We start from the raw sequence: 134,321 nt of genomic DNA on the forward strand, positions 1-134,321 counted from the left end.
CCGGTGACAACATGCATTCCGACCCCCCGTGCCCCCCTAATACATAATAAATAATACATGTATTATTATTATTATTATTATTGTTATTGTTATTGTTATTTACATGTATGTATGTGTGCTAACATTTTGTGCGCTGGGAGCAGGCGGGACACAAACATAAGCACGTGTTCCTGACGGGCGGTCGAGTCGCTTCAGCTGGTGATAAGCGACGTTAACAACAGAAAAAAATAATCAAGCTCGTGGAAGCACGACAGTCTAAACAAGATATCAGAGTTACATGTTTGTAAAAAGTGTAAAATGTGACTGCAAAGCATTGCATAAATAACTTATTGCTTTTTAATGCTGGCAATCTAGTGCAAATAATACTAACAGAACAACTGGCCCCAGTCTGCCCCCCCCCCCCCCCCAGCTGAAATGGTCTAGAGCCGCCACTGTGTAAATGTCCGATTATGACTCATTTCTGAGTATTTTCTGAGTATGCTTACTAACCCACTGTGTTATATTTGCATGTCATATACAAGCTGTTTTGCAAATGACAGGAGCAAAACATGACTGTATTACATTTCTAAATTTGTAAATAATCTTTCTATCTATTAATGTCATCAAATGATTAGTGACGGCTTATTAATAGCTAAAGAGGAGAGAATAACTTGTTATTGTTGAATTGGAAACCACGTTAAATAATTATTCCTCTTTGCTCAACTGCATATAATTAAGAACAATTAAATCAACTCAAGCTAGGAACATTTAAATCAACGCCTTATTAAAAAAAAATCAAATAGCACCAAATTATCTAGCAATTATGAATACACCTACTCCTACTGATTAGGTAAAATGTAACAGTGTTTGTTTAAATATAATATTTCCTTTCAGGATGTCTTTAATCTAAACCCTGCCACTTACACTTAATGGATAATTGAGAAAATAAACTCCATTCTCCAGTTTCAAGTGGCCGACTGCCTGCTTCCCTTGCAAGAATGAAAACCGAGTAGCTGGCCCTTAAGACAACTCGCCAGAAGGAAAATTAAAGCCAGATTTCATGAAATGGACATCAGCCATAAATTACCCTGCTTAGAGCACATTTGCATTGGCACGACATGCAACGATGGCATAAAAATTCAAGTTTTGTTTACAGTTACAATGGCGTAAAAATACGATCTCTGTTTACGATCTTTAAGTAAGCTATTTATAGAATATTAATATCTCCATTTCTTGAGTATATGGCAGATATGAGTCTCACGGAGAGAATAGTAAATCTGGATATAATCTCAGTATATTTTATATATTTGTTTTGCTTTTTGTCTGATAACTTGTTGGATTTAAGGTAGTCCTGGCTAAATTTCAGTTTAGTTCAGACTACCTTAAATCCGACAAATTATCCGGCTAAGAAATCCTGTTGTTATGCTGACAAATCAAAATTATGCACCCAAAAGACTTTGCGCCAAGTTTTGTAGGAAACTGTAATATTTGATCGGTACCACTTTACAATAAGGCTTCCCATATAAAAAGTTTATGAATGGTTTATAATCTGGTTATTAATTAGGTTTCAACACTTTGTAAATTATTAATAGACAATTTATAACACAGTTTTCATTTTATTAATGAGTTACTACCATTTACAAGTGTCTTATGTAAAGTGGTACCGTTTTAATCTTAGTCATCTGGTAAACTGATTAGAATTATAGATTTTTGGTTGTGGGTGGGTCAGGAGGTAGCAATATTGTCTCCACCTCCAGAGTTTTGGGCTTGACTTGGTCCTCTGTGCAGATTTCCTCTCACAGCCCTGTATCATGCAGTTAAGCTTTAAGATTGTTGTCTCTAAATTGTTCAAGGTGAAAGGTGAGTGAATGTTTGTGTGTATTTGCCCTGTGATTGACTGGCATCCTGTTCAGGGTCTATGCTGCCTGGGATAAACTCCAGACCCCCCTCCCCTCACAACCTAGGATAAGAAGCTGGAGAATGGATGAATTTTTTTAGACGTGATACTTTTACTATCCGCCGACCTCTGTGCGTGATAGATTACTGTAGAAAGAAAGAATAGTGGAAATTAAGTATTTAGCTGCATAGAATTACTAAAGTCAATAGAAAGCTGGGAAGTGACAAATCTATGAGATTGAGACGTTCCGCCAACACTCCTTAACATGGGTCCCTTTGAAGATTTACAGAGGTTCTTCTTTGCTAGAAAAACTTTCCCGTGAACTCTCTCGCCACGGTTTTCATTTTCCTGCAGTTTTAGTGTTGATGGGGTTCTCCGCTGGGAGAAGCCAAGGACCAGGCAATGTGTGCAGACGTTCTGTGTCTTCAGCGGCACCGGTCCCTGCCCTCCCAAGGCACCAGCAAGACTAATGAGGACCGGAAAACCTGGAACTCAGATTTGTTATCGGTAAGAAGCAAGGTCAAAGAAAGCCGCCTGCTCGGCGCTCACTCAGTAATGCTGGACTGGAGCGAGAACCCGCAGACGATACTATGTATCTGTAGCAGTATGGCATGATTCAAGATTCAAGATTCAAGAAACTTTACTGTCATTGCACACGTGTTCGCACATGCCGTGGAGTGAAATTTAGTACTCAGGTCACGGATAAGCCACAGAGCTAGTCACACACACTTATACAGATGAAAATTAAATATAAAGGTATTGGAGTATAAAGTAAGGAGTATAAATTAGCAGTATGTACAGCGTCCAATATGCAGAAGCAGACATGGATGCAACATAAAACAGATCCAGGTCATTTACTATATAATAGTAATAACTTAATATTATGTTGCGTCTCCATCAAAATCATCGAGTAAAAAACACATTCAGTGTATATATCACTTTTTTAGTGTTTCTTTCAAAACCTCGCGATTATTTATTGCTTAATGTGTGGGGCACATAATTAATCTTCTGAATTATAGCCAAAATATATTTTAATTATAGTAATTATTTTAAGTAATGAAAAAACAAGGATATCACAATAAAGTATTTTTGACAGAGTCTAATCTCACTAAACTGTTGTAGGGCCTGCCTACTCAGTAGATTCATTCCACCTGCCTACTCAGTAGATTCAGATACTCAGCTGACTTCACTGTATTGCTGTATAACGTTACTGAACTGTAATAATGATCCAATCATTGGCTCTTAAGTACTTGCTGATTTAAATTCAAACGGTGACCTTTTTTGGCCAGGCAGTGTATATTTCTGTTCAGCTTGTACTACTTGGCAATTAATGCCTCAGGGTGTATTGAACAGCAGAGGGCGATATAGTGCTGACGGTCAAAGATTGAATTGACTGATGAAAAGGGTAGGGGGAGTTTTGTATTATTTTTGATCGGTGCATTTTCCGTGATTATAAACCTGTTTTATAGGTGTGAATATTATAACAAATGTCGAAAATATATGTGCAATGCAAGTAATTACACTTTATTGTTTAGATTTTTCTTTACCACTATTTAATGACAATTCAATATAATCACAAAGTACTTATACATAACACAACATATGCACTTTAACATACACGAAGTTGAATGAACTACCACGTCAAGTTGCTGCACTCCATCAGTGCTGCAAATGCACTATTAGTTGTTCGTTTGGAAAATCAAAATTATGGCCCGTAATATATGTATGGTTTGTTTCTAAGCCATACAAAACCGATCGTAATCTCTTGTGTGGTTAAAAACAGCAAATTCTTCAGATACTTCAGCTCCAAGAGAAGCTGCCTTTGTTTGTGTAAATCTATCGCTGATTATACGGTGACGACGGCTAGAATGTACGTCATGTCGCCTACCATAATTGTTGTTTGCAGGCCTCAGAGCGGTATTCAGTGGTCTATTTATGGCTGAGAAGATGAAAATGCTAATTCATGCAGCTCTGAATCTTAACAACATCTGGGTAAAATGTCTTACATGTTTATTACAGGATAATTTGTTTCTGAAAAGGCATGTCTTCTAATTATAGCATTGCGCTACAACAGAGGAAAATAGAAAGTCGAATGGCAGGTCCCTGTAAACCTTCTAACAGCTAACACGCTTGAAGAAGGAAGATCAGCAGAATCCTAACACCACAGGTATTTGCGATCCAGGTCATCATGGTCGTTTGGTGTCAGCCTGAAATGGGGGGAGGGGTAGGGCTGACGAGTCAGATGGAAAGTTCTTTAAGTTCACAGCTTTATCTAGTTTCCTGCGTTGAATAACAACAACTTTGAGCATATTTTGGCCATTAATGATTACTGTACATGGTTAACAGCAGCTCAGTGTTTTACAAATTAAGAGCCATTCCTTGAGGACATTGAAGATAGTTAACATAGATGCTAAGTAATACTGGGGGGGGGGGGGGGGGAGTTGCGAGAAGGACATTGTGGGTTAGGAATGTACAGGTATCCCAATTTACCCTGTTGCCTGCACTCCACAGCAAAACCTCTCTCCCTCCTGACTGTCTCCCTCTCCTAATGGCTTTCAGATGTGGGGTTTAAGGGGTGAATGTCTGTATGCCATCCGCCTGTCCCAGGGTGGGGAGACCGAGGGGGGGCCGCTGTCAGGACTGATGGAGGGCCAGACCCCAGGTCAGAGGCAGCGTGCATCTGGAAACACTTGTCAACAGGCTCAACCGTGAAAGAGGAGATGGACATTGGGACCAGGAGGAGCACTAGAGATGGCCTGACCCCCCCAGCCCCCCCCCCCAACATAAACACCTACAGCTAGGAATCACATCAACCAGTCCCAGTTATTGCCCCACAAACAGACTGACAGAATCCCAGAAGGATTAATCTGAAAATCTCAATCATCTCTTTCCGAATTGTGAAAAAAAATCAATGGTGGGTTAAATATTTGTCAGTTTTATTTGAATAAGTGTCACTTGAATCAATGAATGAGTTTGATTTGCAATGTAAGGCACACATGGGATATATCTTACAGTATCTGCCCACACACGTACTTTCGTAACTAGTAATCAGGGAAAACGTCGACTTGTGTAATAACTGTATATTAAAATTCAAGAAAACTCTAGAGCTCTTGGGTTGAAAATAAGCAGTTAAAGAATAAAAACATATAACCACTAAAGGAAATGATTTGTTGCCAAAATGAATATTTTACAGTCCCTTTGTGCATCTTGCCTTTGGGAAAATCTCGACTTTTGGGAAAGTCTGACATAAAGGGCCGTTTTTAAGTTTAAGTGAAGTTGACATCTTTCTTTGCTGGGCCATAAACTATATCATAACTTGAATTCTGACTAGAATTTTAAAATAGCCTTTACGTTTGCTCATGAGGTACAAATGGTTCTTGGCATGGGGCAGCGCAGTCTCTTCTAACATTTTATTGTAACGCTGGAGAAGGTCCAGCTTTTTTTTCTTTGCTCTTTCTCGCTTAAGTCAGTCTACAGTATCGATCTTTGACTTAAATAGCCTCGGCTGAGCGAAGGGGAAAAGTCTCTCACAGGGAGGCAATTTGCATATAATTAGAAAGCAGAGCGCCTCCATGTGGACAGTTCATTGCGGACAAAATATTCATGCCGTACGTCTGACCGGGGTCCAGGGAGGGGCCTCTGCCAAGCAGCTGGAGTCATTCTGCCGAAGACTGGGGGGGGATGAAACACCGCGAGAGGCCAGAAGGGAGGCGCCGGTGCTCTGTACCCCGGGTCTCTCAGGGACATCACTCCCGGACAGCTGGGTCCCCATGGGTGTAGGTGCGGTGGAGGCGTGGGGGGGGGGAGGCGTCCAATAGAGGGAGCCCTTGGGATGCAGGGGGCGGGGGGTTGGGTGGACTTCAACCCCTTTGCACGCAATGCAGCACCTCAGCTGCCGGCTGATTTGCAGGGGGGAGCCAATCAGCTCGGCTGCTGGAGGGTTAGGGTTTCCCACCCAATCAGCAGGCTGCATGGCACATGCTACAAGCTAGCACAGCTCTTAAAACCGCAAAGCCAATGTGTGCCAGCATAATCAAAACAGGTAAGCTATGCTTGACAAATAAACAGGGGGCATTGTTTATTTGCAGTGCTGATATGGTAGGAAGACAGACCCCCCCGCACCTCCCCATTTGTTTCCAAAATAAACATCAACAAAGTTCATCTGATTGTGGACGTGACCGTCTGCACAAGTTATGACAGTTTACTCTATGTAGACTATGCAAAGTTGTTTTGGAGCGGTTACATACTGACGGTGGTCACATGGTACGGTGGCCAATGAGGTCCAACAGATGTCAAGCACCCTATGCTAATCTCTCAGGCTTTGCGGGAAACAGTATTTTGTGTATATTTCTTGTTTCAGGTTGACCGGTTATGACAGACAGTGTGGCTTTAGCGTCTGTTAAAGACATTAAAGGGAAATATGATAAATGACTCACTGGGATTAAAATTAAGCAAAGGGCTAGTGCTTTACCGAGATAAGAGTGCGTATGTCAACATTTACACAATAAAATGCCATCAAGTAACGTCTTGAGGAAATCCAGACACCACAATCAAAGCCTTCCACAAAAGCACACTTGCTTAGATATTTATTCTGCATGACCCTGTTTCTGCACTGAAATAGTATTAAGCAGAGATTATAAAAAAGCTCAAGTTGTCTGATTTTCCTCAATACTGCATTGCTGTCGCCAGCAACAGCCCAGGAAAGTTACGTTGCATTTTTAACGAGATTAACTGCTGAAAATTCACACGGAAAGTTAGGCGAGAGCATTCAAGCTACAAGAAAGTGATACGTTGCATCGTTTACTAGTCTTATAGAACTGCAGAATCATGCATTCCGCCTCTGTAAGTTACTCCATTGTATTTCTGCAACTGTATTTTTATTATATAGGATTTTTGTTACAAATAAAGATATAATCAAGGTATATACACAGTAAAAGAAATACCATGTTTGGGGTTCGGAAAAGTTTCCCTTTTTTGTACAAAATGGGTTACACTGGTTTGCCTGTACGATAAACGAAACTGAAAATACATCGGTTGCTTTTGCATGGGAGTGATATAAAATGGAAGATGACATAAAAAAAGGACGCAAATAAAACATAAACACTTTCCCAGCTACATTCACGGAAAAGCATTGCATCGATAAAACTCCAAAAGGGTTTTCGTTGGTCGGTCCGATCTTATTCCAGTTCAGCGCAAATCGATGATAAACTGATGTCTGCTGGTGGGACAAAGCTTCAGAGTCTTATCCATGGTGTCCAGATGTCACCTCAGATGGGGGCCTTGGACAAAAAAACCCCAGCAGTCTCATGAACACTCAGAAGTGTGAAGCAGTAAGACCCATTTTTTCCACATTTTTTGTCTTTTTTTGCCCTAAAATCAGATTAAATTCACTTTAATAACCACGTCCAGATGGGTGTCACAGGGAACTTCAAAAGCACATCGTGTCGGAGATCCTCGCAAGGAACAATTTCCGAAATGTTTCAAGTTTCAGAGTCTCGCTTAGTTTTTGTTTTTTTGTTTTTCCCATCCCCCTTCCTTTACAATAGATGCAAGACAAAAAAAAAGCTATTAAAAATACATTCATTAAAAAAAGATGGCGTGTCGGCAGGAGGAGGGGCTCCTGTGTGGATTGAGACGAAGGGCTGGTGCACCAATCAGGATGCCTCTATTCATGGAGGACCGCGATTCCCAGCATCCCCTGCCCATGAAGCCACCTCCTTGCCCTCAGTTGACGGTAGGCACCTGGTTCAAGCTGTACTCCTTGGCCTTGAGACGGAGGTTGGCGATGCTATTGGCCATATTCATTCCCTGGGCGGTATTAGTGTTGGCGCAGGTTGGTGGATAGGTAGCCATGGCGCTGGAAAGGAGGACAAAAAGCAAATCACATTTATACATATACAAATAACACATATAATACATACAAAATAAACAGGGACTCCAGCAAAGATGTTCGGCCCCATGAAAGCATATCAAATTAGGCCACCAACCCAGATCAGTCCAATTATGTTCCAGATTTTTGAGGGTCCCTGTCACTCAAATACCACACACAGTATATACAAAATAACACATACAATACACTTTCTCCCAACCAGGAAGCTGCAGGAAAGAAGAAAACGGCCAAAGTACAAGCCACGTCTGCACTTACTTGATGGTCGGTATATTTTCAGAGGGGTTTGCACATTGACCATATTCCCTAACATCAGGAAGAAGCATGGGACGTACGCGTTGCTAGCCTTGTTTATTTTTCGACATGTTCCCGCCACTGAAAGGCGTCCAAATCAAACATTGATCCACCTCTGGGAAAATAAAAAAGTACTTGCTTTCTGACCACAGTGGTTTTTTTCTGGTACTTTCTTTGGTCCTTCCTGTAGCAGAGGACAGCAGCTGAAGGATGTATCAGTTTTGTAAGTAAGCAGTGCTTTCGCAATTTTTTCTGCTCACTGACAAATTGAAATAGTAATTCTCACTGAGCATTTTTGGTCTGTCTGACAGTCATAGCTTTCATTCATTTCCCTGTTTCGATGGGAATCCTCTTAGATCTGTATAGCAAGAGCCAGATATTTTTCATCATTTTCTTGACATGCAATGCTTACACGAGAGCTCAGCTAGGTGAGTGATGTACTTGATTTGGTTCTTTGGCCCTCAAGGAAACTTGTGTGTGTTCTGAGGTTAATCTCTCTCTAGCTTTAAATATGGAACATGCTGTGACACCTGGTTATCATATTCAGATCATGTGACTGCTATAACGGCATGACGAAACCTACCCTGAACCTGAATGGTCCTTGTCTCTCCAATAAACCTCTAAATGGCAAAACCGTGAAGTCAGAAAATACAGCTACAACAAGTAATCTAAGGCATTTAGGTTAAAGACACTTGAGAAGCAGGCCTACAAAGGAGGGTGATACGAGGTGATGAATGTAACCAGGTCCAAACAGGGCCGAGAGTAAGATGGAAATCACTTTACTCTGGTAGTAAGTTATGACCTCGACAGTTAGGCCAACTTAGATTACTCCAAGTACAAATTATAAGGAAGAGAATATGAGAAAAAGGGGACTAAACCTGGGGAAGAGAGTGGGGTCTAGAGAAAAAATCTATTTAACAAAGACTATTTAACAAGGCTATTTAACATATTGGGCACCATGCAGACCTGTCATTATTACAATATTTGAGAGGATTCTGTGGAAGAAAAAAAATTCATTAAATATTGATATGTTCTAAATATGAATGTTTTGAGAAAAAAAACGTATCCTACTCAAAGCAAAGACTGACGTGGGAAATTAAATAAAAACAAAATGGTAAGAGGGATCGCAGGAGAAAGGTTACCTGTAGGGAGCGGAAGCGCCCCAGGATAGATAGTCGTTGGGTCGGGGGGCAGGCCGGGGTACGATGGGCTGCTCCACCGCGGTCACGTCCCCCGGGTAGGACTTGAGAAGCGAGGCATTCTTGCTAGCGAGCATGGCCCGCTCGTTCCTGCGAAACTTGGCCCGTCTGTTCTGAAACCAGACCTGGAAAACATCCCCCCACCCAATGTCGCCGCTCGCGTTATCAGGAGTGTAGGGGCAAGCGTGGGTACAAATCAATCTTTAAACACCCCAAAATGACCTGGCTGGGGGCTATAAATGTGGCACCGCGGAGATTGGTGTAGTGCTTGCAAGCTCTATCAGCCGCTGTGTTTTATTACGATAAACTGATATTTTCAACGGTATAACTGACCAAACCCCAGCACGAGAACTTCGGCATCATTTTCTCATAACATGTTACATGTGGTCTGAACCAAATGTTATATTTACTGCATACTCCACTGTAGAAAGTAAGAGAGAAATATTTATACTCAGAAACCTAACTTTAAGTATATTTCTACTGTCCTCAACCCAGAAAGTTAAATCGTAGCTTAAAATTAATTTATCTGACAGAATTGGTACCTTTCAGTCTAAAACCTACAAAGTCTCCGACTTTGCATTTTTTTCTGCGAGGAAAAATTGTGCAAGATATTCAGGCACCCGTTTCAACTGGTAGATTATGCTATTTCTTGCTTGTTTTTGCAAGCGAAGTTGGGAGGCACCTCGGCGGTACTTGAAAAGGGCCGACGGTGACTAGTGCCAGCCGAAAAACGAGCAGTCAGGAACACACATCCGCACGCCGAAAGCTGCTTTCCTACATGTCCCTCTCGCCCCCCCATTGCTCCACAGAGGGTTAGGCTCGAACCAGCCTATTTTTAACACGAGCCAGCAGCTGGGACTTTTATTTGCTTTTTTTGTGCTGGACGCTAGCTAGATTCGCCTAAACGGCACTACAGCAGGAACAGCAATGGAGCCGACGGTGTTTGTGATTGGGTGAAATTCCCGGGGAGCATAAAGTCACGCGACTTAGATAAATTCTATCAGAACCTAGTGAAGCTTCCTTCTTATATTATGCTATTAATAGTTTTATAATTATTACATATTAATGGTTACAAACTGATATTTTTGCATAATGTTAAATTTGAATAGGCCTACATATTTTTTAGCTAAAGCTGCTTAGTAAAAAGCTTAAATAGCTAGATAGAGCAAGTTTTATATATGGTAATAAAGACATTTATATAGATCTTTCTAAAATATTTTTCAACTATAATCCTGAGCAGAAATAGCGAAATCGTAAAAGAGAGGGTCTGAAATTTGTGTAGCCCAGATGTACAGGATAAATCCTAATACAAACTGAACTGCAGCTTCTTATGGTTGCCGCGGCAAGCACCTCCGGCGGGCGTTAAGACGCAGGCTACCGTTATGGTAGGCTAATGTTACTTTTATGTGAATGTAGTTTCATGTAGTACTCGGGGTTTAATACACAATTTAAAATCCAAAAGTAAACTGGCGCCGTGTGTTCATTAGAGAAGACTGCTCAGCAAGAGGCTATTAGTTTCATCTGACAGATTTCTGTGGCACGATAGCTTGGCAGTCTGGCACACACTATTTACACAATCCCTTTGTTGTTGTTTTTTTCCCTCAAAGTAGACATAATTAGAAAAACATTCATGCCACAAACTGTTCGATAGACAGCATCAAGGTGAATTCTACCCTTAAAGACGTCTAACCCCTTATACTGCATATGGAGGTTTGTAGGAGTCGAAGTGTTCGTGAATCCGATCCAATTTTAGAAGTTACAACTAGCAGGCAATTATCTAATTTTGCTTTGACCCGAACAGAGGTGTTGTCATCGGGGCTGGGATGAATGGTTCATTTGTGCCTGGGAAAGGCTAATGAGGACGACAATAAACAGACTATAAATGCGCCGGCATCTGAAGCTGTTGATCCAGATTCTGGATATGTGCGGAGTCGAAGAGGGCATTCAGACACCCCCTGATTATTGCCAAAATGAGACTGAGAAAATGAGGACCCTGCAGAGTCATGACACAATTTATACCATACAACTCGTTAGGTTTTTTTTTGGGGGGGGGGGGGGGTGAAATAAATACACCAAGGACTCTGGGTTTTGACTCCTTAGAAACAGCTCACACCATGTCTAATAAATATTATCCTCCAAGCCTGATGGTGCTGACGGGACCAATAAGGCCACCATATATGCAAATCATGATTGGCATGACTAGATGCACCAATCAGTATCTCCTTCGGACTGACTATGGAGGACGCCGTACCTGCACTCGCGCCTCAGTTAGGTTGACCCTGCGCGCCAGGTCCTCCCGCACGAAGGCGTCGGGGTAGTGCGTCCTCTCGAACACGCGTTCCAGCGCCTGCAGCTGGCTGCTGTTGAAGGTGGTGCGATTCCGCCTCTGCTTGCGCTTCTTCTTCTCCTCTGTGTTCAGCTGCTCATCTGATACACACACACACACACGGACACATGCTTAGAGACTGACCTGTAGAACCACTGCACGCTGATCTGTGAATGCGTGGAACAACACATAGCCCTTGCAGGCGAGACAACAACCAGATGAATAAAGAGGAAATCAAACCTTTATTCCAAATCAGCTGGCTGGTCTACAAAGGCATGTTTGGCCAACCGTAGTTTTTTAATTAACACCAAAGCACTGTTGTTGATGTTCAGAAAACACTACCTATCTTTTACGTTTCGATTTAAAATTAGCTCCTTAAGGATTAATCATGTACATAAGCTGCAACTGCACGGGTCTCAGCATTAATTCGCTGGAAACTGGATTGTACGTGTAATGGCCCAGATGTGAGGTCTATATTCTGACAGCCAGATGTGCGACCTAAAAGGAAGCCTCGAGGGGAAAAAATACACACAAAGAACTCAGTGGTCAGTGGTTTCAGAAAGACGAGGTTCTGTAGAGCTTATGCGAGACGTTTCAGATCCACGACAGCGCATGTAACATTAACTCTTCCGACGCAAGTTACTCAAGCGTCGCAAGTTAACGAAGGTTTTCGTAGTAGGGCAGGCTGCTTCAGCGAACTGACACAACGCTAAAAGACCGTAACTCGTCTTTCAGTTTCGGGTTAATCCTTTCGTCTTCAGAAACGTTTAATTCAAAAGCCCAGGCGCAAGATCTGATGATAAATCTTAAGATAAATGGCAGCGGTGATGATCTAATGCACTCTTGTAGCTGCGTTGCTGTATGTGGAGCAGAAGTCAGCAAAGTCAACTTCAACATAAGCAATGACAAGCACTTCCACGCCTATAAATAGCTTATTAAAACGAACCTCCTCAGTGAGTCTTTAAATAGACTTAATACTTGATTTGTTAAAAATATAGCCTTTTGCTTCATATATTATATAATATATAATATATTACGAAATATACGGCAACATGTCAATCACCCTGCAGCGATAGGCCTATATATGTTATCATTACAAGACAAGCACAGGCGAATGGACACAATGTCAAAATGACTGTTTTTTTCTCATGAGAATATGGACAGTTATTGCTTTAGGCAGAATGCATCCACATGTCTTAATGAAGGACAGCAGTTAGGTTAAAGGTATTCGCAGCGCCAACCCGATTGTAAAAATTAAAAGTGGTTAATAATTTCCAAAACAACTCGTAGTGCTGGAATGATTAATAAATACGATTACGGATTTTAGCACGTTTCTACGAAAATATTAGATAATAATCCCCGTTGTATTGACGACCGTATCTGTTCTAGATACCGCCAAGCACGAGCTATTAATGACAGGCCGACAGCTTACACAAAGCCGAGTTCTCAATCCTGGAAATCAATAGGGAGCCAACACCGCTGGTGTTCGGACCACTGAAAACCTTTCAAAATCCAGCCATTTAAGGATCAAAAGAGTTTGTACTAGTATTTATCCTTAAAAATGATGTACAACGAAAAATGATGGGCTAAGTAATGCTATGAGTCTGGTCATGTATTCTTGCGCGGGAGGGGAGGCCTACATTTCGCGTTTTACCGAGTTGGCTGTTTCAGGGGACTGTCTCCAAACGGGAGGGGATGATGCCTCAAATCCCCGCAGACCTCATGTCTTGGAAGAAAGGCAGCCTTGCCGCAGACACACTCTTTGCTCTCATCAATCAGTCCTTAAATCACTCAAATAAAACTTCATAGGGGCATGGAAAAGTGTCTCGGTGATGGATTGATTGGCCTCTTCGGGACCCTTATCACAATAAGGCAGATGAAAGAGAAGGATGTGAAGAATTTCTGAAGACGTTTTACGTTTCAGGAGTGCGTGTAGCGATCAATATTCAGTTTTGTCATAGTTAGAAATAAATGTAACAATTGTTTTTATCAGACGTAATGATATTATCGTAATCAATATTGCATATTCTTTCAAATGAATCCTATGTATTTTATTACAAACTTTGATCGTTTTCATGAATCTGAATTTAAATGGTCTTTAAGCTCGAAAATAGTTATCCAACCTGTGTATTAATATCCAACATTTATATTTTACGCAAAAACAAAACCCTAACCGTGTTATATTCTCATTATATTCAGTTAATGATCTGGCTGTGAAATATATATATATATACACACACATATCGTACACGCATATAATGTCGTATATATATGTGTGTGTGTGTGTGTGTGTGTGTGTGTGTGTGTATATATATATATATATATATATTTCACAGCCAGATCATTAACTGTTGAAAATGGATTTTAGATCTCACAGCATATCAACCTTTATTTATTTATCTATTTATTTAAAGACATTTTAATTCAAATGTAATTTTGTACTTTAATATTTTTAAAAATACATTAATAAAACGCGTAGCTTAGTTTTGCTGTCAACGGCTGTCATGGGCGATCTGGGATATTGAAAAGAGAAAAAAAATCTAAGAATAAAAAGCAAATAATGTTAAATAATGAGAGGTGATCAGAGTAGTTTAAATGTTTTTTTCTGCGTCAAGGGCGATTTAAAAGGCATATAAAAGCAGTGCCGAGCAGTCTGTGTCTGCTTAAATGTTCTGAAGTCCGAATTAATTCTGATACAATTCAACAGTTTCAATGTAACAAACAAACGCTGCTAGTTTTTAAAAGCGAAATTTGGTCTTTCCTTCTATTGTATATAAATGAATGATCATACCGAAATTAAAAGAATATACGCGGGTACTCAATATACAGCCTGAGATTGCCAGTGTGGCATGTTCACTTTTGACTCCTGAACGTGACACACACAATCTTTATAGGCCCATTTAATATTAGATTTATACTTTTTCTGTGGGCTGCATTTTAAATACACATTTTAATAAGTCCTTCTCTTCCGTAAGCCACCAGTGATCTGGCATTAACTACATCTTGGTTGATCGTTGCGAAACGTTAAGGTTGCACCCAACATACGGCTAGCATTATTAGACACAAATTACGAGAAAGCGTCCTGGCTTGTTCAACTAAACAAAAAACCCAAAGCTTTATTTAGCAACGCTCACTTTTAGGATCATTTTGCGTGCAATCCTCCCTATTTAAAATTCATTAACTACCAGAGAGTGGCATCCAAATCGGCTAGGTTGTTACTAGGACTTTGCTCATGTTATGCAGATCCGACCTAAAATCTTACGGTTTAAAACCCCCAAAACTCAATCCCTCAGTGACACCAGAAAACGAATACACATTGTCTTAGAAACGATAACATAATAGATAAGGTATTATAAATAGGCCTAGACGTTTATTGCTTTTGGAAGTCTATTAAGAGCAACAAGTTCTAAGGACGTTGTAGACAATCTCCGTACGTGTCAAAGTCAGGTGCGTGCACTGTGGACGGCACATCTGCGTGATTCTGACGATATCACAGACGCGATAAGTTCAAAGCACGTATCTTACCGTGATATGTCTTACACTCCTTTCTCCAAACTTACTTTATCATAAAGTTGAATAGGACCAAGCCCTATTGAAATGAAATATACGAGCTAATGTGATAATCCCCCGTACATTAACGTGATAATCGCACATGAGGCCCGCGTGACATTGCCGTGAGGGTGACTTACTGTCCTGCTGCGTGGTATCACTGCCGCTGGTTAGACCCGGCGATTCCAGCATACTCCTTGCCGCTTCTCCGGTGGTCTCGTCGCTCGGTGTCCCTACCATCTCCCCTGCCTCCTCCAGGTCCAACAGATGGCTTACTGAGAAGTTCTTTTTAGCTTGTAGATTTTCCAGATTGGCAGTAATTGGGCTCTCCAGGCGGTTAGATCTGTCCATCACATGCATATAACCAGAAGTCATGACGTAAATAAAACACAGGTAGGATAATTACTCCCTATTCACAAAAAGTACTAACGACGTCTCCAACCCCATCAACAGGTCTGACTTTGAAATAAAGAATGTTTAAAAGCTGTACGGATCCAGATAAATGACGTTCTTCAGTGATTAAGGTTTTAGGGTCGATTGGCTTCTTAAAATGACCAAAAATGAACTTCTTTCCTTTTGAACAGATGCTATATTTTAAAGGATTTTCCACACTTAAGCAACCCACCAAATGGCTGGATATGGCATCGCTCGCTCTGCTTTGTAGCGTCCCAGAATCCTACAACATTCCGGGAAGTTATTTTCTTCTCCACGCCTGCTGCGTTACGACATTGAATGACTAAGCTGCAGAAATGATTAGGTCTAAATACGCACTGAAGCCGAGTTCTCAGTTTACGTTCGGTAGTGGAGCGCTGGATGTTGAAGTTTTTGACTTGGGTCTTCCCCTCATCCGATCGACGGACTCTCTGGCACATCAAACGATCGAGACTGCCATGCGAGGGGAGCCGAAACGGGGAATAAATGAAAATTTGAGACCCCTGGGAGGGTGGTTCGACCTAAAAGGAGCCTGTAATTACGTGGCGATGCCTTGTGCTGTTTCTGACGTTTTACAGACCTTCTTTTTACCAGGCCACCCCCGCCTCCCGACTAGCAATACATACCACCGCCAAAGCACCCTGATTACGGAATCCTTGAAAGAAATCTGCCTGACAGTTACCCCCCAAATTTACAATAGAGTCGTAACGACCACAATGAACATGATTAAAAAAACCATTAGTCACAACGATATATGAACTGTTTCTGAAACGAAATATTATGCGTTTTAGATTCCGCACAACATAAAATGCGCACTTTTAATAAGTGCTAATTAGGGAATTTTTTTACAATAGGCTACATTCTCTTGTTCTTGCAACTTACAAAGCAGGAAACTTAAAACGCAGAAAGGAAACCATATATGTATCATTTAAAGTTGTGTGTTAGACAAGATCACAAATGTTTCTAATGGATTCTACACTCGGGAAACGGTATATACAAAATCATCCTTGGAAAATTTATTTTACTTACGCCTTAAATAAAACTGAATAAAAATCGATGAAAACACTACTTAAGTACCGTTCTAAAATCATGCTTAAAGTCCTGAAGAGAGATTTTAAGAATATTTATTTTGATGTTACGCACAAATTCGTCCCGTGCGTGCAAGCCACACGTAGACTAATCAGCGTACTTAAGGGTTATGCTGGGGATGCTGATTACAGGCTGGTAGTGATCTGACAAACATGCTGTTTTGTTTGTCTTGGTCTTTAAAACAATACACCGTCTATATGAAAATTACATTTTTAAGTTAAGCATTCCAGTTTGCTTTGACTGAGCGTTTCGGGGGGGTGGGAAAGGGGGGGGGGGTACTCTTTAAGCAGCCGCAGTCAGTCCCTCGCTTCCAGCCACAGATCTGGGAAAAGAACGCTTGATGCCATCAAAGGGATGCAGATTGAAACCAGATGTACGGTGCCTCTCTCGTACTTTCCATGCATTTAATTAAGGCGCAGGGATGGAATAGTCTTTTTTTCATCATTAGTTTTCCTTCCGAACCCCTTTCTCTTTCTAGTAAGAGGACCGATGTTGATGCCAGGGTAGCATGTCTGCCTTTTAAATCTATAAATACACAAATACAAAGTTCTGTCATCATGCGTTGGCGAAAGTTTGCTTTCTTTTCACCGCTGCTCCAGAAGACACGTAATGAAACGTCAAATAGCCCCGCAGGTTTATTAACCCACTTCGGCTCGAGCTGTGCGCGGAACCTTGCGTTTGTTTGCACAGTACACTGTTTAAAAATGGTTTGCATGAAGAAGTCCTGAACAATAAACACACATTAAATGACTCTCCCAAAATTCAGAAGTGGCAACATGTTTCTCTTTCAGATTTAAGACGTATAAAAATCATCACATGATTAAATGTAATTTTAGGTTGAATTCTCTGTGAAAGATGTTAGCATTTAATTGTAACGCTTATCACACGAGATTATTCAAGTGTCGTAGCAAATGAAGAACAAACGCTGATAAATATTTTCGGATAAATATTTTTCAGAAATACAAACAGGGACACACAAAACATAAATGAACCCCCGATAAAGTTATCATTTGGTGCACAATCTCTTTGTGATATGCAACGAATCACCCTCCCTCCCCAAGACCAGACATATTATTATTACTGGAACGTGGAAAAAACGCGACACTTCCAAAATGTAGACAAATAAAAATAAATCCGATTAAAATATAATATTGAAGTAATTATATCCTGGATATTACCCTATTATCATTATTATTATTATTATTATTATTATTATTATTATTATTGCAGGCGTTGTGGCTAGTGGTAAATATTAAAAGGTCCTATTCAGAAATAAAGTTAATAATGTTGTTAATGTTAACGACAAGAGTAACGTTTACGAAAAGAAATTATCTGATGAATTTTATGTATATTTGTGTTTCATATATCGCGTTTCGACGCGCCAAATGTATATAATGTATAATGTATATAAATCAATAAGTAAATGGCATTAAATTAACGAGTAGGCAAGTCTCATTAAAACCCATGTCATTAAAGACTTCACGGAGTCATGTGAAATCGTGGCGGTCGTAACACTTGCAGTAGCCTATTATAATTCATAATCCTGGTCTTCATTATGGTAATCTCCAACATTATTAGTTGTTACCAATTATATTTATTTTTATTGATGTGAATTCCTTAACCCGTCTGAACCTTAAGTACCTTGCTTGATTAGATCAGAATATGGGTGGGCAAATTTTACTTAGAGTTTTGGAAGCCGTGTTGTTTAATTCACACCAGATTGATTACATGTGGAAAGACCACAAGCGGTTTGTAATTATTGTTTAGTCATTATTGAACACAGAATAACCGAGATGGCTGAATTATATTTTTAAGCAAAACTCTGGAATTGTGAATGATGACGAAACAATACAGACAGTAATTATTAATACCAAGTGTCAGTATATCAATACTGGTATTTCTGAGGGTAAACTGGATTATTGCTGGATATAATCTCTTCTTAAATGACAGAGTGCATCTCGTGCTTAAAGTTCGATCTCAATACAGCATTAAATTCGTTCCTTGCAGGTTGCAGACCGTAAAAATTAGACGCATTCAATGTTGTCAGAAACAACAGCTTAACAAAGGTCATCACCTTAATTAGCAGGGTGGGTCGGGACCTGGAATATTTAACAGGACCAGTCAATTTCTAAGTTGACGACCCACCGATTATCGAAAGGCACAAGACAGTGGACAATATAAGCACAAGACTTCGTAACACTATTAAATTTATTCAAAAATAATTAAAGTTGAATAAAAACGACTACTCTAAAAATATGAACGAAATAGTTCTTAGTATTAATAGGCCTATCCATACCGGTTATTTGTGCCTTTACTGTGTGAGTATTAATTACCATCGTTGGCCATAAGCGCACAGTAATATACAGAACACTGTAAATAAAGTCTTCTGATTAGTATTTTTAATTGACATGTTTCTATTGTAGTTAAATCTATCGTTTTATTACAAATTAATTACTTAATTCGGAGATTAAAACAGGTGGACTAATTCGGATTTTAAATTCGGAATTAACATGAAACCCAATTGACAAGTAAACGTCATTGATTTTTCTCGTATAGTTGATGACAATGATTGTACGCGCCGTGTATTGCATTACATACCCTGTGAGCAGTATCCTTCTGGATGTTTATAACTGTGACCGCTTGTACGATGTATGTTACCCATATTTCATAACCTTTTCAAAGAAGAATCCGTTCTAAAGATCTTTGGAAATGATAGTAAAATTATACAAATATCACAGCCAAACTATACGGAAAAAGTGTTTTTTTTTTTTGTATAAATTACTGGAGGGAGTCTTAAACTATTAATAGAGGCAAGCCACAGAATCACAAACACCACAAGTTTATTGCACAATGAATCCAGAACGCTGCAACGTTCTGATATCATATTACGGCAATACTTGCCTGGTAATTTTAATTTACATTGAACGACAACATAATAAACATTGAACAACTCTGACAGAACATAAACAATACAATCTTGTTTCGGAAATGCATAAATAGGGTCTACTGAAGTAGACTTACAACGATAACTTTATCAGCCAATGTAACATTATATCGATTAGGCCAATAAAAGAAAACCAAACTGAGTAAAGCACTTTATTCACATTTGCGCATTTAAGCAGAAATATAAAAATTCAACTTGAATATTAAGACAAATGCTTCAGACAAGACTTTCATTTTTCTGTGCGTTATGTACGCAGAACTTATCCGCTAAAAGCAACTAACTGGCTGATCGGCCAATCACACATTAAACGCGTTTATGGCGGCTCTTTAAAAACGTCGTGATTTTAACTACGTGCCTAATTATTGAATTATTGATGATTTACGTTAATCCGATTAATATAACTCATGTTGTATACACGGCGTGTCAAGGGCGCAAATCTATAACTAATGCATGGCCAGGGGCAAACGGTCCACGGTTTAAGTTCATCTTGCCATCTTTTCACTCCTCAGGTTACGGAGTTTTCCCCCAAACTGTCGGGATAAATTGGCTCCACATAAATCAAGGAACAGTCCGAAGCAGCAGCTCCGCTCTCTGAAGTCATATAGGTCTCACAAATCCGTAAACCTTAAAACCAAATTATGTTACAGCAGTACCACACCGCTTTATTACGGCGTATGTTTCCCATTATAACGCAGAAAATTCTGATCATTATAATCAAGATGCTAATCTTACTATTTCTGCGCATTTGGAAAATGGTTGTCGTGTTGTATCGGGATTAATGTGCTGGCACCGAAGATACGTTGTTAGAGAAAAATAACCATTAACTTTAACCGAAGCTGTTTTCCACGACTGTACCAAGCGGAAACAAATTTTACACATCTGACAAGAGAAAGAAAGGTTTTACTTCATTACTCAATGTGTATAGAGTTGTCACCCGCCGTAATGCGAAATTGCTTAATTTTTACCGTTTTACTGCACTAACCAATATATTAGCAAATTATACACAAATAATACAATTAAAAGTAATCATTTAATTATACAAATCAGTACCAGAACTTCATTTTTCCATTCACCATCCAAAACTTTATGGCAGACAAGTTTGTAAGGTAACGTTTAACAACCTATAATATGAAACTAACGGTCAGATTGCTACCACGACATACATGACAATGATCGATATGAACAAACAGTGTAGTGTAACCTAGACTAACTAAAAAGAAAAAAACATTCAACCATAAAACAAATTAAATAACTTTAAAGAAAAACTAAAACATCTTAGCAGCCCGTTAAAAAAAACATAATTTCCCCAAAGCTCAGGATCCCAAAAGAGACACAAACTACATTTCAAGGATGTTAAAGTAATGAGAGGTAAATGAAATTACCTTTTCTCTCAAAAACATTTCCGATCAAGGAAATCAAGACACTCATACATATGCCATTTGCTTGTTACGACACTCTGTTTTAAATTACGTGCTGTTGAGGAAGTACTGTTTGCAAACAAGTGCATCTTCTGCCTGGCCAGGGGGGACATGTTTCCTGCATTGTGCATAATCTTGATAGACAGCCATGACATTAGATCAACCTCTTCTGCATGGAAGCACATGGGCGGCCCGACACAAAGTATACAAGAATATTTAACGCCCTTTTAGAAATTGTTCCTAAAAAACAAACTATAGTATACAGTGTGTGTGTGTGTGTGTGTGTGTATGTATATATATATATATATATAGTGCAAAATGACTGCAGCACTTGGGAATATATATTCAAATTCTGTAGTTCCACTACAACACTCTTAAGAAACAGGATCATGGACAGGAATTATGATTATAAAATATGTGCTCATGTCCAGCAGCGAATGAGTCTTTGTAGATTTGTAGATGGGGGCTTTATCAGACAGGGGTGGCTACCTCCCTGCCTGCACATTCATGGCTGGGGGGAGGATCCTGACTTTCACAGTTCAGGTCACTTGTTCTTCGTTCGGGCAGCGTGGGCAGATCGTTCTCCTGTTCTGAGTGCTGTGGCGGTGCGGCGTCTGAATGGCGAGGGGTTTCCCCCGCCTCGCTCGCGCACTCTGCCCGGGCCGCCGCTCCTGTCGCCTGCTCCTCCTCCTGCAGCAGCCTCTCCACCTGGATCTCCAGCTCCAGCTGCTCCTCGTCAGCCTGCATCTCCAGCTGCTGCATCAGCTCTTCCAGTTTGCTTGCCTTGCGCTGCTCGTTCTGCTGGATGATGGTGTACAGGTGCTCAGTCAGCCGCTCCTTGGCCTCCGTCTTCTTGTGCAGGTCCAGCTTTGCGGTCACAAACTCAGCCTCTGCCTTCTCGTACCGTTTTCTGGCAGGAAAAGTACGACTTTATGAAGCCTTTTAGGATCTATTAACTGGAAAGTCATTTTAATACTCTTGCTGTGCTGCAGTGCAATAACAAACTTTTCTATTCTATTTTCGATTCATACTTTTTGTTATCTGTTTAGATAAAGCAAGTAAAGATTCTACATTCCTGTTTGGCAAAAAAATAATACAAAGACTGACTGGGGCAAATTCCATATTTACTATTATATTACTATACTAACATGATAAAACATCTGTGATAATGGAGTTGAAATTCAAGACCAATCCTACAGGGGGCAGTATTATTTACAAATCAATGCTTTCCAGGAAATCCAGTGAAATTTCAGATGGTAATGAAGATTTTAACAGACCTTCAGTATAATTTTAAAATGTATTGCAGTCATAAAAACATTTCCATAAAATAAAATTCATAGAAAAGCTGCAGAACTCTTGTCCCTATTAAAAATGAAATGTAACCTTCAATTTTGTCTATTCAGTAACAACAGTCAACATTTCTTAAGATATAAGTGGTATGACTTACAGTTTCATTTAACTATAAAAAAAACTGGATATAACAGATTGACTTCAAGTGTATGGATACGCTGGATTCTGAGACGACAAAGGCAATCTCAGTAATAAAAAAAGCATAGTTTGAACCAGAGTTTCCCAACCCAGTTCTTGGGGACCCACAGACAGTCCACCTTTCTGCTCCCTCCCACTTCCCTGCCAAACAGTCCACCTTTCTGTTCCCAAGGAGCAAAAATGTAGCCTGTGTGGGAGTCTCTGAGGACCGGTTTGAGAAATACTGCCATAAAATGTCCCAAAAGAGTGTTATTAGACTGTAAATTTGTTGAACAAGTGGAAAAGTGTGTGAGGCTGATAAAGACCAGGGACAAATCCGGGATAAGAATGGGCTGAATGTCACCTCGCTGCAGAGTATTCCCAGCTTGCTTGTTCTATCCGTCCACGCAGAATCCCGATGTCATTGGACACCATGTCATCCAGGGCCTGCAGCTCCTTCTGGATCCGCTTCAGTTTGACAGCCTCAGCCTGTGTTCGTTTGGACCTTAATCATCGAGAAAATGTAAATGTTTTCTCCTCTGTAAAACTAAACGTCAAATCTCCCGTATTTCACATAATATTAAAACACTGTAGTCATTCTCAATTTTTCGCTTTGTAATGGTTTTCTGGAGAAAATACAACAAAGATAGAAAGCCAAATTCAAAAAAACAATGACATACAAACTTTTCTTATCCATTAAAGTTCTAAATTTTGATATGAACAGGTTTTCTGGCATCAAAATGCTTACTTTTCAGCAATGGTCTTTGACAGAAGGGCTTTCTTGCGTTTATTTTTCTCTTCAATCATCCTCTGCTCTTGCTGAAGCAACTCAAGTCGCGTTTTCTCCCTTCTGTAATTTTATCATTAAATATAATGTCAGAAATAAGGAAGGTAGATATTTAACAAACAGAAAGCTGTGTAATATATACAGATAATGTAATTCTGGTTGGAAAAAAGCTGAAATAAACCCACAATTTTTTGACACTGGGGCTACTTAGTATACAAACTTACTAACAATTCGACCTCCTGTTTTTCCAGCTCTTTCGGGGTCATGTCGCTGTTTGCCACTGTGACAGGGCAGGGAGTATGTGACTCGTTCGTAGTGTCCTCGTTTTCGGCCTGGGGAGTCCCCTCAGTTTTTGAGGTTTTCGGCTCAGTTTGACTCGGGGTCAGAACTTTAGGTTTGTCGAGTTGCTGCTCTGATGGTAGCGGCCCAGAGGCGTCCTGCTGAGCGGCCACCTGAAGAGCTCGTTCACGCTGCAGCTGTTGTCGGCTTCGGTTAGTGGGGACCGGCTTTCGAACGCGACCAGAAACAGCCGGAACAACAGAATCTGCATGGGAGCGGAAACACGTTTAATTATTATTTACTTACTGTTAACGATTATTTACTGTTACAAAAATGACAACTGACAATATAAACACGCTAACCATTCAACTGATTCTAAACATGTATTCAAGTTAACTTTACTGTCTAGTTACATGAAAATTTCGTAAGTTACAACAAAATATATATTTACCTTTATTTTGCAACCTCCGGAGCTCATCCTCCGAAAAACCTGCCCATCCAGCCATCGCAGTAAACACAGCCTTATTCCATATTTCTTTAAAAACATTAATAATTTAAGAATTTCCAAAAAGTTAGTAGGTGCTACAGCAAATTCCACAGGAGGGTACGGCCATGTTTGACTACATTGCCACGTACAAGACCCAAACTAGGACCTTCAGATGGTGTCTTACAATATGCCTGCATCGGTGTCTAAGGAAGTCACCATCGATTGAATTTCAGGAATACTTTTTGCTTTACGCAATAAAATTTTCTCTTCATAATGTTTTATCATATTTTCATTGCACCATAACACGTTTTCTAAAACTAGGTAACGCACGTACATCACATGTTTATTTTATTGCCAGAAGACCAGCGCCGAGATTTTTTCCTTTGATTTGCAACAGGCAGTCAAGGTAAAACGCTAGGAGATGTCACTTGCTTGAGGATATTGTACGCTTCCAGTTGTTGGTGAATTATTAATCTACTGTACGCAGAATTCGGAACGATAATAAACATGACAAAAAGTAAGGTTTATAATAAAATGAACAAATATATATTAAATTAAATTATTAAGACTGATTTGAATTGCACCTGAATTTTTCATAAACATCTCTGTTCCATATGCATTGTAGGTATTATGAATGTGAAATATGAGTAAAATGTATGTGGTGACCGCTTTGAATTACGATGATTTTTTTGCGCTGGATTTTTTTTACCTATTTTATAAACCGTTATTTTGTTAAAAAAAAACTTTTTTTTTTTTTACAAAATACATGTATTATTCAGCGACAGCAGAGGATGATGGAAGAGAAAAATAAACGCCAGAGACTGAATGCTCATATCAAAATAGATATCAAAATATATTTAATATTAAAATACATATATTAGATGCATTTCAGTTTAGATACATGTATGTTAAAAGCATGTTATACTGCAGCTCATGAAGTTGCATCATAAATATTTTTTATTATTTTTCAACATAACCCAAACCCGTTTTGTTATTATAATTTTGCAGTGACAAAGCGTTTGCTTTGCAAGTGACAAAGTGAGACACTCAAAGAAAGTGCAGCATTGGTGTTTGGTTCCGATACGATCCATTTTTTCTTTAGTTAGCCTACTGCTAGTTCCACCCACATTTTTTTTTTTTAATTTCAATGGGTTGGTGATTGTAAAATTTCTTTAGGGTGGTGGTATTCGGTCGTGTTTATGGGAGCTAGACTCCATTGTATGCTGATTTTGTTACAATGAGGCTATTTGCTAGGTTTTATTCGGATGTTATATTGACCACAATATAGCGTAGTTTAAGTATAACTATGTAGCGATCAACAGACTTGCTCGAGACAGGTTCCTGAAATACCTTGAAACAATTCGGAAATTGAAAAGTAAAAGTTGAAAAACAATTTAGAAAAATGTAGTCAATATAAATGTAATAGTTTAATACGAATTCACCTAAGACTGTTTATCACTGCCAAACAAGGCATCTAACTGCCTATATTACGATATCGGCTGCAATTGACCTACGGTGTGCTGCACACAGTAACATGCATATGTCCTGATGTGAGTGTGTCTGTTTTGCTGTGACTCAAAACACAGATACATAAACTGGGTAAATCTTTCGGACTTTTAGTGGATGATCTCATTCTCAAATTAATGAAATACTGTGCTCATGTTTACAATATGGCATAGCGTCTGTTATACAAAAACGCGTCTATAGCGGAGTTACCGGTTTTACAGCTTGGTTTTACTGCTACACTGCACCTTCGGCGATAATACGACCAACTTGGCAGACACGGTTTAATACCAGCCTTTTGCATACCACTAATCCCTTTAGACTTCACGCTGTTTGCAGTAGGGCTCGTTCTTATATTAACCCCTGACCCGAGCGACCACAAGGGCGCGCCTTTGACGGCAAGTGGCGGTAGCTTAATTGATGACTGTACCTAAGAGGAGAGAGCATGAGAAGATAAACAAAATTAAATCACGATGATTAATGTCGCTTCCGCGAAAGCAAAAGTGGATCGATGCATTTATTTGTCATATTTGTAACGAGGTTGGGGCTCAATTTGTATCAGTGTTTCGTAATAGAAATACATGCATGTCCTAGATGAGAAGGGGGGGGGGCGGCATCAAAACTAAGGGTAGCCTCCGGCGCCATTCTATCGCGTGGATTTGAACGATTTCTCATCAAAAAACATTACTGTGGCGATGAAATACTAGCCTATTCGCATGTTTTCATAATGTATTCTTACCAAAACCGTTAAAATGTTCATATACCGTCTTCAAAATACAGTAATATTCCCGTGGCAGACTTTGAAATGTTAATGGAAGGCACAGGATTTAAAATATAGGATATTATGTGAAGGATTTAAAATAGGCTACCTGTCACAACTGATCAGTAACTCCAAACATCTACTCCACTCTTATCCCATACCCTTTTCTACATGCACAGTAAGTTTTCGTTTCGAAAATTTGCATTTTTATATCTGATGCCCCGCGGCCGCAGAGACCAAAGCAGGGAAACCGGTGATGGACGTCGAAAGGTTGCTGCTCTAGACAGTGGCCCGGGGCAGCACGCTGTCCTGGCGCCTGCAATCCGGGGTACTAATCCGGTGGACACCTCGGGCCTGCCACGGAGTGGTACCCATTAACATCTAATAATATTTGCAGAAATCAGAGTAGACGGAATATTCTTTAAAGACCATTAGTCACAATATATTTTCCGCGATGCTAGAAGTCGCTGGCACAATGCAGAGCGTAATGGAAAACATCTGCGTTCTGAATAGGACTGGGCACTCAGGACAGAAACTCCTACTCAAGGCTGTCTATGAAAGGAGAAATGATAATAAAATATTTTGAAAACGAATGACTAACGCGCATGCAAGCAAAGGCCTGCACCGTTTCAATCAAATTCGTAGAGACAGATATTTTCCCTGAGATTCCAGTTGGCACAGTAACCCATGAGAAAAACTTAAACATTAAGTAATATCAAATCCAATCAACATTCACATAATTATCAACGTCATTTCACTATAACATAGCTGGTTATTTTGATTCTGAATAATTACCGTGATGTGAAAACCTTAATTAATTGTTACAGAACCCACGAACTTTAAAATATAAATAATAACCAGCTTATAAAAAACTGCCAAATCCAAGCACTTTTTAAAGATTTATAGTTTTTTAAAATATCGATAGAATATGAATATCATGAATGTGTTTTAGAAAATTTATTTCTAATAAAGTAAACGGAATAATACGTTTAAGTACCCATGGCTGGTACAGCCACGTGCAATTATTTACATAGGCCTATTTCAAGTCATACGTTTTATGCCTGGATTTAAATGAACCACGGTGAAATTAATGCAATATTTTATTTAATTTTTTGCCGTTGGATGCAATATCCTAACGTTTTATTAAACATTCAATTCTGCATGCCTAACTTACGCTACTTTCATATATTTTATTGAACTCATTCTCGTCCCGACTTTTACTGTGCGGGCAGTATTTAAGGCTTATATTGTGCAAGCAAAGCTTTGGGCACATCAAATAAGGTTCAGTTGAAAAATCTAGCTGAGCAATAAATCCTTTTCCAAAGTTTCAGTGCCTTGTCCCAGTAAGCTGGGAGTTTTCTTGGGAACAGTTTTTCATTGGAGATACGCAGCATACAGTTTTTAAAGACATTGAAACGGAATGTGCCCTTTCATTCATTCATTCATTCATTTAAAAAGCCAGTTGTCTTCTATACAGTTGAAATGATTTCATCGGGGTTTTCACGCCTTGTGACGTGCTACATTTGCGTCGTATAGACTGCCTTCATACGGGTCAGAATGTAGTGGTTCATAACATTTATCAGGCTTCTGATTTGCGAAGGTTTACGGCGGCTGGTAGTCGTGTCATGCGTTTTCTATCCGGCTCATCCTTACATACTCATCCCTTTATCCGTCCTTTCATACATTCCCCCTTGTTGTAGGTCCTCCTTATCTATGACGGGAAGTAGTGCATGAGCGCTACCGTGCTTAGCGCAATTCAGACAAGGACTTACCGGCGATTTTCAAGATTCATTGACTTAATTCTTTGTCACGATTTAGGCAAAGTTATCTCAAACTGTTTTACCACTAATAGGCCTACTGCAGTGGAAAATCAGATTTTCCTTAATTATCTTAAAACAAAATTTAAATCGGAAGCAATGGCCTTTTAAAATCGGGCATGTTGTCAGGTAAGTGGAAAGGGAGGTAATCTATACTGGTAGAAATGAATCGACGTCCATAAAACATTTCTAAGCAGACCACAGGTGGCTTTCCCGCGAAAATGTTAAGTTCAGCTAAACAGTAAAAACACTGTGACATTTTTTACACCTCTTGGAACCAATGATTCCTCCATAAAAAGGTGAAATACCGCAAATGGGTATAAATCACAATGACTGTGAAGACGGGGCTGAGTATGGCATCCAGATGCAAGGGGATGGATGGGCGTTTGCGGCTTTGATGGAACCAGCACTGTCAACTGGTAGATGGAGAAGCACGAGACCCATAATGATGTGCTGTGCCTGCAGACTGGAGACTCTGCGTGGGGTCCGTCCCAAATAGGTCCTGTGATTTCCAAGGTGGGACATTGGTTCAAGCTGAAAGAGGGAGAACGGGCAGTCTGGTTGTGTTTGCATGTTAGTCTGTGTATGTCAGTGCACGTGTGTGCGCGCTAATGTCTCCTCGTGTGAATGTATTTCCGTATGCACAGAGCAGCATGGTCGTGTGTGCAGCCCTGTCTGTCACGCATCAGTTACAGCTGCGTCTGTTCCGACCAAGTTTTTATAGTGTCCCTAATCTATTGAAAACAGACAGTTGTTATGAATAGATCTGTAATTCTCAAGTCTGGTAAGTTCCGTTAATATGCCAGGGTAGGCATTTCATAAGTACATAAATCAAACCGACTATTACGTTGCTGCATGTTACATACTGAATCCTCTGTGGTTTTGATTATTAAAAAATCATTGTATAATAAATGTGGCATAGACAAAAAAAATGTGATGTTGCCCCCTCATAAACGAGTACTTTAAGCAAAATTATCCGACCACGTATAAATATTTTCTTTCCATTCATATCAACGAACGTGTTTTTTTCACTTAACAAAATAAAACTTTCGAAGTGGATGACTTTAATTAAAAGATTAAGTATAGCTGTGACAGAATTTTTTGTATAGTTGTGTGCCAGAGAAGACTGCTCTTGGAACGAGTAACATACGTTTGCGACAAATGGTTTTTCACTGGATTTTAATTTAAAGAGGAAACGCTGCCAAATGAATTACAGATGTAAATGCGTTTTGACGTCAAGTTAAAGAAAAGATATGTTCAGAATGAGGAAACCGGAGTTTGGAATGGAATGCCAAAAATAATACGCTGAGTTAGTCCAACCATGCAGTCCAAGCTCTCCCTGACAAACTGACAATAGTGTGAACATGTGTGAATAGTGCGAACATTAATAAGTCTCGGTTGGGGAGTAAGTGAGTGAAAAAGAAAAGAAAGCAAGGAGAACTCCCCCCCCCCAGCTTTGGTCTTCTGATTTATAGACGGGAAAGTGTCAGAGTACTTCCTGTAACAAAAGTGTACCGTTACAGAGTGTATGAGGTCTAAAAGTATATCTGAATATGAACTGAATATCACAGCACACTGGTGTCGAATTGCCCACAGGTTTGCCATAGCAATGCTAAAATGTTGTTTACATCAGTAAGAGCAGATCAACAAAAGCATTTTGTAAGGAAAGATTTTTCAGGGACAGTGAAGCACAAAGGAAATCGTCTAATGGGAGTCCGACGCCCCCCCATGTGTGTTGATTTAATTTGCTTATTTAATACAAAAACAAACAAACAAGGGACATATTCCTGACCTCACTTAGCTCGAGGACCTCTTCTCACCTCACTGTCCTCCTCAGGTTTTCTCATCCCTGGTCTGAATTTGCCGAATTTGTTCCCGAGTGTCTATCGCTGACCCTGCCGGTCCCACCATCTGCTACACATTTGGGGCGCGAGTCCTGCCTGACGCAGCGTTCCATGGGGGCTTCTGGCTGGAGCCGTGGGGTTACTGGGGAGGTGTGGGTGGAGTTGGGGGGGGGCAAGGCCTGGTCGCCGGAGATGGTGTTTGCTAAAGCCGCTGACTTCTGTGCAGCCTGACGCGACGTCTGTCCTGTTGACAGTCTTCGTCATTAGCACTGCACTGTGAGGCTATCGTGCCTCGCGTGTGTGAATGCTTAGGATCTGTCTGAGCCTGTCAGGATAATTAGGGGTGAATCACCGGACACGATAAAAGACGTCTTTTTAGCCATTTATTTACTTATTGTATTAATTAACGATTTCATTATTATGTTGAGATTCCCAGAAGCTAGTGCTGTTGGTTCACATCTGTATGGAGTTTCACGTTCGCTCCATGCTCGTGTGGGTTCTCCTGAGGTTCTTCTTGTTCTCTGGTTTTTTCGTCAGGTTCAAAGGCATGCAACACAGATAGGAAACTCAGAATTGCCTCCAACGTTCTCTGTATGAATAAATAGGTGTATCCGGACCGGTGTTCTATGCTTTCCTGCCTGAGATTCAAAATACTGCAGCCCTAATTGGCTAATTGGAAATGGACGGATTAGTGAATATGGTAGCAAGGCTATTAGTGACGTCTTTGTTTTGATGGAGGCTGTGGAAATGTATAAAATATCTAGTCAGATTCTCTAAGTATCAGAAGTAACTGATTGGCTTGTACGTCTCGTTACCCGAAAGTTGGCCTATATTAGCTTACGTCCACTAATCAAGGGGACGTTTCACGTTTCCAGATTTCTTTTAATAGGAAACATTTGTACGTGTGCCGTTTTGCATGTGTGCATATGTGTGTGTGAGTATGTGTGTGCTTGTGTGTGTGTGCATGCATACGTGTGTGAGAGTATGTGTGTGCTTGTGTGTGTGTGTGTGTGTGCATGCATACGTGTGCCCCGTCAGCTGACTTCCAGCTGTCATGGACTGACGTGAGGCGGTCGTGTTTTCAATTACCGCCAAAAACGCTAAGTCTTCGTTTCCCATGAAACGGGGCTGGGCATTGCAGTCCCACCAGGAAAACAGAGGAGGGGGGTCGGCTCCTGGAGGCAGGACGCTCCGCTGAGATGGGCCACTGTCAGGCCCCGCCCCCTGCGTTTGTACCCCCAGGGTTCTCCCCTGTCCTTCGCCCCCATTCCCTCTGTCAGCTTGACCTTAACTGGCCCAGAGCACTAACTTGCTCCTATGGGGCTTTCACAAGAATAAAATATGATTTATTACTACAGTTTACTGCTTAGGCTCTGAATTTATTTAAGGACATAGGAGCAGGTTGAGATTTGATACGTCTCTGAAGAATTTACTCCCCTTGCATGTCCCGATGCAGAACTTTGGCTAATCACTCTCGACATATCATTTTTGATTATTTAAATTCCCAAATCATATGCATGTTTTCAAAACGACATAGCTTCAGGTACCGACAGATGTCAAATTCAATCACTAACAGTGACGATATAAGCAAGATATACAATATGCATTTTAGTACAAAAAGCAAATGTGGTTCAATTTAAATATTAGGGGTCAATTTAAATATTAGGCAGTGGAATTAAAACAAACCATCTTGCAGAATCTGGCAACATAATTTTAGTGCTATAGCCACTCAACACCAATAGTCTCTAATGTAATACATTTAATTTGAAACTTATTTCAAGAAGAAATCTATACTCTATTTTTTTCTCATAGCAGAAACAAAGTAGTCTGTCTTAATATATATAATTTAATATATTTATACTAAATTGAGATCGCAAAAGAAAATGCATTAAGTAAATAAGGTTTTGGCTGCTGTGTGTAAAAATGTTTTTTTAATGATTTTTTGCAACATAAATATGTAACGTCAGTTTTTTGGTGAACTGAATTACATTATGGATGCTTAATGTTTCCCATGTGTGCCTGCAATTTGCCAGCAGATACACTATGGATAATGAGTTGCCTATTTTCAATGCAATAGCCAAGCAGAGGAATTCCTGCCCAGCTGAGCGCTCTGTTTAATATCTGCTATTTAGAAGCTTGTTAAATAAAACTTGCTCCATTTCTTAGGTACTGTTGTTGTTTTTTTTTAAATTTTTTTTTTTACACGAGTCAGAGTTATTGTATCGTCATAATTATTCTTAACATACGGCTTTACATTTATGCTTGGGTTGCACCTACAAACACAAAATATTTTAGGTAAATAAATGCCACGCAGCTAAGCTATAAAGTCTAAGATGTTTCATCTTTATGTTGCCAAAAGAACTTTTTTTTCCAGTTTGACGGTAATTACTCTGGACGGGAAATGATTATTCTGTGAAGGTCATGTTTTGATGTTTGGACAAAGGGGTAAACTTTAGGGCATGAGTGAACCGTTTGGGTAAATTAGATTAATGTGTTCATGTCACTGTAAAGCACCATATAAAACCAAAAGCCTCAAATGAGTAATTAATGAGTAACGTCTTCAAGGTAATTTGTATAAGGAAAAGCCATACAGTTCCCAGCATCCTTTCTGTAGTTCCTCTTACCCTGCTTTAGTATTATTCCACCCAAATTCAGTGTTAAACAGGAGCTGGCTGACCAAAGCACTTGCATTTTTAAATCACTTTACAATTTACTTTGAATTATAATATTATGGTTTAGTTTTGAAAGCAATTCCAGGAACAGTCCGACTCAAATAATTTAACTGGGCTCACAAAAACGGTTTCCACATGGATAACCCACTGCAACGGTAAACATCTTAACTGTTATGACCAGGAACATTTTTAATTAATAAACTAACAGAAATTATGAACCTAGAGACCAGTGGTGGCCAGTCTTATCTAGAAAGGGCCGCTGTGTATGTAGGTTTTCAGTGCAACCCCCTAATTAGATTACTAAATAGAGGACTGACTGGCGGAAGCATCCTCACACCTGGATTTGAGCAGCTGACCTAGAGGTTATCCCAAAAACCTGCCCACACACCGGCCCATTGGGGATAAGACTGTCCACCTCTACTGTAAACTCATTTAGATAAACTTAAGCAGCAGTGTAGGGGGTTTATCCATGCAGATGTCTGGTCTTACTGACACTCTGTTCAGGCTGCTCCCTGCCTACTGCCCTGTGTTTCCTTGGATACGCCCCAGACTCACCCTAACCCTATGCTGGATAAGCAGTTATGGAAGATGGATGGGTTTTTGTGAAACACAAGAAGAAGCCCCAGCTGGGGTGGATCCAGTTGTTGTGGTGCATGTTGGCACCAACGACATAGGCAAGGGTAGAAGGGCTGTTCTGCAGGATAAATTTATAGAAGTCGCCAATAAGCTTAGAAGCAGAACGTCCATGGTGGTATTTTCCGAAATACTCCCCGTGCCACGCGCAAGTGAGGCTAAGTTAGCTGAGATAAGGAGATTAAATGCGTGGCTAAAAGGATGGTGTAGGAAAGAGGGGTTTAGGTTTATGGGGCACTGGAGGACCTTCTGGAACAGGTGGGACCTGTTCAAGCCGGATGGGTTGCATCTGAACCGGAGGGGAACCAGTGTACTGGGAAGGCGTATTTGTAGAGTAGTTGAGGAATGTTTAAACTAGGGACTGGGGGGGCAGGGAGGTTAGTTAAGTATGTAACTGGGGGGAAACGGAAAGCCCAAAAAAATCATATTATAAGTAGGCACTGTAATAAGCCTACCCTTTGTTGTCTGTATTTAAACGCCAGGAGTATTAGGAATAAAATTCATGATTTAGAGGCTCTTATCTCATCGGACTCTTATGATATTATAGCAATAACTGAAACGTGGTTGAGTGATAAGGATGGACAAGAATATAATATGGATGGTTACACATTGTTCCGTAAAGACCGTATAGGTAAGAAGGGAGGTGGTGTTGCAGTATATGTAAAGGAAATCTTGCAGGCAAGGGAGCTTACTGATATAAGTAAAAGTACGGAAGCTATATGGGTAAAATTAGATGCTACAAACTCAAATAGCCTAATTGTCGGTGTTTGTTACAGAGCACCCAATGTAGCTGCTGAGGAAAGCAGATTGTTATACAGTGATATTAGGATTATGAGCAATAAAAATGATGTGGTAGTTATGGGTGATTTTAATCTACCGGGGATACAGTGGGACATTGTTGCTGGCTCTTCTGAAAATGAACTTGAGATGGTGGAATTAGTACAGGATTGTTTTTTTACTCAGTTTGTTAACACCCCTACCAGGGGAGATGCCATTCTTGATCTTGTTTTGTCTAATAACCAGGACAGGATTGGTAAATTAGATGTTTTAGAACCACTTGACAGTAGCGATCATAACATGGTTAAATTTGAGGTTAAGTTTAGTGCCCGAAGAGCAAAGTCCAAATCAAAAATATATAATGTTAGGAAGGCTAACTTCAATTGTATGAGATTAAAACTAGAAACCGTGAACTGGATGGAGTTAAATAACAAAACTGTTGAAGAGGCATGGGAATTTTTTAAAAGCACATTATTGCAAGTACAAGAGGACTTCATACCTGTTTCTAGCAAGAATAAATCTAGGAAATTGCAACCTAGGTGGTTTAATAGGGACATAAAGTATAAAGTAAGGAGGAAAAGGGCTTTGTTCCAGAGATGGAAAATAACTGATGATGACATAATAAAGCAAGAGTATCTAAATCTACAGGCTGAATTAAAAAATGACATTAGACGAGCTAAAAGGAATGTCGAAAGGAAGATCGCATTGGAGGCTAAGGATGACGTTAAAAGTTTCTTCCAGTATTTTAACTCTAAAAGAGCTCTAAAAGCTGAAATTACTAATCTGCAGGATAGTAAGGGTCTTATAATTGAAAACGACATTGACATAGTAAATGAGTTCAATGATAGTTTTGCACGGGTATTCACTGTCGAGGACACTAGTAACTTACCAGTTCTTATTACTAATTCAACATCGTCTATAACTAATATATATATAACTGAAGCTGATGTTTTGCAAAGCCTAGCTAAGCTCAAAATAAATAAATCACAGGGCCCTGATGGCATCTTACCTATAGTGTTAAAAGAGATGAGGGATATTATTTGCCGACCCTTAACATTACTGTTTCAAAAATCCTTATCTGAAGGTGTGGTACCTTCTGATTGGAAGCATGCCAACATAACGCCCATTTTCAAAAAAGGGGATAGAAGTAATTTGTCAAACTATAGGCCAATCAGTCTAACTTGTATAACTGGTAAAGTTATGGAGGCTATAATCAAAGAGAAAATGGTAGATTACCTGGACTCAAATAACATTTTGAGGGATAGCCAGCATGGATTTAGGAGAGGTAGATCCTGTTTAACAAATCTGTTGGAGTTTTTTGAGGAAGCTACTCAGGAAGTTGATGATAAGAAGGCCTATGATGTCATCTATTTAGATTTCCAAAAGGCTTTTGATGTTGTTCCCCACAAGAGGCTCTCACTTAAACTCAAAGCGACAGGTATTTTAGGAACTGTAGCGACTTGGATTGATAACTGGTTAACGGATAGGAAGCAGCGAGTAGTTATAAGAGGCTCGATGTCACAGTGGGCCTGCGTTCATAGTGGGGTACCGCAGGGTTCAATTTTAGGACCACTTTTGTTCCTAATTTACATAAATGATATAGACACCAATATATACAGTAAACTGGTGAAATTTGCAGATGACACCAAGGTGGGTGGTGTAGCAGATACTGAACTAGCGGCTCAGCAGCTACAGCGGGATCTTAATTTAATTAGTGACTGGGCTGACACCTGGCAGATGAAATTTAACATAGACAAATGTAAGGTACTCCATGTAGGGAGCAGAAATATAAAGTACAGGTATTTTATGGGACCTACTGAAATAAAGGTAGCTGATTATGAGAAAGACCTTGGTGTGTATGTTGATGCTTCCATGTCTCATTCTCGCCAGTGTGGGGAAGCAATAAAAAAGGCCAATAGGATGTTGGGGTACATCTCCAGGTGTGTGGAGTTTAAGTCAAGGGAGGTAATGCTAAGATTATACAATTCCTTGGTGAGACCTCACCTAGAATATTGTGTACAGGTTTGGTCACCATATCTTAAAAAGGACATAGCGGCCTTAGAAAAGGTGCAGCGTAGGGCCACAAGAATGATTCCTGGTCTTAGAGGAATGTCATACGAGGAAAGGTTATTTGAGCTAAATCTGTTCAGCCTCAAGCAAAGGAGACTGAGGGGGGACATGATCCAGGTCTATAAGATTCTAACAGGTTTGGATGCTGTTCAACCGAATAGTTACTTCAGCATTAGTTCAAATACAAGAACTCGTGGCCATAGGTGGAAATTAGCGGGAGAACATTTCAAACTGGATTTAAGGAAGCACTTCTTTACACAGCGTGTAGTCAGAGTATGGAATAGTCTTCCTGATAACGTAGTGCAAGCTGAATCCTTGGGTTCCTTTAAATCAGAGCTAGATAAGATTTTAACAACTCTGAGCTATTAGTTAAGTTCTCCCCAAGCGAGCTCGATGGGCCGAATGGCCTCCTCTCGTTTGTATAGTTCTTATGTTCTTATGTTCTTATGTTCTTAAGCATTATGGCTTTTTATTCTGTAGAGTCGTGTCTTGACAATCCAGCCCTTCACCCCTCATCAGATATATTCTCTTCACTTCTTGGTGTTTTGTTACATGATGAAATCTACGGTGTTCCATTCACACCACAAGCACCATCAGTTATGAGTGAAGATTCTGAAGATTAATCTCAGGCCGGCCAGTGGTTAGGTTCAGCATCAGGAAGCAGAAAGGCCTGTATACTGCACAGGTGTGGGTGTTGGCCGGCTGTATATCATTAACAGAATTCCCAGAGGACATGCACAGCTGCTTAATTTAATACAGGAACAGATTTCCTCTCTCCTGTTACTAACACTTGCTCTTCTTGCAGATTTATATGCAAGACTGGGCATTTCAAAACAATTTGCTAAACTGCCTATTTGAAATGCTGACTAAGTTCTATCATCATGTTCATCAGAGTCAATAACTGCTGACAGTGTGTTTGAGAGACACATTGTGGGAGGGCCGTGTCCCTGTTTGCGGCTGTCAGGTAAACAGCAGTGTTGCTACGGAGGTTTACAGTCAGATGGGACCCATTGTTCCCTCGCTGATGGGGTGACGAGCCTTTAATAGGAGCTATAGCTGGAGTGCTGCCCCCAGAGGCTCCTTGGCCTCCTTTTACAAACTCATTAATGAACATCTGCTTATGATTTTAAAATGTCAGCCAGACAAAGCAAGCTAAGAAACAGAAAAATTGTACTCATCTTTTCATCTCTCCCTGTACATCTTAATAACAATAATACTTTTATAAGAATAACAATAATGGTAACAACAAGAACAATAATAATAACAAAAAACAACAACATTAATAATAATAATAATAATTATTATTATTATTACTACACCATGTATTTTCTATGTTTGCTTGCCCTATGCAGGGTCATATTTAGCACAGCAGGTGCTTACGGAAGACCAGTGGCAGTGCTATGAACGGCAATGCCTGCTTAATTTATGTATTAGCCGTCAAGTTAATCAACCCATGGCAGCCGTGGATTTTCACGTTTTGTGGATCAGAAGTCACCGTGGAACAAAGGAACCAGTTTGAAACGTAACTTATGTAGCTTCCGTGAAGAACAACTCGCAGGACACTCAGGAAAAAAAAAAATCACATTTCCCTTTTGACATGCAGCCCCTCTCATTTTGCGAGAGGTGATACACCCCCCCGTCCCCGTCCACGACAAGCCATGCCGCAGGAAATTATCTGGCCACGAGTCTCACTTTGGTGTATTACGCCCTTTCTTTGGACAGTAATGCACACCTCACCACACGAAGCCTCAAGCGGTTGGCTAATATTTTGAAAATATCAGTTGCACTTGTGCGTCTGACAGAACCAAAGAGAGGCCTATTATTCATTGCACTGATGTGTGTGGTGTGATGTGTTTTTGCAAACACTGATGTACGTTGAACCGGCACTGCATAGCAGTGGGTGGCCAGACAGTGAATCACCTGTTGCTTCAGCCAGAAGCGATCCAGTGCAGTTATTCGAGTTGGCTGTAAAAAGAAAAAAAAGGCTAAATGTCTTTTCTTACTAACACTTAGACTTTCTGTCATCTGGTGGTATCCAACCAAGCCCCAGAGCGAGATTTCCGAGAAGCTTTATTTTCAAGGCAGACTAAACTAATGACGAGTCAGACGTTTTCAGATCCCTTCGGTGGTGACGTTTAAGCGATGTACACTTCTAACCAAAAGAGCCCTTGGCAGCCTGGTCAACCAAAAACCAGAGAATCTCTTTCTTTTCTCTCTTTTCCCTTTTCATAAAAATCACACAGAGCCTTAACTGTATGACTTCTTTTTCCTTTGTGTTAATCCGGCCTGACTGCTCCATTTACAGCTGTGATATAGGCCTGTGCTCTGCTTGCATGGGGGAGGGTTGTGAAGCTGTCACTCTGGATCCCGGTCACAACATGTGAAAGGACCTGATAACTTGATCAGCAGCTGTAGCTGAACAATTTTTCTTTCTACGCAATGCTAATTCACAGCTTGATTGTGTACTAATGCAGCCCAGTAAAGAGAATAATCCAGACAAGGCACAGCCCTGCTATACCTGTTTGACGCGTCGATCACTACTCAATATTTTAGCCGGGTGCCACTTAATGTCATGCAAACAGTGACATTTGACATGTACATTGTAAGGTAGAAACTTACAACTGCGGATATATTTTAATAAGCAACACGCAGAGAATCTTTATAATTCTCAGTTACGATGAAGAAAAGTTCTACAGTTAATTAGTAGGCCTATAAACCTTTTTCTCATTTATTTGTCTCATTATTTTTCTCACCGTATTTGTTTGTTTGTTTTCTTGGTTTTCTAAGGGTTTTCTCTGCGACCACAATTTCTCCCACATGTCCAAATGCTTACACGTGTAGATAGACATTACCCTGTGGCGGAGCTTAAGTGCTGCCCTGGTTTGTTTGGTTATGCCTCATTTACACTCTAATTAGGACCTAGGGATGGACTATCTGTCCTCCAAGGGGGTTATAATCGCTGCCACTTTCCAAATGGCACCCTTTTCCATCGTTAACTATGAGAATTGAGTCCAGCAAGGAAAGTGGTGCAGTATAACACTTTCTTTGCCTTTCCAACTCGCTTGCTACGCGATAACGTGAAAACCAAGGTATCTTCCAAGGATGTTTTTGAGCTGGTGGGGGGGGGGGGGGGCATTTGTTAGCCTATTTAGAACACACATAAGGTAGCCTGCTCTTGAAGAACCACACAAAGGTGAAACATTGAGATCCAGAAGGCCTTTAAATTTCCGTAATGCTTAAATACTGTCAATAATATGTCAATAATGAATTGATGTTTGTATATTAGCAAAATAATGTTGAATAATTACTTCTTTAAATGCCCTAACACAGTACTGTTTAAACTATTAAACCATGAGTAGAGACTGACAGTCTTCTTTTGTTTCCAATGATTTGGTTTAACTCATGTTCCCCTGCACTGGTTTGTGTTGTGGGATTTTCATTTTTTTGTGTCTTTTTTTGTCTTCATGGTGGTCAAGGTCAAAGTAGCTGCAGATATCAAATTAAAGGAGACGACGCCAACTTGGCCTCCAGCTGGCTTTGCTGGGAACGGTATGTGGTGCCTTTATCTTCTGCGAGAAAATGTTAAGAGGGGAAAAAAAAGCTGAATGCAAATAAAAGCACCAACTTCGTCCTGCGCATGGTTTTGGTTTTCTGTCTGACGGATTCCCTCGTCAGACATCAAACTAAACATCCTGGGATGGGAATTCTCCCTGGGTTACTGGAGCATCTCTGAAAGCACAAATTGTCTAAATCACTCTCTAAATGGGCCCATTGAGCACAGTGGGACACCCTTCAGATGCTAGTCCCAACTGGTGTTAAGGATTTTTTTTTTTGCAAGTGTACAAAGGAAGAACTTTTAGTATTTTTTTTTCTTACAATTTTCCCTAAATCGCAAAGGATTTGCAATAAATGTTTTCTTCTCTCTTTTTTGAGTCAGTTCTTTAGCTGTTTGAAATGTTTAATATTTTCCACTCTGCGTGTCCAAGACGTTTACAGTTGGCGTCAGAATACTGAGCTGGTCTTAGCGAGTCACTTTGAAGTGTTTGCGGTATCGCCACATCTGCAGACAAGATGTGCATACTGAAGGATCGGGTTTTGTCTGTACTCCCCACGTCATGTGACAATGAACAACATGTATTAACTCTTTCCAGGACAGCCATCCTGAATCTAGTTAGGTGAAAAACGGTTTTCTATAATAGCCTAGTTGTATATGTTGTACTTACACATATTAGCAAATTAAATTCTGGCCAGGAAATATACTGAATTTTGAAATATAATAAAACATGCTACTCTAATCTTATGTCTATATTTGAAATTAAATTCTTACAGTTGATTTGTATATTAGAATTTATTTTGAAGAATTTATTTAGTGTTTTGAATCAGTGTTTCGTCATCTTTTTTCCCACCTTCTGTAAGGCCGTGGTTGAGAAACACGGCTCTGTATGTCATATGAACTTGAACTGCCTCTGAAAATGGAAAAAAATAGTATGCTACGGTGTAGGCAGAATACATATAGCAAGAATCCATATTCTAATGTCATCTATGTCTCAGAACCGTGTGGATCTACCAAGGAGTCACTCGGGATTCTCGCACAAAAACATCTCCGACACTATTATGACGAACCACAGACTAGTAATTCAATCAGCTGTTTAGCTTGCAATACAAATAACAGGCCGGCCACAGCTATTTAAACATCTCTTAATATTAGAGATTGTGCCAAGGTGGCTCGACTTTTCATAAGCTACAGCAAACCACAGCGATTCCCCGACGGTCAGCGGCGGGGCCATTTGTAACGGTTATTAAAGTCATATTTCACAGCCTTGTTCATAAATTACCCAGGGTTTCAAATGAGCCTCTCTGTTGCTCGCCGTGTATATCACTGCTCCAGGGCGTGTAGGGCTGTAATAGTAGCCTGTGTGGCTCCGTTTGGTCAGCACATCGCAATCACTTTGGGAAATGTATGGGAACAGAAGGTAAATGTTACAATCAGGAATCTCCGATCCTCTAAACTGCGCTGTTCACGTCTTCTTTGTGTGCCCATTTACTACTGGGTGTTGTTTTTCAGATAGTATGACGTTTTATACTATGTACTATTGTCGGCCTAACATTAAAAAGAACAATTTTTAGCAACATGATTTCGAGGCAGAGCTACTGTGAGATAATTATAGTTTAACTCATAGTAAAACTCATTTTAAATGATGTGTAATCTGAAGTGTGTTTAGAAAATAATCCTCAGTCATTTTTTTTAGGGGGTGGCTTGGAGATGCAGTGGTTTGCACTGTTGTCTCACACCCCTGGGACTGGGGTTCGAGTGTCCACCATGGTTCCGTGTGTGTGAAATTTGCATGTTCTCCCTAAGCTGTCGTGGAGGTTTCCTTCAGGTACTCCAGCTTCTGTCCACAGTCCAAAAACACACTAAGATGAATTGGATTCACCAGATTATTACTGGTGTATGTGGGTTGGCACCTTATAGACTTAAAGAAAATTAACATGACAAATATTCAAAAATATAAAGATGAGTATAGAAAAGAGGGGATTTGACATTTTTTTCATAATTCTTTTTAAACACACGGTTTTTCTGTTATTTAGTATGAAAACCTTGGAAGAAGGTCGGAATAGATCAAAAACTCTCTCAGCCAATTAGCAAACAGCATTCCCCGAGTACCACTTACAGCCTGACTCATACACCACAAAAGGTGAACGATAACATACCTTCACGGTGAATGCATCAAAACACGCTCCAATTGTCTTAACGACAAAAAAGACTCCTAGTTTACAATTAGCTCTTTCCCTCAGAACGCTTGGGTTTAAACCTTGAGTTGTCTATTTCTGTCCTAAGAAAATTAGCAGAATTTCATCTGACGGCCGCTCCTGCCCCCCCAAGCTTACCCACCCGACGTCAAATGATTTTGAAAAGACTTGCAAAAGTTAGTCTTTCTAAATGTAAATGTAGAGTGACACATTATACTGAGTGTGACAGTAAGATTTCCTACAGCTCTGCCACAAGGCCAAAGGGCTGAACTTGCATTCAGAATCGGGAGTAAATTGGTCTGGCAAACCAAGATACAGCGAGTGTGGTGTCCACATGTGACCAATTCGTGCTGACTGTTACTTTAAGGGCACAGGACTTGAAAAGAGCATGAGACAGCATGGCTCAGAGGCTGATTAGCCATAGTGCTGCCATTTACAATGAAACTCCAAATGTAATGATGAAAGTAATCCATTGCTGCAATGGCAAGGCTTCATGCAATTTTACTAAATCAATATATGAAATGCAACATTCCCTTTACGATCTCCGCTGCAATTCAGTACCAGCCGTGGACCGTAGTTCACAAACTCGGGGGTGAAACTTTCCATGCATGCCCAGTTATTTATGTAGCAGATGCTATTACCAAAGTGACATGCAGTTGAGAATGCAGAGTCAGCCAGTCGCTGGAACAACTGGAGTTAAGGGCCTTGCCCAACAGCCCAGTGGTGAAACCGCTAAGCTGACCATGGGATTTAAACTAGTGACCTTCTGGTCACAGAGTCCTAACCCGCAGTGCCCCGAAACTACCTCATATACTGCTGAGAAACACCAGAGCGAAGTCGACTGATCTGTACTATAGTGTCCTTTGCAGAAATATATCCACTCCTAATTCAGTGCTGCTCTGCTGAGGTTCGAGACTCCCTGCAGTCAGCCCCCCCAACCCCAAAACAAAAAAAAAAAAGCTCAGGCTTCACATACAGTGCTCAAAGAAAGTTTTGGGATGTTTGCTTAATTCAGTAAAAATACTGCAAAATCACTGGCTTAAAAAAAATCATTACTTTATTAATTTGTTTACAAAATAATTATCACATTAGAAACAACCAGTAGTTTCATGTAAAACATTAATTTCAAGTTGCAATAAATTGAAACCAAAATTATATTTCTAAAAAAAGCAAATTCTGAGTTAAAAAGTTAATTGACAAGCAGTTTCATTGGGTGCTTTTTAATTTGCAATTACATAAAACACCAAACATTTGTGTTTAGTATCCCTTTGGGAGACAGTGACAACATTTGCAATTAACAGCAAAACGTCAAGAACGTAACTGAATGAGTCCGTCAAAAAAATTATGACAGATTTAAAAGAAACATCCATGTGGATGATATGTGCAGGTATGTTAAACATTGCTTGTCAATGAACTTTTGTTATGAAACCAATAAATATTCTGCATTTTTACAGAATTAAGCAGGCGTCCCAAGACTTTCTGCAAGTGCTGTATATTAATAAGGCTGCCAAGGACACATAGGATGGTTCTAGAACCATCTACAGACACACACTGATGATATATTTAAAAACATATGGCCGCACAAGGGCTTGACTTATGTGAATATTACTTTTTTGGTGGATAGTCCCCACTTCCTCATTTATTGTCGAAAAATTATTGTCCACCCCCCCATTTTTTTACCTGAACAGAGGGTTTCCCCAGACAAATGACAGGACAGGAAGCTCGCTGTAAAGTCCCCAAGGTGACTCCTCCACAGGGCTCCAGATCGATGTTTCTCTCAAAGTGTGACACATCGCTGTAGACAAATATATAGCAAGTGATCCTACCTCCCAAACATCGGGTTTCTGGTATGAATATTAGCATTCAGAGGCACTGAGCTTTTCAGTGTAATACAGCATAATTATTAGTCTTAAACTTAATGCTTTTTGTTTAGTCCATTCACTCTGGAACCTTGAAAGGATCTCTCTCTCTCTCATATATATATATATATATATATATATATATTTTTTTTTTTTCTCTCATTGGTCACTATACAATTTGTAAGCTGCCCTTTGGTTACTGACATGAGAAAAGTTGATTTACATTTCATCCCGACTTCCAATGGAACTCTGGGTTTGAGTACTTGAGGAAACATCATCATGCATTTATGAAGAAGACTTCTGACACGTCTGAACGAGAGCCTAGGCGGCATAAAGCTGACCATTGTCGGTTAAAATGGTAGTAACAATTGCAGTCTTCTATCAAAAATCTCATCTGAAAGTCATTTGTTTCCGCACTGCGCACTTAGCTCAGCCATTGAAAAATGCTTATGAACAGATATGGCCGACCTTTTTGTATAAAGCACAACTGAGACACGGGTCAGCAGGACATTTTAAGTATGGCCAGAATTCAGCATACGCTACGGCAAAGATCAGTTATGATTCTTAGTTCCATTCCCACAGCTACTAACCTTTTTGAAATGGCAACTTTGGAACTATCTGTCCACTAAACAAATCTTAAAACATGCATAAAAATCATTAGCATTTAAGGTAGCTAATGGGCAGTTATTTTCTTCTTTAACCCTGAAGGCGTGAGCTATCAGTAGTACAGTTCTTGTTCTGAGATAGATTTACTATGTACCTCATCTGACTAGCAACCCCATATTCATATGTGCTCACGATGCCCCCAATATATAATATAATTACGCGCTTGGTCTGCGTGGCTGCGGCCTTGAACTCTCATAAAACCATTATATTACCTGTTGGCAGCTTGAAGATTTAACGAAAGAAATAGCTTATCTGGATAGTTGCTATTTCTATTCCACTGCTCACTAAACAAAAGCAGGGAAGCGGACGCTTTGGGAACAGATGTTAATTAAATATTATACGGAATAAGATTATCCATCAATCGACCCTGAGCATTTCAGGCTCCGGGCCTTCTCGACCGTTTTTTTTATTAACATATGACGCAGTTTCCTCCTGGCCTCTAGGTGTCGCTGGAGCATCTTTCCTCAGCGCACAGCTGTTAGTGACCCTCCGCTGTGTGCTGGGATGACAGCGCCACAGCAAATGCATTCATGAGATGATATGAAAAGCGTTATCCTCCACAAATAACATATACTGTAAATAAAGCGACGTACGAAAATCCTCGGTTAGCCGGCTGTTTCTTAGCTCAAGACGCCATGCAGTCGGAGGATGCGCGGTATTTGCAGAGGTAGCTGTGTTATTGTGCTAATGTGGCTAGCTAGCGGCATCAGACAGTAACCGGGCAGCGTTTGGTATCTTCTGGCTATTAATAATCTATAAAGATACGGTTTTTTGTCTTTTATCGTTATGTTCGTGTCGTCTGCAGTGCGATGTGTGATTTTTCTCCCGCTTGGGTTTTAATTTACCATTAAAGGGTCACTGTAAAGGTCCATCCGCTGGGGTCTGTCATTTTCTGGGTGGAGACCAGCATTAACATACAGTGATTAAGCGTTAGCTGTCTGCTTTATTTTACTTTTAACAGTAGCTACCCAATAGATATCTGTTCTTTTGCGTTGAAAAATGTCAGTTTACATTTTTACCATTTTGTGATTATTTTAAGTTAGCTGGAAGACTAGCTCACCATTCAGTAGTATAGAATTGGCTAGAGGCCAGGTAATTTTAGCCACCATAATCTGCTAATACCTTTGAATTGTTACGTAATAAGATTCATTCATATATAAATTCGCTTAGTATAATTAATGAATAAGATGAATATTTCATTTTTTTCCATAATAATTCGAAAATGCGAAGTGTTTGTTTTGAACAGTAACATTTAAAAACATGTACAGTGCATGTTGTGATTGGTGCCTTAACGGACTAGTCATGCCTTGATGTAACTGCTTGTCTGTCTAGGAAAGTCAAGGCAAAGAGCATAGATGTCCACCCCACAGAAAAAGCTCTTGTCGTGCAGTATGAAGTCGAAGCAAACATTTTGGGAGAAATGGGAGACCGTATGCATGGCGAACGGAAGGAGTGCCAGAAAATGTAAGAAAATCAGCTTTTGTCTGTTGCATCACCTTTACGTATGTTAAAAATAAACTATTTAAAAAGATTGTTGTAGGTTCACATCCCAGGGAGCGCACATGAATTCTAACCCTTATCTCAGCCGTACGTTGTGTAGGATATAAGCATCAGATAAATGAATAAAATGTAAATCTTTTTGCCTGTGCAGAATTCGGCTGAAGAGCCTGAACTCCAATACGGACATCGCCTCCCTGGCCCGGAAGGTGGTGGAAGAATGCACACTCATACACCCCTCCAAGCTGCCAGAGGTGGAGCAGCTGCTGTTCTACCTGCAGAATCGCAGGAAGTCTAACGGGAAGGGTAGGTCCTGGCTGGTGCTGTGCACTGGAGGGATACCTACTGAATTACCCCAGCGGGTGACCCTGTACCATCATAATCCTCTCATTATAGCACAATGGTACAACCAAGCTAGCAGTATCAGGCAAAGTCATCGTTTTAAACATGACTGCATATATTAAGTACAGACACTCCCCTGGTTATGATGGGCTTATGTTCCGATAAACGTATCGTAAGGTGAAAATGCATTTTAATACAGTACACCTAACCTAACAAACATCATAGCCTTGCCTACCTTACAAAACATGCGTAGAACACTTACATTAGCCTACTGTTGGGTAAAATCAGGAATACAGCGCCTATTTTATAATAAAGTGTTGAACATCTCACGTCATTAACTGAATAATCATACCCAGCGTAAAAATGAAATATCATAATATGGACCAACGTAACCCAGAGGGTGTCTGTATGCGGAATACAAGATGTCATATCTTTTATGGCCAGCAGGCGCAGTGGTGGTTAAGGACATGGGCTGTTAATGTGAACTTCGCTGGTTTAGGCACCACTGTGGGCCCTGCTTTTGCAGTTAATCAGATCTCCTACAGCATTATATCCATTTATAAATGGGTAAAACTCTGCATGTCACCTCAGGCGAATGCATCAGCTGAGCGACTGCATGCAATCTCAAAGAATCCCAGAACCGATTTTAAGGAGGTCTGCCCACTCTCTGTTTTTCATTTGTTTTTCTCCTGCAGAAAAAAGGGAGAAGAGGTCAGTTAAGCCTAGAGATCTCACCCCTTTTGAGGGAATGGAGGTAAGAGGTGCATGTGGACTTTAAAGAAGGATTCTGTTAAGAAGGTTGAGGCGTTACTCAGCCGGGGGCCTGATGGTTTCAGATCGATGAAGAAGCCAACATCAACAATATCGATGACTATGTGGAGCTGCTCTACGAGGATGTGCCTGAGAAAGTGAGGGGCTCCACGCTAATTCTCCAGCTGGCTCGCAACCCCGACAATCTTAAAGAGCTGCTTCACAATGGTAGGCATCCTTGTGTTTTGTTGTACTGTAGGTAGCCTCTTCTAGGGGAGAAAAAAACCAATATTAATTAAAAAATTTTGATTTGACAGGAAGAGGAAGTTGGCAAGGTCACATCTGCAAACTTGTAACGTCATCTTAAAGCTCTAACTGTCCTCTGTAAGAAACTTACAGAGTGGCATGTACAGTATGAGAGATATGAGCAAAAACATAATGTCCTCTACAGGGGACAGAGATGAATGGCTGGACCTCAGGAGGACATGTAAATAGGTTCTGTCTAGCTGGCCGATTGAATTAAACTTCACAGAGAGGTCAGTCTCAGTGTGTGAGAGGATTATTTTGTCTTTGATAGCTGTCCAGTACTCTGTTTATGAAGCAGGCTTGTAGCCTCTGCATGTATGAGTCCTGTGAGTGCTGGGTTGGTTTTTTGAGTGAACACTGTACGTTAGGGATTCCCAACCTTTTGATGTCTGTGGACCGGTGTGTATCATACAAAAATTTCCTAGAATGGGAAAGCCATACCCATCAACATTAGGTTGTGATAAACAGAGAGATTTTGCCACCCTGGGGGTGTGGGGGCGGGAGTCAGTTCTCATGATCATAAAAGTGTGCATGTGGAAATTTTTTTGTGAGAAATTATAAATTGGGAATACAGTGGGAGGAAGGGTGGAAGATCGGAACTCCTGGTAACCATTTGCTTTTTTTTCAGATGTGAACAGAATGGGGAAATGTAAGGGGGTCATTAAAAATTTAAAATATATAGTTTATTTTTGGAAATTAACCAACGCCTCTGCTTAAACCCCCAGCGTTCTGCAGCCCGTCGGAATGCCAGCCACAGACCAGGGGGTTGGGAACCCCTCTTGTGGTGGTTTCAATAACTGAAGTGACAGAAGAATTATTTTCTCTAATAAGAATTTGATTAATTGTAGGAGAGAATGTAATGCATGCTTTTTGTTCAGTTCACATTAATGCATTTATAGCACATTTGACAGTCGCATAAGAGCAGATCTACGTCTGATGACCGTAAAGCCCCTCAGGGCCCGAGTTCCACACAGAGGCCGGGGTTCTACTCTCCATTGCATTTCTATGTCTGTTGCTTGTCAGAAACGGCTCTTGGCGCCCTGGCCCGTGTCCTTCGAGAAGACTGGAAGCAAAGCGTGGATCTGGCCACCACCATCATCTACATCTTCTTCTGCTTTTCAAGGTAGAGGTTTTTAGGCAGAACTGTCTGCTCCCCCCCCGCACCCGATCGTTATCTAATGGCTTGTTAAAAGTAACTTGCACAATTAATCAATGACCTCCTTAAATTAACAAAAAAAAATTATATTTCAATGTGTACAAAGTCTTGCTACAGACTGTCAGCAGCTCTGTTTGCATTACACTGAAGCATGAGCTGTCCTTAATGTTATTTCATTTTGTCAGTCGTATGCCACTTAAGTAGTGTTTACTGGCTGACTTGATTAAAAAAAACTGGTTAATAGAAATTAAGTATGATTTTATAATGCATTACATGCCCTTTTCTGTTACAAATATGACTTTTTCTTTTCAATTGATGCTTTAATCATGCTGTTTCGTCTTCATTTCATCTCCCGATAAGCCAATGCGGTCTGTAACCCATATACATATTAAGGAATTCAGGCCACATAATATTTTGATTCAGCTTGCCGGTTGTTATAAGTTGAAGCAGGAAAATTTTCAGCTGGATCTGAACCCGGTTCCCAGCTACACTGACAAAGCTTGAGGATTACTTCAAGCGTGCAAGAATGTCCAACTGGCACCGTTGTTGGATTTGTACCTTCACAACAGCAGAAAACAGTTTGCTTTAGTCCACAAACCAAATGCTTGTCTCCTTGACTGCAGTGCTGGGTTTATATTACATAAGCAGAAGATTATTACAGCCAGAGGTCCAGATTTCCATATTTCGGAGGAATTCAGTCTGAATGGTTAAAATTAGATCCATAAATGGGGTTTATTGGGGTGACTCTTGTCGTCTTGTTTTTTCAGCTTCTCCCAGTTCCACGGCATAATCACCCACTACAAGATCGGAGCCCTCTGCATGAATATCGTTGAGCACGAGTTAAAGCGATATGACCTGTGGCAGGATGAGCTGCAGCGGAAGAAGAAAGCTTATATCCTTTTGGCTACCCTGGAGGAAGTGTCATGTGACACAGTGTGGCCAATCCACATCCACATCAAAAATCCATGCTGCTATGATTTGTGGTCAGTGTCAAGACCACTATGTAATCCATCCATCCATTGTCCAACCCGCTTATCCTACTGGGTCGCGGGGGATCCGGAGCCTAAACGGAAGCAATGGGCACGAGGCAGGGAACAACCCTGGATGGGGGGACAGCCCATCACAGGGCACACTCACACACTTACACATGCACATGCACATGCACACCTAAGGGCAATTTAGCAACTCCAATTAGCCTCAGCATGTCTTTGGACTGTGGGGGGGAAGCTGGAGTACCTGGAGGAAGCCCCACGATGACACGGGGAGAACATGCAAACTCCACACACATGTGACCCAAGCGGAGACTCGAACCCAGGTCACAGAGGTGTGAGGCAACAGTGCTAACCACTGCACCACCATGCCACCCCCACTCTGTAATCAAGCATAATAATAAAGACTTTGTAATGAAACCCCAAAATGCTCTATAAACCATAGACGATGTTAATCTGAATGCATTAAATTGAATTACAACTTAACACTTCTTACGTGACGATGATTCTGACAACCACACCCTCAAGAAGGAACATGAGAAGGCCTTTAAGAAGTATCAAGGGCTGCTGGTGAAACAGGAGCAGCTGTTACGAGGTGCTTTTATTCACATTTTTACTTTGTATTCGTGTAGTTGACACTGATGAGGTTTCCATGGCCTCTTAGGTCTCATACTGCAGATTACATGCAGCCAAGTGCAGCTGGACTTATGGAGTGAGTGAATTTGTTTCCTAATTGGAGAAATACGTCATTGATGTATCCCTGATTAGGTTTATGTGTCTGTAAGAATGAAGGTTATGCATTCTTGAGGGTGGGGGCAGTCTAGTGAGGTGTGTCGTCAATCTGCTGAGAGAACAAGGTGCTTGTGGTTGATTTAGTTGTTGGGAACCTTGCCCTTAGTAAGATCCAAGGATCAAGCAAATCCCTGAAGTCGGGTTCTCTGGATAGGTGTTTTGGGTCTTCATTGGTCTCCACCTTTCTGTACTCGCAGTGGCTCTGTACTTGCTGCTTAACTTGTCGGAGGACCCGCGGACGGAGCTGAAGATGAGGAACAAGAACATTGTCCACATGCTGGTGAAGACCCTGGATAGGGAGAACACGGATCTGCTGGTCCTGGTGGTCTCCTTCCTCAAGAAGCTCAGCATCTACCTGGAGAATAAAAATGACATGGTAAAGCCCTCTAGTGCAGTATGTCTCTGTCATTTCCAGGAGACCCATGTGTGTTCATCACCTTGCTGGCCGTCCTGAGCTACGCTCACCCCGTTAACGATGTTTTAATCGCTTCTGAACCGCTCTGGAATTCCATGGTGTCACCAGGAATTACTGTCAATCTCTCTTCTGAACGCCCTGCCGTCCTTTTTGTGACCGAAAGGGGAATCGCTCGCCAACAATAACATTCCGGCACCTTCGTTGTCGAGTTCCTGGAAGCATGGCTGTGCTGGGATTTTGGGGACGGCTTGTTGCCTATGGCCCTGCGGCACGTCTGGATGGAGCGTCTCGGACCGAGCTTAAGCTGTTTATCCGGCACGTTTGGCCCGGCAAACGTGTCATGAGCCTGGGGCTTTTGGGACTGAAGTCCCAGAGGAATCCAAATGAGTTCAGAAATCCTTACATCCCTGCAGTTCTAGTCAAGGGCTACATTTCCCAAAACCTTCATAGTGCTATGATCCACATAACTTCACAGAGAGAGAGAATTCGGTATGGTGAACCTTGGAGAGATTGGGGATGTTTTTCAATATGCATACTTGATCGTTCTTGTGTTCTCGCACACTCATTTGACAGTGTGGTTCCAATACTCAAGAACAGAAGAAAAAATCCCTGGGTGCCATTCTTCCCCAGCCCCAAATATCAAGGATGCATCAGTTGAATCCTTGCTAACTAAGAATAGTTCCATAACTCATTACATCCCAAGTTTCTTCTTGGGAGGCAAGATAGAAAGAACACAAGTGTGTTCTTTGCGTACAGCAGAAATCTGGGCTGAGCCTCTGATGCCTTTAGGACCTAACAGCTTGTCTGGGCACGGCCCTTTGCGTATCCTCACCATCCTTCAGCATATTTCTAAGTCCGACTAAAAGCTTACTGTGATCTCCCCCCCGTGTCCTTACACAGCCCGTGTACAGAGACGTGTCGGGCTTAAGGGCCAGCCGATTTCGAGATGTCACTCGCTGAAGGGAAGATCTATCGACTATTTGGTCCACAGAGGTTGCTCTTCATTGAAAGAATTGAGCTCATATAAAGTATATCATTAGAAATCCTAAAACAATATGATAAATTGGCTTAGTTATTTTACCATCTGTTCTTTCAAGTGGTCAGCCAGTAACAGTAATGGATGTTAAGAGTAATATATTTTCATTTGACACTGGTTGTAGTTACAGTAAATCATGACTTGGCTTGTACTCTTAATAGGAATTGTAACATTATATTCTTTGCTCACTGCAGCATTGTGTTTGTCATTTGTTTAGGAATGAAGACATTTGTTGTTTTTGGATGTAATTGCTAATATCCCACTAAGACGTAGTAGAAGCAGAGGATGCACATAACTGTCTTGTGTTGGTTTTGAATGCTGTGTTGAAGGACATCATACCTGCACTTGGATCATGAAGGTTGACCTTATCCTGTGAAAAATGCAAGCCATACATGGTTGACGTGAGTTCCCTGTCATGGGCAGGCTGAGATCGACACGGTGGAGAAGCTGTCCAGGCTGGTCCCCTGCGATCAGGAGGACCTGCTGAATGTCACCCTGCGGCTGCTGCTCAACCTGTCCTTCGACACCGTCCTGCGCAGCAAGATGGTCCAAGTGGGCCTGCTGCCCAAGCTCACCAACCTGCTGGGTAGGTCCTGTCCCACGAGAGCTCTCCCCAAGCACCGTGTGGGGTGCTGTCCATGAGGAATGGCCAAGGAGCACACGGACTCCCTAAGGCATCTTGGCACGGATCACTCCATAAAATCAGCTGGATCGTAGATGCTTAGTGGTTGAGGAAATGGACTGAGGGGTTTTCTGGATCTGATACTCAGTACTGTACCTGAGTCATATTCCAAGTTGCGAGATGTGTAAGCGTCCAGATGCTGAATTTACTGGATTGATCTGATCCAAGGGAAACCTCTGTGTGCTTCAGTCTCATAAGACTGGTCCTGATAAAATATGGCATTTAACGTGCCAAGCTATTAAAGTTTTATCTTAAATATTAATAGAGCAAATGTTCTTGTTATGAATGTTGGTATTTTCCTCTATGCTGTTTTTTCTTGGTGACAGTCTTGGCCAGTAATGTGAGCCGGGTTGCATGTGAAGATGAGAAAACAAAAAATGAAATGTGTGTAACAGGGAAATGGTGGACCTCAAGCGTTTAGGCTGGTTTTCAGTCTGTGGGGTGACACTGATTCCTAATGTGTTTTCTTTGCCGCGTGGCTGGGAAAATCAGCCTCTGTCAGAATCCTTTATCCTGAAAGTTATGAGGGTGCGATGGATTTGGGGGCTCGCGGGAGAGGAGGGCATGAAGGGGCGGTGTACTGGCGGTGTAATACATTGTACATCAAGTATGAAAACAAGAACTTGTTGTTTTTCTTGTTAGAATATATGGTTGCTTACATTTACGTAGATATTTTAAATTATGTATTAGAGGGAGTAAGTGGAATGATGGTTTGTATCATCTTTGAAGACTTCAGTAAGAGTGTGATTCTCATGGGACTCATCCTTCCCTGACAGCAGTAAAGCTCCACCAGCAATCTGGATGTTTCCTCACAGACTCGTATCAGCAATTTGCTCATTTTTCATTCCTAGCAGTTATTTGGCAAAAAAAAAATCAGGAGCGCATCTGACTCCAGAAACTCTGCCGCTGTCCAGAAAAAACAAGAGCCTTCATGAAAATTGATAAAAATAGCAAGTCGCAATACATGACAGAATGATATCAAATTGTTAAAAATGTTTAGTTGCACAAAACAACAGACATTTGGCAGAGGAACCTCCAGTGTTACATGTCCTTGCGTTTTTTCACACTTAAGTAATTAAAGTGCAGATGTGTGACTTAAAATGCTCCGTAAAGTATTGCAGGATTTTTTTTTCAATCTCCCTGAGGGAAGTTTACAGGGACGTCAATGAAAAGTCACCATGACTGAAATTCGAGCATGTCAGTAAACAGGGACTCTGCGTTAAAAGTCATGAGACGTCATGTAATCCAATCCCGCAAGATAATTCCCGTTGAAATTTCGGCGCGGTATTTACACAGCTAGTACAAAAGGGGGTAAAATCGTCCCATAAAATGCCCCCGCAGGTGTAGCCACTTGAACGCGGAGTCAGACTCCGGACACGCACCGGGTCACGACAGCCGTTTGTCAGGCCATTTCCTCCTCGAGAAATGCAGCGCGTGACCGGGGCAGTTGTCTAGTCTCTGTTTGGATTCACGGGATTGATTTGACTTTAATACCTCCTCCAGGGCTTAGATGTCTGCTATCATTAATATTACGCATATGCTAAAAATAACAATTTAAATCGTAAGTAATTTTTTTCCTCGATCACTTGAATTCCTGGGCCCCCCGAGTGACTCTTTGACCTGCTTCTTCCCACGTGCCGCTATTAATGACTTAATTGAGCGCCTGCCCAACCCGCTCCCGATCCCAATCTGGAGCTGATAGTCGGCATATGTCTGTTTGCGTTCCAATTACCGTTTCTGACACAGTCGCGGCCTTATCGACAGCGCGGGCCGCAAATAGCTTGCTTGATGAGGTCATGCCCTGGCGGTCGCCCGCATTTCAGTTTCAGGGTCAGTCAGACCGCGAACATCCACTATCAGTGCCCACCAGGGGGCGCTCTACCGATGAAGCTTTTGACAAAGTGTGTTAACGGATCAGGGCTTTGCACCAAACAGAAGAGCTTGCAGGACACAGGAGCTGGGTGATGCCTGCTTCGGCTGATTTATTGCCGCTCGGATCGTAGCTATTTCACCCGCGCCTTGTCGCCGTTTAAGATTTTTAACGGCGTCAGATGTCTCGTCACTGATCGGGTTTTAGAGTCCCCCAGGTTCCTGATAGTATGTATTTTCTTTGCGCTGGCCCCAGTAGTGTTTTCTGACTTTAATAGGATCCTCTTCAGACCATAAAGAATCATCGATTTTTCCTACCGGTGAAGTGAGTCAATAATGTGGGTCAGATGTACCGCCGGCGCTAACGAGAAGCACATGTGCAGCCGGCAGGGCCCGGCGTGGACGCTACAGCGCCGTTTGAACTCATTAATGGCACTAAAATTTATGCTTCCTCCTGTTTTCCCAATTAAACCAATGTGCCCTCCCTGCCCCCTAACCCTCACACATCTGTTTCCAATAACCCCGTGTGATAATACATCCACGAGCATCTCAGTTGTCGTTAACAGCATCTCGTCTTTTTAAATAAGCTGTTACGTAACGGATGGCTCTTTGCCCTCATATCAGCGCGCTAGCTGGCGGCTTTAATTGGTTAGCAGGTTTATTCGAGGTTTGTTTTTGAGATTTGTTCCTCGTTACGGCATACCGTTATTATGTTGCGCCCCGGACTGGCTCAGTTCCTTTTCACATGGGCAGCTGTACCCAAATCGGGCCTTACTGTTGGTTAAATCTGAGTTACGATGTGCCTTTCTGTTGGATGTTTATAACATTGAAACAGTCATGAATTCAGCATTCGGTACTAAAACCCTCACACAAAGTCAGATTCTCCTCCTGTTAATAAAAAAAACTTTGTTTTGAAGAGAGATTTAAACAAGGAACAGTTTAGGGAAATTAGGGTAGAGGGTAAGTTTTTTATTGCTTGTTTTGTGTCGTACAGCCTTTTCTTCCGCACTGACAGATTTGTTATGTGTTTTGTTCTTCCAGTCAATGAGAGCCAGAAGCAGATAGCCATGTGCATCCTGTACCACATCAGCGTCGACGACCGCTTCAAGTCCATGTTTGCCTACACCGACTGCATTCCACAAGTACGCCTAAAGATCACGCTGTAAAATTCACTGTATGCCAGGCAATTAAGCACAACATCCCCGAAACCAGACACGTTCCGTTCTCTGGGTCACGTTTTGCTCATTAAATGAATAACAGAGCGATGATGTTGTGGATATGGACGCATGCCAATTACAGTAACATCTGATGGCTAATGACTCCTTGTCCATAAGGAGGCACTTCTGCAATGCTGGTCGGCACTTTGGCAGTGTATTTTATTCCTGGCTGCCTCGGCCTCAATAAAATAGTCAGGCAAGGGGGGTCCCTCTGTTTGTTTCAGGGAAACTGCATTCTTTATTGTTGAGATCCTCTAAATGCATGTCCTGTTTAATTAGGTGAAAATGCCGTTCAGATTCCCTGAGTTTACGTTAATGATTCAGCCAATGGGCATGCACAGCTGAGAGATGATGTCACTCACGGGGACACCAGACAAGAATGTTCCTATGGATAGGTCTTCCCGTCTCCGGTTCTTCCTCCATCCGCCCCTGTGTCTGTCCCTCCCATCTCCACCCATGGTTTTTATCTGCCTCCCCCCTTTGACAAAGGTCTTAATTGCCGGCCTTCACCTCACGATGCCCCCTGCTGCCCCCCCTCCCCCTTCCCTATCACCACCCTTGTAGTCTCGCACTCTGAAACAGGCAGTTCAGGCTTTGGTGGTGGTGGGGGGGGGGGTTGCTGCCAGGAGGCACTGGTCATAGAGAGACATTCCTGCTCTGGACAAAGGTCCCACCGTAATCACTCTAAGATGTTTGGGGGGGGGGGGGCAGTGCGAGGGGGCTGGGCCTCCATCTGCTGGTAAATAAGAAAAGTCAGGTGCCAGAGAGTCTAGACGGCGTGATTTCAGGCCCGGGACCCCGGTACCCGATACTCAATGTGGGACTTGTTTGATTGCACACTGCTGCCTCTTCACAGTGCGCCCTGCTCTTTAATGCCTTCCTGTTTAATGTTAAATCAGCCGACGTTGACGGCAGATCGTGTTTAGGGCTCCGGTGGTGCTGTTCCTGGCCCACGCTCCCCGCCTGGTTTCCTGATTGCCCGGCCTCACTGTAGGTAGCAGCCCGGCACTCGCTGCGCTTGCATTTAAACGCCACTGATTTAAATTTCAGCCGATGGCGCCGCACCTTTGTCGAATCCTGTGCAAACTGCAATCTGGCTGTCACTTTCTCTGTCATTAACTCCATCTCAAATAAGAGGAAGAGTGCTATAAGTAGTATGGCACCAGAGAGGATGAAACTAGCTGCACAAAATAGGGTTTAACCCACTGTTCAAAATGTATTTCTAAATACAATCAATAACCTTTGTGGTGCTAAAACCATGTTCGTGTTTAATTTTTTTTGCGAATGACTTCTTGATAGGATACTTTTCAAAAGATTCGGTGACAAACGTGTATGCTCGCAACCTCCTTCAACAGAACGGTTCTAAATTTTTTTTTTGTGACACTGGAATTTCAATGTGATGCCAGATATGTACTTAAATGGGGCTTTAAGACCAAACCTCTAATGCTTCGTTTATCTGTAATCGGCGTGTATTCTTGCTCCCGATTTGTGGCCGCCGACTCTGTGAGGTGTAAATGGAGCTGGTTTCGTCTTGACAGCTGATGAAGATGCTTTTTGAGCATGGCGAGGAGCGCTTGGATGCTGAGCTCATTTCCTTCTGCATTAACATCGCGGCCAACAAGAGGAACTCGCAGATCATCTGTGAAGGTACCGTGCCCCGGTCTGGCCGGCCTCTGCCCAGCGGGCAGCCAAGGGTCTTTGGGGTCATATAAACCACTCTGCTCTGGGTTTAAGGTAACGGCCTGAAGATGCTGATGAAAAGGGCCTTGAAACTGAAGGATCCTCTTCTGATGAAGATGATCAGGAATATATCCCAACATGATGACCCACCCAAAGACTTATTCATTGTGAGTATAACTTCACCAAGGGGAAATTTTAGGCTGTTTGGGCGTCTGAAATTGGTGTTTCTCAATATGCATACTTGTTCTCACGTGTTCTCACATTTGACATCATCTTCCTTTGCTGAAGATTAGTTCCAATACTAAGAACAGAAGTACAGAGGATGGTAAAAAATCTCCGGATGTCATTCTTGCCCCAAATATCAAAGATACATCGGTTGCATCCTCACTAAAAGAGATCAATCCCATGATTCACTGCATCCCAAGTTCATGCTTGGGAGGCAACTTAGAGAGACTGCTCTTGCCTAGACCACAAGTATGGTCTTTGCGTTCTTGGTATTGAGAAACACCCCTCGTGTCCTCCACATGCAATGCATTGTGGGTGTACCAAACAGGAAGTGGCGGACTCTGTGCTGACGGGTCATGTTCTCTAGGACTATGTGGGGGATCTGGCCGCCCAGATTAGTGGCGATGAGGATGAGGAGTTTGTGATCGAGTGCCTGGGCACGTTGGCTAACCTGACCATCCCGGACCTGGACTGGGAGCTGGTGCTGAGGGAGTACAACCTGGTGCCCTTTCTGAAGGACCACCTCAAGCCAGGTAGCTCCTCTGGGCCTTTCTGTGAAGGTACAATCAGCACAGTGTTGACCATCTCCCCCCCCACCTGAGCTGTCTGCCGTCTCCCATCAGGCTCTGCAGAGGATGACCTCATCCTAGAGGTGGTGATCATGATTGGCACCATCTCCATGGATGACTCCTGTGCCGCCATGTTTGCCAAGTCAGGAATCATCCCGGCCTTGATCGAGCTGCTCAACGGTAAAGACCAACCATGACGTGCTTGGAACTCCTGTACTGGGGCCTGATTAGGACGCATGGGGGAATCCGTTCATCCATCTTCTATCCGATGGCTCCCTGTCATTCCTGAGCTCATGCTCCCCTTATAACCCTGTACTGAGATAGAGAATCAGTCATGACATATTTTGGGAAACAGTAAAGTGCACAAGCCGCACACATGAGGACAACCTATTCCTGCAATAGATCCTAAACAGATTATTGGTTTGCAGAAATTACACATTAAGGGACATTGTGATGATGATGATTATTATTATTATTATTATTATTTTTATAAAGCCTTCTTTAAAGAATCAGTGCCAGACCACAGAAAAATGGCAGGAAGGCAGTGTAGCCTGAATTGTCAGTCACCAAGAGGCGTGACCTTTCAGCCTTCCAAAGCATCCCCCAGTTCCTTCGTCCACTCCCCGAGCGGGCCGCATGCACAAAACCACCGGCTAGGTTCAGGCGCGTTTGTGCGGCACCGTCGCCCATCCCGATGATTACAGTCTGCTTGTTTCTCTAAATCAAAGAGAGTGGCTGTTCCTGACGGGCACGTATCTCCAGGGCCGTGCTGTGACATCACGGCGTGGTTTGAAAGCACTCTTTTATTTCTCTGCGGTGGGGAATAGCCTTCTTCATGCGCCTGACCACATGACCGTTCCCACACGGAGAGATTACAACTGCAGCAGTTTAAATAAAGGCTATCATCATCATCATGATCATCATCATTATTATTATTATTATTTTAAAGAGCACTTGTGAATGTCAAGGAACTTTCCTTCATGGAAAAGAACTGCTTTGAATTTTTATAGATTTTTTAAAATATATATAATCTGACAGCAGCTAAGTGAACTGCTTTGAAATTAGCAGTTTTAAAGCTATATGCATCTGATTTAAAATTGACTTTTGTTGACTTGATATTCAGTTTACTTAAGTAACTGCTTAAGTATGATATATTTGAAATCTGAGTTTTTCATTTATTGAAGAATTTAAAATAATTGTAAATTAGATTTGGTCACCATATTTTAGTGCTTTACAGAATTATACAAGTAATGTGCTTTTGTAGAGAATTTCATGGTTAAAAGAAAACCAGCCAAAAATGTCCTGTGAGTGTGTAGTGAATAGCAGGAGTGGAGCAGGAGTGGAGCGGCGTGTAAGTGGTTGATCTTATAAATGACTGACTGGTTTTGTTGTTTTCCTTCCAGCCCAGCAGGAGGATGATGAGTTTGTCTGTCAGATTGTCTACGTCTTCTACCAGATGGTGTTCCACCAGGCCACCCGAGACGTCATCATCAAGGAGACCCGTATCTTTCCCAGCAGATTCCTTAATTTACCAGATAAGATTGGTGTAAATTCAGCTGGTAGCACTTTCTGGACAAAAAAATGAAGAAATGGAGTGTAGTGTGTTTTTGCAGGAGTAGACCATTGGCTTGGCTGGTACGACGGTATTACGGTATACCTTGGTATTTTTTAATACCGTCAAAGATACAGAGATCTCTGATACAGAGATGCTGTACTGTAGTGCTCAGTGTTAGCAGTGATCGGAGGCTCACTTAAGTAACAAAGAATAATAATAAAAAAGTCAAAGAATGACATGCATGCGTAGGTTAATGCCACAAAAACAAAATGTGCCTTAATCTGTTTGAGCCTGTGCAGCACTCGTGAAACAGAGGATAAGCTATTTAACTCCAACACGGAGCTGCCTTCTCACTTCCCTACTGCTCAAGCTCCACACTGATCAGCCCGTTTAGTGCCTGATGAGCCAAACCAAAATTTTGGTCTGGATTTGTACTTTCTGAACTTGAATTTTCCACCTCTGCCGTATAGCGGAGAGAGACAGCCATGTCAGTGCTGAACGGCTCCTTGAATCTGCCTCCTTGACTCTGCCTCCTTGACTCTGCCTCAGAGGCTCCGGCCTATCTCATCGACCTGATGCATGACAAGAATGCTGAGATCAGGAAGGTCTGTGACAACACGCTGGACATTATTGCGGTGAGCAGAGGGGGAGGGAATTGCCGTCCAAGTGTGTATGTTTCTAGCATTCATGACATCTGTCTTTCTAACTCTTCCTTCAGCTGGGCACATGTGGTGAGGTGGGTGATAAAATCTCACTCTCACGTTACTGCTTTGTTGACATAAGATATCTGTAATTACTTCTGAATTACTGAAGTGCCTTTCCTTCTTCGAGTGGGGAAGTGTTTAATTGAATTTATTAGTAAGCATATTAAGTTCTAACCACATGAAAGTGGGCGGGGAGGCCTGGTTTTCATCAGTGACAGCAGAACGAAGCACAGACCACTGGCACTCCTGAACAGATCACATCACAACCTGATTATAGCTTGTGGAACTGCGCCGTGCATTGTGGGAAACGGAACAGACCCATTCTTTCTATTGATGATCTTGTGGTTCTGTGCGGCTTGCAAAAAAATTAAATAAATAAATGTTGCTAATTACACCCAGGGCCACACAAGGAAGGTAGCCTTTGCGGTAGGAACAGTCCCCCAGAATCCTCTTACTGATAGCTTGCGTGGACCTTTAAGAATTTAAGCCGGAATTTCTACGGGAAACCTCATCTGTCGCGTTCCGCATCTGTACACGAAGCCTGCAGTGTACCGATACCGGTGATTTATGGGCTGTGCTCTGGGCCATTTGTCAAGATGAAGTGAGATTTTCGTTCCAGCTGCATCCGCGAGCTGCTATGGCCTTTAATACCATTGCGAATTAACAGAATGTGCCGGGGGCCAATTCCGGGGGCCTTGCGATGGCCAGCCGTTCGGTGGGTTCCGCGTGCAAGGGGCCCCACCGGGACCCCCGGCGCTCTGCTCTATGTTGGTGTGATTAATCAGCAGCAGCAGCCCTGCCGCTCAGAAGTAGCCTGTATCTCACACGTGCTGCGGGGAAAGAAAACAAGAGCACATTTCCCCAGCCAAGCAACACAGAGCCCATCTGAGGAATTCATTTTTTTATTCGCGGTCGCATTGCTGAGGTGATGGTGCAGCACGGTTCGGCCCTGAAAGGCCATGTCAACGGGCACTTCCTGTTACTAGGAGCCCCCCCAGACTGAGCTAGAGTCCCATCACTCTGCCCATCCAGCCATGTGCCGTTTGAAGCGCCCCCTCCGTGCACACCCACCAGCCCCCGTGGCTCCGGCTCGAACCGTGTTGCTGTTGGCGACGGTCTGGGAAAATTGAGAGTGGGGCATGTGGTGGTCGCCATTGGAAACGAGCTGGCATGCGACCGGCAGAGATGTGACCACGTCCCTTCTGCCAAAAGCGTCCACATCAGGTGGCCTGCGGATTGAACCTCAATGCCGGATCTTCCGGGTTGGCGTGGTGCCCAGCTGCATCCCCATCGCATTGCTCATCTTTTGCCACTGGGGTGCGCTGGAGAGCATTGAGTTCAATTGCTGCATGAATTAATGTAAAGTGACCGTATGCGTCTCACCACCCCTGAGTGTGGAGGCGCAAAATATGATGCAAAAAAAAAGATGCCAAAAGCTATCATAGGTCAGCATGCATGAATGTAGCAATGAAAATGCAGCGAAATGTCGTGGGCAGCGGGCAGTCGAAAGTGATTGGTCGGCATCACACGGGCCATCGTGAGTGATTGGCTATCACCAGCCCAATGTGAGCATGCTGGTGAGCCATTGGTCAATGCTGTCCCATGTAGGAGTATGATGAAGAGTGGGGGAAGAAGATCCAGAGTGAGAAGTTCCGCTGGTACAACTCGCAGTGGCTGGAGATGGTGGAGAATCGGCAGATGGACGAGGCCGAGCCCTTCATGTACGGCGATGACGGCGACGTCCTGGAGAGGCCCGACCTCTTCTACAGCGCTGGTGAGGGGCCCTGCCCAGCGGACCTTCATTGTGCCGCACATGCTACAGACTGGGGTTTCATAAGCTGATAGTATAGTGGGGGACGGGACATGCACACCTGGTTCAAGTGGGCTGGTAGGGAATCAGGCTCCTTGAGCATTTAAAAATACTTAATCTAATAATTATGCCCAATCTTGAGGCAGATGGATGATTAAAGACCTGGAGAACCATCTGGTCCAGAACCACACTTAAGAACTTCTAGGTTTGAGGTTTAGCAAAAAATAACCTATTGTTCAAGTGTGTAGGTTTGACTTCACCATTGGTAGGGACCAAATCAGCCCCCAACCCCCCTCCCCCCTATAGACACACGCTGCTCCCACAGTATTCAGGGACGTTTCCCTACAGTCCATACCCATGCCTGCTGAAGATCATTATCTCCACCTTTGTAAAATGGGGGCCGTTCAAAGCCGCTAAAGAGTGACCTCCTTTGCTTGTCTTCATCCCGCCTTCTCTCGCCCTGTGTGCAGATGGGATAATCCCCTCGGATGGTGCCCTTAGCCCCGAGTTCTTCCACGCCCAGAATGGTGACATCGCACAGCAGGTCTTCGGAGCTGGGTGAGTGAGGCTAAGAAGCTTGCACTCCTAGCTACTGCAGAAGTTGCCGTCCGCCGTGAGGAATCACGCGTTTCGACCTGGTGGTGGCCGAGCGGTCGGTAATCCTGAGGTTTTTAGTCTCAATTTAACTGGACGTTTTTTTTGGTTCGGACCTGACCTCATCTGGATTGCACAGGTAAAGCTACGTGTCAGTTAATCACTGACGCCTGCAAATACAGAGTGATCGTATCCAAAACGGCTTGAATTAATCATCTCCGTGCTGTTTTCCTCATCAAATCACACGTGCAAGGTACTTATAAGTACAAACACACTGCAGCGCCCATGAGTTTATCGACTTGTTTAGACTTTATGCATCCTGCTCAGAAAAGCACAACCTCAGTGGGGAGCTCGCTCACCTGCACCCTCTATGATGGCTCAGGAGTGACTGATTAATTTAGACAAGTGAGTGATTTATTTAGACGCACCTGCAACGCTCATTCCCACGAGCCTAAACAGTCACTGCCACATGCTGAAGAGACTGATTCATTCAGACTGAGTGTTGGCTGGGTACCATACACACACTGTCAGTTTGTGTATACTGGGTTGCATGTCCACGTAGCTAAAGACACTTATACCAACGATTATCCGGCATGAAGTCCATACCAGGGAGCGTAGTTAGAGGATGTTTGTCTGTGTGCAGGATTGGCCTGTCCTTAGTCCCAGCAACGCTCCAAACCCGTTCCTCAATGTCTCCTCTTATTCCTCCACTCCTGCTCACTCTGCTCACCCGTTTCGCATGCCTTAGAAAAAGGTTTTTCTCCTGGAGATGGGCTAAATCGACCCCATGACGCTACCCCGGGGACAGGCCGGGCGCGGGGTCCGTCCACATTATCGTTAAAATCGAATCAGCGGCAAACGGAAAGTGACTCGGTGATTAATGCACTTGAACCGCGGAGGGCAACGTCTCGCTAATACGCCGGCGGGATGTGGGAACGCGACCTGTGGAAAGACACTGGGGACCCCTCCTGTAGCCCACAGTGATGCCGCTACAGTGAGAGCACGGACGTGACTCAGACTCTGAAGTATCCGTGTCTCCCTGGAGGTCACCCTGTCCTCTGAGTAGCACGTTTACGCCTTTCGTAAAGAGGGATCGCACTTCCTCTGCAGAGGACCCAGGGATTTTTTTTTTTCACTTTCAAATTCATCTTCATTTCCGCTATCTTGAACTGGTCAGGGAGCATGACTGTTGAAGATATTTATTTGCCGTCATGTAATTTGTGACGATATCTAGATATCAGTTTTATTATTTTTTCAAATCAACCTTCATTTGTCATACTGAGTAAGCGATAAACCCCTGTTTAACTAATGTTCCCTGAGTCTGTTTCGTTTGGCTGGGCCTGAGTCGGGCTTGATGTTACGTGTTGAGGACACTTGGGGACTTGAGATTTCGACAGCAGGCTGCTGGATGTGTGTCGTGTGCGGAATGTACTGAGCATGTGCGGGGAAGGGCGGAACATTTTGAGGGCGGAACATTTCAGGTCCTGTGCCTTTCTCTTTCTGAACAGTCCAACTGAAATTGCTGACCGGACGTATCCCAGTTCTAGATGTTGGATGTTTCTTTTGGTTTTAAAAATGATTCACTTGATCCAAGACATGCCTTAAAATCGCAAGTCATTCCAAAGGTTTGGCCTGGTCCTTCTGAACCGCCCCGTGCGAGAGATAAGTCTGGAATTGACCTGCTGCGAGGATGATGAAGCATGAGGGAAGGAAACACTCGCCTCTTGTTCTCCGTCTCCTAACCTTAATCAAGTCCCGTGACTTTGAGTATTGCAATTCAAGTCTGCTGGATTTCTGGAAGGGGGGGGATAAATGTGTGCTTTGAAAGGCTGTCAGCCCAACAGTGCTTTCTGACAGCTGCAAGGCAGCATAACAAGTTCTCCAAATGAAGCAGGAGGTTCGGGGGGAGCCGGGGGGGGTGTAAAAAAAAAAAAAACACGACGGGGTAATCAGGAGGGGGTGGGAGGCAGCCACTGATTTAACACTGTAAACGTGCTCTCAGTAACTTGAGAAGTGACAGCAAGGGAGATCAAAGCCTGCAGCCAGAGGACATGGTGAAGCGGGGGCCAGTCGACTTCCTGTGGAGGCAGCCGGCGCGCTGCAGTATAACAGAGTGCGGTTAAGGAGCTCGGCACCTTGGAGCAGGACCCCGGCCGCCACGGCCTGCCGCTCCCGGCCCCACACTGGATCCCTTTGTGCTCCGCAGTAGAGCAGATTCCCAGCATCCCTTCTGCTTCCCTTTGGGTCCCGGGGATCCAGTTCTGGCCCATAGAAGGGCAGGCCCGCCTCGAGGGATCGTGCCCCACTGCCTGCCCGCACGCCAGCTGCGAGCGGCTCGTCGAGCTATTCGGCACATCCAGGCTGTAAAGAGGCTGTGTTGTGGTCTCGGGCGGCCTGTAGCAGGCCTGTGACCTTCTCCCACTTCTTTGCTGTTTATTTATCTGTTTATGTCTTTCTAGCAGACTCAGACCCAAGCCGGCGACCACTGATTTTCACCCATGTGCTCAGCGGCGTTTTCGGTCATGGCGAGTGATCGGTATCAGGCCGAACCTCTGGTCCTGATTATTTACACGCCGGGCTGCGCTCTGACCCTCCTCCTGGGATATTTCTGCAGACGCTGACACGTCGTCGTCAGTTCCCCTTTGTGTTGCCGCCCAAACCACAGTCCAGGAGTGTGCTGTAACTTAATTTTATAACACGCTGCCAGACATGTAGGTGTATTAAATGTCATCTTCCTTGTTTATTTTCTGAACTTACAATACCAGTCAAAAGATTGGAAACACCTCCCCACAGAAAGGTTTTTTCCATACTATTCTCTACATTTTAGAATAGTTATGAAGACATCAACACTATAAAATAGAATATGTAATTATGCACGGACCAGAAAAAATATTTTTTAGAAAATGTTTGTGTTACTGCGAGAGGGCAGTTCAGTGGGGTTGGGACCCAGAAGGTTGCTGGTTCAAATCCCTGGGTAGGCAGAGTTATGTTACCATTGGACCCTTGAGCAAGGCCCTTAACCCGCAATTGCTCCAGGGACTGTCTGACCCTCCTGTCTTCCTTACGGCAGTTCCATGAGGTGGCCTCCTGGGATGCTTTTTCCGACTCTCCTGAAGGAGGTCCCACATCTACTGAGCACTCATTGCTCAGTTTTCCTTCACCCTCTGGTCAGACTGCTCCTAAACCATTTCTACTGTGTTTAGGTCAGGTGGCTGTGTCTTGTAGGCAGCATGGTATGTCCAAACGATTTCACTGGTTAAATGTAAAATGGATCATCACCAAAACCTTCCAGATCTGTGTGAACATCAAGTGTTCTCTGACAGAAACAGTCAGCCAATAGGAAAAGGCTCCAAATTCTGCCAGACCAATGGAGTACTGGAAGAGTGCCACCCATGTAACTGATTGGTTGAAGTAAGTTTAACAGCGCGGGGCAATATGAGGGCATAGAGGTGGAGCAGGAGCTTGTATATTAAGGGGTGTTCGGCCCAATCATGAAAATCTGAATGGTCTTCTGCTCTGAGTGTACAGCTAATGCTGCTTTGACCAGGCCTGGCTTTTAAACGTGACATCAAGCTGTCACAGCTCTCAGTGCTGCTGTCCCCTCAGTAACCCATTTCCATGCTCTAAGAGCAAGACAAATATGGAAAAATCCAAATATGGAAGGCTTGCAGAATGGGTGCCAGCTGAGAACGTCAAACATGGCTTGGGCATTTCATTCTGTCTCCTTAATTTGTCCCTGGTGAAATCAGAATCCCTCCTTTAGGTTGCAACAGTGTATGACTCCAAGTTCAGTCTTAAGTTTAATTTTTACATTATAGCGGGGTGTTACCTTCTACATCTGTCAGAAGATTTGCCCTTGGGGAAGGAGAACACGTTAGTTTTTGCAAAAAAGTTTTTAAAAAAAATGTAATAGATTTGGAACCATTTCGCATTGTCACAGGCAAGGCACTTCTCATTCTTGTAAAATTGTTTTGATGTATCATGATATTTTGTTGCCATCTAGTGGTTGTTTAAAGAACTGCATCTCATCTGAGGAAAGCTTGTCTGAAATTCGGATTTGTCTGGTTATTTGTTTCCAGCGTGAGCCCCGATGGATTTGGACAAGCGGCCATCTCACCAGGACGTCCCGCCACGGCCTACGGTTTCCGACCCGATGAGCATTTCTTCTACCGATACGGATCCTCCCGCTAGAACCATTACCCTTGGCGAAAAGTCCTGACCGGGTCCCCTGTTCTTTAGACTGAAACGCCTCCGGAAAACTAGACTGGCAGTTTATTACGATGCCAACACTATGCCCAGCACTTAAGCATAACGGCTTTGAGTAGTTAGGGTTCCATGTTTATATATTATACAAAGTTATCAGAATCATCCTCGGAATTAGTTTGTATTTAGTTTCACTATTCTGCCGGCGGCCTCACGTAACTCGAAATGTTTCTGCATGTCGGGTTATTCGGGCCGCACGTCGCATTGGAAAACTCCACGACTGTAAGTATAGGCTTCCACTTCTAACGCATTAAACGTCAATAAACGACAAGCAGACTTAGTGAAAAACAGGCACACGCATTGTATAATAAACTTTTAGTAGTGATATTTTTTTTTATGGTAGTCGACGGACTGAAGTGTCCTGGGAACAGTTGCATGGATTATTGTCTTGGTGTTCTTTGCTTATATGAAAGTATTTAATGTTCTGACACTGGAAGACTGTTGCATTACACGTCCTAGAATTGTTGCTGGCAATACAAAGCTACTGTATTAAATTAAAACGTAAGAAAGCACTACCTTATGTTCCCTTTGTTACTGGCTAACAATATGCATTATCGGTTTAGAAATGCTCTTTTGTATTATTTATTATTTTCTATGGATTGTCTGTTATTTTTTTGTAGCCATTCTGGGACAATGGGACTCCCGGTGGGGGGCTGAAGCTTGTCATGTCTGCTGTAACATTAAAAAGCATTTGCTGCCATGATCGAATTCTGAAGCTGTGTGATTGGACAGATTATGTGAAGTTTGGTATGATTGGTCCATTTATGTACGCATTCATCCAAATAAAGATGATCGCAACACCAGTTTGTTTAAAAGAGTATTTACTGACTCCAGTTTTCTGCAAAGTATCCTCAACATATTTTTTTAAAAGTCTAATTTTTCTATTACTACAATTCTTTTCCAAAGTAAAAAAAAAAATACTGTGAATTTCTGTGTTCCAAAATAGGTGAGCTAAATTTCTTCAGAACCAGTCTCTCTGAATAGGTTATTCACAAGGTGACTGTTAATCTGACGAGTCTCACTATAGTGTTGTGGTGGATGTCACCATATGCCGAAACGGGAGCTGTCTAAATGTTTGTCTTCCTGCTGAGAAATCTGGCTTTACAGTTTCCATCTAACAGTTTGGGGTGGGGGGGGGGGGGGTATGGTAGGCATCTCAGTGGGTCATAAAAGCTATGAAATACATGCTAAGCAATGGAGCGTTTTTGTGAAGGGTGGGGGGGAAGTGGGTGGGGGTATATCAAAAAAAATGTCACAATTATACAGAAACTTGACAGAAAGCAACGTCCACAAGGTTTAGTAAATGTTAATTCTGCTTTTGCATGGCAGTACTCATGTAGTGACTAGTTAATTAGATTAAGCCAGTTAAAAACAAGCATGTATGTCTGAATTACTTGGACTACATTAATGGTAAGTGTGTGTGTTTACAATAGGTTAGATGTACTTGGGCCCATTATTTGAGATGGGCTTGTCAAACCCTTGTAGAATTCCCCAGTCTTTGTTGCTTAATTATTTTCCATGTGGTGGTGATATGTGTTTTGAGTGGGTGGGCTTAGCCTACACCTGGTCATTGTCTGGGTTTCTCTGCACTAACTCTTCCACCTCGATTATCTCCACCACCAAATCTCTGATATCTTTGATGCTGTCCAGGGGCAGCTCCTCCTCGACAGGATCAGAGCTGTCGTCGGTAGAAACGTTTGCCTTGGATGGATCATGGGCGCCCCCTGCTGGCTCCACTTCTGAATGGGATGCGACGGCTGGCGTTCCTGCCTGCAATCCTTGGTCAGTCGTGCCTGACACGCCGTTGCTCCCGGCAGTGTCGGCATCTTGGGAAACCAGAGCTGTTCCTCCAGAATCTCCAGTGTTCATGATGCAAGAAGCCAGGTGACCTGTGACCTCTTTGCTGGCATCACCGCTGACTTCTGAATTTGATTCCACAGCCGGAGTGGTAAAAAGATCTGTCACACACTCTGTGGAGGCTGGGACCACCTCACTCTCTTTCTCTGCATGATGGACTGTACCACTCTCCTCCTCCACACAGGGTGCATGATGGACTGTACCACTCTCCTCCTCCACACAGGGTACATGATGTACTGTACCACTCTCGTCCTCCACACAGGGTACATGATGGACTGTACCACTCTCCTCCTCCACACAGGGTACATGATGGACTGTACCACTCTCCTCCTCCACACAGGGTACATGATGGATTGTACCACTCTCCAGAGAGGGTTTAGGATGAACTCCAGCATTGTCTTCCAGCCCTTCTTGGGGTGTTTTATCACTGTCTTTTACCTCTGGAGAGGATTCCTCAGTACTTTCTCTTATTTCCAGTTCAGACTCGAATACAGTGCTGTCTTTTCCAGGCAGGGAATCGTTGACTCCTGAACCACTGTTTGTCGCACTAAGGGGAACTGAGCCACTGTCTTTAACCTTGACAGGGTCAGCCATGACGGTACCATCTTCTGCTCCTACAGATCCATCCATGCATACGATGCTGCTTTCCTTAATCTCTGTTGGACACCTAAGGTAGACCGCTCTGTCTGTCACCTGCTGCTGGGCTGTAGCCATCAGCCTGTCCTCTACCATCCCATCTGTACCAGTTCCAGCACAGTTTAGGCTGAGTGCTGCAATGTGTTCCACCACATGTTCTGCTTGGGCAGTGACCTCAGAGCTGGGGGCGGGGCCTTCAGCATCCAGGGCGGGGCCTGGAGTCTCTGCCTCGGCCTCTTTGGCTGAGATTGGCGTAACCCCCTGCTGTTGGCTCACAGGCCCCCCGTTTCCCAGGAGCGGCGATGTGGGTCTTTGTGAGGTGGCTGTTTTAGCTGGACTGGCGGGGGACGACGTGGGAGGAGTGCGACTGTCACTCAGGCTACCCTGACTGACGAAGGGGTGGTCAGTGCTGTCCACAAACAGGTTGTGCTTCTTCATTTTAGCTGCCTCCTTCACCACTATGAACAGTCAAAAAAAGAGGAACAGGTCAGGGTGACTGTAACGTGCTATTCAATTTTCTGTAGAGCAAAACTCAGGTAAACCCTGTAAAATCCACAGCCAGTGTACATATAATCACTTTTTATGCTTTATAAAGTTTATAATTCTCTTGACAGGTGCTATAAAGAAATATTGCAAGTAGGTCAGCTTTTCACAAGCAGCTCAGCCCATCTCAGCTTCAGTATGTATCCTACACTCCTCCTTTTCTCTATTCCTCTGTTCATTACACACACATCTCCATTCAGCTCCGATACAGTATCTCAGCTTCAGTACGTATCCTACACTCCTCCTTTTCTCTGTTCCTCTGTTCATTACACACACATCTCCATTCAGCTCCGATACAGTATCTCAGCTTCAGTACGTATCCTACACTCCTCCTTTTCTCTGTTCCTCTGTTCATTACACACACATCTCCATTCAGCTCCGATACAGTATCTCAGCTTCAGTACGTATCCTACACTCCTCCTTTTCTCTGTTCCTCTGTTCATTACACACACATCTCCATTCAGCTCCGATACAGTATCTCAGCTTCAGTACGTATCCTACACTCCTCCTTTTCTCTGTTCCTCTGTTCATTACACACACATCTCCATTCAGCTCCGATACAGTATCTCAGCTTCAGTACGTATCCTACACTCCTCCTTTTCTCTGTTCCTCTGTTCATTACACACACATCTCCATTCAGCTCCGATACAGTATCTCAGCTTCAGTACGTATCCTACACTCCTCCTTTTCTCTGTTCCTCTGTTCATTACACACACATCTCCATTCAGCTCCGATACAGTATCTCAGCTTCAGTACGTATCCTACACTCCTCCTTTTCTCTGTTCCTCTGTTCATTACACACACATCTCCATTCAGCTCCGATACAGTATCTCAGCTTCAGTACGTATCCTACACTCCTCCTTTTCTCTGTTCCTCTGTTCATTACACACACATCTCCATTCAGCTCCGATACAGTATCTCAGCTTCAGTACGTATCCTACACTCCTCCTTTTCTCTGTTCCTCTGTTCATTACACACACATCTTCATTCAGCTCCGATACTCAAACAGGAAACCCAGACACACATACCTTTGCTTATTTCACCCTCAAGAATTTGCAGGAGAATGTCCTCATAGACATTTTCCACTTGTATGAAATTTGTACAGTCGGCAAAGATGTACTGATCAAACTTTTGCAGCTCCTATGGAGACAAAGAGGATGGTCAATAGGTTCATGATGCCAAAAACTGACTTTGTTAGTGTCACATTGCTGTAACGTTGTGATGGGGTCGGTTGGCAGGAATCAGAAAAGTAGTTCAATTGATGTTTTGGCTGGGGGGTGGATGCCGGCCAAAGGGACTGACCAGTTTGTAAGTAGGGGCCAAATTCCTCTGGATGGCAGGCAGGGTGACGTCCACCAGGGCCTCCTGGAAGATCCTCTTCCTCACTGTACTACTGTCATAGTCGTATTGCTGATTGATAAGAAATGCTATTTAATTTCCTGTTTCCTATTAGTTTTACTCTTGAAGCCTTTGAAGCTGGTAATATAGCTTAGCATCTTTTGGATGGAAGGACAGAGCATAAATCGACCTAATCCAGGCTGTCTGTATGATCTGGTTATGTCAGCGAATTAATGTAATGTGCTCCATGTAGCTTTGGATCTGGCATTGACTGAGCCTGCCTACCTTCAGAACCCTGTGTTTGACTTTCTCTATATCCAAGGCAGGATTGGCCGGGTTGCCCTTAAGAGCAGCTCTCAGCAGGATCTCGAAGGTGTACGCTGCATTTTCCATCAGCTACGGCCAGCAGAGCAGAAGAAAACATGTCATTAATAGAAAGCTCTTTGTGGGAAATGTTCAGTCATAATATGTTTGGTTTAGCTGAACACTAAATCTAATTGTATTACTAATACTGGCAGAACCCAGAGGCTGACTTATGCTGCACATGAATGACACCTAGTGGTCACCTGTTGTATGTCAATCAGGGCACAGTGCACCAGGCGTGTGACATTGGAGAACTTAAAGCGGTTACGGAGTTCCTGGAGTTGCACTGTGAGGACATCCAAGTGCTGGTGACAGTCCTGCAGTCCTTCCCTCCCCAGTTTATCCAGGGCCTGAGGGGGAAACTCAAGAAGGGGAAATACTTTAATGAATGATAATGGTTTGCCTAGGTCTTGTGGCACAGGGACACAGTTGTAAAAATAGTTGTGTTTCGGAGTTTGGCCCCCCACCGCTTTTAGGTCTGCAGGAGCCCCCTTCTCCTGAACTTCCTGGCAGAGCTGGTCCATTGCCCTCTCACACTGCAGACGTGCCTCCTGAAAGCCAAGGCTGATAGGACCCATCAGCTCCTCCAGGATGGATGCTAGGTACGGCTGCACGCTCTCGGCGCTGAACTTCCGCACCGCTTCCGACACCGTGGCTGCAGGAGGGTAGGAAGACAAGATGGCTTTGGCCAAGCGCTTGAATGTGAAACCGAGCGTCAAGCATAAGAGGTGGTGTGAGATAGGTGAGGTAGGTGCATGAACGTTCTCATTCTCAAATCGTCGGTACTGCTAGTCGGCAAGTGGACACCTCAGAGCTGCTAGCTCTCAATATCTTTACAGCTAGCATACTAAAAGACATCTACAAACCCTGGTTGACCCTCCAACCTCTTTTACCTTCCAGCTTGCCAGCCAGGAAGTTTTTGGAGTTGACAATCTGGTCCATATTCTCACGAATTTGGGCCTCCTGTTTTTTGGCATCAGAGGAGCACTCCTCCTTCAGGGAGGCCAGACCCTCTGACAGCTGCTCCTGGACCAGAAGGTAGGCCGCTTCCACTGTCTGAGGGAGAACCGTCAGAGGAACCAAATTGTTTAGGTGGAAGATCACCCACCATGACATTCTTTAGTGCTAACCTAATCTAGAGCGTCAACCGGTCCAAACCCAACCCCAATAAGGACATTTGAGGGTGAAAGGAGGAAACATGACGCAAAGTAAAGCCTAGATTTTAGTCACGATTTGTGTTCAAGTTACCATGGCTACAGCAAGTGCTCCTTCTTTGCACACAGATGCGATGGAGTACCAACGCTAAGGCAATGCGTGACAGTGTTGCTAAGTTGTGCAGCAGCGGTTGCTGTATTGGACGACTCACACCCACCGCAAACCACACTCTCTTCCTCTCCATCTTCTTTCCCTTCAGCCGAGGCACTATCTCACTCTGCAGCGCGGGCACCAGCTCCTCCATCACCAGGTTGGCCAGCACCTTTAGAGCACACGAAGTCGAGAGCCGTGCCAGGAAGAGTGGAGGGGCACACAAGCGGCGGGTCAGCTGAAGCAGCCACTCATGCTCTGACCGTGTGGCTCTAACACACCCCGGTGCGCTCCTTGGTAACCCTACCATACGCCCTGGCCTGGTTCTGTTCTTTCATACATTCCGGATCTCAAACCGTGTAGGAATGTGGGGGGTGGGTTTCTTCAACAATAGCCCAGCGAGAGCGTAGGTGTTTCCTGAGCAATGGCTACGCTTCCTGCAAACAGCACTTGCTCAAAAACAAACCTGCCTTGACCCACACTAAAGTCCCACACTGTTCTCAGTGGTTTCACGGTGTACCAGGTCAGATTGATTCCACAATGAGCAGACCAGCTCTTCATAGGTGAGTCAGTTATTCGCACAGAAGGTCATCTTGTGAGTCCCAGGGCGAAACACGGAGGCAACGCCAGCCCTTGCACTCCAGCATCAACAAATAGCGTTGGTTTCAGACTTCACAGTGGCTGCATTTTTTTGCGAAAATGAAACTAACACCTGCCACAGAGTAGGAACCCACCTGCACATCGCTGCCAATCAGCATATTCCATGATTCATAGTGACCCTTCTCCTGTCTGTGCAGTTGGACTGCTTTCACAAAGGCCTGGACTTCACACGTTGTCTTCTTCAGGAAGTCTGGGAAAGGGACGAGGATAGGAGGGTCCCTCATGACACATAAGAGCCATCATTTACATCATTCACACTTACGTCAGTGTTAATCTATAGAAATGTAATCATTTGCATAGTGAGGAACGATATTTCACTTGCGCCCTTTTATGGAACTGTAGTCACAACAAAAGCGCAATGAAAGGAAGAATTAAATTTGAAGAACGGGTTACTCAGTCACAGGAGTGGGCAAACTTACCCGCAAAGGGCCGGTGTATATGCAGGTTTTTGAGATAACCTTAAGGTCAGCTGTTCAAACCCCCGTGTGAGAACTCTTCAGCCAATCAGTCCTCTAATTAGTAATCAAATTTGGGAGTTGCAGCGAAAACCAGCACACACACTGGCCCTTTCTGGATAAGATTGCCCACCCCTGCTCTATCAGGGTATTTTAATGAGAAGCTGCACTGAAATCGATCTGGTATTTTATCTAAATTTCTCTCAGCTTCATGGACACACGGTGGTTCTTCAGTGTGCCGTCAGTGTGAAAAATAGGCCACCTCCTCGCAGGCCTGTGCTAACCGCCAGCCGACTGGTAAGAGGAGGGCCTCCAGTGTGCAGGAAGCAGCCGTGACAAAGATAAGTATTATTAGCACGCTCTAACCGCTGTAGGAAACCCACTAATGAGAAGCCCGTAGCCTGCTTAGAACACAGCACTGCAATTCGAGCACCCGCCGCTGGAACTGCGCCGATACAGAATACTTATAGGTGGTACCGTGGTTCTGGTGTCGGATGCAGTCGTTGAGCACGGACACAAAGGGCGCCCGGCGGTCCTCCTGGTCGAAGCAGAAATAGGCGTGTTTGCAGTAAGGCAGCTGCAGGTAGACGGGGAACGGGCCGGGCACAGCCACCAGGGGAGCAGCTGGTTCCTCCTTGGTGCCTGCAGCCGAGGAGGAAGTGGAACAAGAAGCGACGAGCGATGAGGAAGTCCTTGAAAGTTAAAAAAATTTACTCTGGATGATGGATGGTGACAAGAAGAAAGTCTAGCCATACTTTCCAGAAGATAGTAAAAACCATACAGGCAGCTGGATGTCATCTCTGCTCCTCTGTTGATGCTTTTATTAGCATTAGAACATTGACTTATTCATACTACTGCTACCAGAAGGGACACTCACTGTTGGGGTCAGGGAAGGCCTTGTCCACCACGGCCATATATTTCTCTTCCGATGTCAGAACAGTGCCTCCTGTTGGCTGGAGTTTGTATCGCGGGGGAGCACCTTTTGTGAAGGTCTGGTAAAAAGAACCACAACACAGCAGAGATTGCCGAGCCCCTTTTAAGTGTTTGCCCTTGGCCGTTCGAAAGATCATTCATACGCACTGAGCTACTCCAGTGGCAAATATGTACAACCTCATTACTGTCGTGGCACTCGAGGCTGTAGTCGGCTCGCACCACCACAAGCCTCTCCTTCCACTTCCTGGTGTCATCAAAGTGCAGCACGGTCTCCTTATAGATGACCTCAGATTCCTTTGGGGCTTCCTGTTAACAGCAGACAGGGTTAATCGATCACAGAGCTGCCAATCCTAGCCACTTCAACTGAAAGGATACATATTTTACAAGATGAATTGATTTCCTTTAGCCCGGAAACAACCTGGTAGCATGAGCTGGGGGGAGGGGGGTGATTGGGGATGGTAGGAAAAAGGGAGAAAAAGAGGTATAGATATACATCCGTATATATTTAAGGATATGGAAAAACGTAGCAAAGGGAGACATGGGGTGTTTCTCAATACCAAGAATGCAAAGATCGTACTTCTGGTCTTGGGAAGATTGGTCTTGCTAACTTCCCTTCTAAGCATGAATTTGGGGCACAATGAATTATGGGATTGGTCTTGTTTGGCGAGGATGCATCCTTGATATCTGGGCCGGTGCAAGAATGACATTCAGGGATTTTTACTATCCTCTGTACTTCCGTTCTTGAGTATTGGAACTGCTCTTCGACAATGGAAGATGACGTTAAACGGGTACATGAGAACACAAGTTCAGTCGAGTACGCATATTAAGATTCACCCATGCAGCTTCACGCCATCATTGTGAGCAGCCACTCACTGCCTTTATAACCCGCCCACTCAATTTTACTGGTTCCCATTGGCTGGCACCAAGCAGGTAACCCCGCCCTCTGTTCGCCTCAAAGACTCATGTCAGCCTCGCCTTACCCGCTGCTTCAGGAGCTGCGGCTGGCCCGTCTTGTGCTGCTCCACCTCATCCTGCACCTGGGAGAAGAAGGTCACCAGGTACTGACGCCTGTAGTGAGGGCTGAAGTTCTTCAGCTTGGCCTCTGTCTGGCCTGAAACACGAAGGGACGTTGCTTTAGGGGGTCAGCCAATTTCATAAGTGTCAGATATCTGTAAAACCCTATAATACCATAAGTAGAGCAGTATGCTCACCACACAAAGGTTATGGGTTTGAATTCCAGGGAGTCACATTTTCCTCCACTATAAGTTGCTTTGGATAAAATCATCACATAAATGTCCCCAGCAACCGCATGATCTGATATATTTAAATGAGCTGTTCCCCATGAATCTATTTCTAAATATCAAGTTAAGTCATAATGTATAATCATGAATAATATGCATAACTTTCAGAATAACTACCAAATATCCTTTTTTACCATTAGGTTCTACTTAAAACCACCATATAACAGAAAATAATTTTATCCACCCAAGACAATATAATTCCAATACTAATGTACTGTATAATTTAAAATCCAGGAAAATACTACAAAGAGTCTAATTTAGCTAGAATTTATGGGTGGAATGAATTACTCAAATGCATGAAAAGGCCAAAATGAAAACAGACACCTAGGTGCAGGACAGACAGCAGCATTTAATTTCCCAAATAACAAACAGAGCATCTATGATTCTGTCACTATTCAGTTTTTCCTTCCACATTCTGCGCTGTGTTAGTAGTTCTTTACTTGGAGCTGGTGAAAAATTTTCATTTTTTCCCCCGTTCACTCTTTCTCATCTTGGAATACGGTCTGTGGAAATTATTGCACATTTCTGGCATACAAATGCATTCAAGGGACAAGAATCACATTCATGAAGGAAGCAGCGCAGCTTTTACCGTGAAGATTATAGTTCTGGTTTACCAGAACTCTGTGTATGTCACCATGGTGACATGGCGTGAGTTACTTGGTATACCAGAACTGCATATGGTTAGTAATCTCGTCATCTGTTCACAGCTGCTTTTCACGTTTCACAATCTGACTATCCCCTGATGGCACACAGAATTGAAAAGCGTTTAGTGGTGACTTTGTGAGAAAGTTCCTGCAGCTGTCTGCATCACACTGGCATGGGACAGCAAATCGAACAGTTCTGAGTTTATCAGCTTCTGGACTCTGGCGTCCTGGATCATCTGGGGTCTCTGGGAAACGAGTTACTCGGTCCAGCCCCCATGAGCCAAACAGGACGACTGGCTCATGTCCTGCTCAGACTTGTGGGCCTTCTCAGAAACCTTGCGTCCAGTTTTCTTTCACGGGGGGTGGGAGTGGGGGGGGGGGGTAGATTTTTCCCTCAAGCTTCAACGTTAAGAAACAATATGCTGAGTCAGTGAGCAGCATAAGAGTTTCGACACGATGAGACTGTACTGCAGCTGTGAAAACTTACAAGAGACAGGATATCACCTCCCTTCAAAAACAGCGGGATTCTGTTGAATTGATACTTTATTTGCCATTTGCACAATTACATTGGAATGTTTTTTCTTACATATCCCATCACGCTCTCCTTTGAGACAGAAACACACATACATACAGGTGAGAGTTAAACTCACGGTTCTGCCATTTATTCGTCTTTCAGGCAAAGGGGTTAAGGGACTTATTCAAGGGGATTAGTCATATCTACTTTACTGAGGCCGGGACTCGAACTGGCAGCCTTACGATCGCAGGTACAAAGGCCTAACTGGCAACCTTACGATCGCAGGTACAAAGGCCTAACTGGCAACCTGGTAGAAGGGCTGTTCTGCAGGATAAATTTATAGAAGTCGCCAATAAGCTTAGAAGCAGAACGTCCATGGTGGTATTTTCCGAAATACTCCCCGTGCCACGCGCAAGTGAGGCTAAGTTAGCTGAGATAAGGAGATTAAATGCGTGGCTAAAAGGATGGTGTAGGAAAGAGGGGTTTAGGTTTATGGGGCACTGGAGGACCTTCTGGAACAGGTGGGACCTGTTCAAGCCGGATGGGTTGCATCTGAACCGGAGGGGAACCAGTGTACTGGGAAGGCGTATTTGTAGAGTAGTTGAGGAATGTTTAAACTAGGGACTGGGGGGGCAGGGAGGTTAGTTAAGTATGTAACTGGGGGGAAACGGAAAGCCCAAAAAAATCATATTATAAGTAGGCACTGTAATAAGCCTACCCTTTGTTGTCTGTATTTAAACGCCAGGAGTATTAGGAATAAAATTCATGATTTAGAGGCTCTTATCTACTTGGACTCTTATGATATTATAGCAATAACTGAAACGTGGTTGAGTGATAAGGATGGACAAGAATATAATATGGATGGTTACACATTGTTCCGTAAAGACCGTATAGGTAAGAAGGGAGGTGGTGTTGCAGTATATGTAAAGGAAATCTTGCAGGCAAGGGAGCTTACTGATATAAGTAAAAGTACGGAAGCTATATGGGTAAAATTAGATGCTACAAACTCAAATAGCCTAATTGTCGGTGTTTGTTACAGAGCACCCAATGTAGCTGCTGAGGAAAGCAGATTGTTATACAGTGATATTAGGATTATGAGCAATAAAAATGATGTGGTAGTTATGGGTGATTTTAATCTACCGGGGATACAGTGGGACATTGTTGCTGGCTCTTCTGAAAATGAACTTGAGATGGTGGAATTAGTACAGGATTGTTTTTTTACTCAGTTTGTTAACACCCCTACCAGGGGAGATGCCATTCTTGATCTTGTTTTGTCTAATAACCAGGACAGGATTGGTAAATTAGATGTTTTAGAACCACTTGACAGTAGCGATCATAACATGGTTAAATTTGAGGTTAAGTTTAGTGCCCGAAGAGCAAAGTCCAAATCAAAAATATATAATGTTAGGAAGGCTAACTTCAATTGTATGAGATTAAAACTAGAAACCGTGAACTGGATGGAGTTAAATAACAAAACTGTTGAAGAGGCATGGGAATTTTTTAAAAGCACATTATTGCAAGTACAAGAGGACTTCATACCTGTTTCTAGCAAGAATAAATCTAGGAAATTGCAACCTAGGTGGTTTAATAGGGACATAAAGTATAAAGTAAGGAGGAAAAGGGCTTTGTTCCAGAGATGGAAAATAACTGATGATGACATAATAAAGCAAGAGTATCTAAATCTACAGGCTGAATTAAAAAATGACATTAGACGAGCTAAAAGGAATGTCGAAAGGAAGATCGCATTGGAGGCTAAGGATGACGTTAAAAGTTTCTTCCAGTATTTTAACTCTAAAAGAGCTCTAAAAGCTGAAATTACTAATCTGCAGGATAGTAAGGGTCTTATAATTGAAAACGACATTGACATAGTAAATGAGTTCAATGATAGTTTTGCACGGGTATTCACTGTCGAGGACACTAGTAACTTACCAGTTCTTATTACTAATTCAACATCGTCTATAACTAATATATATATAACTGAAGCTGATGTTTTGCAAAGCCTAGCTAAGCTCAAAATAAATAAATCACAGGGCCCTGATGGCATCTTACCTATAGTGTTAAAAGAGATGAGGGATATTATTTGCCGACCCTTAACATTACTGTTTCAAAAATCCTTATCTGAAGGTGTGGTACCTTCTGATTGGAAGCATGCCAACATAACGCCCATTTTCAAAAAAGGGGATAGAAGTAATTTGTCAAACTATAGGCCAATCAGTCTAACTTGTATAACTGGTAAAGTTATGGAGGCTATAATCAAAGAGAAAATGGTAGATTACCTGGACTCAAATAACATTTTGAGGGATAGCCAGCATGGATTTAGGAGAGGTAGATCCTGTTTAACAAATCTGTTGGAGTTTTTTGAGGAAGCTACTCAGGAAGTTGATGATAAGAAGGCCTATGATGTCATCTATTTAGATTTCCAAAAGGCTTTTGATGTTGTTCCCCACAAGAGGCTCTCACTTAAACTCAAAGCGACAGGTATTTTAGGAACTGTAGCGACTTGGATTGATAACTGGTTAACGGATAGGAAGCAGCGAGTAGTTATAAGAGGCTCGATGTCACAGTGGGCCTGCGTTCATAGTGGGGTACCGCAGGGTTCAATTTTAGGACCACTTTTGTTCCTAATTTACATAAATGATATAGACACCAATATATACAGTAAACTGGTGAAATTTGCAGATGACACCAAGGTGGGTGGTGTAGCAGATACTGAACTAGCGGCTCAGCAGCTACAGCGGGATCTTAATTTAATTAGTGACTGGGCTGACACCTGGCAGATGAAATTTAACATAGACAAATGTAAGGTACTCCATGTAGGGAGCAGAAATATAAAGTACAGGTATTTTATGGGACCTACTGAAATAAAGGTAGCTGATTATGAGAAAGACCTTGGTGTGTATGTTGATGCTTCCATGTCTCATTCTCGCCAGTGTGGGGAAGCAATAAAAAAGGCCAATAGGATGTTGGGGTACATCTCCAGGTGTGTGGAGTTTAAGTCAAGGGAGGTAATGCTAAGATTATACAATTCCTTGGTGAGACCTCACCTAGAATATTGTGTACAGGTTTGGTCACCATATCTTAAAAAGGACATAGCGGCCTTAGAAAAGGTGCAGCGTAGGGCCACAAGAATGATTCCTGGTCTTAGAGGAATGTCATACGAGGAAAGGTTATTTGAGCTAAATCTGTTCAGCCTCAAGCAAAGGAGACTGAGGGGGGACATGATCCAGGTCTATAAGATTCTAACAGGTTTGGATGCTGTTCAACCGAATAGTTACTTCAGCATTAGTTCAAATACAAGAACTCGTGGCCATAGGTGGAAATTAGCGGGAGAACATTTCAAACTGGATTTAAGGAAGCACTTCTTTACACAGCGTGTAGTCAGAGTATGGAATAGTCTTCCTGATAACGTAGTGCAAGCTGAATCCTTGGGTTCCTTTAAATCAGAGCTAGATAAGATTTTAACAACTCTGAGCTATTAGTTAAGTTCTCCCCAAGCGAGCTCGATGGGCCGAATGGCCTCCTCTCGTTTGTATAGTTCTTATGTTCTTATGTTCTAACCTTACGATCGCAGGTACAAAGGCCTAACTGGCAGCCTTACGATCGCAGGTACAAAGGCCTAACTGGCAACCTTACGATCGCAGGTACAAAGGCCTAACTTGCAACCTTACGATCGCAGGTACAAAGGCCTAACTGGCAACCTTACGATCGCAGGTACAAAGGCCTAACTGGCAACCTTACGATCGCAGGTACAAAGGCCTAACTGGCAACCTTACGATCGCAGGTACAAAGGCCTAACTGGCAGCCTTACGATCGCAGGTACAAAGGCCTAACTGGCAACCTCACGATCGCAGATACAAAGGCCTAACTTGCAACCTTACGATCGCAGGTACAAAGGCCTAACTGGCAACCTTACGATCGCAGGTACAAAGGCCTAACTTGCAACCTTACGATCGCAGGTACAAAGGCCTAACTGGCAACCTTACGATCGCAGGTACAAAGGCCTAACTGGCAACCTTACGATCGCAGGTACAAAGGCCTAACTGGCAACCTTACGATCGCAGGTACAAAGGCCTAACTGGCAGCCTTACGATCGCAGGTACAAAGGCCTAACTGGCAACCTCACGATCGCAGATACAAAGGCCTAACTTGCAACCTTACGATCGCAGGTACAAAGGCCTAACTGGCAACCTTACGATCGCAGGTACAAAGGCCTAACTTGCAACCTTACGATCGCAGGTACAAAGGCCTAACTGGCAACCTTACGATCGCAGGTACAAAGGCGTAACCCACCGAGCCGCACACCCCCCCCCCCCCGCAGATGAAAATCCATGCAGATTTAATTAACTGATTCCCATCCCAGCTCACATGACTGCTTTCTGAGGGAAGCCATCATCATTTGTCACACAATTGCAAGCGTTTGCATCTGTGGTCTGAATGGACGGTGGGAACAAGACGTATGAAAAAAATCCCACATCCTGGCTATGAAATGTAAAATGACTTCATTTTAATACAACATTGTCTACAGCAGTCTGACGTGTGACAAATGCTTTAGTCATATGTTATAAGGAATGAGGGCAGGATTGGACGAGTACATTTTTTTGTGGCAATTGGCAGGGAACCCAGTAAGAATGGTACCTGAGTAGAGTCTGATAAAACACTTGAAAGGTACAGAATGGCATGTGGGGATGTGTGGTTGAGATTGACTTCCTCTGGTGTGCAGAGATGTCAGTGGACGCACGCGCCAGCAAATATGACTGTTTATTTGTCCAATGCAAGTCGCACATCCGATGCTGTTTCAGCAAGTTAGGGTGTAATTCCTGCACCATGCTCACATTCTGGAATGTTTTATCGGACAAGGGGAGGCTAATCGTAGGAGCAATGTTTGCATGGAGCTGCAGTCGTCCAGACCACAGTGGCATTGCCGTTAACCCACTGCGTCACTCGCATCGAATGACGGCGGAAATGCCGTTGATAGGAAGCATCTTGCACCTCAGGCCTGTTTCGAAACCTGGACCACAACACCGCACCGGCAGCGGACGCATGCGGCATCTTTCTATACACACGCGTCCTCTCTTTGTTTCAAACACACTAGGTGTGGACATGAAAAAAGGAAATTTTCAAAGAGCTTCCAGAACTGTAAGTTAATATTGCTATAACTGCAGACAATCTCACAACAATTACCGTGGTAATTACAGGATGTGCCACTGTAGATTAAGCTAGTTGGTGCATTACTGTACAGATCTCCTTAGTAAGGCTGTGTTTCTTCCATTCAGTATCTTCTGAGCCTAAGGACATAATGTCATAGTTTATGCGATGGGAGTATTTCAGGAACAGCTTTGGGCCAGTTCCGAAAGGTCAGATGCCTGGTCGAGAGTTACAACCTGCCACTGCACATTCCACAGAGTGCATGGCGTAATCTGCCAAGTAGTTTCACGCTGAACAGGCCCCCAAACGTGCCCCCCCCCCCCAAGTCCTGGGAGAACTCCACAGAGTGGCAAGGACATCCTGAGTGAGTGGATGTTTATCAGTGGGCTGGGTTTCTATCCCCATGCTGGGAAGATCACAGCTATTTCCTCACCCAGTTTCCTCTAGAACAGGAAACTGATGAGAGGGACCCCGTCCCCTCGGTCAGGTCCCCAGAGGTACCGGGAGTCACTTGCCCCTGCAGCCCAACTGCCACACTGACACGGATATTACCCCCCCTCCCCCGGCGGACAGATCCACAGGATGAAACACGTTCACCCAAAAACACATGAGCTCACTTCCTGTTCTCTTTCTGAAAGCTACAAGGCAGATGTGAGATCAAACGCCTGGTAAGCAGGCCGCACTCTGTTTATAAGTACAGAACACACGGCTGGGCTGTTTGCCACCTTAAGCCACCTGAAAAATAAATATTGTAAAAGCATTTAGCAATCAGTATTTTTGGAAAAATTTGGTACCCCCCCCCCCACTCCCACGTGTGAAGGGCATCCCGTAAGGGTCAAATCCTAAAATGGCCCCTGCAGCCCGGAGATTTGCACTCCAGCCTCCTCCCCAACACTAAACTGGGGATAGGCAGCTGAAAAGCAGGGACCAAACTGGATCTGTGTTTATTGTTTCCTTCTGACAGCTGCGGAGAATCAGCCCCCAGTAAAACCCGGGTTAGGGGGGGCAGGACGACATGTCTCTGCCATGTCCTGTTTGGCCGGAAGTCACTTGGTGGATGGGGCTGTGGCCGAGGTGGGAGGTGGGGGTGTGTGTGTGTGTGTGTGTGTGGGGGGGGGGGGGGGTGCATGGCCGGCGCGCGGCCAATCACTTGTAGGCTCCTGCCTACAGGTGATTTAATACAAGCCTATAAAACATTATTGATAAAAGCCCAAATGTCTGTGTTTTTAACATGAACCGTTATATCAGAGTTTTTCAAAAGCAAACAAACAGATGGACATGATTATGCCAACCCCCCCCCCCCCCTCTCGGTTTGGAGTTTCGTCTTCTGTTTGCTCAGAAATCCCTTTTACACAAAGTGACAAACATCAGTTAAAAAAGTGCGCATCTGATGTATTGTTTTTAGCCAAGGCAGGTCGTCTACCTTTGCTGGTGTCATAGTCATGAAGCCATATCTTCCAGGCGTCCCAAGCTGACTTACCATGACCTGACTCACTGGCACAGGGCTATGTGAGGAATTTGTTAGCTAGATGCTAACAAAAAAAATAAATAATGAGCCCCAGCTGGCCACGCCCCTCATTTGTAGCTTCCTGTTTGTTTAGTAGCGTTTTCTAAGGTCTTTACAATGGTGCAACTGTACTGCCACAACAGTCAAGGAGTGAAGTAACCTGATAAGCCTGCTGGTTTGACTGAGCCACTAGCGGGAAAAGCACTTTTCCTGCCTCTACTCCATCTGCGAAACCAATCCGCATTAAAAATACCAAAGCAGTTGTTCCCAGTTCTTTGTAATGCGTCAGTAAGACTCTTTGGTCTCTACCTTCACCACTGACACGGGTTCTGACGTGGCTGGCGTGTCAATGGAGAAAAGCCACCTACAATCCTCCACCGCCTGACAAAAGGAAGAAACAAGCCCTGCGACAAACAGCCCTGCCATTCAGTGAAACGCTCTGTGACACGGTCTTGTGACTCATAACACAGCTAACATTAAGAGGAATACGACTACTCCCCCGGTGCCCACTGCTATACCACTACACCAGAACATTCAAGAACAGCAGAACAAATATGAAGTGTATGGCGTGACTGACTATAGCTTTGGTGTAGACTCCAAACATGGAAACGGTGAAAGATAGCAGCTTGTAGATGTATCACCGAGCGCTTGGCAACATCTCTGGAATGTCACTATGCAGCTGGGGGGATATCAGTGGGGGGGGGGTATCACTGCTCAGTGATATCTGGGGGATATCTCCGCTCACTGAGGCGATCTGTTACATCCATACTGTTTACAACCCCAGAGAGGGCAGTCGGGCTATTCTAGCTGAGACCAGATATTTTAGTTCCACTCATTACCTGCCAGAAATTTGGCTTCCATTACATTGAATAAGCTTTTACCATATACTGTAGTGGTACGGGATTTTGTGTTTCATACCTCCTGGGGGAAGAGCTGCATGGGAGAGGAAGTGAGCACATGTGCTGTCATCCTGGGACACTGGTGGAAACAGCCCTAACCAGAAGGAGTTAAAATGCCCGAAAGACAAGGTGGGATAAAACTGTCCTCCTGAGCTTTAAGATCTGCTGGCCCATGAGTTTCGACTCGATTGGCAACTATACCAATGATGAACGCATAAAAGGGATGTTTGACGATGACTGTGACTGTCCATAAAATAGGGAAGTTAATTTTGTGGTGTGTTGGATTATGAAAAGCAGGAAATTTCACAACCTCGATACAGAATGTCCAGCGTTACATTACTTGAACATTTGTCAAAATTAGTTTTTTTGTGCCTCGTGACCCTGTACTGTATAAAGGGTTGTAAGAGGGATGTATGGCATTTATTTCTAGAATGCCAATGTTTCCCATGCTACACCTATGAACAATGCATTAATAGCTACTCTGAGACAGCAAAGTAACTGTGGGATATATTTAAGGCTTTAAGATCACAACTGTTCTTGCCCAGAGTCCTGCAGAGGAGAGCATACTCTTTACAGGAACACTGCATGATCTCATTGTTAAACTTGTCTGTTCATATTAGCTTCAGGGCGATACCAATACCCAAAAGTTGAACACTATGGTCAAGATTTAGCCTAGGTTCCTTCATCCAAAATAGTTTTCCATCTATCTGGAACCTCACCCATTGAATGAGTCCATCCCACTCATTCAAGACTATAGCTACTAGGAGCTGTTAGCAAACAGCACTGTTCTGATTCACTATGATGTTGTGACTGCAGGGTTTTGAACAACCTCTGGACGCAAGAGTGACATGCCACCTGTTTCTGGTAACAGGAAATCCGACCTTTAGGGTTAACTCACACCTTTGTAAAGGGAGGCACCAAGACGGTTTGCACAAAGAAGATATAGTTGAAGCTCCAATCTTCTTCCAGTCAAATGTATGATCTTAATCTCAATCTGATGGCTTTATGAGCATTTTGACTAATCTTTTTGTAGAATGAATCTGCATACTTTTGAAAACACCTTATGTCCACTTCAGTGACTGATGTAAACCTTTAGCATCAACTTATACTTTATTGTTGTGGAGTAAAAAAAAAAAGCATTTTGCCTGACTAATGTGCATCGATCCTTTTGCACCGGCCAGCTGAAATATCCAGATCCACATTTACACCAGTCAGGAATATGAGTCACGACTAAAACTCTTTTACGGTTTACAGTTGAGATGCATTTCTGCTTATTGCCTTTACCATGACAGTCAATTAAAGCTTTGCACAGCTTCATCAAGTCAGCACACCACAAACGTACCACAGGCTAACAGTGTTAAAAATGTTGCTGTTTATGTTAATATATTTTTAGACAGGTGGGTGGGATTATTGCTTTAAAAAAATACATTTAGTCATCTGTGTATATTTTTTGCTATATGTTACCCACAACAAATGTGCTATTTTCATACTTGTAATGTATGAAGTACGTTCATACTTTAAATAACAGATTGTAGTCAGGGCTCATTCCTTTCACTTCATTTTTTTTCTCTCCCAAAAATTTTTATCCCCTCCATGGCTGGACTGGGGTTAAAAAAATCGGCCGTGGTCTTTACGGTCCCCCACGATAAATTTTAGAAAGTCGGGGGGGGTCCCTTATGATAAATTTTTCTGGCCCACGTTTTTGCCAGTGTCAGATGTCCAGTCCAGCCAGTGTGGTTCGCTGGTTTAACTCAATTTCTAAAATAATATCTCATATGTCCCACAAAATAATATAACTGACTAACTTGAAATTTCTTCTGTGGATCCACACGAGTCTCGTCTATCTGTATTACATCGTTCTATAGTTTATATCAATGAAAGTAATATATAATATTCGAAGAGACATATCTTAATGCATAAATAAAATGTCCTGTGGTTAGTTTAATTACAGCTTAAAAATTTTTTACTTTTTTGGAAGACGTGGTTAAAAATAATGAAATGTATCACTGAAAAATGTTGAAAAAAAATACAATAAAGTTATTTAAATCAACCAAAAATATTATCTTTATATTTTCAGTCTGGTACCACTTCAGTTACTTTCCTATTTAAGCATACCATCAGGTGATGTGGGTCCACGTATCATCCTCCGTTTAGGAATAGTGCTTCTGGTTAATAGAATCCAATATAAACAAACCTCACGATAACACGCGCGGGATGCCATTGTAGGGATTTGGTTATCTATAACTGCTGCTGAGACCGCGCCCTCAGACAAACCATTCTTTGCATTTTTTTTTTTACAATTAGCTTACTGATAGGCAATACTTGGATTATCGTAGAATGTCCAAATGACCTTCGATAAATAAAATATATCAACTACTCGAGAGAGTTCATTAGAATTGCGATACATCTGCTTTAATTTCCTGCAGCATCTGTACTCTCCTGCTTTGACGTGACAAAACAGAATCAGTCTCTCGTTGTAGTGCACAAGAATTATCCCCTGTGTAGAATATATACTCTGTATACCTCGCAGATAATGTCAAGCAATCTTGACTCTTCTACCCATTAACTCGATCTATCATATCATACTGAGAGATTTGCGAAAAGTACGCTACGTAGCCTCGAAGGGCATATAAGATTGATGGCTCAAAAAGTGAGAAAAGTTCTGATCTTTGGGGTAACTATATAACTCAGTACTGCATGCAACGTATAACCAGAACAGATGCGGTCAATAAATACAACTTTACTATTATAAAGATTACACTAAACGCTGTCGTTTCAAATGAGAAGTTCGCGGTAGAAAATGGCATACGATATAAAAATATAAAAGTTTAGATTTAATGTTTCCAAGTGGTAAAAAAATATATCAACTGCAAAATCGATTCCTTGTGATGATACGACTACAGACTGAAAACTTTGCAGCAAATGTAACGACGTGGGATTTCACACTTTCCCGATTTACCTCTGATGTAGTTGGATCTGTTTTCATCCAGGAGACTGGAGGAAGACGTGCCCATTATGCCGTGAAGGTGTCCCCTGATCACTTTTAAGGTTCAGGTGTATGTATGTCCTCTATCGGCTTCAGATGCGGGAGCGCCCTGCTTTCAGCGACACGGGCGGGCCACTGTACAGCACCCAACCTTTTATTGTCTGCTCTATCACACCAGGGCATCATAAACTTCCTCAATCTGCAGCGCCGCCTTTCATACTCTTCACTTACTCCATGCCTTTAACAAAAGCGTATAAATCGGAGTTTAGGCATTTTCAATGTGTCATATATCAAGAACACATACATTTGTATTTTTGGAAGAAAAAAAGTCCAAGTCTATTATGTTTGAATATCCTTTATTTTTGCTTTTATTTTAGGGTGGAGCTGAACATCTAAATGAACAGTAAAATGGATGGAATTAACTACTATATAGATTATGTTAAACGATTCTTTCAGATGTGATACAATTCCGTATCAGCTATTAAGACTAAATGTACAACATGACAAAAGCATCGTTTTTTCGAATTCTTTTATCTCTCATCAAAATATATTGTAATATAGCAATCGATTGCAAGTTACTTCACAACTGTGAAAGGGGGTATTTATTCACTTCTGCTATTATTTAACCCATGAGAATAATTGCTTAGTAAGTACATAATGATTAATTTAATTTTATGACGTTGAAAGTGCAATATTAAGGTAATTGTTACTACATTTCCCGAAAACCACTGCAGATAAACAGCCACCATATTGTAACAAATGGGCTCGCTAGAGCGCCTTGCCAAAGTTCGCTGCCACCACCTTTTTAATTTAATGATGCTGGGGAGGTCCAGCCAAATAAGGACGCCAGAATATGAGAAGATCTTTATTAAATATTCCCCGGATTACAACCCCTTCCCGAGGGCTCACACACATGTCACCAGGAATGGTACAACCGCAATTTCCCCCCCACTCCACTCAGAATCCAAGTGTACAGCACAGCAAGCTTAAAATCACAACACTCGTGCAAACCCTTACATGCGGCAAACAAACCATTCCCGATGCACCTTCTAACCCCGCCCTCCTGCTCACGACCGTAATCCGGGGATAAAATTCATACACACATACATGCTCTCGTTCATTCCAGAAATACACTATTAAAAGCGGTTACTCCCCTGGGAAGAAGCACACCCGCCCCCCGCATTCTCCAGGGAAGGGAAATTGAGATTCCTTGGTCAACAGGGGTCGTCTCAACCCGCTGTACCTTGCTGCCAGCCTTTTAAACCACGATTCCTATCCTTCTCAAAACATTACCCCCCGTAACTAACTAGCTTCATCCGCAGCCGGTCTACCACCGGCGACGGACACACCACAGTTCCTTTCCCCACATGCTGACAGCTCTCCAGCGCCCCAAAGTTTCTCTACAAAAAACCCTCTCCACCCCCCCCAAATAGACGTCCTCTTTATAACTCCCCCCCCCGCCCCAATCCTAGTCACCGGAGCGACCACGCCCAGAGCCGTTCACTACGGAGCCCCTAAGGGGACAAAGGAAGAGAAAAAAAATGACAGAAGGAAAAAAAAAAAAAAAAAGTCATGTTTTGCGTTATAACCCAAAACCTTTGTGTTATAACCCAAAACTTTTCTGTAGTAATGCAACAATAAAATCAGGTGACTAGCGTACTCAAGTGCAACTTCCAAAGCCGCTGTTTGCATGATGTAGTTGATCCCCGCTTCGCTTATTAATCTAATTTAACGGTTAAAAAAAACTTTTGAGTTCAGTGTGGTAAGATTTGATTGTTTAATTCATAATTAGTAATTTGTAAAGCAAGCCTTGGTAAAGTACGTTTCAGTAACATTGCTAATTAATGCTAATCTGTTGAGGTTGATTTAAGCCTACATCCATCGATAATCATGAAGCTGCCCAAAGTGCAAAAGCTGCTCGCGAATAAAGTTAATTACATCACCCAAGTCGGAGTAGTTTTTCCGTTGGAATAATCCCCTAAAATCTCACATAAAATCCTCTTAATCTGCCTCAGATTTATGTGAACATCATGCCTAGATCCGAGAACAAACTGAATGTCCATATATTGTAGACTAAGATCATAGTAAAATTCGAGTAAACGCTCCATGTTTTCCTATCAATTATGTTCCTTACACTGACTGATTACTCATATTTACAGTTCAAAGTCACAACAGTTTTGCCTTATGTCGCAAAAGTTTTAAGTTATAACGCAAAGGTTTTAGGTTATATCGCAAAAGTTTTGGGTTATAACGCAAAGGTTTTGGGTTATATCGCAAAAGTTTTGGGTTATAATGCAAAAGTTTTGGGTTATAACGCAAAGGTTTTGGGTTATATCGCAAAAGTTTTGGGTTATAATGCAAAGGTTTTGGGTTATATCGCAAGGTTTTGGGTTATAATGCAAAGGTTTTGGGTTATATCGCAAAGGTTTTGGGTTATAATGCAAAAGTTTTGGGTTATAACGCAAAGGTTTTGGGTTATATCGCAAAAGTTTTGGGTTATAATGCAAAGGTTTTGGGTTATATCGCAAGGTTTTGGGTTATAATGCAAAAGTTTTGGGTTATAACGCAAAACATGACTTCTTTTTTTTTTTCCTTCTGACATTATTTTTTCTCCTCCTTTGTCCCCTTAGGGGCTCCGTAGTTTTCCACTCAGAATGTAAGTAAAGCGGAAACAAACTATCTTAGTGTTTATGGAAATCGCGCGTCTTGTTTATGAACGGCTGTCATGCATTTATTATGTTGTAATGCCTGCAACTAGATTAATATTACATAAGATGGACGGGTAGCATTTAAGACCACGTAGGCTACCATCATTTCCAGCTAGTCAGCATCACATTGTACGAAAGTACAAATTACAAAGTTGTGCATTAAGTCACTTTCCTGCTTTTAGTCGTGTCACCTTTAGCTTCCCCCCATACCATATTTGTAAAAGCAAAAGTTTAATGTTTCGGAAGGAAAGCTTTGATATTTGTTTGCACGATACACACAGTTAACTTTTTTCTATGTACACCTGCTGAAAACAATGAATGTGATCTATAAATACATCTGAATAATTTGATTTGCAAAGCAGCGCGTAAAATTGGTTCAGACGTGATGTTTGTGTGCATGTGCCTGTGTTTTGGATTAGAGTTTGTACTGGCAATGTCCTACAGCTTTCGCAACGTTGATCAAAATCGAAATATAAAATATAGGCGGAAACGTTTTTGCAATTTCCTCTGTTACGATCCCCAGTCTAGGGTTGGGGATCGCCAGAAAGGTAGAGGAGAGGGAGAGGGGAAGATGGGACAAGCAGGGAACGGGAAAGGGGGACACAGGAAACAAAGGGATCTTTTTTGTATTTTTTTATATTTATTCACAGACACAGTTACAAACACAAGGTGCAACAAACTTCGGGAGTGACCCACGCCAAAATAACAACCAAAACAGCTAACGAACACGTCCCCAAACTAAGCTAACTCTAAAGGTAATGAAAACAAGAGGAAACAAAATGACAAAGACTAAGTGTAACTCCCTAACCAAAACAACAGTAAACACCACGTTCTCAAAAACAAAAAGGCAGTCACTCCTTACGCACCTAACAGACATGTACAGAAAACACACAGGCCGAAACACGGTGTCCAAAAGGGCGAGGCAAAGAGAGTAGTCAGGAGCTAAGCAAGAGTTCAAACCAGAAGACAAACAAACCGAAGGCAAAGGTACCAATAGGGCAAAGCAGAAAGTCAGAAACCGGGAAACCAAAACAGTCATACACAGGAGTCAATCAGAAACAGCAAACCAACACAGCGATAGCGAAAGACAAAGCTTGAGCAAGAGCTCGAGCTAGATGTGACCAGCAGGCTTTATCTGGAACACAGGTCAGAGGTCAGAGGGCGGAAGGGGCATGGCCGGAAACTGGGAGGCGGCGATTGGCGAGTGGAGCTTGGGGCAGAAGACTGAGGTGTCCTGTAGACATATCCAAACACTTACGGCACATAACACCCCCCCACACAAGAGTGAACCCACAGGGTTCACTAACATACACAGACCCCAAATCAAAACTCACATAATAAACAAAAGAAAACATAGAGAACCAAAGGAAAAGAAACAGACCATGTCAAATAACCAAAGTAGTTAGGATCTCGAGAGGGCGTCGGCTACTACATTGCTGGCACCTATCTTATGTCTGATTTCTAAATTGAAAGCTTGTACAATCAGTGCCCAACGCATGAGGCGCTGGTTCGTGTTACACATACGGGACAGGAAAACTAAAGGATTATGATTAGTGTATACGACCACCGGATTAGCACAATCTCCCACATAAACCTCAAAATGTTGTAAGGCCAAGAGAAGAGCTAGGGCCTCCTTTTCAATTGTGCTATATGCTAGCTGGTGTTTCACAAACCTTTTTGAAAAGTAACACACAGGATGGTCCAAACCGTGATTGTCTTCTTGGAGGAGAACCGCACTGGCACCTAAACCGCTAACATCCACCTCCAGTTTGAATGGCCGAGTGAAATCTGGAGCAACTAGGACAGGGGAGCTACTGAGCAACATCTTAACGGAGTCAAAGGCAATTTAACAGGCTGGGGACCATACAAACGGTACGCCCTTTCGAAGCAACTGGGTCAGAGGAATTACAACATCAGAGAAATTATGACAGAAACATCGATAATATCCGGCCATCCCCAAGAACCGTTTTAACTCACGTGGCATTTGTGGGACGGGGAATGACCGGATAGCTTGGACTTTGGCATCCAGAGGCTTAACCACACCATGACCCACTAACTTTCCCAAGTAACTAACAGTTCCAAAGTGTAGGACTAACGAAGCATCTTTTAAACGAGCAAAAACTAGTTCTAGGGATTGCATATGATGTTCCCACGAATCGGAATAAATGACAACATCGTCCAAATATGCCTCACAATTTGGGACATCACCGAGCACCTTTTGCATGAGCCGCTGAAAAGTGGCCGGGGCATTGCGTAACCCGAAGGGCATGACTGTGTATTGGAGGAAAATGTTGGGGGTAACAAAAGCAGAAATTTCTGATGCACGAGGAGTGAGAGGAACCTGCCAATAACCTTTTAATAGATCTAGTTTAGTCACATATTTGGCAGACCCAATCCGATCTACACAGTCTTCCATACGCGGAAGTGGGAAAGCATCCGGCCTGGTTACGGCATTTACCTTATGGTAATCAGTACAGAACCGGGACGTTCCGTCAGGCTTGGGGACGAGCAAACACGGGGAACTCCAGGGACTGCAGCTAGGCACAGCGAGACCGGTCGTCGTCAAATAGTTAGTTTCCTGAGCCAACAAATAACGCTTATGCGGGCTGACACGGTACGCGTGCTGTTTAATGGGGACATGACCGACAACATCTATATCATGTTCTACAACAGAGGTACACGAAGGGGTATCCAAAAACAGGGAATGAAACCTACCTACAAGGGATGTAATGTCAGATTTGGCGGCAGATGTTGGGTTAACCGGCTAGGAAGAGTCTGAAGAGCTTCTTGGGTAAGCGAGCACACGGTAAGCAATTTTTCCCTAGGTGTAGCTCATCATCCTCTGGTGAATAGTTACTGATTGACGAAACCCCTACCGGCATGGGGGAAGGGAGAGAAATGGACAAAGGGGCCGAAACTGAATGGTCGAGGTAGGGTTTCAACATGTTAACATGACAAACCCGAGACTTCCGCCTACGATCTGGTGTTTCCACCACATAGTTGGTAGCACTCAGCTTAGAGCGGACAACATAAGGACCTGAGAACCGAGTGCGAAGGGAGGAACCAGACAATGGGAGTAACACAAGGACACGGTCACCAGGCTGAAAAGACCGCTCTATAGCAGCTTTATCGAAATGTGCCTTCATTTTGACTTGGGAGGCACCTAGAGACGTCCTAGCGAGGGCTCTAACAGCAGACATGCGTTCACGAAGGGAACTAACATATTTAAGGAGGTCCTGTGATGGCGAAGGCGTGTTAGGCGACAACCACTGCTCCTGAAGCGCTTTTAGGGGACCTCGAACCGAATGACCAAACACGAGCTCAGCAGGGCTAAACCCGGTCGACTCCTGGACCGTGTCACGGAAAGCAAAGAAGAGGAGGGGCACACCCTCATCCCAATCTTTGCCTGCATCCATACAGAAAGTGCGGAGCATGCTTTTAAACGTCTGGTGAAACCGTTCCAGCGCCCCCTGGCTTTCTGGATGGTAAGCGCTGGATACTGAGTGCCGAACTCCCAACTCACGAACCACTTGGGCAAATAGTTTTGATGTGAAGTTGGTACCTTGATCAGACTGCACGTACTTAGGGAGGCCGAATGTAGTGAAGAATTTGAGCAAGTTCTTCACTATAACGGAGGACCTAAGACTGCGAATGGGGATAGCTTCTGGTAAACGAGTTGCAGTACACATTAACGTAAATAAATAGCTATCGCCTGAGCCAGTTTTTGGTAAGGGGCCGACACAGTCTATAAGTACATGCTCAAAAGGTTCACTGATCGCAGGTATGGGCCGTAACGGGGCTGGAACAATGACCTGGTTTGGTTTGCCCACTACTTGACAGACATGACAGGTCTTACAATACCGCTTTGTGTCTGAATTTACTCCAGGCAAGAAGAAATGACCTAGGAGTCGAAACAACGTCTTTTTAATTCCTAGATCACCCGAACATGGGTGATCGTGGGCGAGGGACAATACATATGCCCGATATTTCTCTGGGACTACTACCTGATATACCGAAAACCAATCAAAAGGCGAATTCGTGGGGTCCACTTACGCATAAGCACTTGATCACGAAGGAAGTAAGCAGTGGGGGGATTCTTCACGTCTGTCTTCTCGACAGCGGCGGCATGACAGGACTCCAGGGAGAGATCAGTCTCACTGAGTGAAACCGAACCAGAGAACACAAAGGGCTGGAAGGCAGGCTCCACTTCTTGAGATAGGGGTGAAGCACTGTCTATACCAGCTACAACCTGCACCTTTTGAGGTACGCCACGAGCTTCCTTTCGTTTAAGGGCTGGGCATACTGAAATAAGATGACCCACCTCATGACAATAAAAGCACTCACGCTTCTCTACAGGCGGCGGGGGGGGAGCAGGCACAGGGGAGGATGTAACAGGCCGAGGCTGAACTTTTCGAGGTAACGGATTTGGAGTAAACACAGTTTTGTGCGTAAGCACAAACTCATCTGTGAGGGTGGCAGCCTCGGTCAAGGAAGCTACCTTCTGTTCATTTAAGTATACCACCACGCGATCAGGGACACAGATTTTAAACTCTTCCAACAAAATCAATTCCTTGAGCTGTCAATTCCTTCAAGGTTACACACACCACTGGCTGTACACCATTTATCAAACAGTGTGGTCTTTTCCCTGGCGAATTCTACGTGGGTCTGGCTGGGGGATTTATTAAGCTTCCGGAAACTCTGCCGGTAAGCCTCAGGTACAAGTTCGTAAGCCCTTAAGACGGTAGCCTTCACTATGTCATAATCTAGGCTCTGCTCTAATGCGAGGGCCGAACACACTTCTTGTGCCTTACCCACTAGCTTGCATTGCAACAGGAAAGACCAAAGATGCCTAGGCCAGTTCAAAGTCATGGCAATGCGCTCAAATATGGAAAAGTAGGCGTCCACCTCATTTTCCCGGAACACTGGAACAAGCCCGATATGTTGGCTAACATCGAAGCCAGAATTACTCCCATCCTGGGGGACTGGTGAACTCAGGGGAGATCGCGGGCAAGTCCGAGGAGTGTCTGGGGCATCAGACCCGTCTCGGGCGGGCAGGCTGGAGTGTGGAGACGTACCTGGTTTTGGCACCCTGCGCGGAAGAGGCACCGGTTTTTGTTCGCCCATGCTTAGCCGCCGCAGTTCCACCTCCTTGTCAGCCTCTATTTCCACAGCCCTGGGACGGAGAAGCTGCGCCTGGTACTCCTGCCTCTTGATCTCTAGCTCGAGTTCCCTTAGTCGAATTGTAAGCAGAATCTCCTCCCTGGATGAGTGGAGACCACCGAGATCCATGCGGAGACCTGTCCCAAGATCAACACCGCCAGCTTCTGCTGCAGCAGATGCAAGGACAGGACTCGATGCAACACTCGCGGAGCTACCCACCTCAGGCAGGATACCCTGCTGAATCAGCTCATCCAAAAGGACCTGTTTAATCGCCCGCTTAGAAGCTTCAGTGGGGACAACCACATTAAAGAAGTCTGCAGATCATCCTTACGGCACTTATCGAATTGCTCAAGTGTGGGGAAAAGGGTGAAAGCTACGAGGTTGTACTTGGCGATAATCACTAATACCAACACTACCCCCCCACACAAAAAAAATCCACGAGGCAGACCCGAAAAACAAAAACGAAGCTCCCAACTACGGAGAAAACAGCAGACAGAAAGGCAACAAAAGCGAAGAAAGGACGAGCCCAGAAACCCAGGAGGCACACGCACCCAAAAGCTGAAAAGAGGAACGGACGAGCCAGAAAGGTAGAGGAGAGGGAGAGGGGAAGACGGGACAAGCAGGGAACGGGAAAGGGGAACACAGGAAACAAAGGGATCTTTTTTTGTATTTTTTTATATTTATTCATAGACACGGTTACAAACACAAGGTGCAACAAACTTCGGGAGTGACCCACGCCAAAATAACAACCAAAACAGCTAACGAACACGTCTCAAACTAAGCTAATGTCACTTGGTGTATAACCTCAAGGGTAAATGTACCTTTTAAGATACAGAAATGGACTCTGAGGAACATTTTTGTATCATTGGGGGTCACATTAATGTTGTATGTTCCTTGGGGTCCATTTATGTACCTTAAATTACACGAAAAAGTACAGGTGGAAGATGGCTTTGGCCAGGATGGCAGCGGTAACCAAGGCGACAGCTCATGCCTCAGTAGCACATCAGGCCGCAGCACCGACGAAGCCAGGCAGAGTAGCAAACGTGCCAAGACTTTGGGTGACCCGGGCTTGGATGTGGACGCTGCTTTGAGCATTGGAGTCGGCGAGATAGAGGTGGTCCTCCAGCCTCATCCAACACTGATTGAAAAGGATCGAGCGGCACAGAGAAGGTGGGTGACTACCATCAAGCTGAAGTCACCTTTTCCACCAAATTAATTTTAGTAGTTAGTAACAAAGTAGGGTTGTCGTTGTGTCTTTGGTGTAAAGAAGCATAGCGATGTGGTCCTTTGACTATTTCACTCGTGAATGATCTGCTCCTGTCTCTTGCGAAAATTTACAATGGGACACGTCGATACGACTAGAGATGATGGTTGACATGTATCCCGATCAGAGAGCTCAGTTTCACCAGCTTGCTTTGACACCGATTCAACATGCTCATTCAGCCAAAACGGCACCAACGGGTACCAACCAAGCCCAACTGTGCCGCACGCACAGGCCCAAGGGGCAGTTCCCAACTCTCTCTGACAGCCTGATGGCTTCCAATGGCCATAAAATTGGCCTGCTGTGTTCCAGGCTTTACACGTATGCCGAGGAGCAGAACTCAGTTTTCCAGTAACTTGTCACAGTGTGGGATTCATGGCCAGGTACATCAAGATGTCCGGAAACGCCATGGTTGGCCAGTACCTGGCTGAGAGGCTGGTCCTGGAGGAGCACTATGGGAATGGAGAAAGCGGCTCTGCCAGAGTGGAGACGGCCAGCGAGAAACGGTAACATCCCCAAAGCCGACTGTGACTTCATGGTATGTCTGACACCTCACCGGAGTTGTTTCGGCAACATGAAACCTCATTAGAACTCTATCGGTGGAATGACTTTCCAACCTTATTCATGAATTAGGCCTCTGCTGATCTCAGCAGGTCTAAATCAAAGCGTTAGAATTAGGACTGCTGCCATTTGCAAGTCTTAGTGGTTTGTTGCTATGGGAGAAATGAGTCTTCAGCTTTCATTGTGGGTGGGATTACTGTGCAAACTCATGAATCGTAGCCAATGGATAGTGGGTTAGACAAGTTGAAGGATTTATCATGAAAAGGTCTATGTATGCTCCATTGGTCCAAAATAGCAAATTTATTCATCTTGCACGTGGGATGTAGTTTCTGCTGTGGAGCTTGAGAACTTCACCGTGTCTCCTGTACTGCAGGTCTAAATGGGTCGTTTAATTTGGTCTTGGTCAGTGAGAAGTACTGGAAGGTCAGCAAGCCCTTTGGGATGGTTAAGGGCCCAACAGTGACATCATTCTGCTGACCCTAGGAGACCTTCCGATCATAAGCACAGCATCCTAACCCACTGAGCTACACAGTGCCCCCTTCAGGCTTGAGGACCTCTGTAGATTTGTTCCTTTGCTAGGGCTATCACATTTAATTATGCATTTATTTATTTGTTTGTTTATTACAAATCTAGCAGCAGAGAGGCTTCAACGGGATCTGGATTTAATTAGCGAATGGGCTGATACTTGGCAGATGAAATTTAACACAGATAAATGTAAGGTAATCCATGCAGGGAGCAGAAATATACAGTACAGATATTTTATGGGTTCCACTGAAATAAAGGTAGCTGATTACGAGAAAGATCTCGGTATGTATGTTGATGCTTCCATGTCCCACTCTCGCCAATGTGGGGAAGCAATAAAAAAGGCGAACAGAATGTTGGGTTATATCTCTAGATGTGTGGAGTTTAAGTCAAGGGAGGTGATGTTACACTTATATAATTCCTTGGTAAGACCCCACCTAGAATACTGTGTGCAGGTTTGGTCACCATACCTCAAGAAGGACATTGCTGCCTTAGAAAAGGTGCAACGAAGAGCTACGAGAATGATTCCTGGTCTTAGAGGAATGTCTTACGAGGAGAGGTTAGCGGAACTGAATCTGTTCAGCCTTGAGCAAAGGAGACTAAGGGGGGATATGATTCAGGTCTATAAGATTCTAACGGGTCTGGATGCTGTTCAGCCAAATGACTATTTCAATATTAGTCTAAATACTAGAACTCGTGGCCATAAGTGGAAATTAGCGGGAGAACATTTTAAAACAAATTTGAGGAAGCACTTCTTTACACAGCGTGTAGTCAGAGTATGGAATAGTCTTCCTGCTATTGTAGTGGAAGCTAAAACCATGGGTTCCTTTAAATCAGAGCTAGATAAGATTTTAACAACTCTGAGATATTAGCTAAGTTCTCCCCAAACGAGCTTGATGGGCCGAATGGCCTCCTCTCGTTTGTAAATTTCTTATGTTCTTATGTTCTTATAAACAAAACATGGAAGAATGCTGAAAGTGTGGTAAGAATTATTTAATCTCAGTAAAAATCACCCAGTTTGGTAAGGAACCGGAAATAAAGGCTGAAACTTAGGACTGGCTGGTTTCATTAAACGAAATGGCAACCAACCTGATCATCCAGTAAGAGAGATTAAAACCCCAGATAATCTTAGGAGCTCAATGTGGAAATACTTTGGTTTCTAGGCTGTATATCAAACGATTGAAAATACGGACAAAGTTATATGCAAACCATGCAACTGTGAACTCCCGTGTCATAGCAGACTATGAACCTGCGGACACATGCAGCACCGTCATCCAGCTGAATACAGAACCACCATAGCAGCACTATGAACCTGCGGACACATGCAGCACCGTCATCCAGCTGAATACAGAACCAGCATAGCAGCACTATGAACCTGCGGACACATGCAGCACCGTCATCCAGCTGCATACAGAACCACCATAGCAGCACTATGAACCTGCGGACACATGCAGCACCGTCATCCAGCTGAATACAGAACCGCCATAGCAGCACTATGAACCTACGGACACATGTAGCACCATCATCTAGCTGAATACAGAACCAGGAGACAACACTTCCAGCCGATAGTGATTCTCTGCTATGGTGGAAGATGTTGGGTAGTACAAAATACCTCCAACTTGCACAGTGAGCAAGGAAGTGTGTACTTATTCTTTAGAATTAGGAATCTTACTGCTTTTACAGCACTCTCATGAGTACCAGGTTTTGACCACCAGGTGGCAGAATTCAGCCATAAAAAGTGTTTCTCAGTTCCGTCCTGCCTGGTTTAGCTGCCATTACCATGCAACGTGGGTCCTGTCCCACATCAGGCCCATACGCAGGTGTGGCCTGTGTAGGTTTGTGTTTCAATGCTGCTGTTTTTGTGACGCAGACGAGGCCTCCAAGTCGGACGTCACCAGCCCTCCAAGTCGGACTTCGTGCAGTTTACCTTGCATGTGTTTGTGGAGCATACGTGAGCGCGTGGCTAATAGATGCCACCTTCATGTAAATCGGCGGCCCATGATCTCCGTCTTCACTGGGGACGATTCTGACTAAAAAACATGTGCAGGTGATTTGGATAGGAAAATGACTCTCCCTCTATCGAGCTTGTGTAATGATGTCACTTGGGATGTTTATTCCTCCCTGTGACCAGTGTAGTGCTTAATTACTGAAACATTTAAATGGTCCCTGCCTGTATAACAGGTCGCCCAGTCACTGGGATGCTTTAATTGCCATTATCTTTTCATATCTAGTCATTCTGCTCTACTAACAATCATATTGTTAGTTCGGAGGCAGACTGTCAGTAAATTAATTTTGCTGGGGTGAGTGAAGTTTACAAAATATGCCCCCCCCCCAGAGGATACTGAACAGAGTAGAAGTACACTGACTTCTGCCAACTGCGCTTGCCAGTTAGGCACTGAATGGTAACAGTGGGTTGTTAGTCATCAGAAAGACAGATGGTGCTGTACCTGTGCTCTTGCTGTACCCCAGTGTCAGGAGTGTTCAGGGTTTTTTTTGTGGAATAAGGAAATTGGACCATGATAGGAACTTAGCAGCTGTTAAGAAATGTCATTTGGAACGGCCCGGTGCTCTGTGTTTCACAGACGGTGGGCGGTGCTGATGCTGGTGTGAGTCCTGTAGCGAATTAGCCGGCCTTGTGCTGCTCTCAGCGCTCCCATGGAGACGCCCGATGGGACGGTGTTTGCGAGTCACCAGGGCCCTTGGCTTTTCATCCTTTCGTAAGCTGCCAGCCCTCTTTGATGCAGGAAATTTCTCATGACACCCCCCGTGTAAAACTTCCTGTCCTGACCAGCCGTGGCTGGAAGGGTGACCTTCGTCCCCTTTGCTGCTTTCGTTCTGAAAGCTTCCCTCACGCCTGAGTACCCCTCGACGGGAAAGGACTGCTGCCACACTGGCCTCTGACGTCACATCTGCGTCAACGGCCAATCGCCGTTGAAAATAGCCAGAGAACTATTGAACTGAGTCACGGTTAACGTGGCCAGCAAGCTAAATGAGCCCAAATTAGCTGTAAGCTTTTGTAATCACGTGATGCATATTGCATTATTCAACTGTAATTCAAACAACTCCACATTTTCAGTTTTACTATGACTGACAGTTTAATTAAATACCAGGAAGATGAGTATTTACCCTCTTATTGATAATTGTTTGCTTTACGTAATATTTATTGAGATTTTTGCAATAACGTGGCGATGCAGCAGATCTCGGGCTGCGACGGAGCGGAGCAATCAGCTGTCCTTGTGTTGTGCCAGACAAACAGTCGGCATCGCCGTGTGGTCCAGCAGCCGTGGGTCACCTCGCAGGCTCCACAGAGCCCCTGCCCAGGCTGTTCCCTTGGCAACAGTGAGCGCACGGCAACAGCGTCAGCCACTGCTTTGACGGGAGCAGCACTTCTTCCTACGTGCCTGTCGCCTCTCTCCTCTTTCTCGTGAAGGACATCTTCAAGCCTTTAAGCTTCGACCACCTTTGTGCTATGGATAAATACAGAAAGTCCGTGGGGCATACGTTCCAAGACCCACCGCGGATGGCCGAAATTGTGGATAATAGCGAACTGTCCGTGGACCCTGTATGTAAAGTAAAGTTTAATTGATAAATTATGTACAATTAGACATTACCAACATTGAACACAGTAATAATGAAGTATATTTTATTGTGCTCTCTCAAATGAAAGGGATTCTGACATTTTAGCTTAATTCTCAAAAGATAATAGAGTAATGAAACAATGCTTAGCAATGGATGAAGGAGAAGTGAAAATCAAGCTTTTTATATCCCTCAAAGGATGATGGAACAATATTTTTTTTATATACATTTTGAAAAATGAAAAATATTGAATCATGTACCTGTATATGATCTGTAATGGTGAACTGGCATATTTAATCATGTAGCAGTCAGTACTCGCTTGGCGCGAGGTTTGAAACTTATGTTTACTTTTGCTTCTGTAAGCTGCAGATAACTGAAACCGGGGGGACTGAAATCGTAGATAATGGGGCCACATTGTATGAGTGTGTATGATTTGATCATACAATTGCACCCCCTACTGGTCAGATGAAAATGATTTTTGAACAAGTTATGTTGTACATCTGTCTATCTATCTGACTGGTTGCCTTTGGGTCCATATTGAACAGTCTGCTCTGTTAGGCTGTCTTGGATATTTATCAGATGGCTAACATCCTGCGAGGATAAGTGTGGCGTTTTCACAAGCACATGCTGCATAAATCTTCTCTTTAAAGTGCCGGGAAACAGCTGTTCGGTACCTCACTGATAACTGTAAACAAGGCTTTACTGCTGCCCCTTTTCAGCAGCCAAAAGATCAGGTAACACTGAAACACTGCCAGATCATCATCAAGGAAGTGAGTTTCTTGCTAAAAACGGAATGTTTGTTTCCAAGTAGTCGCCGGTGAGCTTCCGTGGAATTCTGGGAAAGTGAGACGAGTGGCACTCCGTCGGCTGAAGGGCGGCACGCCGTGCGGGCGGCTCTCTGAAGAGCTAGGCAGGTTCCGACAGGCTGTGAGGTCGCCTGGGCCGGCTGCCATTGTTCCCGGAGCCGTGGGCTTCTGGTTTCCACACGTTGCCAGTTCCGACTGTCACATGGTACTCTGCTGGTTGAGAAAGTCTTCCAGACTTGCTTCTGACGTGGGTGTGATGCACCGCATGCCATAACAATACTGAAGGCTGCGCCTCTGACCGGCCTCCTCCGAAAAAGGGCTATATTCCTTTATTGTTCTATGACTCATGCTTTTCAGCCTTGATTCTAGTCTCCTGTGGAGACTAAGTCCAAGAATTCTTATTTGGGTGGGCATGTGGAACATGCATGTAAGCCAAAGTGATCCTTTCTGTAATTGCAAGGCTGTCCTTCAAGTGTATCTAATATTGAGCTCAAAAAGTTTCTTTGTAACGTAGCATTAGAGATAGGCTGTGTCCATTAATTTTTTAACGTATTTGCGCCATGCCGCACTTATCTTTTGTGTGCTAAAAGGGGTTTAATTATACCTTGATAAAATGCACTTACTTAAATGCTGTTATGTTATCCAAGCACCAATATTTCCCTACTTTAATTTTGACCTCCAGGATCCAGATACACGTTTCTGTTTAATCAGATAAGCTTTTGATTTTTTTTGTAGGCCAGAGATAACAATTACTGTGAAAACGTTACCTTGGGAGAAAGGTCAGTAACACTTTCCAAGGTAAGATTTCTGTTTCTTCTTGTTTTTGAAAGAAACGTGCGTACTGTTAATTCCGTGCGCTGTTGTACTCATCGAACCACTATTGTTACACCTCCATAAAATTCAGTCAGTTCAGCACAGTGTTTCATGGATGTTCCAGATACCTTGGACTAATGTTGTGGGCCTCAGTATGTGTCACATGTTGTGTTTCTGCACCTTGAACTCAGAAGACCCATCTTGGCCGAAAATTTTTCCATCACTTCCCAGGTACCTCAGGGACGTTTTCTGGAGATGCGGCCTAGGTTGCGGGCAAGGTGGGTGTTTTGAGTGGGCAAAACCCCTAACCCTAACCTGGTGGACTTGTGTTCAACCTTCAACCTGTAACCAGTAAGGTGCAGAGTAGTGGTTCCACCCCCTCTCCTGATTCGTTCACAACTAGCGAGCTTGTAGTCAATGCCGTGAATGTTGGCTGTAGAGTTTGTTTCTGGAAATGTTCTCTCGAGATGTGGGGGCATTACCCTAAGACTATGTGATTGGGGTGGATAGGAGGGGGGGTTGGGCACCTGGCAAAACAGTGGAAAATAACACCCAGCCAGATCTGCCCCCACACTAGCCCCGTGTTCCTTTGAGCACAGCTGCCTGCCTGCCTGCCTCTGAGGTTCTGGAGAATTCTCCAGAATGCCCACATAGCTCAGCCTTTGTGTTTTTGCATATATGTCCAGTAAGCTTATCCAGTCTGTCGTCAAGGTCCCTCAATGACAAGGGTATTGGCTGAGCCCCTTCAAGCGCGGTGTTTATGTTTAGTTGTCCAGGCTAATGCGTTTAGCCGTTGCAGCTGTTTCACTGGAGCGATTCAGGATAAGTGCCTCGCCTTAGGCTACTACAGCAACAACCTTCTGGGACTCAGACTTGTAACCCAGGGGTTGCCAGATGGTGTTAATGATTAAATCACCTGCTGTCCCCAGGACTCGCGCTAATCCTTTTCTGTAAACTTTGAAAAGGTACAAAGTCAAAGGCGACTTCACAGTCACGACTGCACACCTCCCTTAAGGTCAAAGGTGTGCTTTACCTTCTGCGAGGAGACTGGCTGTAATACACTGAACCTGTGTATGCCTGAACAGCGGCAGTCGGCACGTCCCAGACATGGGTCTCCCAGATTCAGCTCGCTCTCTTCTGTCATTCTCTGGCCACTCCCGTAACCTCAGCACGAACTCTGGAACGCACTCACCCGAGAGGAGAGGCGATTCCACGGCAGGGGGAGCTTAGCGACACCTAGGGGGTGATGGGGGCACATATTGAATGACTTTTTTTTTTTTAAGGCTAATCCGAGTTTACATGTGACTGTGAGACTGACAGAGTCATTGGTGGGGAGTTTAAGAAAGAACAACCATTCAAATGTACATACCCCCCCAATGTAAACCAAGCCTCCTATGACTTGTTTTACATTTTTCTTAAAGAAAGTAACTTGAGTTCATGCTGAAGCCAATTATTTATTCAAGAAGTCTATTATTGAGAGCATAATTGTCTTTGTAGTCACGCGCTAGATGGCAGGTTTTCGCGGGGCTGTCGGACTGTAGTCACAGCCTTTTTGCAGGCATTTGGAGTACTGTTGGATGCTTGTTTTGCTCTCCCTGGAAGAATGGGGCCTGGCTGTTAATTTACTCAGCCCTACTCTGAGTGCCGACAGTATCCAGACAGTAATTCCCTGGTCACTCCGTTTTTCCAGGCGACTTTCTACGTCCTGTCAATGACCACCGTGAATCTTCCCGACCACGAACCGTGACGTTCTTGGTTCCGCGTGTACCGCAGTGTACTTGTCGTGGTAGGCCCTTTGAAAGGACAGCGAGTACGTGTGAAAGGTTATCTTGTCAAGTAAGACAAATGATAAACATGGTTTTGGTTTTAGAAGAGAGAATGCCTGCCTGCCTGAATTCAGTCATCAGCGACATTATTTAGAAGAAGGAAGTGTCCCCCAGGGATGTCATGTCATAATACTGGCAGAGTAAGAAATACAGCTCAATAACTACAGCCTGTCCAGTATTTGTCCAATACGTCCCATGCTTAGGAATGATTACATGACTGGCTGCTATTAGTGTATATTTTTTAAAAAGGGCTTATGGGTAACTTGGAAAAAGGTGTGGAGTCTTGCTTCTTACGGCCACACTGAGTCACAGAGGACCAGTTCACTTAATTTGCAGGGACCTTCAAGCCTGAATTTTGCAGCCATGAGCAGCCAGTTGGGGCGACTGATGTAGTAACATATTAAACCTGGCCACCGTGTTCAGGTTTGCTGGTGGCCCTAAAACCCAGAGTGAGGATCTGAGATTTCTTGTGATCAGTGACACCATGTCAGGTTGTTTGTGGTATACAGGGTGTATACAGCCCGGATTGTACCTGTTAGCATGTTGTTGCTGTGTAGTTACCATGGCAAGTTGTGTTTTGCAGCCATGTCTTGATTACATCATGAAGTAAACAGAAAAGTGTATCATTAATGCAAGTCTCAGCTGTACTTTCACCAGCATGTGGGATGAGATGTAGCTCAAACCCGCTGCAGGATGGCGTAGGTCGTCCCACAATAGTGTTGTGTAACGCTGTCATTTCTCTTTTATGTAATATCCCATCCTCCCGATTCGTCTAGGTAAGCAGTGCAGGAATGCAACCTTCCGGCTGTTTCCGGTGCCTGGATAAACCATGCAGCTAGGGGGGCGTGGCCTTTGGCACTCAGGTGGGTGATGTCAGCGCTTTCGGTGACATGTGACATGCTTGTAATGGCCAAACTGGTTTTTAACTACACATTTTGACATAGTATTATGTTGGTTTAGACACAGCAGCTTAGCAGTTCCTTACCCAGGAAGGAGCAGTATGGTTGGTTGGTGTGTAACCTGCGAGTGGATGTAAGATTAGGAGGATCAGGGGGCGGAGATTAAGACGTACGCGTGGCCACGTTTTAAATAAGGAACGGAGCCAGTAACCTGGCATGAAGGGCACCCAGTGCCCTTCAGGGGGGTGTTTCCACGTTGAATGTGGGGTGCAGCTTTTTTTTCCCCCATGTAAAACACTTTAATTACTCAGGTGTGTGTATCTGTGGTGGGGGGCTTTTCTGTCAAGGTCCTTAGGGAAGCTCAAACCAGTACTTAGTGGTATATTGACTAGCTGGGAAAGCAGTCTCCCCTCCGCCATCCATGACCAGATAATTACCAAGGAGTGACAGTGGCAGTGGTGCTCTGTCCATTGTGTCGGCTGGCAGAGCGGGACAGTGAGAGTTCAGTCCCCAGGGACCCTCATACGTTTTTTTTTGCTCTCTATTTGGAAGGGAACAAAAACATGCACCATCTGGATGAGAAACGCCGGTTTAGAACAGCGCTTCGCTCACACGGCCAGAAGCCTCGTTCTGCACCTGGCCGTCTGGCCCATTTTCCGCAGCGAGAAGCTTGACCTACTGACTCGGGATCAGGGATCAGGCCTTTGTGGTTGGGGCTTGGCGACGGCATGTAGGCAGGGTGCCACAGAGACGGGGCCGAGGGCAGCCTGAGCTCCTTTGGGTGTCACAGGGCGTACGGGAGCATGATCAGATTTCTCCTTAAGTTCATCCCTGTGGGAAGGAAGCCTTTTCTGTTCAAGCAGGCATTTTAAGATCCAGAGGACCCTTAGACCTCCAGTACTTATTAGGACACAAACCAGGCGGCGATGTAACATGCACAGGTGTTTTAAGCTAAGAGCAAGACGTTCCGCCCAGCAGTCTCCTCTTATCCAATGAGGAGCCGCTTTCCTCTGTCACTCAAGCACACAGACAAAGTGACCAATCACTTGTGGTTTAATATTTATTACTTACGAAATAGCTTGTAACAAAAGTGAAAACTACGTCCGTTTTTAATCGGTTAGAAAACAAAAACAAGAAAATAGGACGAGAACAGAGGCAGCACCTGAATGGAAGGACATGGGTGAAGGTCATGCCGTTAGCCGAAGCGCGTTGACAGGGCACCCTGCCTCTCTCGTCCTGTGACTGGCTCTAATTCTCACACCAGAGCATCCAGCCCGTCTACATTAAATCGCTTTGTACACATATAAAATCATAATCAGGCAATCATAAGCTACCAAGGCGATGGTAACAATGTTTAAAACAAGATAGTTCTATAAACCCCTTCCTTCAATAAGGCTTTATCTGTCGTTTTAACTAATGCAAAAAAAATCTTGCAAAAAGAAAAAGAAAGCTTGTATGATGACCATCTTTGCAGAGTAGATGCCTAACAGGTTACACTACTCTAAGATATGCGACCTCTTCCCACCAAAAATAAAAATAAAGAGTGCTGAACATTGGCATTTGTGGCACTATACCTGGGGTGTCTATATACACAGCACAAATTAAATGCAAAGGCTTCGTGTTGCTCCAGCAACTCTCAACCACACCCATCCACGTAACCCCACCCCCATTTCAGATGCCCCACCCACCCACCAAATCCTACCCAATCCCTGTTCAGACAGAACAAATTACATCGCCAAGCCTGTTAGTTTGCCGGTCACACTCAGCTGCAGGCTTCCATGCAGGGACTCCAGTTGTCGTCCTGCGGCTCGTAGGTCTCGATCGAGCTCAGGAAGTCGTTGCCATCGAAGCCGCCCACAGCGTAGACGGCACCGTCCAGCACGGCCATGCCGCAGTTGCTGCGCGCCGACGTCATGCTGCCCAGCATCTTCCACTCGTTCCTGGTGGGGTCGTAGGCCTCCACGCAGCGCAGGGCGTGGGAGCCGTCGAACCCGCCGGCCACGAAGAGGCGCCCTGGGGAGGGAGACAGACGTCAGCGTTTAAGCAGCCCGCCCCATCTCAGTTCCGATTAATCGATTCATCATGGAGCATAACAGCAGTATCAGGAGCCGTCCCCACACAGGGCCAGGGACGCTATGAAAGTGAAATTCTAAAACACAGGACAGCAGGGGGAGGGTGATTAATATTCATAAAGGAAGTGCAACCTGATTGGCTAGTGAGCAGGATGACTGGGGGTTACTCATTAATATTCATAAAGAAGCATTACGATTGACTGGTGAGTAGGATGACCGGGAACGGCATTAATATTCATGAAAGCAACGCTATCTGATTGGCTGTCATCGTGAATATTAATGAGCTTCACCCAGCCCTCGTACATTTTGGAAATGTCCTAGACCCCCTCCCCTGGACTCACCCTGGTACACGGCCACTCCTGCCCCCCGCCGGGCCACATTCATAGGGGCGATCAGGGTCCAGGTGTCGTTCTCTGGATTATAGCGCTCCACGCTGTTCAGGCAGTTCCAGGACTCTGCGCCTCCGATGATGTACATCATGCCGCTGAGCTCGCAGGCTGCAGCTTGGTGTCTCCCTGCAGGGGGGGGGCAGGAGTGACCATTACACTACAGTCTGATCCACACACACTTCCAGCCTCACAGACTCACCAATGCGATTGATTTATAAACCCAAATCATTTCGGTATTTTTAGATTCATTTAATTCCCCAAAGACTCATTTCAGGATGTCTGCAGGCTTTCAGAAGATGTGTGGGGAGGCAGGAAACGGCCGGGTGGCGATCTGCCTTACTGATGTTGAGGGGAGCACAGCTGGTCCAGATCTTGGTGACCGGGTCAAAGGCGTCGCAGTTCTTCAGGCCCTTCTGTCCACATGGGTCCGACCCTCCCACGACGAACAGCTTGTTTTTCAGGGAGCAGACACCTGGTTGGAGAGGAATGAGGGGAAGATGAAACCGCACATGCAAAAATAAAACAAAAACAAACAAAAACAAAAAAACACAAATTTTTCCTGCAGGAAGGAGGCCACACATTTCCAATGCAAAGGCGGTCGCATGCGCTGCATGTACCGGCGTTGCAGCGGTTGGTGCGCAGCTCTGGGACCGGGGTCCATTCGTCCTCATGCGGGTTGTAGGTCTCGCCACAGCTCAGCTCGTCCGAGTGGCCGTTGGACCCGCCCATCACATACAGCTGACCCTGTGGTTGGACAGTTTGCTCATGCCATGAACTCAAAACCCCGCCCCCCCGAGACTCCTCCCCCTCTAACCAGTTACAGGGGACGTACCATCAGAACAGCCATCTGGAAGCGTGCCCGCGGTGTCCTCATGGGGGCGATAAAGGTCCAGCGGTCCGTCTTGGGGTCGTAGCTCTCTACCGTGCGAAGGCACTCCTCCCGGTTATACCCACCTAAGAACCAGTCACAGCCCGTTTAAACCAGCTCTCCTTTGACCTCACTGTCAGTCACCCATAACAGAATTCCTCAGGTATTAAACTTGTTTCACTAGTAAATTTGACACCCTGACAATCAAGGCGTTGACATTTTATTTACTTATATCCTTACTCTCTGTCAAAGAAAGCAAGGTCAGCCAGTCCCTTGAGCATGTGGGGGTTAAAGGTCTTGCTCAGGACCCCAACAGTGAAATGACTGATGACCCTGAGAAATGAATCAGCGACCTTCTGATAACAGGCACTGCATCCTAACTTGCTGAGCCACACAGCCCCCCTGGTGTTTCTCACAGTACAGTGTCCTGGTGTGAAAGCGGGCTCACCTGCAGCTACCAGCCTGCCATCCAGCTCAGCGGTGCCCAGACCGGAGCGGGCGTAGTGCAGGGGCGCCCGCAGCCTCTCCTCACGTTCCTCCAGCTGGCCCTCGAAACTCATGCTTTTCGGGAGGCTGGGGGTACTGGAGGGGGAGCTGTGGGGGCTGCCACGCCCATGAAGGAAGATGACACTCAGCACGCCATTCAGCACCGCCAGGCACAGGTACGTGCTGTCTGGAGGGGTGGAGGCAAAGCATGGCACATTGGCATCAAAGTTGGCGTCAATGGACATCAAACATGGTCAAAGTTCCTCTTGTTCATGGGCCAGTTTACACAGGTCAAAAATTTCATAGGCCGGTAGCCCTGGGGAACGCCTGCTCTTAAGGTCTGCCCTGAAAGGTAACGGTAGTGATGGGCTGATGAAGCTTCGTGAACCATTTGCTGTATTTTTTGACCCCACTAGATGGCGCTCTTGGTTTACTTTGGGGCATGCTTTGAGCCCTTTTATTAACAAAGCGCACCAGCAAATGGCTGGTGAGGCTTCATTAAGCCCTCACTGGGTAACGGGAACAGAGCTGGGCTTACTGTTGGTCTTCTCCGAGGCGATGTACTTCCACTCGTGCTTGCAGAGCTGCGTCACCGAGCCTGGGGACAGGCTTCCCGAGGAACTGGTGCTGGCCTGCTTCTGGAAGTTCTCCCTCAGCGGTTTCTTCTGCAAAACCAAAGGGCAACTGCATACCCAGCGACGGCGAAGCCCACCCCCGCCGTCTACCCCCTAAGAGACTAACACAGCCTTTGTAAATATGTCAGCAATACGACTGCCGGATGGTACACGAAGCACGTGTGGCGGGATCTACAGGGACTCAGCGAATGAACGGGGGAAGTCTTCCAGAGAGCAGATCCCTGCCGCTATTAAGCAGCCTATTCACAAAGCAAGATTTACACTAAGACGAGCTCATCTGGCCGTGTGGCCGCTGCAGTAAGACAAACAGGCACCCGGAGGGATTAGTCGCCTCTCACGGGCTCAGTACCTGCAAAAACTGGATGTGGTCATCATTGCCAAACACCTCAGTTTGCCCCTCAAGCTGACTCCCATCGTGCAGCTTGTGGTCTGCCGAGTAGTACAGCGTTTGCACCTGAAAAACAGCAACACAAGACCCATGTGGCTGTCTCCGTGACAACAAGAGAACCCGGCGACGCCGAGTGTCGTTCCCCGGGGATGTCTGGAGTGGGCAGTGTCTCTGCTGCTGAGAGAAGGGGGGTGTTTTTTGTTGCTTTTATGTACAACAGATGTACAAACACAACTTTGGTGACCGCTCCACAGGCATGGGGGGGCTCTGATCTTGGGCTGCAGGAAATCTTCAGGGTGCAACAAAAAAAAATTAAAATCATATTGCAATTTCTCCAGTGGGTCTTCGGGTAAAGACATGAGGATTTTTCTTTTCCAAAAAAAAAAAAAACAAAAAAACAAGTGTGTGTGTTTATAGGTGAACGGGATGTCAGAACCATCATGAAGTGCTGCTGGAGGAATTCTAGTCACCTTGTACAATTTTTCTCCAATTCCAGCATGTCGGACGGTCTTTCGGCTATAAACATACGCATATACTCCTCGACTGTAACACAAGGCTGATTCATCATCTTCTGAAATATCTTGAAATGGGAAAAAAAATGCACCCACCAACTATAGTCAAGCTGTTATCAGCCACACAAAAAGCTTAAAACAAAAACTAATAATAAAAAGACGCTAATGGGCTGGTGTCACAAGAGTGCCCAAACACTGGAGATCTGACAGGTTTCTGCGACCCCAAGCAACAGCGCTGTAAGAGGTTAGCGAGATTAGCGGCCGCAGTCAGGTTGGACAGAGCGGAGCACGCCGCCGCTCTGCCGGAGGACCGAAGCTGCTTCTACCAGACTCATTAGCGCAGCTGGTTCAGGCCCGCCTTCTTCAGTCTTGGAAATCCTGCTGTGCTTTTGTTAACAAACCTGAAGGAGAGATAAATCGACGAGGAGGGAGAGCCGTTAGAACGTGCCACCGTGCCGCAGATGACATTAACCTGCGGGGGGGAAGGAGTGTCATCCTGCTACCACATACCTTTACACTCTCAACGGACATTTCCCGTGCTAACTCTGCAAAGTTTCAAAAAAAAAAAAAAAAAAAAAGAACAAAAATAATCCGAAACACTAGCAAGGCTCACATGTAAGAGGGAAAATGCAGAGTGATCTGGGCTCACCTGGACAACCCCTTCATACCTACTGTATGGATTTACATTTCTTTAGGTCAAACACCTCCACACGCTTTCGGAAGCAGGAGTGTCTCGAAGGCCCGGGCACCAACAGGCTCGCGAGCGGAAGTAGAGGGAGGCACCGGCTTGGGTACTGACCTCTTCCATCATCCTTTCCAGGGGTTCCCCATTCTCCCAGAGGCAGCGCTGCAACCAGTAGATCACCTTGGAGTACAATTTACCGTTGCTGGGCAGGTTCAGGTTGTCTTCCAGTATTACTTCTAGCTGTGAGAACAAAGCATGCTGGGATCAGGACCACAGGCGGCCAATTTTCACAAAGCGAGTCATCTTCTCCAGAAGAATGTGCACGCTTTATACATTTACGTAGCTGAATTTATCAGTGTATTTCTGATATGTAGGATAGGGTCCAGTCTGCTCCCAATATACCTCTACCAGGTATTTGGTAGTGATGGTATAATGAAGCTTCATGAACCATTTGCTGTAATATCTGGCTGAAACAAAATTTTTACTTTCTGGACCTTAAATGTCGTGGGAAGTTTGGGGCAGGGGCGTACCTTCAGTCGAGGGAGTTTGAGAAAGTCATCCTGTTCCGAGATCTCCAGCAGGTGCTCCTGGATGTACCCGTCGATCTTGCTGACAAGACGTCCGTCGCCCATGCGGCTGGCAAAGTTGCGGTAGGGGATGGCACACTGGCAGTCCATCTTTGAGAGCAGGTAGTCACCACAGATCTGCAGGGATGCGGACAGGAGTGTCAGAGGAGGGACTCTGCAGAAACGTGGACAAGGTCTTTACCTGGTCACGTTCCCTCTGAGCTCCTGAACAGCTGGAGATCCAACCTCTACTACTGGAAGTGAAAGTTACTGCTTATACCTGCTTGACCCTTTCCATCTTGAGCCGTCTGGCAGCAGAGTAGACATCCCGAACCAGCTCTTTCTCGGCCTTCAACCTGCAAGACGGCGCCCACTTAGCACCATGACTACGGGGGGGGTGGGGGGGGTGGGGGGGACCGCCCAACGCAGGAGCTCCAACTCACTGGGCGGTGTAGGCGTAGTTGAGAAGGACCTCCACCGCCTCCGGATTCAGGTCTTCGAACTTGACATGGGCGACCCCGTGGGGCTCCATGTCGCTGTTGAAGATCTCAAACAGGTAAGGACTGCAGCACGCCAGAACGGCACGGTGGGCCATGAGCTCATGGCCACACACCTGGGGGAGGAAGCAGCCCCATCAGACACCCCCAAAAGACTCATGGCACTATAAACACAGTGCATGTGTCTCTGTATGAAGAAGAGTCAAATGTTCAACTGGTTAGGCCTTGCTCATGTTTCTGTAAAAAGAGCGGGATGTTGGTGTTTGAAATACTAACACTACTCAAGCGAAAAGCGTCCATTTTAACTGTGGACAACAACCACAGCACTGACCAAAGCTCTGTGTTTATTGCTGTGCTATGACCTTGCATACAGTCCGTTGGGGTGCCAAGTTTACTTAAAAGTACGCTAAGATTTCAGCATACAAATTCTGCACCTACACAACATAACGATTAGTCTAGTCCCGTTTTGCTAAAATTCAAAAAGCACAGCAAGGTCAACGCTAACATTAATGTTACCTGCAGTCGGACGTCGCAGAACTGGCCACTTTTGCGTAAGGCGTTCATCTTAGCTACCGTGGAATCCAGGAAGCTGTCGTCTTCGAAGATCAAACATCCGTTGGGAATCATTTTGGGGAAGTGATGTACAGTCTGGGATCCAGAGGCAGACGGGTTATTTATGCAAAATATACAGTGCATAGCGCTCAGCTCGTAACAGCAAAGTTTTAATGAGGTCAGACGCCACGAAAATCGACGCCATGCTTACCAATCAGAAATAGGGATGACAATCAGGCGGCAGGTCGGGGGAGTCAAATGAAGGCACAGGCAAAGTTAACCAGGGACACGAGGACTCAGGTCTTCCTTTGCCTTCTGAAGGCAAGAAGTAATACCAGTCGACAAGGACCGTGTGACCAGACAGCAGCCACACCAGGGCAAACTACCAGGCTTCAAGCGACTGTAATCAAGTCCCTAAGATGCCGTCGGCTATAGGTTCGGCCTTTTACTGTGTTTATCGTGCATCGTAACCTGTGGCAGGAAGAGAAAAGGGAAGGAAAACACAGTTAGCCTGCAACTGTGATCAAGTACCAGTGCTACTCTCCCAAGAGGATGCGGTAATCCAAATTAAAAGTCATCTTCTCTCATGACAATTAGTCATTTTTTTACACACACATACACACATTATGTCATGCTTAGGGGCAGATCTTCCAGCCAGTTCCACGAGCAGCAGCCACTAGGCAGAGGAGGCTCTTCCCTTCTCGCCCTACCCATCCCTGGCTGCTTCAGGTTCCACTGTAAACTTCCATGACCTCATCTGGACGAGCTGAGAAAACTCAGACCTGTCCCGCCATCCCCTAGTCACGATGGTCAGCGATCAGCGCCAGCATTTTAACAACTTGCTCTTGCCAAGTCCACATGTGTATCTTTAAGTAGCTACAGGCACGCAACAGTCACAGGATATTAAATTGCCCCAGGAATTTCAATGGCTTAACGCCATTTTTGGACTTCTGCACTTTCGGAAATATCACACGGTGGTAATTCGGGGGTCACTGAATATCAAAATGCACATGCTGGGACTGTGCTGGTCCCACTGCCCCCAGGCTCCTCTATAGGTCTCCCCAAGCCTGATCCTGGCAGCTGAGAGCAGGTCGCCCACCCAGCCGATTCAACTTTCTTCCACGTCTCGCTTCCTTCTATGAAGCCAGTTACAACATAACCAGCTCTGGCGACCACATCAACAAGCCTGTGGAAGCAAATGCTCATGTTAGGACTTTCCGCGTGACTCACAATGAAGACTACACAAAGTTCCCCTTTTTGTGCACAAGTTACTCTGGGATGTTTTTGGGAATTTAGGATGGTTAATCTAGATCTTCGCCCCAATCTTGACTTTCCCTATAAAAACTTTTACAATGGTGCATTTGCACAATGGTGGCATTTCAAAACAAAACTTAATCAAACCCAGCTCTACATTAAGTAGCACTGCCGTCACTTAAAACTGTCACAAACGGGGCAAACAAAAGTTTGCTGGCTCCCTCACAAATCAAGTGACAATTTACAAGCCGTGCATTTACACAAAGTTGCTGAACTGCAAGCAGCCGTAGACCAGATTTTATTCTTCGTTCCTGATATGATTTCTCAACAATCGCATGACTAACCACCTCATCGCCAGCACCACTGACATGTTTACCAAGAAAATATCTGAACCTCTTTCCATCAAAACCTTCAAAAAACTGAACTGGTCTTGATAAATTGCAAAAATCCAAAATCTGGAAGACTCTTCCAACAGCGCCTATGACGTTAAGATGCCATAATACAGCCCTGAGCATGAGCATATCTAAACTGAGAACTTAATTCATGCATAAATGTCAAAAGTCATAATGTTAAATCCTCTCTGCAGGAAAAACAAGCAAAATGTCAGACATGTTAGAAACAAATGGCGTGATGGTTACTCAGCCTATGACTTCTGAAATATTCATATCGCTCATATCTAGGGTGAGAACGAGTAGAGATTTCTGACCCCAAACGGACGTGCAGGACTACACGAGGCAGGAGGCCAGCTCTGATTATTGTTTAACCTCAAATGCTTTCTTAAGATCTGAACTGGCAGAAAGGACTGCATTGTTCAGCAGACAGCACATTCGTTAAACTGCATTTACACAACATACAAAACCCCAGCAGCTAAAATGACAGACCTGAACATATCTAGACTGGTTCTCGACTGCCCCCCTTCGATCGCGTGGTCAAGATATTGAAGCAAATACAAGTTAATGAAACACACAAAACATCTATTGCTCGTCTTAAAAAGGGCAACAAATGCAGAATGCTGTTGGAGGTGCGGTGACGTGAATTAAAAGAGAGCCTATGGTTTTTTGCACAGCTCACCACGGACAGAAATCACTGCGATCCCCACAAGGTCGACCGATGCCGCAAAACCGCCGATCCGCTAAATGCCGGAGAGGAAATCAGACGGCAATTAAAATGTCGCGCATTCTGGAAGGTAGGCGGCTCGCCTCCGGCCAGCCCGGCGGCCTCTGCGGACGACCTCCTGCACGGCGCCTGGGTGACACATCCACACCACCGACGGCTGCACCGACTGAGAGGTGTCAACCAATGCAAAAAAAAACACACCACCAGCACCACACACACAACGTGTTTGCCACCCCAAGGAGGCAAATGATTTAAGTTCCACTCCTGCGTGTCATGCAGTACGTGTCACGCAGAGTATATTACCTGCCTGTCACTTAGTATGCCACTAGAAGTTTCTTGCATCAAATAAAAAATTTAAATGTGTGTGCGCGTGTTTCGAATTTAATACACTGAAATATGTTGTATATGTTTAAAGGAATTATATATATATATATGTATGTGAAATAAAATTTTATATAACAATTTACTTATTTAAATCCACCACTCTACAATGCAACAATGGCAGACAATTTCCCAATTCAATACTATGCACGTACTAGCAAGGATTCTCGGTCTCGGCGAATCGAACAGTCCCCACCCAACACACACCTGGGTACCGAGATTATCCAACAAATTCAGGAAAAAAAACAGAGCCTGAAAGAATACAGTGACTGATGCGACTAGACAGCGAAGCCTACGAGTGTGTAACGACTAGCGTCAGACACAGCAGTTTGTCACCTCGGTGTTAATGCCGGGGGCAGGGCTGCAAGCACAGCCTGTCGCCAGGGAGCACGCCTTCCTAAGTCGGGACGGCAGACAAGACCGGGGCACCGCCTGCATCTACCAATGGACACGGCACAAAGCCCCCAAGCCAAGCCTCCAACGCCCCCGCTCCACCCTGACTAGGAAACTGGGTTAATCGCGCCAGACTCACGACGCATTTTTTTAATCACATTAGAAGTCGGAGCGCCGCTAGCTTTGGGTGGGGGTAATGCAGCGTCAAGCGCACAATACCGCTGCATGTACAGCAGGAGCCGATTTCACGCTGCTGCCCCTCTTCCAACACGGACATATTCAAAACGCTGGCTAACGCTAGCACGCGTAATCACACTACGTCTTAGAAAGTCCCGCTCGAAAGATACCCACATTATAACAGCCTGTGTTTAAAAAGACGATGATTTCATCGACGATGCTTGCAAGCATTTCCTCATACGGTGAAATCAGCGCAGATACATGGTAAAAGTGTCTCCCCGATACAGCACGATGCTGATAACTTAGCTTAGTAGAGATACCTAAGCCCCGCACGGCCCCGCATGGCGAACTGCTACGGCCGCGGACTGTCATCCGTACACCTATTTCCTAATCACATTTATTTGACCTCAGACGACATCGCATCAAAATGCAATTAATATCGTTTTTGTGCATTCTGTTATTCACGCCGACTTACATACAGGATTTCAGACGCGGACCCAGACAATACAACGCAGGCAAAATGAGGGAGAGGAGCGCCAGTCTGCCAACGGGAGCACGAAACGCAACCTCGGCACAACACATAAACTGATCCTTACCTGCGGTGTCTGCCTGGAGACGATCGTAGACATATTTAAACGGAATTAAGAGTAAATTCGTCGATCCGACTGCCCACGTTTCCTCTCCGAGGTGCCACGACTCGCGCCTAATGGTATGTGACGTCAGGCGCGCTGGGTGCTGCCCGAGCTCGAGGTGGGAGGCGGGGCGTGGCGGGGGCGGGCGCGCAGAAGGGGCGTGCTCATGTGCCTTTTGGAAACTATGAGCGAGCGCTCAATAGCAAACCTGCAGGTTATTTCGTTTAGCTCCAAAGTAGTTGCATACCTTGGGAACATGTCGCTGCGGATGCATGCATTATAAAGGCAACCAGGCAGTGATTCTAGTGCCCAATGCACCGTGCATGAAATGGCGATGTCCTTTGTCCTTTTCGCATTTTTAACAGTCTTGCTCGAAAGTGATCGAGCTGTCTCAAAACGGAAATGTAGTCGTTTCTTTATCAACATATCTCTGCGGTTACAGTCGTGTCGTTTTCAAGGGTATGTCTTAGTTCTAACTCAGTCGTATTCAGAGGTGGAAAGTTCAGGTTCAGAAAGTAGAAATCCAGACCAAGATTTTGTTTCAGCCAACTAGTTGATTGTTCTGTGAATGTGACTCTTTATTCTGAACTGGCAGTCGTATTATTGTAACAGAATGTTATTAACGCTTTTGTATCATCAGAACATTTTCCACTACATTTTAAAGTCATAAACGTACAGGCATGTTATAGCCGAAATATAAAATACCGAGCCACTTTGTTTTGTAAGTTGTAACATGCTCTTAAACCGAATGAGATCATTCCATTCTAAATGTCGTATTACCTCATAATTTCACGTTCAAAGTCAGGTCCGCTGGTCTTCAGGATTTTGTTTTTCCTGTTTAACCATTTCTGCTTAACAGATTCCTCGATGACAAGCAGTGCAGCAGTCTACATGACAGTCGTCAGATTGCACTGTTTGTTTTCTTCATATCCGCTTCCATAGGTACAAGGCAACCATAAAAGTGACTGTTGTGTTTATAGTCAGTCTCTAAATAATGTTTAACTGTCAATCCAAGAACACTGTCTGGAAAAAAAAATCACAGTGCGATCATTGCAGTCAAGGTAATATCAAGGTTATACGTATGCCTGTCTAATTATGTTATTTTTCATTTTTATTATTAGGGGGGCTTTGTGAGCCAGCTAGAGGGATTTATGCCATTAATGGCACAAGATTAGTAGGGGGAATGACAAGAATCTGCAGCTATTCAACAAAAAATGAAGTGTGGTCCGGGAAAGGAACGCGGGAATGTCGGCACGCATAATGGTTACCCTTATCGCCGTTTTTTTTTAGACTGGGGGCCATTTAGTCCCACAGTTTGTTAGTCACCGCACAATGCTCTCTTCCAAGGGGTTATCTTATGATTTTAACATTTTCGACATCATTTTACTCTAAAGAATATTATACATTCTGGTTTCGTTTGAAAAGTAACATTCGAATATTTCCAAACTGACCCAAACTGAGCTGCTGACATGACATGCAGAGAGGAGGAGCTGAGTTTGTCCTAATGGATGTGACGTTAGCACAGGGTGCCAAGTTTTCTTTTCCCGTTGAAAAACAGTAAGGGGGTGACATGATGCTGCAGCCGCTAGTATTGGTTGCATACCTTTGGAGTCCAGGGTTTGAGCCCCCACCCTGGCTTGCATGTTTGGATTTCCAGGTGTCATGCCGTGGTTTCCTCCCAGTTCTCTGGTCCCCCCCAGTCCAAATAACACGCTGCAGTTAATTGGAGACGGGGGTGAGTTTTCTGTAGGAATGAATGGTGTGTGAGTGTGCCCTGCGATGGGTTGGACCCCCATCCTGGGTTATTCTCCACCTGGCACAGGCTCCAGACCCCTGTCACCCAGAACAAGCATCTCTCCGGGAAAATGCACAGAATGCCAGACAGCAAGTCCAGCCTGTTAACCATAAAAAGTAAAAATGAAACAGACAGGACTATTATAGGATAAACAGAGAAGTAAAAGTTTAACTTTTATACACTGCATTACCTCAGTCAAATTTACTGTTGAAAGGGTTTCCAAACACCTTTTATTCAGAGGAAATGATACATGAATTTCACAATTCCTGGCTTTGTTAGCTCACTTTCATCTCTTGTCTTTTTTACATAGTTTTTTTTTTTTTTTGCAAACATGATATACAGCACTGGACATTTTTGTGCACCAAAAAATGTATGCTGTCTTTCCGTGGAATGCATTAAAGATGACTGGGAGAGGCAGTGTGACGACCCAGAAGCCCCCCTCGTCCCCAGTCTCAGCTGCCCCCCTCCCTTCATGAAATCTCCTTGCTCCCATAGTTCGCTCGTGCAGGAATAATGTCCTCCAACATCGGCTGTATAAATATTCCTGAAGCCTTTATTTTTTAGGGATCTTTCTTAAGGAGCTCTGCAGATCATCCTGAGCTTCGCAGGAAGGACCACACCGTGCACTTCAATAAGCGTTCACTCTTTGCGCTGGAGATAATCATTCATAAGCTGAAGTGTTAATTGTGACTATTACTGAACTGACTTCTGGTGTATGATATCTCATCAGTATTGCAATCATATTAATATAAGCAAAATAATGCATAAGCACTAAATCACTACACAAATTATCACAAGTCTGATTAGCGATGCACAAGACTTTATAATTACATCATGATGTATTACTACCTGATATTAAAATGCATAATGACTCCAAACTGGCTATAAACTTGTTGTTTGTTTAATGCCTGCAGCAGAAAATGGCATGTTTTAATAATTTTTGTAATGAAGTCCCCCCTCCTCACCAGATTCTGTAAAGAAATGCATCAAACGTCTGTCACTGTCAAAAGGATCTCGATTGAATACAAACAATATAGGAACAGAAGCAGGAGATACAGCGGGAATGAGTCAGGAGATACAGAAAGGCCACGCATGGAACTACCCAGCAGAACGTGCAAACTAGTTAGTCAGCTGTTAGCCCAGTTACAGCAACACCAGTAAAACCACTGAGGTACTTGGTGGAGAATCCAGGCATGGAAAAAACACATGCCACATATGTAGCACTCTGCTGTGCAAACAGCAAGGGGGTTTCATTCCCTGTGATGTCATCGCAGGTCAGGTAAAGCGAGACGATGAAACAGGCATTTCAGACACAGATCACCCACCACACTGCGTGTTGGCTGACAACACAGGTGGCCGAGTCAGGTGACCCAGAAAGAGCCAATGACGGCAACACAGGTGCCCAGAGTCCCGAACATGGGCGAGAACAGCAGCATTCATATGAGAGAGGCCCCTCTGGGCGTGCAAGGCCTCCCCAAGCCCCTTCTGTGAAAGCGAAAGGATGTTACATAAATGAGTCATGAGCACAAAACAAGACAGGCTCTCTTCCCCCACGCTCGCATCGCTCTCCCTGCTACGGCACGCACTCCCACACACGCTGGAAGGCTGCTGTCTACGAGCTGCTGGGATCGGGTTATATAAATGTGGCTGCTGCAAAACAGACCGGCTGTAACTAGACAGCCTCCCAAGTTCATGATTCTTGCACATGGGGAGTCACAAGCTGATTATGGGGAGGGCTGGTAACAGGTATATCCAGCCACCTTCTGTTACTACTTATCCAGTGTTCCTGGAACCCAGTGCAATTCATATCAGGACAAACACCATCATAACCAAAAGGCAAATGCTGAGGCACCAACTCCCCCAACTGTGGGTCTTTGGGCTGAAGAGGAATGGAGAGAGAATTATAGAAAAACACAGTTATTTTGAGGAAACTGGGGCCTCGATGGCCATTTCCAATATGTCCCCACTCAGAAAAGAATAAAATCTTACTCTGGGGAAGGAGAACTGGTTCAGAACTGAAAGGGATTATCAGAGATTCACACATGATGACAACTCAAAGGAATCAAAGACAATATAATATTTTCTGTTTCCTGGAAAGTTAGATGTAAATCACCAATTGTAGCAAATCATACTGCGGAATGAATGAATATGTAACTAAGGCAAGACAGCATGCAAAACCATAACCGTGTAATGGATAGTAGTAAGAGAGATGGATGCAAGACAGAATATAGGTTTTAGAACCTTGGACCAAAATATAGTAGACTGACATTCTAGAATGACCAAAGTTGCAATGCATATTGATACTTCCTCTATTCTATCTCTGAACTAGCCCTAACTTCCCCTGATGCAATGTGACTCAAATTACAATCAAGTTCAAATATCTCCATACAGACTGGTCTGTCACAGACATGTATAAAGTGTCACCATATAAGAGAATTACCTGACATAGAGATCAGAGATGGAACAGGGAGTTTAATCCATGATAAATCTGGAATATATTTAACAAGAACTTTTAATGAGAAAAGTCAAGCATTTTGATTTTAGTACAATGGGCAACACGGAAGAACACAAAGGAGGCATCAGATGACTGAAAAACAGAACTCCTTTTTTATAAACAGAAGGCTTTTGTGATAGGTAACAAGATACATCTGAATTGCTCATCATCTGACTTAGCCCCACCCCATAATACTCACACCTTGCCCTTACATCTTACACATTCCTCACGTCTCACTGTGTGCCTCAAATCAAATACCCAAATTGTGGCTATTCCATTTTTTTTACAGCCATTTTGCACACAAAGTTTCCTTAAATTAATCACTGATGCTAAAATACTGACAGGCCAAACAAATTATTCCAGTACTAGAAGGCATTTAATCACATTTAGTTGGAAATAATAAATTTTTTATAAATCCTGGAAAATGAATTAAAACTGTAAAAAGCATAATCCTAATAATGAAAATGAAAAATGATACAATAACCTACATTATGTTAACAGAAGGTTCTCAGTTTCCCCTCCCCGCTTTGTCAATATGTCTTTTACAACCATCAGCCCGAACGGACTAAATAAAGCGTCCCAGAATTAGAGCTGAGAGCCGTCTGACTGAAGTTTTATGTCTCTGAAACATGCCCCAAGAAATGGAAAAGGACTGTCAACCAGTTAACTGGAGAGTCATCTGCAGATTGGGGAATTTAACTTGAAAAACATACTGTTCTAAGCAGCAGTGGTTTTATAATGTGCTTTTATTCGTACAAGATAAAATTAACTCTGGTAATGTAGGGAATAACCCAGGATGGGGTGTCAATCCCTTCACAATTTGACAAATTTACTGTAATATGTTTTTGGACTTTGGGGGGAACCTCACAAATGACCCTGGTGAGGGTGGAATGCTGGTTTTCAAAGGTGTGAGGCAATTGTGCTACAGCCACTGCAGGATACTAAACAGGGATGGGGGTCATTCCAAGTTATAATTGATTAAATGAATTCCTAACATATGTTTCTGCATTCATTTTGATGTCATTTTGCATGATTCCTCAGTTCTTATGAATTATTTGAAACAGGACTATTTCTGATTGTTTCAGATGTGACTGAAAGCTGAAGTTCTGGTAAGTTTCATAGAACGATCAGACAGGGTATAATTACAATTAGGGTTAATTTCAAATGCTGCTGGCATTTCACTACACATCAGTATTTAAATATTAAATAACAGCTTTCATTGTGTGCTTAGGTTATGCAAGTACAAGAATGCAGTCCAGCAAAACACGACTTTCAAAATTAAAACATTTTACGCAACCACATGGAACAATGTGTTTGTGGCTGAAAACAGGAGGATTTCAAAACATTGTGCTGCATCAGCGTCAGTAATTGAATACAATACAAATCCTGAGAAAGAATTTTTACAGTGAGCATATAAATAACACAACGGTCTATTAATTAATTAATTTATTTATTTATTTAAATTTGTTTAATTAATGTTGCTGTGACGATTAGGCGTCATTCTAGTGCATCTGTGCATCAAATTAGGACCATCCAGGAAGAAGCTGAAAACTCTTAAAGCAAAGATCATTCAGAACAAAAAAAAACTGATTTAGAAAAGTAAACGACAGAAGAATATTTTCAGAAACCTTGTCGTCATATATATGTCCAGAAAGGGACAATTTGTCAGTCTCGCTGTGATTATAATGATGTTATATATGACACCAAGGGTTACACACTTCGTATACCGACATCAAAATAACTTCCTGAAAAGCTATCACACGAGTTTGCAGAACTCGCTACTTCGCAGAAAGCCTGCTCTATAGTACCGGGCAAGTTCTGCGGTGGAAAGTTACCGAGAAACAGCCCATGGCATTAAGATGCACGTCACAGCACCGTAATGGTCGCAGATGGCAATGAAAGCGGTCTCTCTGGTGAGCACTCCAGGGAACGAAGGGGATTTTCCGTCAGGCCGAAAAACGCCCGGTAGTCAGGGTTTGGCCGTGACAGCTCCGGGGAGACGTACAGAAAGGCTCTGATGTCTCTGTTCCCATGGGCAGCCACTGAGCAGCTCCATGCCAGATGACACGGCTGCTCATTTTAAACCCATTAAAATAACTACACCCGTTTTGCTAGAAGGATTATAGAGGAATATGGTATGTGAGGTTATCGGTTTTTACATATTTACACTGTAGCTGGTTCCAACTGGTCATAAACACTAGTAGAGAAAAATGTTTTATATTGGAACGGCAACAATTTGCGGAAAGCGATCCGCATAGCAGGTATGATGACCAATTCTGTAAAACAACCCCAAACTATGAAAGTGACAGAAATGTCCGTTTCATTACTCTTATACGGTGAATAAAGCTGCAGGAAGAAATAGACAACCTCTCGGTGTGAAAGTATCAATCTGCATACTTAAAAAAACAGGCTTCTTAAAATGACAGACTTGCAAAAATCAAGCTCATGTAAATACATTTCTGTATTTAAAAGGGGGATTCCTGGGTATTAACTTAAATAATGTTGATTTTAAGTGCCACCTGGATAAATATTAGAGCTGCCAAAGTTGAAATGACCTTTTCATGTATCCTGTGGAAGTTCAGTGGATGTTACTCTATTTTTGTTTCGCTAATGAAACCATGACTTAGATATTTGTCTCAAGTGAATGATTTACAAGATTTACAGATTTTGAGCCTCATCAGGGAAAAAACACTCAAAGAATTTTTTTACCCGAACTATGAATTTGACGGTTCCAGCGTTTCACTTCAGGCAAACCTGAGAAGGGACTCGGTAACGATTTTAAAAGCCGTGTCTGCAGCAGGCTGGCGGTCATGTCGTGGAGAACAGAGGGCCAGTAAATATTCCATGTATTTGTATGTGGGAATGATGTACCAGACAGAGGTGTCTTAATGGGCCCTCATGGTCACACAACCTCCTCTTTCCCACAAGGATACACGTTTGTAGTGGAGTCATGATTTTCTGCAGCTCCGAAGTCTTAAATATTGAATAAAACATGACGTTCTTTGGAAGTGGAAATTAATTTGCCATTACGATATTTATTGACCCAGTTCATTGAGCAGGAGTGACAATATCATTGTAATCATGAATATTGATACGGCTATCCAGGAAAACATTATCTATAATGATCTGTTTCTCTGGTTTTTCTGTGCAACTCAGGCGCAAAGCAAAATAATCAGCATCAGAAATTAGCTCAGCGGTCTAAGTCAGCTGCATAATTCAGTTTTGCTTTTAATGCCAATGGTCTCATTTATTGACAAGGCCAAAGTAATTCTATTTGCAGCATAAACAAAGTATTCAGTAGCATATTCTTAATTTGTATTTAAAATACAAAATATTTACTGTTTTATCATTTCTATAATATGAATGAAGGTTGACTTTTCCCTTCCAAACTACTAAATCTGTCAATTTTAAGTAACCATAGGAATGACGAAATTCCTAGCTGGTCCATACAAAAAAATGCTTAACATCAATTAAGCTTGTATTTACTGATGTCTTACACATATAGGTAGCTAGAGAGTAACATTAGCCATTACCTAATCAGACTGGCTCACAGACAAATAATTTCTTATTAACAATTGCATAAAATAAAAACACAAGGGAATAACATTTGTATTACTTCAGATTCATGCTGTTGATGTGAAGCTTAAAGGGGTTAAATTCATATTTCCCTAGACGTCATCTGGTTTCTACCAGCATGTTGAAAATGGCCTAAAATACAGGAGAAAAGAGGAACTCATCAGCTACAGTTTTAAAATGGTGTCCCAGTCTGAATGTGGACTGGGACCTGACTAATACCAGACACAACAATGATGATGCAGGTGAGATACTCAATCTCAATGTGTCTTTATATCCGTATTTGATTCATTTTTATGTGACATGGTTTAAGTGGTCCATGAATTATCAACTCAAAGCTCTTTCTTGGTTCTTTTATCAGTTTGCTTATTCTCAGTATTGATACCTTGAAAAGGACACTACATTTACAATAAAAAATCAAAACATGGCTTTTCAGTGGTGCAATACAAGCCCAGCTTCTACTTGGGTGCATGAGATTAATACCTAAACCCACTGTTCCTGTTTACCTGACAACCGTATTTCTGTTTTGACAACAGAATCAAAGGGCATAGCCTCCTACTAGCCATAAAACGTCCAAAATATTATTGTTATTGCTTTATAGAAAGACTATTATGGGGTTTTTCACAGTAGCTAATAGGGGCCACATCCGATTCCAATGACAAAATTAGCTTTTGCATAATTCTTGCTGTATTTACATGTAAGCTGGTGTGGAAAAGTCACACCCAAACCAGCACAGCGCAGTGGAAAAGATACTGGCCAGTCCCAGCGGCAACTCTAGGATCTGACCTTTGTAGATGTTTAAACCCCCTGAAGTCCCTGGGTCAGCCTCGGTTAAATGTATGGGGGGGGGCACAGTAATATTTGCCAAGCAAGGGTTACAAAATGTGAAAATATGGGCCAAATCGCAAAATGGTATAAGAAAATAATTTTTCCGGGGGGCTGATGAGACAAATATTGTCCTATATAGTGTGTAGAACCGTCTACGGCCAGTCACACAAGTTTTTCACCGGAAACTGAAACCTGCACCGCACACACAGAGCAGGATTGGGATTTAAACCAGTTATGTAGTGGAGTAACTGCCTATACTCTGTCACCCCCTCAAAATTCTGGCACATAGTAGGTAGTAATATTACAAGTTTGAACCCCTCTGTTTGAAATCTATTTCCAGCTCAAATGGTAAAATCTATAGAGGGGGGCCAATAGATAGGGTTGTTGGACCCCACCCCCACACAAAATTAATTTCTGGCTACAGAGCTGATTCAGCCCTCCACCCCTGATGAAGCAATGCAACAGTGTTTCCCTTTGAGTCACCTTCCTAACAATGTAAATACGTTCTTCCATCAACTAACTGTCCATCAAAGTATCTTGATCTGGAAAGTGGACTGGTCTGTCCACTATATCTCACACAACCCCAGCCTCGATTAACTTCTGTGCTAACTCAATAAATCCCTCATCGGTGAAGGTAGAGGACTGGGAATTCTCCTTTGAACAAGGATGGAAACATTTAAGAGTTATGATAGACCTTTTGAAAGAATTTCCTTTCCTGATTGCACAAATTGTATTAAATGGTACTGTTTTGTCCCTACTGCGAATGAGTGCAGCCTTTTCGTATAGTGAATGCCCTTCTTCTGCTGATTGTCTTTTGTTGTACGCATGGTTAAGATTTATTGACTTCCTTTGTCGTTAACCTATGCCCCTATCTAACTCTCATTGGGATAAAAGATCATATCCGACTCATGTGTAGGGACTTGGCTGTAAGCTAACTGGAAAAGTCATCCTCATGGATATAAATGCAGCATCTGAGTCAACATCATAATAAGCAATCGATTATTGTGAAGACACTAGATTTTTACATTAATCGATTATTTAATCTTGATTGTGCAAGACCAAAATGTGTTTTCTGGATCGTTATCATACGGTGGCAGACACACACATGGACTTGCAGATCTGTGCTAAGTAGCAGAATCTACAAGCCTCAGTGTTAAATTATGTTCCTGTGTCAGAGTGGGGGGGGGGGGGGGGGCAAGGATGCACTTCAAAAGCAGCAGCATCTTTCCCACATAGATCTTGCGAAAATATCAGAATCACTTCCTGATCGTGTTTAGTCATACTTCCTGAAATACACTAAATGTCAGTTTATATTAAAGTAATTTCAAGGCAAATCTAGTTCATATCTGGAAGCTGTAGTTCATTTTCCCTGTGACCAGGGTATGAAGCTGGTATATAGGATGTATAAAAATGGTTAATTTTGATTTTGTCATTCATCCAACCATATTTGTGCAAAACATACAGTAGGTTTCACCCCTTTTATCAGATGTTGATATGTTGTCCTTCTAAACTATGTGGGCCTGTAGCATAATACAGACACATGAAACGGACTGAAGTGTCGGAACAGCATGAACCGTGCAATGTAATCAGACCTTTAATATTTCTTCATATGCTTTTATAGCAGTTTTGTCCACCTTCCAAGAACCGTCTTTGCCTACGTGCACCTATGCATTCTCACCAAACGAGTACTTCCACACCTGTCTGTCAGCGCAAACATGGCATTCTGTCACATGCTCTTCATTGGTACACTCTAGTTTTTTTTCTTTTCGGTCAAAATGGTTCTGTACTAAATACTTCTTGTATTTTCTGCAGTACACGCTTAGCGCCTTTTATTGTGACTTAGCTAGTTATTAATGGATAGCAATTCTGACTCAGTTGCATGATCAGCTAAGGCAGGGGTCACTCCTTGCCTGACACCATTTGATACGAATAGACAGACTTCCAAGAATAGAAGGGCTGTCTTTGCTTTGGCTCTCGAGTCCTAACAGGAATGTGGCTCTCAGCCATCACCAGCCTATATTTTATAATTTGTACTGTCTTTAAAAATATTATGCATGAGGGTGGCAGCCCCCATTTCACAGGAGGATGACCTTGAGGTCATGATGGGACTGTAATCTCTGCTGCGCACACCCCATCCCCATCTCATAACAGCGGCTTCACTCGCCGTGTCCCAGCTGCCATTCTTTGATGATAAATGTGAAAACTGCTGATGCTTACATTGACCTAATGTCTACGGGTGGGGGTGGGGGGGGTGCATTCTGTAACATCCTAGGCCATGATAGCCTAGGATATGATGATCATAAAGGCGCAAAGTCCACAGTCCTATGACCGAGACACAGATAAAGGAGAGTATTGTACAGCATGCTGGACAGAGGAGCGACGACCTGTTTCTGCTTTGAAGAGCAGACAAAGTTAAGTACCAGTTCGCATTTACCGTCACAAAGTCATTTTCCTCTGATGAGATCAGCTCAGAAGATAAAGGCAAATTAATTCCACGAACAATGGACGAAAATCCACAGCACGCTTCATTCAAAGTCCCGGTCGCACACTACCCCATCGGCCAACCTCGCCCTTGTAAAAATCTATGTTTGTCAACAACAAACACTAACGTACTTGTGTGACACAAACCTTGGCTTCTTGGAAATGGTGCAGCTCCAGGTAATTATCTGAGCACAGAGCAACAGAAATGGCTTAGGCTTTTGTTTGTTTGAGTTAAAGATCGTACTGTATAATCTCTTTCTTAGTTAATGGTCAGTATAATTACCCTATCGGGTTGCTGTCGACCCCCCGCAGGCAAGAAACGGCCCATTTGATGAGGATGATTAGGATTTTTTTGTTGCCATTATTGCTTGACCAACTGGCCCAGACCTGCCTCTTGAATTAGGTATTTTTTTCTGTAGATTTGGCCTATTCTCATATTACTGGTCACCTGCAGGCAAACTCAGAACCGGTCAAAGAGAGTGCAGCCCATAATCACTGTGTCGCTCCTGTAACTATTTCCCACCTCTTTGTCTCCAGTGTTCTATCCTTCCACCTCTTCTTTTCCCTCCCCTGCTCTGTCTGTCCGCCTCTCCCACGGGGTTCCTGCCATTGTTTGTCCTGAGTTATGGTTCTTGGCAACCTCGAGCATCCCCTGTGTTCAGGAGAGTGTGAACGGCAGGAAAAGGACGCGAGTTGGCGTACGACCCGGCTGGGATCCAGGAAGGCAGGTAGTACTTTAGTGAACGTGCTGAAACCTGTAATGAAACAATCACCAATTACAGTTCCATGCTGTCATCACCGGGGACAACCGTTAAAGATCTAAACTCGCGACTACATTGTTTTCGTTTGTAATTCTAGGACTGGTCAGCATGCCCTTGAACTGAACCATTTCAGCTACACTTCACACTGCAAAACAGTAATCTTTGGATAAACATCTATTATACAGTTAGATAAACACTTTCAAATCCAAGGTCTTTCTGTAGTGTCAGACCTTAGCTTCTTTCATTGTGGTTGCAAATCAGAACAGGGGCCCATTCCACTTAACTCCTTACTTCTTTATTTAGAATTTCCTTTCAAAAAATAGTTTTGATGCAAAGCAACTTGCAATGGGGTGAGGGGAATTTTCATTTTTTAATGTGTGCAGCTTGGGATTTGAATTCACAGCCTTTATGTTGGCAGCACAATGCTGTACCTGGTGAGCTACAAATACCTATATGTCCAACAATCTGAAATCTGTCACATTAATATTCACATGCCACATTAAATAAGGTAACATACATGCGGATGATTATGCAATCCATCCATCCATGTTCTATGACCGCTTAACCAGTACAGGGTAATGGTGAGTTTGGATTCCATTCTACAAAGTACAGGACACAAGGCAGGGGGACACCCAGGACGGGCTGAAAAATATTTTAGTACTTTAATAAGTAATAATTATAACATTACGCAGTTGTGGAAGTGATTCTACAGTATTAGGGAAATTGATTAATTTGCTTTGTAGCTGCTGTAGTGACCTTCTGTCTCTTGACCTTCACAGCATCTGAAGGTATTTATCACAACACAAAATTCCCCAACAAATTTCCCCACCTCTGTAGCTGTAGATGTCTGGCACAAAGCAAAGTCTGTCGTGACGCTCAGCTGGATTGTTTCCTGTAACGTGCACAGGCATCACACGACAGGCCCTGGACGAGCGAGAAGCGTCGGCCCAAGAACACACATCCTTCTTCTGGTTCAGACCATGATCGAACGGCTGAGAAGCTCTTCCATTTGTCACCATCGGATCAAACATCAAATTCTAATCTAAACATGTGTTGTGTCACTTGCACTTATACTTTTGCTTCCCCAGGATCCCACAAACAGCATTGTGCCGTTTGAACTCAAAAGCTTGGTCCCCTGAATAGTTTTACTATAGAGATTTGAAAGATTGAAAGTCGTATCAGTTCAGAATTAGTGAAAATCAGAAGTTCTTACATTCTGATTCTAGAACAATACAGTGATCCCCCGCTATATAGCGGATTTTTCCCCGACGCGTTACAGTTCTCTGTGTATCGTGTACCTTGCTTGTAATCTGATTGTTTTCGTTTTGTTTTAAGCCCTACGATGGCTCCCAAGTGTCCTGCATCTTCTAAGCCTTCTGATAGTAGTGAACCTAAGTGCATACACACACACACACACATTATATATTATTTTATTATTAAGTTACTCATATCCTTAGCCTGACATCCACATATATGTGTTGTTTACATGTGTTGAAAGTGTGTGGGAGGGGTATTTTAAGGCTTAAACTATAAAAAAAAGTTTATTTATATGGTCTTTCTATATCACAGATTTTCACCTATCACTGATGGGTCTGGAACGCATCTTCCGCGATAGGCGGGGATCACTGTACAACCATTCCTTCCAACTGAAGATTAATACCAGTTTTTTCCCTCATGTTAAGGGGCAGTGTGTATCTCAGTAGGTTAAGTATCTATCCTTGTATCTGGAAAACTGTCTGTTCAAATTCCATTCCCAGCAGAGTAATCATAACACTGTTGAGCTCTTGAGCAAGGGTCATACACCCAACTGCTTCATGGTTTCTGCATACTGCCTGACCTTGCGTCTAACCCCAAAAATTGTCTCTCCCGGGCCTCAAAGTTGGCCTTGTAAAAACTTGGGAATTCCTATGTATCTTGTAAATATGGCAAATGACATATATCTCTCTCCTTAGCCATCTTCCTGCCTGCCTTCTGTTTGTGAGGTTCTGCAGTTTGCATAGATACGTGCATGCATGTGTACACTTGCATCAGGTCAGGTGGATGCGGGGGGGGTGCGGTTGGGTTATTGTGTCGGAGGTCACCGCCGTTCTCACAGAGCAACCACTTCCTGTTTGGGATAGCAAGGGAAGATCTCCACTCCGCCAAAGGCCATGCGGAGGTGGCCTTCAAAGGGTGACAGGAAAAAGTGGAGCTCTTCACAGACACTTGCGCTTACGTGACGACTCTCCCCACCTTGTGCCGGAGAACTTTCCTCCAAGCTTTTATGATGGCCACATCCTATACGGAAATAGCACCTCTCTCTTTCCTAGCTCCCACACTGTAGAAGACTAATTTCTGATATGCATTCCTGCAAGGGAAAATCTATTAAATCAAGTCTAAACAGAGGATTTTCAAACAAACAATTGAGTGAATTCATTTCCAAGGTACTCTTAGGAACATGGAATTTTTTGTGTCGGTGGTGTTTTTTGTTGTTGTGTGTCTTCTCTAGGTACTTGGGCAAAGGCAGCAAAGCCACCAAGCAGCCAAGGGGCATCACGATCTCGTGACTCTGCCGTTATTCCGGCGACTGACATCTGCAGAACACAGTCCTTTCGAAAAACAGTCTGATTCCGCTTCTGTTTTGCTCCTTGGCTCTGATCTCACCGGCGGAGTGACAAGATCGAGCTCCTTTCCCACTAACATTCCAGTGGACGTAAACAAGGAGGAGAGCCGGTGAAATCTGTCCGATAAGGGATAGCCTTGCCTTACGTGACGGTTTTCAGCTCGTGCAGATGTACCACTTTCTTATTTTATGGTTTATTGCTTCCCGGTACAGGGTGTTTTGATTCCCCTTACATAACCGAGCAGAGTTATCGCTCCCTCCGCCGTGAGAAAACTGAAAAGGAGAGCGTCAAGACAAAACACTGTGTTCTGGGATCAGTTTCAAACCACAGCTGGGCGGATCCGTGCAGGGGGGCCGGGTGGGGAGGGGGGTTTGGATCACTTTGCGTGTTGTCTGTTTCCATGCCTTTCGCTTTGTTTACAAACAAATGCTGTCACAGGGGGAAAGGGGGGGGACATAAAGGAAAAGATTTGTTCATATTTTCTCCTCATAGGCTGCAGGGATGCTTCCTGCATAGGGTCTGATGTTGCTTTAGAGGGCAGGTCCTGAAAGCTTCACATTAAAGGAAAGCCCCTGGGTATTATGGGTATGCTTGTGTGTGCTGACAAGCAACCGTGAATAAGCCGGTGGCATGTGAAAGGTGCATAACAGGGGGCTGCTGGGAAGGAAACACAGCCACATGGGCTGATGAGCATCATCCGGACACAAAGGATGGTTTTGGGCAGATTAAATGGGGTCTAATCCAGGGATCTGGAGCATTCAGTGACTGAGTCTCGGGGGCATGGTGTGGCCCCATTAGGGAGCACCAGTGTCATGCTGCTTGGGTTGCTGATTTCATGAGGCTTATTCCCAGTGACCAGGCCTGGTGGACCATGTCACAGCAACCACATGCCAAGCCAGTGACCCCTGACCCCCAGTAACTCAAAACACGTGACTTTCCCAGTATGGGAATTTACCAGAGCGAAAAGACCAATCACACCCTTTGTAAGTGCAAAAACATCAACATGACCAGGTGGGGGGCAAACCCATATTACCCCTTTGGCCTTCGCCCAGCCGGGCCCTGCAGACGGAGACATGGGCCCTGCGGACAGAGACATGGACTCCCTTGGGCTGCCCTTTGTCGCCGAATCTGTTCATAATTTTTATGGACAGAATTTCTAGGCGTAGCCAAAGGGCAGAGAGGGTCTGGTTCGGGAGCCTCAGGATCTTTGCTGTTTCCGGATGACGTGGCCCCATTGGCATCGTCGGTCGGTGACCTGCAGCATGCACTGGGGCAGTTTGCAGCTGCATGTGAGGCGGCGGGGATGAGAATCAGCACCTGCAAGTCTGAGGTCTTGGATCTGGACCGGAAAAGCGTGGATTGCCTGCTCCGGGTGGGGGGATGAGTTGCTGCCCCAAGTGGAGCAGTTTAAGTACCTCAGGGTCTTGCTCACAAGCGAGGGAAGAAGGGAACGGGAAATCGCCAGACAGATTGGTACAGCGCTGGCAGTAATGTAGATAATGTACCGTTCTGTCATGGCGAAGAGGGAGCTGAGCCCCGCAGGAGCTGAAGGAGGTGGCTGGTGAGAGGAAGGTCTGGGCATCCCTACTTAACCTGCTACCCCTGCGACCTGACCCCAGATAAGTGGAGAAAAATGGACGGAATAATAATAATAATAATAATAATAATATAACAACGACGACCATGACGCATTTTTGTCATTAATAGATCGACAGTGAACCCCTTCATAGTTCGTGATCAAATCCAGGCACCTACAGCAGCCGGGGGTCACGTGTCAGCTCCGCGTTGCCCTTGTGGTTCGGAAAGATGTGACCAGAAAGAAAGATCTGCGAAAAGAAAAACGATCTGTGATTCAGTGCTCACCCAGTGCCTTAGTAAATAATCCGTCAGACCGACAAGACAGCCGCGCTCTTTTCATTCTGTGTGCATCCCGCGCTAAACGTCAAAAACCATCAAGGTTATATTTTAAATTTTGGCCTGATTTTTTTCTCTTATAATATATCACTTACGTATTTTCCGCTTATGAATTAGCGATCAATGGTTCAAGACTGTTATTCTAAAAAAATCTGTTTTCAAAATTAAATACCAATTCAAATGTCCACGAATCTAACTTTCATTACTATCATAT

General features: G+C 43.7%; 5 protein-coding genes and 1 long non-coding RNA gene across 13 annotated transcripts; 1 reads left to right on the forward strand and 5 right to left on the reverse strand.

The window, feature by feature from the left end:
* Positions 1-4,795: 4,795 nt before the first annotated feature.
* Positions 4,796-16,048, reverse strand: LOC111840990 (paired mesoderm homeobox protein 1). 2 transcript variants are annotated; one of them, XM_023806390.2, is made up of 5 exons: positions 15,757-16,047; positions 15,272-15,474; positions 11,508-11,683; positions 9,200-9,381; positions 4,796-7,733 (listed from the first exon to the last, which is right to left on the reverse strand). In XM_023806390.2, the coding sequence occupies exons 2-5, from the start codon at positions 15,369-15,371 to the stop codon at positions 7,601-7,603; spliced, it is 591 nt and encodes a 196-aa protein (XP_023662158.1). In that variant the 5' UTR covers positions 15,372-15,474; positions 15,757-16,047; the 3' UTR covers positions 4,796-7,600. The 2 variants fall into 2 exon arrangements, with proteins under 2 accessions (XP_023662158.1, XP_023662157.1); XM_023806389.2 differs by having other exon boundaries at positions 15,272-16,048.
* Positions 16,049-19,475: 3,427 nt separating this feature from the next.
* gorab (golgin, rab6-interacting) lies at positions 19,476-24,738 on the reverse strand. Its single transcript, XM_023806579.2, has 5 exons — positions 23,999-24,738; positions 23,497-23,812; positions 23,230-23,331; positions 22,846-22,986; positions 19,476-21,924 (listed from the first exon to the last, which is right to left on the reverse strand). The coding sequence occupies exons 1-5, from the start codon at positions 24,051-24,053 to the stop codon at positions 21,486-21,488; spliced, it is 1,053 nt and encodes a 350-aa protein (XP_023662347.1). The 5' UTR covers positions 24,054-24,738; the 3' UTR covers positions 19,476-21,485.
* A 187-nt stretch (positions 24,739-24,925) lies between these two features.
* On the reverse strand, positions 24,926-44,795 carry LOC111841079 (uncharacterized). 4 transcript variants are annotated; one of them, XR_002837590.1, is made up of 4 exons: positions 44,599-44,795; positions 43,542-43,656; positions 40,946-41,057; positions 39,816-40,576 (listed from the first exon to the last, which is right to left on the reverse strand). It is a non-coding gene; the product is annotated as an uncharacterized lncRNA (long non-coding RNA). The 4 variants fall into 4 exon arrangements; XR_002837592.2 differs by lacking the exons at positions 39,816-40,576; positions 40,946-41,057 and adding an exon at positions 24,926-28,648; XR_002837591.2 differs by lacking the exons at positions 39,816-40,576; positions 40,946-41,057 and adding an exon at positions 36,603-38,075.
* A 44-nt stretch (positions 44,796-44,839) lies between these two features.
* Positions 44,840-67,640, forward strand: LOC111841013 (kinesin-associated protein 3-like). The gene is made up of 20 exons (XM_023806428.1): positions 44,840-45,053; positions 45,719-45,850; positions 46,038-46,189; positions 46,921-46,979; positions 47,062-47,203; positions 48,305-48,404; positions 49,205-49,329; positions 49,923-50,021; positions 50,416-50,594; positions 52,093-52,255; positions 55,262-55,362; positions 56,976-57,084; positions 57,172-57,284; positions 57,710-57,875; positions 57,966-58,091; positions 59,315-59,413; positions 60,016-60,101; positions 61,779-61,944; positions 62,451-62,538; positions 66,654-67,640. The coding sequence occupies exons 1-20, from the start codon at positions 45,022-45,024 to the stop codon at positions 66,763-66,765; spliced, it is 2,349 nt and encodes a 782-aa protein (XP_023662196.1). The 5' UTR covers positions 44,840-45,021; the 3' UTR covers positions 66,766-67,640.
* Position 67,641: 1 nt separating this feature from the next.
* Positions 67,642-88,103, reverse strand: LOC111841012 (protein Niban 1-like). Its single transcript, XM_072704500.1, has 14 exons — positions 87,897-88,103; positions 75,908-76,038; positions 75,105-75,233; positions 74,872-74,986; positions 74,472-74,636; positions 73,614-73,729; positions 72,947-73,051; positions 72,468-72,630; positions 72,042-72,229; positions 71,778-71,924; positions 71,497-71,607; positions 71,176-71,283; positions 70,902-71,013; positions 67,642-69,788 (listed from the first exon to the last, which is right to left on the reverse strand). The coding sequence occupies exons 1-14, from the start codon at positions 87,949-87,951 to the stop codon at positions 68,395-68,397; spliced, it is 3,039 nt and encodes a 1,012-aa protein (XP_072560601.1). The 5' UTR covers positions 87,952-88,103; the 3' UTR covers positions 67,642-68,394.
* Positions 88,104-107,101: 18,998 nt separating this feature from the next.
* On the reverse strand, positions 107,102-117,780 carry LOC111841041 (influenza virus NS1A-binding protein homolog A-like). Of its 4 annotated transcripts, none has more exons than XM_023806504.2 (15): positions 117,623-117,780; positions 113,917-114,176; positions 113,670-113,801; positions 113,100-113,269; positions 112,937-113,012; positions 112,621-112,794; positions 112,205-112,330; positions 110,855-110,959; positions 110,409-110,535; positions 109,833-110,057; positions 109,349-109,470; positions 109,134-109,260; positions 108,857-108,988; positions 108,469-108,642; positions 107,102-108,068 (listed from the first exon to the last, which is right to left on the reverse strand). In XM_023806504.2, the coding sequence occupies exons 3-15, from the start codon at positions 113,778-113,780 to the stop codon at positions 107,818-107,820; spliced, it is 1,920 nt and encodes a 639-aa protein (XP_023662272.1). In that variant the 5' UTR covers positions 113,781-113,801; positions 113,917-114,176; positions 117,623-117,780; the 3' UTR covers positions 107,102-107,817. The 4 variants fall into 4 exon arrangements, with proteins under 4 accessions (XP_023662272.1, XP_023662274.1, XP_023662273.1 ...); XM_023806506.2 differs by lacking the exon at positions 117,623-117,780 and adding an exon at positions 116,664-116,782; XM_023806505.2 differs by lacking the exon at positions 117,623-117,780 and adding an exon at positions 116,031-116,231.
* Between the last annotated feature and the right edge of the window lie 16,541 nt (positions 117,781-134,321).

The sequence above is a fragment of the Paramormyrops kingsleyae genome, chromosome 21 (genome assembly GCF_048594095.1).
Source record: "Paramormyrops kingsleyae isolate MSU_618 chromosome 21, PKINGS_0.4, whole genome shotgun sequence".
In the NCBI taxonomy this organism is placed as follows: Eukaryota; Metazoa; Chordata; class Actinopteri; order Osteoglossiformes; family Mormyridae; genus Paramormyrops; species Paramormyrops kingsleyae.

Bases quoted from the DNA above. Each gene is read 5' to 3' on its own strand.
- LOC111840990 (XM_023806389.2), bottom strand. From the start codon at position 15,506: ATGACTTCTGGTTATATGCATGTGATGGACAGATCTAACCGCCTGGAG. The intron at 9,382-11,507 runs GTACGGCGTCCT...GATGTTTTCCAG, and splicing joins TAACTGAGGCGCGAGTGCAG to GTCTGGTTTCAGAACAGACG. The intron at 7,734-9,199 runs GTAACCTTTCTC...CCTCCTTTCCAG, and splicing joins GGCGCTTCCGCTCCCTACAG to CGCCATGGCTACCTATCCAC.
- gorab (XM_023806579.2), bottom strand. From the start codon at position 24,053: ATGGCTGGATGGGCAGGTTTTTCGGAGGATGAGCTCCGGAGGTTGCAA. The intron at 23,332-23,496 runs GTTAGTAAGTTT...ATAAAATTACAG, and splicing joins GAAAAACAGGAGGTCGAATT to AAGGGAGAAAACGCGACTTG. The intron at 22,987-23,229 runs GTAAGCATTTTG...TCGATGATTAAG, and splicing joins TCAAAGACCATTGCTGAAAA to GTCCAAACGAACACAGGCTG.
- LOC111841013 (XM_023806428.1), top strand. From the start codon at position 45,022: ATGCAGTCGGAGGATGCGCGGTATTTGCAGAG. The intron at 50,595-52,092 runs GTAAAGCCCTCT...TGTCATGGGCAG, and splicing joins TGGAGAATAAAAATGACATG to GCTGAGATCGACACGGTGGA. The intron at 60,102-61,778 runs GTGAGCAGAGGG...TGTCCCATGTAG, and splicing joins ACACGCTGGACATTATTGCG to GAGTATGATGAAGAGTGGGG.
- LOC111841012 (XM_072704500.1), bottom strand. From the start codon at position 87,951: ATGGGCACGTCTTCCTCCAGTCTCCTGGATGAAAACAGATCCAACTAC. The intron at 74,637-74,871 runs GTGAGTGTCCCT...CCTCGGCTGCAG, and splicing joins GGCCTTCCCTGACCCCAACA to GCACCAAGGAGGAACCAGCT. The intron at 71,925-72,041 runs GTGGGGGGCCAA...TTTCCCCCTCAG, and splicing joins CTCCTGCAGACCTAAAAGCG to GCCCTGGATAAACTGGGGAG.
- LOC111841041 (XM_023806504.2), bottom strand. From the start codon at position 113,780: ATGATTCCCAACGGATGTTTGATCTTCGAAGACGACAGCTTCCTGGAT. The intron at 108,989-109,133 runs GTACATGCAGCG...CTCTCCAACCAG, and splicing joins CACCAACCGCTGCAACGCCG to GTGTCTGCTCCCTGAAAAAC. The intron at 108,643-108,856 runs GTAAGGCAGATC...CCCCCCCTGCAG, and splicing joins CTGTGCTCCCCTCAACATCA to GGAGACACCAAGCTGCAGCC.